Here is a 144,179-nt window from a genome sequence, read left to right as displayed (position 1 = left end):
TGTGTACATTTCTTAATATACACCTAGGATGGATTTCTAAAAGTGGGATTCATGGGCATTGATGTTTTTAAGCAATGAGCATCCAAAAATTACAAAAACTATAACAGTCTGAATGAAGGATAAACACCGTGGAAGGGCTTTTTCCAACTCTGCGGTTGGCAAAAAAATGTCAGGAGAACAATTATTTTATTTTATTTTTTTTTAATTTTTTCTTTCAACGTTTTTTATTTATTTTTGGGACAGAGAGAGACAGAGCATGAACGGGGGAGGGGCAGAGAGAGAGGGAGACACAGAATCGGAAACAGGCTCCAGGCTCCGAGCCATCAGCCCAGAGCCTGACGCGGGGCTCGAACTCACGGACCGCGAGATCGTGACCTGGCTGAAGTCGGACGCTTAACCGACTGCGCCACCCAGGCGCCCCAACAATTATTTTTGAAGATAGCCAACACCTACTGTGATAAAGAAGGGGCAGTCTATCCCCATAGGCCCTAAAGCGTATGCCAGGCAGTTTGGGGAGCTTCCCTCTGCGCCAGTTCCTCTGCTGCCAGGAACTCAATTCCTTAGAAACTGCCTGTTAAAAATTTAACACCTGAATGTTCCTAAAATGTTAAAGCAAAAAGCCGCATAAAGAATCTAAAGTCTGGGCCAGAATGGGCAGCTTTGATTTCTTTCTTTACTTTTTTTGTGTGTCTAGTATTCTATTTTTAGAAGACAAGGCTGGAGGGACTCTAACCAGAGCTGCTTTGAGAGCAACCTGGACATACCTGGGCCAGCAGAGGCACTCTGTGATGACATTCATCACTCATCAGGGCCCTCACATTAGTAAAGCTGGGAAAACACACTTCAGCTTCTCACTGTGAGTCAAGGAAACACCAAGGCTGAATTTCAGACCCTCAGTTCATAAGAGTTTCCCACCACCACCCTCAAGTGGATAGCTTTGATAAATCTTCAAGGTGAAAGAAACAAATCCATAGCAAAAGAAATTTTAAATGACATTTATTATTTCAATAGGCACTTTTCCCATGCTTTTCTATATTCTAGCAAATTCAGAACAAGACAGTAAATGGTTTTGCACTCATGGTAACAAATTCGCAGTGTTGAATGATTCCATTCAATTTTCACTATTGTATAAGGGCCTTGGTTTACTCTCTTCTGATAGAAGAGGGGAAACAATAGTATTTGCTTTTCTAGGACTTTAAAGGACTTTCATGGATTTTCTGGGTCAAAATAGGTATGATGTGGTTTTACCCTACTTCTAAGGGTCTGGGGAATTCAGTCCCCAGCACCACACCTGACATCACCATGTTCTGTAGACTGACCTCCTTGGACTTCACTGAGGTTCTGGGCCTAAGGGTCCACTGGCTTCCTATTGCTTTTTAATAAAGGATCAACACAAATAAACAAATTAAAGGCTAGAATAAACCCTATGATATCAGGGGGCATCAGTCTGAACTCATGCAGGTTTTAGTATACATACCAAAATTTTAAAAAATAACATGCTAAATCATTTTAAATTATTATTAAAAAGAAAGGTGTGTATACACATGGATTAGTATGCATGCATATATTTCCTAGCTCTGACTGCTGATAGAGCATAGACCAATGACACCCTGAAAACAATAAGCACACCTAATGCCCAGATCATGGTTTCTAAATGCCATTCTCTAATCAAATAAGCCAGGACTCATTGGAGAAGAGGTTGATTCTAGGGCTGGGGCAGGGATGATACAAAATGAGGCTGGAGCTCAATGCCAGAAAGTAAGGAATTATTAAAAATGAAGGAAGGAAAGAAGGAAGGAAGGAAGGAAGGAAGGAAGGAAGGAAGAAAGGAAGGGGAGAGAGAGAGAGGGAGAGAAAGAGAAAGAAAGAAGGAAAGAAAGAAAGAAAGAAAGAAACAAAGAAAGAAAGAAACAAAGAAAATGTCAAGAAGACACAGGATTTGATCTCCTAGTAGGTAAAACTGGAACAATTTAACAACAAAATAAAAAATGATATCATTGAATTATCATCCAATGAATACAATAAATATCCATGAGTCCACATTATAGAAATTATTGAGTAAAAGGAGAAGAGACAAACTCTTCATTACAGAACAATTCCAGTTAATACATGTCACAGGAATGAGGGAAATCAATAATTACCATTAGAACATTGCAATAACTGCTGTGGGCAAGAACCACTGATGGATGCTAAAAGCAGTGGTTTTAAAAAGGTTTACACTGGTTAGGATTCTTATGACGCAAAATCCTAAATCAGTTTACAAGAAGGACAGGGTAACACAAAGGCAAGAAGGATAGTTGACCATCTGTACCACGTGGATCCAGGAACTCAAATGCTATTGTGAGTTCCTGTCTCTGCTTTTCTCTAATTTATTCTACAGATTGGCTACCAAGTCTAGAAATATGAACTCATGCATATTTATGTAATATACACGCTTTTATGGTATGTATCTTTTACAATAGAAAATAAATGATTTATTAATATTACATTACAATGTGCACCAAAATAATGGCATCTATGTTTCCAGACACTATGACCACCCTACATAAGAAGACTGGGTAAAATGACTTACCTAGGTCATATGATTGAGGCAGTGGGTGAGTTAAGAGCTAATAGGGAAAAAATCTAATATTTCCTATTACATATTACAGACCAGGCATTACAGAGAGACTGATTCTTTTCTTAGGCTCTTCCATGATTCCTAGGAAAAAGTGGTGATTTGTCAGCTTGGCTCAGATGTTTGCTGCTGCCTGGACTGGTCAACTTTGGCCACACGGTCACTGCAGCTCCTGTAACTGTTACCTATGTATGTGGAAGAGCTGGCTTGACAATCCATGTACCATAGCCTGTATTGACCTTCTCCCATACAGGACTGACTATAGGGCAGGCACTGTTATAAGCACTGTACTTGTCTGTGTCACTTAGACTCATGATGATGACCCCACACATTGTCATTCCAGTTTGCACTGCTAATCACTAGCTATGTTGTCCATCTGTTAAAGAACTGTTTTTTTTTTCTGATTATAAAGTTATAGATGTTTATTCTGAAGAAATTGGAAAATATAGAAAACACAAAGAATACAATAAAACACCTGTAGCATTGTTAACAGAGATAAATACTGTTAATGTATTTGGGTATTTCCTTTTCAGTATTTTCTATTTTTGTGTGTGTTTTCCACAGTTGAGTCCATTTTATATATTCACCTTGTAACTTGTTTGTTTTGAGGGGGGTTGTTTTGTTTATATTTGTATTATGAGAACTTTCCTATGTCACTAAATAAACTTTAGAAATCTTTTTTTTCCAGCACCTATAGAATGTTTGATTTTACAAGGTTATACTTACTTGTTAATAAAGGATCAACACAAATAAGGAAATTAAAAACTAAAATAAACCCTATGATATCAAGGGGCATCAGGCTGAACTCATGTAGTTTTTAACATATATGCCAAGATTAAAAAATAAATAACATGATAAATTATTGAGTAGTTATTTGGTTTTCTATATTTTTCTATAAATTATTCCATCATAAATATATTTGTATAAATATTTTTGTGTCTCCAGTTATTTCACAAATAAATTTGTCATGAATTTCTATAAAATTTTAATTTTATGAAACTTATTCCATGGATTTCTGTGTCAAAGGAAGATCTGTGATTTTAAGGGCCTTGAAATTTGTTGCCACATTGCTTTCCTGAAAAAGTTATCAACTTATGTTCACACTACAGACAGTTTGAGGGGAGACTCCCTGCCCTCTTATGGGAGATCAAACTTTCTAAACAGAAGATAGATACTCAGTCTCAGGGGAATTGGAATCTTGGAGAAAAAAAATGGGCTTTTAGAAGTATTATCTGAGAATATGTGCATGCCTTAACATTTTAAATGAAAGCATGACTGATTGGGGGAACAGAGAAGACAGAATCAGTTAATATTTTTCTGAGACTAAAAAGTGGATCAACTTAGTTAGAGCTCCTTCAGGAGAAATAAATTTGGGAGGCAGAGGTGTTCAGACATAGAAGACAGAGTGTTCCCTTTTCTTTTCTTTTTTTTAAGTTTATTTATTTTGAGAGAGAGAGAGACAGAGAGAGAGAGCATGCATGTACAGGAGTGGGGGAGGGGAAGAGAGCGAAGGAGAGAGAATCCCGAGCAGCCTCCACATTGTCAGTGCTGAGCCTGATATGGGGCTCAAACTCACGAACCATGAGATCATGACCTGAGCCAAAACCAAGAGTCAGACACTTAACCAACTGAGCTACTCAGGCACCCTAAGATGGAGTGTTTCTTATTTGAAGTTAATCAGATAAAAATTTATTCTTAGAATAAAAGATAACAGGTTTATATTATACACACACACACACACACACACACACACACACACCTTAGAACTAAGGAAACATATACCAAAGAGATCGATTTTAAGAAAGCTAAGGAGAGACAAGATCTATTAGTGGCACTAATATGAAAAGTGGGATGTAAGGTAGGGATACACTTTTGTTAGATGCCCTTGGAAAAAAAAGGATTGATTAACTTCAACAGGACAGAACATGTCTCGAGAGGGAGTCCTAGAGAGGACAAGGAGGCAAAGGTGATGTTGAGCCCCTGTATAAGAGCAGGCGGCTGCCTCCAGAGTGTATATTGCAGGCAGAAGAGGGTGTGGGGACAAAGACACAGGGAAGGTCTGTTAAGAGAGGAGGCCAGGCTAGGCCACTTAGGGGATGACGTCATGGCACAGAACTTAGAGATTTTCGTTGAAGTGCAGGCAGAAAACAGAGGGGAGAAAGAATGTTAACAAATACCAGACATTAAAGGGCAAATGACAATAGTATGAAAAGAATTTAGGGGGTATGTGAAGAAATTAAAGACCCTGCATTCATTTCCTATGGCTGCTGTAACATGGTGGCTTAACATAACACAAATCTACAATCTTACATTTCTGGAGTCAGAAGTCCAAAAGGGTCTCATTGGGCTGAAATCAAGGTGTCAGCAGGCTTATATTCCTTTGGAGGCTCTGGAGGAGGATCTTTTCCCTTCCTTTCCATCTTCTAGAAGCAGCCATTCTTGGCTGTGGCTCTGTATCACTTCCACCTCTCCTTCTGTCTTCACATCTCCTCTGACTCTGACTCCCCTGCCTCCCTCTTATAAGAACCTTATGATTACATTGGGCTCACCCAGATAATCCAGAATAGTCTCTCCATCTCATGGCCTGTAACTTAATCCATCTGCAAAATCCCCTTTGCCATGTAAAGTGACATATTCACTGGTTCTAGGGTTTAGGATGTGGACATCATTGAATCTTTGGGGGACCACCAGTCTACCTACCATAGACGCCAAACATACTTGAGGTTCATGGTCTCCAGCATTTGGAAATGGTCTTACAGGCTCTCCTGGACAGTCTCCCCTTCTGAAGTTTGGAGCCCTTCTCTTTGTCTATGGGCAGAAAAAATGCCAAAGGATCCAGAAATGTAGCAAAAAATGGAGGCCCTAGTTAAAAAAAAAATAAATTAATGAAAACAGCAAGAAGAAGCGTTAGAATTTCGAGAGAGTTTATCTGAGATGAACAAGAAGCAAAGAAAGTTAGAGTTTCTTCCCCTCATAGAATGTAGCTGGTGTCATTCAGAATAAGAATCCAGGGCCTAATGGAGGATTTTGTAACAAAGCACTGAGCTGGAAGACCATTCCTGACATGAATATGTGTTATCTGACTTGTTGCAACAATGTCTGAGAGAATTTTCAGTGACATTTTGGAGAAAGAGAGCTGGTCAAAGTTCTTTTGCCCATTTTGACAAGTCTTTATTATTTTACACTAATGGAAAAGATCACATGTGTGGACATTAAATATAAAATGACGAGCTCTTGGGGCACCTGTATGGCTCAGTCGATTAAGCGTCCAACTCTTGATCTCAGCTCAGATCTTGATCTCAGGGTCCTGAGTTCTGGCCCCGCGTTGGGCTTCATGGTGGGTATGGAGCTTACTTAAAAAACAAAACAAAACAAAACACAACAAAACAAAAATCCCATGAGCACTTGAACACAATACCTGCATGGGGAGAGAATAGGCAGAGCCCTGTTGGGTGTGTGGAATTGAGGACGTCAAAGCCCTAACATTGAGGGGGTTGTCACCAAAGAATCCAGAAGAGATTGGATCAGGAAGCACAGACTTCTGGAAGGGAGAAGGTATGAGAGCACCACAGGGTGGCTGCTGGAGGAGGAATCGTTTGTGTATATGTTGCCTCTGTCTACAACAACCATCATAGAACTGTGTGGTTAATAGGACAAATTATGAACGAAGATTTGGAGAAAAATCACATAATGCCAACAACCTAAGAGAACAGGAAAAAATTGAGGACAAGCGAATTTATTCCCTGATTTTTTTTCTCCACATTTGTTATTGAGAAAAGTGAGAATAAATGAATTCGCCCTCAAGGAAAGGAAAATAATGATTGAATTGATATTATGGAGATAAGATCTTATAGAATGCTTAATATAATTCAAAGACCAAGTCTGACATTTGAGGGAAAAATAGTCCTCACTCACAAAAAAAGGGGAGGGGGCAGATGAGATAAATAATAGGAAACTTTTTAAATAACTGAAAGAATTTTAAAAATAGAAATAAAGTGTCCATTTATTTTGGAATGATTACTTTTTTTTTATCTGTGCAAAGTAATACATATTGCTTTTGGAAATGAAAGTCATATTCTTGAAACTATGTCTACTTTTACTGGTGATATTCAAAAGAGTAATATCCCCCTCAAAAGACGCATTTTTATTAAATCTTTAGTGTCAAAATGGCATGTGTATCCTTTAGATGAACCAGGGAAATAAGTAAGTGCTGAACATAACACTCACTGCTCACTGATGAGAAAAAATGCTGGTGGACTGACATCTTAATTGAAGAAAATGAAATCTTATTTTGCATTAAATCCTGAAAGCCCTTAGCTCTGGCACCAGTAATATCAGATCCAAGCTCGTTTTCCAGGTGGTATAAAATCTCAGTGTAGTACAGGAGAGACAGATTTTATTTATGAAAGATTCTGAACGCTCGCTTCTTTGGAAGTAAAACCCTGGGATGTGGGAAAATCACTGGTATAAGAGTTAGCAACTTTGCAACTCAGTTCCAAATTGAGCCCATTGTTGGGTTAGAAGTGAAACAACTTGAAGTTCATGCTCCTCTAGAGTATCCTTGCCCAGGACTCAGTAGGTTTGGTATGTTATGTAAAGCTGGGCTTCCTCATGCTGCTTTGCTTTGTTTGTATATGAAGTTGACATGGCAGCAGTCACGGCAATGAGAAGAAATGGCTGAATGAGTGAGCAGTAGAGAGGGAGGTCAATGCCTATGTGTGTATGTATGCATCGCTACTAAATAATGGGCAAGGACCATGGATGGCCAAACAGCCACCTCACTGGCACATTCTTCTGGAAAAGTCCAAGAGTGTGTGACATGGCCTCCTGTGAACTGTCTTAGATGTAATTCTTGACTTCCATCTAACTTACAAATAGGAAAAATATTGATACTACAGTGGTCACATCAATCTCTGCACGAAGGGAGAAGTTTTCCACTAAACTGGTTTTAATTTGTGAATAATGGAATCCTTTTTTGACTTTGAAAGGGCGGGCCTACGCCGGCCGACTCCATCTTGTTCTGTGTCCTTCACCTTGACCACACCTCCTCCCCTTGAGTAACCACCCCCTCACCTGCCTAACAGGACTCGGACCCTTCCCTAGGACCCTTCCCTAGCCAATCGGCTGAGGCCATAGCCATTACCTCACCAACTGCCCCTAGGCCCCAATAAAACCTTTGTCCTTTTGAAACTTGCTCTCTCTCCCCGGTATCTCACCGCTGCGTCGGTGCAGGTAGGGGATTGAGCTCGAGCTAGCTCGAATAAAGGCTCTTTTGCTTTTACATCGGACTCGGCTCCCCAGCGGTATTTGGGGATCACGAATTCTGGGCATAACAACTTCAGGTGATGTATTTAATTTGCCATGGTTCCTGAACTCTGCAGTTTATCCCCTGGCCCCTACTCCCAACCAAGATGGCATCATGGGAGAAGTGTGGTCTCTGGGATCAAAGAAATGCAGTAGCTCCTCATACTGGCTACTGGTCAGTCACACAACTTTGTCTAGGGTATCGAACAGCTCTGGACTTGTGTCCTTTTCTGGAAACTGAGGATGTAACAGCTGACCCTTGGCACTGATATGAAAGTCAAATGAGCATACGCAGATAAAAGAGAACTAAGAGGGTACCTGAGTGGCTCAGTCAGTTGAGTGGTAGACTCTTGATTTCAGCCAAGTCATGATCTTGTGGTTTGTGAAATCAAGCCCCGCATTGGGCTCTGTGCTGACAGTGCACAGAGCCTGCTTCTGATTCTCTCTCCCTTTCTCTATTCCCCTCCCCTGTCATGCTCACTCTGTCTCTAAATAAATAAATAATTTAAAAAAATGTATAGAAAAGAGGCAACCAAGAAAAGCAAGGGCTAGCATCACTTGTCCCTTTGATTGGGGCAGGTAGAGCTTAGGCTAAGATTCCTGTGGTGCTCTGAAGGCACCCACAGCCTTAGGTAGAGGATTGAAGCTTGAGATGATTTCTTCATTCCATCTTAGCCCTCAGAGCTTCCACCATCATCTTCTCCTCCCCTCCCCTCCCCTCCCCTCCCCTCCCCTCCCCTCCCCTCCTCTCCTCTCCTCTCCTCTCCTCTCCTCTCCTCTTATGGAATGCCAGACCTGAACAACAGCGAGATTAATTCCCAATCTTTTTTTTTTTTTTTTAAAGTTTGTGTAAACTAGTGAAATTTTCCCAGGAACTGGCTCTGGTCTTGCACATTTCCCCAGTGTCTCTCTGGGCTCCTCTTTTTCAGTTATTGAGACTCTCCCATGCCTTTCTCAGAAAATCTTCTTCATAATATCACATTAACATGGTAGACTAACAGATCTCAGTTGATATCAGAGTCCCCTTCCTTGCAAAGGCCTTCCTGTCTAAAATGCCCCTTAGTCATGTCAGTTACCCCTTTTCTTATGCAGAGAGGGAGTCCAGGGTTGCCAGCAGCCCTGTGGCCCCTTGAAGAAGGGAAAAGAATTAAATGGAAATCTACTGTGTGATTTTTCAAGCCAGTTTCCTTGAAAATCAAGGGTTTTCTTGTTTTGACATGCAATTAACATCAAGGTTAAATGTCACCAACTGGTATTTGACGTATTGCTCATTCTCCCAGCAATTCACAGTTTGAAGAGTATTTATCAGCTTCAACATTGACATTATGAAGCTGCTGACATGGTTTGAGGACCCAGTGGGTCTTCTAATCACAAGGCACTAAACACACACATCATCCCAACTGAACCTCAGAATTCTTTGAGGAAGACCTTCTAAAACATCAGCAGCAGAATTCATCTGAGTTGCCAGGGACTTGGGTTAAAAGTTTGTGAAGAACTGTAAAATATTGTGCTCACCAACATTCTCTCTACCCTGACTCAACTTGTTGAACATAATTATAAATGAATTAGACATGACAGCTATAACCTTCTGTTAACTCCACAGTCATAAAAGACCAGATCCAACACATTCACAGTAGAATACACACACGTAGACTTTAATTTTAAAAGAAAATTTGCTACTTTATTTTGCTTGGCTTTGGGCAGACTTGGAGAATTCTGTCTTTTCATGGGTCGTAGATGTCTTTTCTCTAGAAAGAGCCAGAAAATTCTCTCTTCTACTTCCTAGAAGAACTTTCATAAACCAAGAACCAGCATGAAATCACCCCTTGTCAATTTTCATTCTGGTACATACTGATGGGCAAATGATCCCCTTTGTGGATCAATAATCCTCAAATCCAGTGTAAACAAATATGAGGCGTGCCCATTTGTGGTCCATCTTCCTTAACTGTGTTTGGTTTATTTGCCTCCCTCATGGTTCTTGAAGTATACTGATCTGCATGTCGATTTAGAAATAGGACCAGAAGCTTTGGAGTTTGGAGTCTAAGGTCAAGAACACTCAGTAGTTAAATTTTCCCCATTCATTCCCTGAAATAAATGGAACATGTAACCCAGGGTTTTCTTTTCTTTTCTTTTCTTTTCTTTTTCTTCTCTTCTTTCTTTCTTTCTTTCTTTCTTTCTTTCTTTCTTTCTTTCTTTCTTTCTTTTTCTTCTTCCTGTGCAGAACTCACATAGGATATTAAGGGCTGACACTTATTGACTGTTTTCCAAGCACCAGGTACCATTCCAGGTGTTCTACATCTGTTCTCTCAGATACCCTTAACAGTCCAATGAGTTAGGTGCACAAAAATACAAAAGAAATTGAGTACTTTAAAAACCATAGTTCCTGGAAACCATCTCATATATGAAAATTGTCAAAAGCCACTGAATATGTACCTTGCACTGTATGTCACCTCACGCCCAGCATTCAGACAAGGAACCAAGATGTGGCTGCCATTTCAACCACAAAGTGTTATGTGTCATGAAAGTTCACAGGGTATCAGAGCAGAGAGTCTCAGACTTTACTATCCATCCAACTCACCTGGTGATGTTGTTAAAATGGAGGTAATGAGTCAGTGGGTCTGAGGTGGAGCCTGGGAATTTGCAAGTAGGGCTGTACCTGCTCTTCCTTCAAGCACACATTTACCACCATGGAACCAGACAACAGTCTTGATGTGAGCCCTGCTCATGAGAGACATCTATGAGCATTTGCAGGATTGCAGGACTGATGGACTAACCTTGAAGCCGCACTAGGGCAGCATGAGGTAGAGACAGGACTGGTGCCAGGATTCAAAACTGAAAAAGGTCCTTGCTCCAGGTGCTGACCTACATTTTGCACGATGCTATGGGTGAGTGCCTCCTTCAGTCCTCCCCTGTCACCTTGCTTAACCTCTTTCCCTCTTATCCCCGGCTCTGATTTTCTTATCAGATCAGCCACATACCTGAATGAGATATCTTACCCTAGTACCAAGTTTACCAGTAATTTCTTGGCTACAGACAATCCAGCATTTCAGATGAAGCAGAGAGAAATCTGGGACATCCCACGTAGCTCCCAGGGGCTTTCTTCTCTTGTCAGACCCACACTGTCTGGTGGAGAATAATAGATGGGCTCGAAGTGAAGTTCTGTGGAGATCCACACAGCAGGGAGGGTCTCAATGTAGAAACATCCTGTGCTGTGCCCCCAAGAGTTGAGCTTATGTGACATTCTCTCCAGGAAGCCTTGCTTCATAGATTCTGGGTTTATTGACTAAGAGTTATTCATTAGTCAGGACAGCCTGCTAATGGCATTCACTAAATAAAGTCCCTCCCTTCTAGCAGATACCATTAGTCTTTTCACCCATTTGTTTAGCTGACAAGAAGCTTGGCCAGGGCATCTCTCAGTAAAATGAGTGAATGGATCCCAGTCCAGGAGTTTCAACTTCTTCTTCTCTCCTAGTTGCCGAGAACAATTTTTGGAAATGTTCAATTATTTTTGGCTCCCTCTGTAATGTTATGATCGGCAGTTTACAGAACGCTTGAGTAACTCTTATAACTTACAAAACTCATATAAGTGGAGGAGCCAGGATTAGTCGTACACAGTCTGACTGCAGAGCTTGTGCGTTTAACCACACAGTGGACTTCACAGTTGGTGATGACCGTGGAGCCCTCCCTCCTTGCCCGCGAGGCTGGCCTGCACAGATGATGTCCTTGGGTTTCCTGACCTTCTACCTCCTATAGATTTGGGCCACTGTGGATCAGCAGTAGGAGATAGGATAAGAGACAGAGGAGGTTGGGACATTTGTTCTTCCCACTCCCTCCATCTGGTGTCACCTCTGGCTGGACTGTGACCTGGGACCATGCCACAATTTCTCTCTGGTGGCCCCTGCTATGAGCCACCCTCTCTTTTCTTGTTCCTTCAGTCCCAGAGATGCCCCCAAGTGCCGTTCTATCCCTTATGATTCTCAACACTGTGACACATCTTTACAAATAATCATTTTATTAAACTTCCTCAATGACACAATTTGAGTGTGACATCTGTTTCCTGCTAGGACCCGATGGGAAAAAGTTTGCACACCCATCATCCAGAAGTGCTTGTGTGTGTGTGTGTGTGTGTGTGCATTTAATTAATTATTATTATTATTATTTTTTTTTGGAGAGAGAGAAAGAACAAGTGGGGGAGGCCAGAGAGAGAGGGAGAGAGAGAATCCCAAGCAGGCTCTGTGCTATCAGCACAGATCCTGACACGGGGTTCAGTCTCACGAGCTGTAAGGTCATGACCTGAGCCTAAATCAAGAATAGGCTGCTTAACCAACTGAACCACCCGGGTGCCCCTGTGTATGTTTTCAATGAACTTTATCCAAACCAAATCAAATGGCTGAGTGTGGGACTAAAGCAATGCCATATTGTCTCAAAGTCCTCCAGATGGTATGCTAAACTGCCATGTGTTAAAAGCTCTCCCCCTATGTTTGTTTAAAAAGGTTGCCCATGCCCTGTATAGCACATGGACCTCGTTGCCCGGGAGGTCATAAACAGTGACATGCAGGATGTTTGGAGCTCTTCCTCCCTCTCAGCTCTCCTGGAATGTAGATTAAAACTGTCATCTTCAATTAGCAGAGAAGCCAGCTACAGCAGAAAGAGCTATTTTCTCAAGGTCACTACCAGTTGATGACCAGGGTGACAGTCAAGCTCTGATTCTCTGCATTCCCCATCACTTTCTGAGATTTCTGCAGTAACTATGGGGTGTGTCCATTCTGTGCCCAGTGTGATTAGTCTTTGGGATGAGCTATATGGAAAAGGAAAACAACAATTACAATTCCATTTCCATCACTCTTTATTGAGGAGTGGAAACAGATCAAAGGAGACCTAACTCCGTGCTTACTGTACATACAAATGTTGAAAGTCGGTGGGAGCACTGAACAGCCTGCTGAGACATTTCAGGCAGCTCTTCTCTCCCCTGCCCCACCTTCTCTATTCCCACCATAATTGTAGAATTTCTGTAAATGTAAAATTTCCACTTAAAATTCATAAGTGCCAATTTCATTACTTGTAAATTGCTCTGCATACTAATTGGATCCTAACCTGTACCTATGTAATTTTGCTAAAACCTGTTTATCTCTAGTCCTTGGGATGACTTGAGGCTTGCTTCTGTTTCTGCAGAGGCGATGCAGGACAGAAGTCCCACCAGCTGATCCTCAGGAGATGTATGCTCTCCCCACCCTTCATATGCCTCAGTGGGTGCTGCAGATGAATTGTTATCCCTTAGCAGAGCACTCCTCCCTGCAGTTTTTCCCATTTGCAACCTTCTTCCTGTCCTGGACTCTTGGAAGATATTGCTGGAGGTTAGAGAGGGAGCTGAGCCGTACTGAAGAATTTTCACTATGGATTAAGGCACTGAGGTCCTAAACTATGATGGCAATTGCTATTGCCTGTGTCTACCATCTAGAGATATTAAGACACTTAGACAAGTGTTATGAAATCTTTAGCAGCCATTGTAAATGAAATGTTGCAGCCTATCTTCTTAGCTCTGCCCATGGAGCCTGGCAGGAGAGAGAAGGGTTGACATGCAGTGTGTTAATCTATGAATGGCAAACTTCTCTTGACTTAAGGATTATGGTCTCCTCCTTGGCCAGAATGCTCAGAAGAGTTGTAAACAAGAAATATATTTGCCCAATGTAAATGTTTTTCAACATTTTATTATGAAAAAGTGGAAATACATAGTGAAGTTGGAAGAATTTTAGAGTGAACACCCATGTTATGGACTGAATGTGTCTCCATGAAATTCGTATGATGAACATATAACCCTCAGTAACCACAGAATGTGGCTATATTTGGAAAGAGGGTCTTTAAAGAATGAAATGTTAACAACATTAAAATGAAGTCATGAGCGTGGGCCCTAATCCAGTCTGACTGGGGTCCTTATAAGAAGAGGAGATCTGGACATAGGTGGGGACAGAGGGAAGATTCAGGAGAAGACAGCCATTTATAAGCCAAGGAAAGAGGTCTGGAATGGATTCTTCTTTCCCCAGCCCTTAGAGGCAGTAAACCCTCCTGACACCTTCATCTTGGACTTTTAGTCTCCAGAACTGTGAGAGAACAAATTTCTGTTCTTTTAAAGCCACCCAGTTTGTGGTACTTAGTGATGGCAGCCCTAGGAAATTCAGACAAACCATATGGCCATCACCTAGGTACTGCTATTGCCATGTTTCTCTTTTAACTTTATTCTGCCCCTTCTTATATATCCATTCCTCTGCCATCATCATTCTGGCCTGATTTAAATGTTATCTCTGATTTGTTTGTAATCCCATGGCCCAAAAGAATACAAAGGAATGGTCCTCATTTAAGGAGCATTAAACCTTTAGACAATTGAGGGGTGTCTATGGTGGCATGATCAAAAGCATACATGGGTTTTTATAGTTGTATTTATAAAAACATAACATTTCACATAGATTTGGCTTCTTGGGTATAAAGCAAATCTTGTAGACCATGGGGGAAGGGAAGGGGAAAAAATAGTTTCAAACAGAGAGGGAGGTAAACCTATAAGAGACTCTTAAATACAAAGAACAAACTGAGGGTTGATGGGGGGAGGGAGGGGAAAATGGCTGATGGGCATTGAGGAGGGCAGTTGTTGGGATGAGCACTGGGTGTTGTATGTAAGCCATGAATCAAGGGAATCTACCCCCGAAACCAAGAGCACACTGTATACACTGTGTATTAGCTAACTTGACAATAAATTATATTACAAAAAATAGCAGCACATTTGGGTAGTGGCGACCCCTGTCTGCATTCTGAGCTCATGTGATTTCTGTGGGAGGAAGGAAGCACAAGAACTTACTTGGGATGTGGCTGGTGGGGAGGTGAGAGGAAGTATGGGTAGATATGATGCTTCCACACACGCACAGAACAGCACAAAGTAACCTGGGCAGAGCTGCACTGGTCCTGTAACCAAGGGGCTTAGTCTCCCTTCCTGGGAGGATAGGGGCTCCCAAGCTTGGGTGGGAGACAATGAAAATGTCCCCTTGCCTATGGAGAGTGCAGCCTTGTCCCATGTCCAGAGACATGTTAAGCTAAAAGAGAGAACTCTTACCTGAGAATCATCTCTGGTCACCAGCTCCCTTCTGAGGGTTTTGGTATCTAAACTACTGGTCACTGAAATCACTTAAGGTGGAACGTTTGACAGGATATTAGACAAAATGACACCACTTGGTAGTGTGCTACTGATAAACCTTTCTTCCTAAACATGCTACATTGGCTTGACCTGGAACCCGGGCTTAGGATGACCATGCCAATTTTAGAGTTCCCCTCTGGGTCAAACTGCCAAGCCGCACTGCTGGTGACAGGCTTCTCAAGGAAAGAGAACCAAACGGGAGAGATTGCTTTCATTTCTGTCTTTTGAGAGAGACACAGTTTGACAGCCTTGTGATCCTTTTTCTTAATCAATCTGCACTTGACATTTAATATGTGCTCAGTGTTGATAGCAATGATAATCACGCATCTGCTAGCATGGGTAATGGCATGCCTGAGGAAGAAACACTGAATATATGAATAAAGACGATTACATTTCTTTTTTTCTTGGATATAGAAGGTGGGTCTCGATTCTAATGATGTGCCTTGTGGATCTCTCCGGAAACATTCCGGAATACCGGGGCAGTACCTCCATCACGGATGCGGGCCCTTTCATACTTGTTTCAGTGTTGCTTTTCCTGTAGTTTGACCTCAGCACTTGGTTGCGAGCTCACACAGGACAGATGGGGTCTAGCACTTACCAGCTCCTGCTCGTCCAGCCAACGCCTCTCCCTGCTCTCTGCTCACAGTAGGTCCTGAATACACGTGTTTTGAATGGAAAACTGAGTGGAGGCATTTCTATTTCCCTTTTGTGTGAACCAATGCCTGATGCTTCCTTTGCCCCTGACAGCTCATCCTTCAGCAGGTACAGGTTCCAGGGTGTCCACAGGGACAGACACAGAGTCCTCGGGGCAGGTGGCTGCAGTCAGCTGAAGGCCCTCTCTGTAACCCAGGGCCTTCGGTCTTTCCTCTCTTCACCTCCATGCTTCACCTCCTTCCACTCTTCACTCTCTATTCTGTCCATCCTTCATTCTAGATTTTTCTTTCTCCTGTGCTATAGGAGACTTTCAAGGTTCCTGGTGTCCTTGTAAGCCAGATTTCTTACACCAATTCATCTCAATTCATCAGATGCCTGATGATAATCTTGAACCTTAAATATTGGCCCCCCTCAAGGAGGCTTCTGTGTGGATTTGTCTGCCCCTCCCAGGAGGCTGTGAACTGAAGCATGAAGAACGGAATCCTTCCTAAAGCTGAAAGGAAGCCTGATTACTTTTTCCCCCGGACAATAGGTGTCAACTTATTCTATAAGTAATGTCACAGGAAGCAGATGCTTTCTTTCTCTCTCTCTCTCTAAGAGCCAGAGGCAGAATTCCCCTAGATTTGTGTTGCATAATTCGGTAGCCGCTGTCATGTGCTAACAAGCACTTGAAATGTGGCCACTTGGAATTGAGATGAACTGTAACTGTAAAATCCAAGCCAGTTTAAAGACTTATTAAGACAGTAAAAAGAATTTTTAAAACATTGTGGAATACCTTATTAATAACATATATATTATTTATTGTTTACATGTGGAAATTTCTGATACTTCAGGTTAAATAAAATATTATGAAATATTATTTCCCCTATTTCTCTATTTTTAAATTTAAAACGACTTTATTGGGGTACCTGGGTGGCTCTGTCAGTTACGTGTTTGACTCTTTATCTCGGCTCAGGTCATGATCTCACAGTTCATGGGACTGAGCCCCTCATGGGGCTCTCTGCTGACAGCATGAAGCCTGCCCGGGATTCTCTCTCTCTCTCTCTCTCTCTCTCTCTCCCCCTCCTTCCACTCACGCACTTTCTCTCCCTTTCTCTCTCTCTTTTTCAAAATGAATAAATAAACATTAAAAAAATAGGGACACCTGGGTGGCTCAGTTGGTTAAGCATCTGACTTCAGCTTAGGTCATGATCTTGCAGTTCATGAGTTCGAGCCCTGCATTGGGCTCTGTGCTGACAGCTGGGAGTCTGGAGCCTGCTTTGGATTCTGTGTCTCCCTCGCTCTCTGCCCCTCCCCTACTCACAACTCTCTCTCAAAAACAAATAAACATTAAAATTTTTTTTTTAAGTTTAAAAAATAAAACTACTTTATTCAGGTGACATTTGATCAACATGAAAAAAAACTGTACATATATTATATGTACAATTTGATGAATTTGTAGACAAGTATACACCCGTGAAACCATTACCATAATCAATGTCATAAACATAGCCTTCAGCTCCAAAAGTTTCTTCCTATTTTATTTATTTATTTATGTAATGATGATAACACTGACATAAGAACTACCTTCTAGCAAATTTTTAAGTATGCATCAGCCACCTCTTTTCTGGGAGGGATACGTTCCAAGCCCCCCAGTGGGTGACAGAAACCATGGATAATACCAAACCTTATACATACTGTGTTTTTTTTCTGAGACATACATACATGTAATAAGGTTTAATTTTCAAATTAGCCACAGTAAGAGATTCACAACAATAACTAATAATAAAATAGAACAATTTTAACATTATCCTGTAGTCAACGTTATGTGAATATGGTCTCTCTCTCACAAAATACTTTATTGTGCTGTTATCATCTTTCTTATTGTGATGATGAGTGATAAGATACCCACGTGATGAGATGAAGTGAGGTGAATGATGTAGGCATTGTGATGTAGTATTAGGCTACTACTGACCTGTCAACACCCCAGAAAGAGGATCATTTGCTTCTGGACGGCAGCTGACTGCAGGTAATGTGGGAAGCAAGATGACGGCTAAGGGGGGTTACTATAAATCCAGGCACAGCACTCAACAGTCGATTCCAGGACTTGTTCGTCTTCCATAACCGGAACTTGGCACCCTTTGATAACACTGCCCCATTTCCCCCTTCCCCAGCCTCTGATAACTGCCTTCCTACTCTGCTTCTACTCATGTTCCTTTCCTCAAACAGGTGGGATCAGGTAGTACTGGTTCTTCTGTGTCTGCTTATCTCGCTCAGCACGATGTCCTCCAAGTTCATCCATGTTGTCACAAATGGCAGAGTTTCCCTTTACATTTTGGCATGTGGCCAACAGAAAATTTAGAATTACAGATGTGGCTCACATACTCTTTCCACTGAACAGAGCTACTCTGGGGAATGAACAGGTTTTTTGTTAATCAAATTATTTTGATGACCCATGGCAGTGAGATGACAGGTCGGAAGAGGGACAGGGTGAGCAAACAGCAGGGCTGGGCACAGGGGACTGACAGGGCAGAAAGAACAGAGGAAAATTTTAAGAACAGGAATTCTGAATATTCAGTGATGCTGTTTGCAAGTTAGCGATGCAAACTTTTCTCTGACCCTCCTGACTTTCGGTAAAGTTTCCGCTCAGAGTGTTTTCATGGAAAATCAAGGGCAATCCGTGGGTGTGACGTGAAGGTACAAAGCCACAGGTTATAAAATAGAGATGGGAACTGAGAAGCAGCAAATCCAAGTCAGAGAGCACCAAGGACCATGTGAGTGTCCAGAAAAATGCATAATCCCTGGAGAGACGACTGGACTCGGAGAAGTCATGGGATGGGCTTGTGGGTCTCACCAGCAGTGCAGCCTTACAAAGGGGCCCCAGTCAGATGTCATTTTCTGAATAGTGCAGGCTCTACTAGTGGACACAGCATGGTTTCTGACACTTTATTATGGAAGTTTGCAGATATTTGGCAAAGTTGAAATAATTGTACAAATGAACACCTATATATATCCCCCTGCTTAGACTCTACCATTAACATTTTATTATACTTAAAAAAATTACATATCCATTTGACTATCTAATGCTCCATATATTTATCAATCCATCTCATTTTTGATGCATTTCAAAGTAAATTTCACTTATCGGTATACTTCCCTTTATAAACTTTAACATCAGGATATGCCATCCCCAAATATGCCACTTTGGTTTTTTGTTTGTTTGTTTGTTTTTTTGAATTTTTTTAATGGTTATTTATTTCTGGGACAGTGAGAGACAGAGCATGAGTGGGGTGAGGGGCAGAGAGAGAGGGAGACACAGAATCTGAAGCAGGCTCCAGGCTCTGAGCTGTCAGCACAGACCCTGACATGGGGCTCGAACTCACAAACTGTGAGATCATGACCTGAGCCGAAGTCAGTCGCTCAACCCACTGAGCCACCCAGGCACCCCAGCCACTTTGGAATAAGGATTATTTTGAGCGGAAGGCAATTGAGAATCAAGAAATGTGTGAAGAATTTTTCTGCCTAAAAGCAGGGCATAAATTTCCTTTTTGTGGGGTGACCCTCTCTTCTATACCAAGAATAAAAGAATAATGTTTATCATTGGAGATGAAGAGTCAGCACGGAGATGAATCTGTGTAAATGGACCTTACTAAAAAAATTCCTTAATTTTCATTAGTTTCCTCCAAGCACTTCCTAATCACTTTCTTACAATCTATGATCTCTCAAACCTAAACTCTCTTTCTTTTTTAAAAAGGTATAGATGTCCCGGAGTCTAAGTGCTTCTTTGAGTTTCACTTATTTTTTGTGAGCTCTCATGTGTAACATGTTAATAAAATGTGTATTTTTTCCTCCTGTTAATGTGTCTTTTGTCAGTTTAATTTTCTGGCTCCAATCCTGAAACATAAGAGGGTAGAAGAAAAGTTTTTCCTCCTTCACAAATATCATTAATTGGAGTTCAATATATAAGGTAAAACTTATGTACAATGGGTGTGTAGTTTTGATGAAAGTATATACCTGTGTAACACAAAACCCTGTCAATATATGGCAAATTTCATCCCCCCAGAATGTCCCTTATGCCCTTTCCCTCAATCCTCACCTCCATCCGCTAGAAGCAACTACCTTTCAGATTTTTCCTGACCATAGATTAGTTTTGTCCTTTCTGGGACTTCTTGTAAATGGAATCATACAGTGCATACTATTTGGGTAAGACTTCTTTTACCCAGCAATTTTTTTGACATTCTTCCATATTGTTATTTTTTTTAATTTTTTTTTAACGTTTATTTATTTTTCAGACAGAGAGAGACACAGCATGAACGGGGGAGGGGCAGAGAGAGAGGGAAACACAGAATCTGAAGCAGGCTCCAGGCTCTGAGCCATCAGCCCAGAGCCCGACGCGGCCTCGAACCCGCGGACCGCGAGATCGTGACCTGAGCCGAAGTCGGACGCTTAACCGACTGAGCCACCCAGGCTCCCCTTCCATATTGTTATTAAACACAACATTCTAAAGCATCTTCTGTCACTCTAAAATGAGCCCAAACAATTTTATTTCTACCAGACAAAGCATACCTCTGGAATTTAACATAAAGACATGGACATCACCATAGTCCTTCATGTCCAATATTATGCTCCTGATGTTGATAATAGTAGCTACTCCCCAAAATACACTACTTTGGCATAATACTAATTTAAGCTGAAGGAAATTAAGAAAAAGTAGATTACAGGGATGGCCCTCAGAACTTCTCCTTTTGATCTAAAAGCAGAGCATACGTTTTACCTGGAAAAAGGTGCCCTCCCCACACTAGGTAAAGGAGAACATCCTTATCACTGGGTACTAGAAGTCGACATGGAGGGGAATCTATACAAACAAACTTACTAAAAATAACAGTATCTTCCATTGTTTCTCTGTATACTTCCTAGTCCCTTTCCCATAAGTAGCCACCCCTACCTCAGACCCTTTTTCCCTCTGTCCTGGCATGTTTGCATAAGTTCTCACTCTTTGTGAAAAGGTATATGAACTCTCAAGATTACCTGCTCTTTTTGGTTTTTCGTTTTTTATATATGGAGGCCTCCATGTTCCTGTAAAAATATTAACATCAAATATGAACTGTGTGCTTTTCTCCTGCTTACCTGTCTTTTGTCACTGTGATTCTTAGGCCAGCCACAGAACCTGAGAGAAGAGGTTTTGTGCTATACAGTTCTAAGAAAGATCTGTGTCCTCAATAATCTCACTTCAAAAGATACATAAAATATAAGAATACCCAAACATCATATATTCCTGTTGAAGACATACTTAAAAATTCACCAACCATAAACATACTATAATACTTCTTTAATCTATGTATTTCAATTTTTATCATATCTTTATATCATGTCAGAAGCTTGCTACCCTCTACACTGAGTAGAACTTTTTCAAAAGCTGCCCCTTCATCTAATATTCTCAAAATGGAAATATACTTTGCCCAAACCCTCCCAAGCTCTTTGTGTGATGTAGGTCCATTGTCCTCTCTCAGCTTCCATCTTTCAGAATGGACACATTTCAGATTTGCTAAAGTTTTATCGTGCTTTTAATTAATATGGCAATCAGTTAATGGTTACTTATCATGGGCCTCCTATGATTAACATGTTATGGAACTGGTGAATAAGACAGATATGGTCCCTGCCTATGTAAATCTTGATTGATTGATCATAAGTGAGCAAGACGGTATGCAAGAATAGTTCAGATGCTATGAAAATGTAAAGCAAGGGCCCTAACTTAGTCTTCCTGAGAAGAGGCATCAAGCAGGGTTGAGGATGATCAAAGTGAGGTAGTCAATGCAAGCATCCATCAGGCTTCCAGAAGTCGGCTCCCACAGTTGCACAACTGGGGGGCAAGCACTTAGCTCACGATTGACCACATGGCGTGAATCAGTCCACTGAGTTTTTGGCTGCCAAAATTCTTTGCCACTCTGGTTTGGTGGTCATTGATTCCCAATTCTTAATATTGCTCTTGGAACATATTGGGAGTGTATTTATTAAACGACTTTGAATGCTCTTATAGTTGCAAAAATAAAAAAATGCTATTTTCTACATCCACGAGCCGCTAATCTGAATGTGAATAAATATGGATGAGCAGTAACTTATGCATATATTGAAAATATGCCTTCTTAGAGATCTATAATGCTTTTTCTCACTCTAGAAGCCTCATCAAAAAAACAATGGAATGCAGTAGATTTTAAGGATATACATTTTACCAAAGGTACCAAAGCCTTTACTAAACTTCAATCCCTTAGTTGAAGAAAGAATGTTGTAAAAAAAAAAAAAAATCTTGTGGACTGGCTCCTGGGAAGTTTGTAAACAATTTCCTTCTTTCTTTTTCTTTTGTGTCCTTCCATAAAGTAGCCAAGCATTATTCCTATAAGCTATCAATTCTAACAGAAGGCAAATCACATGTATTTATTAACTTTCTTGAATTCTTTTTTTTTTTTTTAGCTTTTTTACTGTTTATTATTTTTGAGAGAGAGAGAGAGACAGAAAGCAAGCAGGGAAGGGGCAGAGAGAGAGGGAGACACAGAATCAGAAGCAGGCTCCAGGCTCTGAGTGCTCAGGACAGAGCCCGATGCGGGGCTTGAACTCACAGACCATGAGATCATGACCTGAGCTGTCGTTGGCCGCCCAACCTACTGAGCCACCCAGGCACCCCTAACTTTCCTGAATTCTTAACATCGCTTGCTAATCCCTTAAAAAAATTCCCTCTTGATCTGAAGGTAATTGTAGCAATAAAAATACACATTATAGCATCATTAGGAATTGTTTGTTTTGTCTTCAGTCTCTTCTGAAGTTCCTCCACTGGATCAGCTGATAATGATAGCAATCAAAAACATACAGCATGCAGGCGGGGGGCAAGAGAATCCCAGGAAAGACATACAAGACGTTCAATTGGGATTTAAAATTAGATGGAACCAATGAGCCAGAAAACAGATAGGGGAGGCTGCTTGACAGTCGGTAGCAGCAGCAGGAATGAGCATCCACGGAGTAGGGGTCTCAGCTGGGCAGATGTCTGTGCCAGAGTGAGTGAGTGACAGATAAGACAGGATGGAGCAGCCTCCATTCTGGGAAGTGGGTGCTGTCACTACTTGGTACAGTCTCCTTTTGAGGGAGTGGTCCCACTCATTTAAGGAAGGAACACTGTAGATAGAGTTAATAGATGTCGTAGTGGACCTCTGCAAAATTTAAGTACAAACCATGGTGTGATGTTCGTTGCTGAACTATCATATATTGAAGTCCAGGGAAGAAACCACCCAGTTGAAGTAGCACTAGCATATGCAAGCCACGTGAAGTGCATCTTCCCTGCTGAATTATGAGAGATTTCCAACATTCTTTATTCCATAAACCAACATTGATTGCATACTTATCTTGTGCCAGATTTAGGATATTTTTTTGTCCAAGTTGTTAAACAAAAGGGAGGCAAGAAAGCAAGCAGCAGGAAGACCAGGTAGAAGTCTCCCAAAATATTCCTCAGAAGAGAGGATGACGTTCAGGGTCTCACAAAGGGAGAACTTCAGCATTTGCTCATGGGATGGATATGGCGTATGGGAGGAGAGTAGTCAAGGAGGAACCTGCTGTTCTTATGGTGGGCAAATAGAAGAAAGGAGATTGTATTTATCAAGATGGAGGGTCTGTGGGAGGTACTGGGGAAAAAATGGAGAGCTCATTTTGAACATGTGAACTTTGACAACTCCATTAGACATCTAAATAGAGATGTCAAGAAAGCATTTGGGGATACAAGTCTAGAACCCAAGTGCTGAAGGACCACTTTGGAGGTTGTTGTTATTTAAATAGTATTTCAAGCTATGAGACTGGATAAGATGCCCTAAAAAGTTACTCAGCTTAGTATTTGAAATAGCTGTTAAGTAGATCCAATTAAAATGAAAGGACATATTAACTTAAAAAATCATTATCCGAGGAATCATAAAGATAGAACTTATAATTGGTCTCCTGAGAGAGGTGGACAGATCCGTAGAAGACTGGATCTGAAAACTACGTAACCCCAAAGACACACAGCGATTATATCATTTATGCCTGTCCCCAAAGTGTCACAGAGCACCTAAAATATAGATGATGCCCATTCAATATCTGATAAGTGAATGGATGGATCAATGAATGAAGCTTGATGGAGAGGCAGTCAGGCTTCCCAGAGACAGGGAACCATGATTGTAGGGCTTGGGTGTCCCTGGGTCTTACACTTTTTAATTTAATTTAATTTAATTTAATTTTATTTTATTTTATTATTGAAGTATAGTTGACATACAATGTTATATTAGTTTCAGGTGCCTCACACTTCCCTACTGCCTTTTTTCTTAGCTATTTACGACCAAGTCTTAGGATGTGAAATCCCTGTCTAATTCATGGTGTGAAAATTAACCCTACTGTCTTCTTTCCTCTCATAATAGGAACTCATGGATGAACACTCAGGAATCACCAGGCTGAGAGAGAGAAGGGTGAATAAGCCAGAGAACCCCCAGAACTGCTCTGGGGAAGCAGCACTGTAGGCTCTTATTTCTATAGTCACCTTTTATTTTGCAGCCGCAATTCACGGCGAGGAATACCAATGAGTTGAGGCACGCTGCTAATTGCCAGATCAACATAACCTCTAGGGAGAAAAGCAAAAAAGCATTCCTATTAACTTCAGCAGTGGAATAATTTGAATCTCCTTCTAAGATGTCTTGTCTCTTTTTTGGTTAATTACTGTGGCAAACCCTATTTTCTCTTTAAATCAAGCCCTGCAATGCCCTTAATTCAACTGGGCTGCTACTAAAGTGCAGCCTTCAGGGGAATGAACTGGGAGTCTTTCATCTGAGAAAAAATAAACCTTCTTGGGGGTTATAGCTTTGTCACTGATCTCAACAAGGATGGCATAGTGTCGGCCAGCCTGCACCTGTCAGGGGGTGGGGGGACAGCCCTCCCACCTTACCACCCTGCTTCCAGGAGAAAGGTGAGGATGCTTCTGTGTACAGTCACCACTCACTTCTGTTTCCTCCCGAAAACCATCATCTCTCTTATGCAATGTGAAGTGAACACTGTTCAGAAAACTTTTTCCTTCATGTTGGCCAGGGCAGATTCGCCACGGGCTCTGGCCAGGACAGCTCTTGCTTGTTGAGCATGTACTGTGTGCTGAGCACCTTCTGAGCACCCTACCCAGAGGCGATCATTGAACACTGCAAGCCGAAAAGCCATTACTATGGTATAGCCTGACTGCAGAAAAAGAGAGGGAGAGGGCTTAAGCAATTTGCCAGCTGATGGGCTGCTAGTGCTAGTGTGGGAGAAGACAGGGCTGCAGGATCCAGACATAAACTCAGAATCACAGCAGGTTGGTGCCCTCATGCTCTCTAATTGGATATTTTATTTGTTTTGTTGTTCAATTGGATGGTAAGCTTCTAGAGGTCAGGGACCCCTTCACAGCACTCATTCCAGGGTTGGGGGAAGCCACCTCTGTGAAAGCTGAGCCAGACAGCAGGATGTTGAGCAGGCATTGGCCAGGCATCCTGCCCTGTGGCCTCTTGGCATTGCAACATGCATGGACTCTACTTTCCTATGGAAACTTTTATGGTGCTGCTATCCCTGCCCTTCTAGAGAGTATGTTCCCCGAGAACAGGATCTATATAGCTTTCTATCTACCAGCATGCCTCTTCTCCTAACTCCCCAGGGTAGCTAACAGAGTAAGTCACTCTGCAGAGTGCTGTATGTACAACGTCCTCTTACTTGTCCTGGATTCACTTATTGACCAACGCAGGGTTCACTGGAGAGGGTGAGAAAATGAGAGATGGCGTCTGCTGAATAACTTTTTGTGTACACACATGTATACCTGTCCTGTAAGATCTCCAAACAAGACTTTATGTTTCTCTTCTTTGAATGCCCCATCAGCTAGAATAATACCTGGTCCTCAGTACCTGCTTAATACTTTTTTTTTTTTTGTACGAATACATCACACAAAAATGCACTTGAAATTTTTTGGTCTGTTCAATGCTGATGATTCTTTTCTTTTTCTTTTCTGGTATGTTCCCTCTCCACGGGGAGTCATGAAAGCCAGTATTCTATTCAAGAAATTTTTTAAAGAATGTAATAAGAGTAAAAAGATCAAAAATGAACTCAAGACCAGTGGTTTTAATTGGGACACATTTCATAAACAACAGTAATGTCTCCCCAATGATTTTAATATTTTATCACTTATTGTTACAAATTGTAGCATTTCTTAATAGGTATGCATATATGTAGTTAGTGCTTTTATGAATGCAAAGCTTGGCCTTATAATTACATATTACTGAGTCATCATAATTAATGAAATTCATGGAAAGAACACCAAGAACAATACCATTTCATAATAGAGAATAAATCTGCTTAACTTTCTCTATGGAATTTCTGATAAATGATGTGTATAGAATTTTACCAATAAATGAAGCCGAGATTCTGGTTTGAGTCTTATTTTAAAACTCAATACACCATAATAAGTACTCATTATAGACCTTTTGTATGCTGGGCACTGAAGATCTGGTCAATAATACACATACATGCCTAAAACCCTCAGGATGCCTAGACCTGACACTTTCCAAAATTATCTATAATCAGGGTTACATAAAAGAAAAGAAGTAACTGTTTGAACGTATTGTTTGAACTGTTTGATCTTTTGAAACACAACCAGTGCAGAAGTATTTCTATGCAAATAAAAGAATCAATTTTAATTTCTTTCTGATATGCAGCTTTGTGGGAGCTGGGAGATAATTTTTCAGATGCAAGGATCTTTTCAACACCTTTTATCAGCATAGAGAAAGAAAACCAACATTTATTGAGGAACTACTAGCTCACAAATGTTAGTGATAAGGACCACATACAGACTTTTAAACAATGCAGATTCTTGGGCTCTGCCACCAGAGATTGTGACTCAGGAGGCCCAGAAAGCTGGCCTGAGATTGAGTGCCCTTAAAATATTATGAAAAACACTTTGTCCCTCTACAGCCATTAACTGAACTGACTCTGGCTTTGTCCCAAGAGACTGGCTCCTGATTCTTGAGGTGCCCTCAGCTTTTGATTTCTACTTCTCAAACTGGTGCTCCTTCCCTACTCCTGTAAGACTCCTTTTATTTCAAAACCTAGTTTCCTTATTCCCTCAGCTGCCAGCAGTTGGCATTATGTGAAACCAAGCTGTCAGGAGTGACCACAGCCTCACAGCTGGCCCCGATTCCTGACACAGATGCCCTCATTTAATGTGTCCCCTGGCCCCCTTGGGGGTCACAGTTTCAGCTCCTGGCCTACTCCCTCACCCAAAGCTCCCGACCCAGCCAGCATCTCAGGTAGTACTAAGCCACTCCATTCAGGCCATGGGGATCACACTCTCATTTCTCCTTTGGAAGGTATTTGAAGAATTCAGATCAAAAAGATTTTCACACGAACATGGGTCTCTTTAAGATAATCATCATCATCATCATCTAATACCACAAATATATAACAACATTAGTGTGAGCATTTCCTGAAGATGCACTATGTGTCAGGCACTGTGACGTCACCTTGTTCCTTCTTCACACGGCCACGTGAAGTAGGTCTGTTGCTGTCCCCACATTACAGTTGAGGGCTCTGGGGTTCAGAGATTTTTGTTGCTTTGTCCAACGTCAAGGAGGGAGCCAACTGAAGAAAGTATCTCCAGCAGAGCAGTTTTAGGCACTGGAACACAAGGACACTATCCAGAGGCAGAGAAACTTTCCAAGTGTCTACAAAACTGTCATTGACAGCTCACTCATAACCATAAGTACAACCTTGATCAAGTGGCCCAGGACATCAGGAAAATGTAAGGAGACAATCAGTGTGTTACTTCAGGTAGCGTTAGCTGGGATAAAAAGTCAACCCCCCAGATACATAACAACTTGTGTTTATTTCTTGCTCATGTTCCAGTTCTAAGTAGTTCTGGTCACCGGAGAGTTTGGCTCTAAGCAGCCTCTCAGAGGCCCAGGCTGAGCGAGGTTCTGCTGCCCTCAACTTTCACAATTGCTCTGGTCACCTCTATCCAGTTGTGGGAAGAGGAGAGAATCTGGAGCATCACACAAGAGAAGTGTTGGGCCTGGCCAGGAAGTGGGTCCACCTCCTGTGGTCACCTTTCATTGGCTGGAACTCAGCAAGTTGCCCTACCTAATTGTAAAGGAAACTGGCCAAGGTTGTCTGACCGCATATCCAAAGGCAGGACAGAACCGGTTGGTGTGAAGCCAGCCGTCCCTGGCCTGGTGCCTCTTCCTACCCTCCAGAGAGCATTCATACATAGCTCATCCTTCTATAGAATGCACCAGCTCCCCTCTCTGATGGAGACAATCTATGTCTTATGCTGCCAGTGTGTCAAGCTTAAAGTTCAAGTTCTCAGGGTGCATGCAGCCCCTCCGGCTGATCTGAATGTAGTTCCATGCATTTTAACAAACTTAAAGACAAGTTAAAGTTGTTTTTCTACCCCTCCTCACTGCCACCACACTCATTCCTAACTCTGAAGGAGGGACAAGATAACCACAATAAAAACGTCCCATGTGGTGGGGCGCCTGGGTGGCTCAGTCGGTTAAGAGTCCGACTTCAGCTTAGGTCATGATCTCATAGCTTGTGAGTTCAAGCCCCGCGTCGGGTTCTGTGCTGACAGCTCAGAGCCTGGAGCCTGTGTCTCTTTCTCTCTCTGCCCCTCCCCCACTTGTGCTCTGTATATTAAAAGTAAATAAATGTAATTTAAAAAAAAATGTCCCATGTGGAAAAGGGAAGAATGTGACACACACAGCAATTGCTGCAATGATGAGATAAATCCTGTCGGACAGAATTTGCAAGGTCTCTCTGCCCTCACATGGGGCAAAGTTCCTTGATTCAACGCCATTTCTCCTCTCCAGTCTAGAAGGAAGTGCTCTGCCCACTGAGTCCTGTGAGTCTGCCTCCGGAAGGTTCTTTCTGGTTCCTTATTTCATGTGTTCACTATGGAAGGGAACCGCAGGACATTTGACAGTGAAGGGGAGGAAAACAACCATTTCTCCTCTCCTCTCTTATCTACCAGTGACTGGAACCCACAAATTAAGCTGACAAGAGCCAGATTAACAGGAGAAAAGGTATATTATGCACGCATATGGAGGCTTTCATAGAAAAAGAGTGTAGACTCAAAGAAGCGGTTAGACCCAGGGGCTTATATGCCATTCTAACAAAGAGTGATAAATTCTGGAAAAGTGACAAGACAGAAGGAAGAGGTTTGGGCTTAAAACTGTGGGAAGGTGGATACATGGGTAAAACTAATGGAAGATGAAGATTATTTTAGGAAAGTTTGCTATGCAGATCCAATTCGGTGCCCATTTTTCTGGAATGGTGGTTATTTGCCTCCTGGTATGGGAGAGGGGAGGGGAAACCCCTTCAGGAATGAAAATTTATGCCCTGCTTTTAAGCAGACAAAAGACAGAGACGTTTTTTCTGTATAAGCTGGGTTTTTTTTTAATATTTATTTATTTATTTATTTATGCATTTAAGAAAGAGAATCTGAAGCAGGCTCCACATTCAGTGCAGAGCACGACACAGGGCTTGCTGCCACCACCCTGGAATCATGACCTGAGCCAAACTCAAAAGTCAGACACTCAACTGGTCTGAAGGTCACCCAGATGCCCCTGCTTTCACTGCTTCTTAATTGCCTTCAGCTCGAACGTTTCTTATGTCACAATGGCATTTCTTGGGGTGATATGTTCTGGTTCCTTTCAGTAGGGCTGTGAGCTTCAATGGCCACCTTCTACAGGATGGAGGGCTAAGGTTTCTTTAAGATTCAAAGGCTTTTGGCTAGGGAGTTTTGTTATTCTATCTATTCTCGTTGGCAGGGTAATTCCTCCAATTCTTATGATCTGTGTGAGCCCACTCTCTATTCCACATGTCAGGAACCCAAGCACAGTTTCTAGATTAACTCTCAAGACTGCATTGTTTCTGTTTTCTTCCTGGACTCCTTCATGTAATGGCATGCTTCCTTCATGTAATGGCAAGGCCATTGAAACAATTGCTTGGGGCAAGGCCACATCCTTGATCTGATATTTGCCACAGGGATGGGCCACTTTATTTAACTAAGTCCTGATGAATTCTTACTTCTCAAACCTTTCCTCAGTCCTTCTTCTAAAAGTTTGGAGTCTAGATGTTATCTGCTGTTTTTAACCCTGTGAGACCCTATATTTATTCACATTTTCTGCTCTCTTTTATTTTTGCTTGCAAACTGGTCAAACTTTTCTAAATTATTCTCTTTCTTACAACACATTGCTAAATGCAGTGAAGGGCAAGCAGCATATACAAGTGTTTCTAGCTCTCTTCCACCACTTTCTATAAGGTCACAGGCTCTAGAAGTCCTCAGCCAGCTTACCAAGTCATGCTAGGCAATAATTTTACCACATGTTTTGTTTTGACCTAACAGGATCTGTATCATTGTGGAGCTGTTTTCAACATGTAGCTTCCCAAGATCACAGGCCTTCTCCATCTAGTTGTAAAGAGGGGAGGAGGCTGGGATGTGGTGAGCACTGCCACCACTCACACTGCATTGGCTATTGGTTACACTCATTCCTGTGGCCACACACAAATGCCAGGGAGGCTGGATGATGAAGGGTAGCCGGGCACTCTGTATCAAGGCCCCTGGAAAATGACTCATGGCCAGTGACTTCCCACTCACTCCACTAAAGTCTGACTCTGGCCACCTTTTAGCCTCAGGAGCACATCTATGTTCTGGTGCAGAAGTCGGGCCAACATTGCCTCTCCCTAATGGGATGTATGATGGAGTGGTGGCCACAGGTGTGGGAAACTTCCTGCTGGCTCTGCCTTCCCCAGCCCTGAGTGCCTGGGTTCTGTGTATTCCCCTCTGCACTGCAGAGACGAGAGTAGCTCCTGTCTCTAGGATGCAGCACCTGACAAATGAAGACTGAAACTCATGTTTTCATCTCAGAGTACATTTCCTAAATGCCTGAAGAAGAGAAGAATGTGGCTTTTGGAGAACATCTAACAAAGTCTGCTACAACTTGGAAAAAGAAGCTTGTTCTTATCACCTTTAGACAGGCTTCAAGTCATCAGATCGACATGATTCATGTCCCTAGAGCTTTGGTGTTGTTATTGGTTTTGGTCTTGTAGGATGAGGGCTAGGAAGAGGAGTTTTTTTTTTTCCTGCCAAAAGCTCCTCAGATGCCTTTGCCCTACCTGCACCCCACCTGGGGGGACTTCATAAACTATCAACCCTCTCCATTGGGAAAGGAATGATACACTTGACATTTGGGTTCAAAAACTCTTTAAATCCCAAGTGCTGCCTTTTAGAAACTTCTTGGTCAGTTGGAATGTCACTGTCCCATTGACCTCACTGGGTGCTGTGGTAGCACATTGAACTCTTAAACTTCTCTAGAGTTCTTCTCCACTGCCCCAAGCAAGCAAGAGATAAATCAAAATGTCAAGGTTTTATCCTGCATGCATATCCCATTAACATCTCCATCATTCTTGATAAGCATTTAATGGAGTACAATAAATGTTTTAGCACTGAATCAGGGCAGACTATGCACTCGGGGACTCCTGGAAGACATCTGGGAAGGGAAGGAACATGGACAAGGCACAGGTTGTGGTCACCAGCCTTGAAAGATTTGCAGACATTCCTCAGTGATGTGCTAGGACCACTGCCAAGAGCCTAATCTAAGGAGAGAACATCACATCCAAATGCATGCTGGTAAAGCATGTAGGCTTCTTTTAGATAGAAGAGTTACTTTTCAGTAATAAGAATTTAAATTCTGGCCTGTCCTTTAAAAGCAGAATTGCTTTCATCACCAAAGAAATGAGGTTGGGAAAATGCATATCTTGGGCAGGTGCATATACATTCATTCATGTTCCATTGATCTGAGTTGCGTGACCAAAGCCCACAGTTAATGAGATGGAAAGGGGAACCAGTATTTTGTAGTAGTTTATGAAAGTTTCCTCGACCCACGTGTGGTAGTTATGGGTCAGATATGCCATGTTGTTGTTACCTTGCTGATGCTGCCTTCTGTAGCCGCAGGGAATCCAGTGAAACCAGTAGATTCTGAGCGTAAGCTGTCACCACACTTTCTGCACATAAAATTAGTTACCTGGTCAGAAGCCTTGCCCTGTGAAGTGGTATTGAGACAGGGAAACTAAAAGGACCCATGAAAAACTTTTTTGCTCCTTTCCTTGCTTCTGTTCTTGCTAGAATCCGCATCCCTGCCTTACACACACCTTATAGAATAGATAATGTATGTCCTCCTTGTAAAGGTGGATTTAAGGATTTCTTTGGAGTCTTCCAGCACAATAGATAACATCTCAGGAGTGATCGGGTGGGGTCATCATGAATATTTTTCAAGACTGCTGACTCATCAAGACCCCTGGTTCCGCAGCAGAAGGGACTTACAGAGAACACTTAAAAACTCATCTTTGTTCACAGATTACTGAGAAGACATGTGCACCAGACCATCATCCTCAGTAAAAACCCAGGCCCTAAAGAGGAGACTCACTCTCCTTTCCTTTCCGAGTCTTCTCGTGATGCTCAGTCCATACCTACACTCTTTTCTGTATCTTTTATAAATTCTGCTTTCACTTCTTCCCCACTAGTGTTTGATTTCTATCCTGCAAGAAGCCAAGGACACTCTTGGCTTGTCCTTTGGGATTCCCTTCTGGGTTCTCACACCCAGTAAGCCTATATCAGTATGACAGCAGATGAGGTCTTTAAAAGTTCACTGACAGAGGCTGTGGCAGAACTATGGCAATAGGGAATGCAAATCCATATTAAGTGTAAGTGAGGATCTTAATGAATAATTCTACATCCCTTTCTTCTACATGATGAAGGTGGGGGTCCAATGCATCCAACCAGGTGGCTAGTTGGCCACCAAGAAGACAGAAACAATGAAAACAGTTCAAAAACATATTTCTCTGTGTTTTCTCATTTTGTGAAAGAGTATTCCTGCAGAGTTTTGTTTAGATCACCTTGAAAACAAATCATCATCACAAAGACCTAGTTTTATTTTACTTTTCAAATGTAAACAGATGAAACCTCTCTGAAAAAGCATCCATCTTCAAAGTCTAGCATCCATCAGTGTTCTCTTTTATTAATTATTTAGATGTATTAGACTGAAGAGATCAAAATATGATAATAATAATACCACCACCAACAATTCATATTCACTAGGTGTTAGGCTCTGTGCTAAATAATTTACATGCACTGTCTAAATTAATAACTGCAATAATTCAATGAGTAGGTACTGTTATTAACTTTGTTTTACATGTGAGGGAACTGAACTTGAAAGAGAGTAAGTAATTTACACAAGGTCATCTAGCTAGTGTAAGAGGCAGGGACTGAATGAACCTTGCCTTTCTAATCAATAATGTGATTCCAGGTGCTTGCCATAAGGCATGGTTGTTGTTGCTGGTTACATTGCTGCAGAGCTGGGTACTATCCTAGCCTGTGTGGCTGAGGATATTTGGGGGCTCTGATTTCCATCACACTTGGATCATATAAATGAATAAGCAAAAAGCAGGATGTAGATTTTCCTCTCTGACTACCCATATCATCAAAACCTACGCTCTTTCTGCTAGAACATAGACACACAAACGCACACACACAGTGTAATATATATATATATATATATATATATATATATATACACCTATACACACGTATATACAGATATACACATAATGCATGTACAGACCCCCGGATTGAAAATTAAAGCAATTGCTTATGTTCTTGTCTCTTGCCTGTAACTTTCTTGTGCAGTTTTTCTCACACTGGGATCACAGATCCATCAGCCTCCTCAGATGTATTTTCAGGGTTTTGTGTTTGATGTATGGGTATTTTAAGTTGTATAGTCAAGAAACAGGTGGGGTAGATAGAAAGTGGTTGCAAATCCTTTACTGTTCCTGCCTTTAAGAGGTGGTGTCTATTTCTCCTCCCCTTGAACCCAGGCTGACTTCGGTGACTTGCTTGACCAATAGAATGTAGTAGAAATGACATTATAAGGCTTCTGAAGATAGAGCATAAGAGGTCTCCACCTTCTAACCCTGCCATCTTGGTGTATTCTCGCTGGGGACTATAGGCGGCCTTTGATGAAGTCTGACAATCCTGAGCCTGCTATACTGGAGACACCTCAGGCCAATGGTCCCCGCTGTGCTAAGCCTTCTAGCCATCCCTGCAAAATGCCAGATGTGTGAATGAAGCCACCTTGGAGCCCTTGGAGCAGCCCATCCACAAGCTGAGTACACAGGGCAGAAGAATCATCAGCCAAGTGCTGCATGAATATGTGAATGATGCAATGACAAAATTTAATAAAATGGCTGCTATTTAACTCTCTGAAAGTTAATTCTTAGGCAGTGATAGACAACTAGTCCAATAATGTACATCTATTCCAAAGCATCTCAATCTGGATCTACAAATGTTTTTGGTAAGCAACAAGATAGTAAATATTTTAGACTTTGAGAGACATAGAGACAGCATCTGACACAATTATTCAATTCTGCTGTCGTATCATTAAAGCAGCCATAGACAAGGTGTAATGAATGAGCCTGGCTATTATCAATAAAACTTTATTTACAAAAATGGACAGCAAGCTGGATTTAGCTGCAGAAGATGGTTTGCTGGCCAAGCACTGTCATATTTTGGTATTTGCTTTTTTTTTTCCTTTTAATATTCAAGTTGGCCTCATGTAGTACTACTTTAAATGTGGGTTATCGAGACAGGAATGCAAATTTAATGCTGAATGATGTAAAAACACACTCTGTAAATACATTTTACATAAGAGAAAGTGTCAGGAGACTTGGTCTATGATAGGATAGATAGATAAAGGAATTTAAAGGGAGTTGCCCTATTGCAGTCCATACCCAATTTGTGTGATTCAGCTTTAACAAAGCAATATTAGGTCACATCCGTGTTGCTAATGGAGATTTAATTTATTTGGTTGCTAATTCCTGTTTAATTCGAAAATGTTTTTGATGTATAGTTGTGTGAAAACTACAAACATACAGAACTTTTACCTAGTTTTATATTGAAACACATCACAACATTATTATACTAAAGATAAATTGAGTTGACTGTGGGGGACCAGGAGAAATTTTTTTTCTTATGAGTGCTTTGTACTTTCTCTGTGTGAAAAATGTAAGAAATACTGCCCTTAGGCCCCCACAGCCATGGTGTTGGTCACCATGACAACCATTCATTGACCTGTGTTTGGCTAGCTCATGTTGCTGCATTTTCAATGCCAGTATACAGTATCTCCACTTAAGGTGTTTCCAGAATCTTCCTTTGATTCAAAAGTTCCTATCTGGTGTCCATTTAGCTGGCTCCCATAGGTCCAATGAGTCTTCATAGTTTCTTTTCTGCCTGGTCTGATTAGCATTTTTGGTATACATAGTTTCTCGAGTAGCATTCCCCCAAATACTGATACCAATTTAAATTAACAGCTGTTGAGCCAGCAATATTACAAGGTTGCTCTCTTCCTGCTGGCCCATGGCTAGACTACATTCCCAATGGCAGTCAGGCAAGGGGTACGTGACTGATTCAGGCATGGGGACTGTGGGCAGAAGTAGTACATACCGCGTCAAGGCCCCTAAAATGTCCCATGGCATCCTACCAACCCTCTCTTCTCTCATCCTGTGGGGACATGGAGAGAATGTGTGGAGGGCTCCAAAGCCATCAGGGGATCGGAAGAGCCTCAAGTCAGAGGAGCCTGTGTCCCTTTCATCACAAGGAAGGGTGTCAGCCAAACACCCTATTGAACTGCCACCTAAGCAAAATTCACATCTGATATGGGATTGATTTCAGCACCAAATACAGCAGTCATCCCTAATTTACAGGAGGAAACTATCATTGTTGGTACTTTCCTGTACAAAATTGCATCATCCACATTCTTCTCTTGAATCTTTGGCATGGAGCATTGCTTATCAGCTAATGACGGCAGCAGATAAGCAAACAAATAAACAAGTAGCAAAGGAAGATACATTGTAAACTTAAGGAATACATTTTAATCTGTAGCTCAGCAATTTGTTTTATTGCTCTTCAGGTATGTCCACGGTTATAATTTTGTATTGATCACATAGGAGAGACAGATGTTTCGCAGAAAGAAAGCTATTTCTAGTATATCAGTATATACTATTTCTAGTATATAAGACGAATGCAGCATATTGATATTTGAAAGTTTCACGAACATCTTCAGGTGTTGTAGAATCATTCAGTTAAAGCACGCCATGAATAGGGACCACATCCCTGAACCATGACTGTTTCTGATTTGTGTTTCATTCAGAATTTTGCCATTTTGCAACTTTGGTATATGGTGATAATATCATGAAACAGTAATTTAAGGTTCTTTCCTGGTAATCCCTAGTACTCCTGGCTCTTTCTCCAGCTCAGGGGGTGAAGGCATGTTGCCATCAATCCTCAAATAAGGAATGTATCTGTAAAATAAAGAGAAATAAAGAGTCAGATATTTAGCTTCTGATTTTCTTTAGCTACAGTGGGTTTTAAGAGAGAAAATTTGGAAGACTGTGCCATTATGAAGAGCTAGTTTCATCTATATCCAGGCTGGCTAAAGATTCTCCAAACTGTAGGTGGGAGAAAAATCTAGAGTGGAACCAAGAGAAGTAGACACTGGTGGCCCAGAACTAGGAGCCATTTCCCCCGCTCTCCCCACACTAGGCTGACTCCAAGGTCAGGGTATTGAAACAATCCCAGGGTGGGATTCTCTCCCCAAAAAGAGAGAACACATGACTTGCTTTTCCTGGGGAACCATGGGAGGCAGAGAGATACGTAGTACCCCACATCCAGGAAGGTGTAAAGTAACAAATGGAACTGTACAAGCCATGAACCAGAGAGACTCCAGGCTGTCCCATCACTCCAGCAAGACACAGCTGTGACTTGTGAGCCTGCCTGAAAGGTGGAAAAAAATAGCTGGCAAGAGGACCAGACTTCAGAGACTTTGAGACTGCAGGGAGGGGTGTGGTGGCAGATCTTGGATGGGCCTGTGGTTGGACATTAGACAGCAATGAGGACATTTCAGCATGCATGGATGAATGATGGCTAGAGACCAGACACTTCCTGTAGGGCCTCAGACCACGAAAGCTGCTCCCTCATGTGGTCATGAATTTTACTTCAATGAAACTTTAGTTTTATTTTAAGTACAAATACATTTGAGTATAAATAAATAAGACTTATTTATTTTTCCTTTGTTAAGATAAAATTAACATACTGCACAGTTCACCTTTTAAAGGGTGCAATTCAGTACTTTTGAGCATATTCACAGGCTCATGCAACTATCACCACTGTCTATTTCCAGAACATTCCGTCACCCCAAAAAGAAACCCCATACCCATCTGTAGTCATTCCCTATTCCCCCCCTTGCCCCAGTCTCCAGGAACCACTAATCTACTTTAGGTTTCTATGGATTTGCCTAATTTCAGACATTTCAATATAAATGGAAACATAAAATACTTGTTCTGTGACTTTGTTCACTAAATATAATGTTTTCGGGTTAATCCACATTGTAGCATATATCACTACTTCATTCTTTTTTATGGCGAAAAAAAATTCCATTGAATGCATATACAACATTTTCCTTATCCATTCATCAGTATGGATGTTTGAGTTATTTCTACTTTTTGGCTGTTATGAATAGGCTTCTATGGATATTCAGGTATGAGTTTTTCTGTGGATATGTTTAGAATTATTTTGAGCATTGTATTCATTTTCCATGGTCACTGCAACAAATTACCATGAATACTGGCTTATGACAAAATTTCTTATCCTATAGTTCTGTATTTTAGAAGTCTGAAATTCATTTCACTGGACTAAAATCAAGGTGCCAGCAGAGCTTCATTCCCTTCCAGAGGCTCTCCCTTCCTTGCCCTTCCCAGCTTGGAGAGGCTGCCCATAGTCTTTGGCTCATAGTTTTCTTCTTTCATCACCAAAGACAGAAACTCTGGGAAATGATCTTTACCCATTGCCACCTCTCTGGATCTCCTTATTTGTATCTTTCCCTAATTCTTTGATTACTTTAAAGATTACATTGGGCCCACCTTCATCATCCAGAATAAATCTACTTATTTTGCGGTCAGCTGATTAATCTTACCTGCAATCTTACTATCCTTTGCGATGTGCGAATTCTTTGCTTTAATTAATGATTAATTAATTCATTAATTAATTAATAAGCTCTATGCCCAATGTGGGGCTTGAACTCACAACCCTGAGATTAAGAGTTACATGTTCTACTGACTGAGCCAGCCAGGCACCACAATACCTTTGTCATGTAACATATTATAATCACAGGTTCCAGAGATTAGGATGGAATTGCTGGGGCATTTGGTCATCATATCTAATTTTTTGATGAACCACCAAACTGTTTTCCTAAGCAGACATACCATTTTACAACCCAGAAGAAGAGTAAGAGTGTTCAAATTTCTCCACATTCTCAGCAATACTTGTCATGTCTGGTTTTTATTATCGACATTCTTGTGTGTGCCAAGTGTATTATGTGATTGTGATTTACATTTCCCTAATGACTCATGATGTTGAGCATTTTTTCATGGGATGCAAGGCCATTTGTACATCTTCTGCATAGAATTATCACTTCATTTAAATTGGGCTTCTATGTTTTTTATCATACATTTGTAAACGTTCTTTGTATATTCTAGATACTAGACCTTTATAAGATGTGTGATTTGCAAATATTTTCTCCCATTTTATGACTTGCCTTTTCACTTTTTTGATGGTGTCCTTTGAAACATAAAGGTTTTTACTTTTGTGAAGTCCAGTTTATATATCTTCAAATACATTAGTTATTTCTTCTGCCTGCTAAAATCTGCTTTGGGCCTCTTTAGCTAAATTTTAATTTCAGGTATCATCTTTTACAACTCTAAAATTTCTATTTCATTACTTTTATAATATCTATATCTATATATTTATTGATATTTAATTTTGTGAATCATTGTTCTTACACTTTTCTTTAATTATTTAGACGTGGTTATCTTTAGTTCTTTGAACATATTTATAATAGCTGATTTAAAGTCTTTGTCCAGTAAGTCCAACATCTGTCTTCCTTATAGATTTTTTTTTTTCCCTGTCTTTGGACTGTACTTTCTTATTTGTCTTATGTCTCATAAATTTTTTGTTAAAAACTAGGCATTTAGAATTATATGATAATTCTGGAAATCAGATCCTCCTCCCTTCTCAATGGTTATTATTTTTTTTTTTTGCTATTTGTCTATTTAGTGATTTCTTCGAAGTACTTATGTAAATACCGTCTGTATTCCTTGTGTTTGCAGCCATTGTGGTCTCTGCCCAGTTACTTTAGTGTTCAACTAGTGATTGGTTTTTTTTCAATGCCTTGAGCCATTAAGCCACCTAGCCTTTGCCTAGGGGTCTAACGTGTGTTGAAGCATGTCTTCAACATTTGAATATTGGGTCTTTTCTGGGCATGCACACATCCCTGCATATGTGCATAGCCTTCCAGATTCACAGGAAGACATCAAAGCTTTTTCAAAGCCTGCTACAGACATCTCTTTCCCAGTGTATTTTGTTCTAAGGTTTTTGGTCAGCCTCTCGTTAGCTTCAACTGGTTAGCATTCAGCTGTCAGACAGCTGTGATGTTAAAGAATTGCTGCTTGTTTTCAAAAAACATCCTAGTGATAAGGCTGTTAGCTCCAGATGGCTCTGAGTTAGGTAAAAGACCTACACTCTCTGAGAAATGCTTTTTGCAGTGAGCTGCAAGAAACGTCAAACAAGGATGGTTCTCTGAGGCTTTCAGGAAGCTCAGAAGCTGTTCTGGCCCTCCAGTGGCTGCTATGGTTGATAGCTATCAAGATTCTCACAGAACTGGAGAGAACGGGAAGAGAATAAGGCAAGTTAAAAATGCTACAAAGCTCACTTGTCTTACTGTGATTTAGCCACTTTTTTTGAATACACTCTCCTTGGATTGTTTTAATCCCTTAGTTAATGTCCTAATGTCTGAAAATTTTGATTGCAACAATTTCTTCCAGTGTTCTTGTTGCTTTTATGGAGAGAGGGGATTTCTGGAAGACCTTACCCTGCCACCTCAGAAGTACTTTTTTGCAGTCCAGAATTTAAATACAACTCTGGGAAAGAATGGGATTAAATCCAAGCTAGATTAGAAATATGTTTTTTCATTAACACCAAGATTTTTTCCCCTCATATTTTAACACCCATGAAGTTGAAATGCAATTTGCCATCACTATTTGCCAGTCAGCAGTCTTAAGAATTTGTTCTTATCTCCTTGTGGACATTAAAATTGCAGACTATATCAGTAGCTCCGAAGAAAATCCTGAAGATGATAGCAGTACACCCTTTAGAAAGTGGTGTATCATCATTGCTTCTGATAGTGTAGAGGACAACTGTGGGTTGAAAAATCATGGAAAATCAATGACTCTTATCCAAAAAGTGACTCAGAAGAGAGAACCTGTGAATACAAATGTTTTAAGAATACCTTAAGTAACGTGTTCCACTTGTATTTTGCTTTTCTATATATACAAGCATGTTAATGTCATAAAAATTTGCCAATAAGCCTAAAAGTCTTTTCAGCAAATATACGAGTTCAAAGTAACTCCTGTTTCCTGGAGATATAACGTGAGTGTAGCTACTGCAGATCTTCTGGTAAACATGTTAAAAATGTAAAAAGGAACAAGTAAAATTAATTTTCATGTATTTTTATTTAACCCAAAATGTCTAAAATGCCACTTCAATGTCATCAGTATAACACAATGATTAGGATATTTTACATTCGTTTTTCATAGTCTTGGAAATTCAGGGTGTATTTTACATTTCACATCTCAAATCTGATGAGCCACACTTCAGCTGTTCAATAGACTTGTGTGGCTTGTAGCTACTGTGTTTGACAGCACACAAATTCTCACTAATTACAGCATTTTCTCCCCTAGTGGTACACAAAAGAAAGATGTATCTCATACTTAGTGATGTCTTAGACGAGATGAAATATGGTAGCTTTTACCTTCTGTTGGGAAAGGGAATTAAGATAGAAATGTTTAGTTATGAAAAAAATTAGCTATGCTTCTCATACACTCCCGCCGTGTAGATGACAGCTGTCCAGAGCACCATTGCTTGCTCAGGATTCCTAGGTCAGCTCTGAGCCTAGGTCAGCCTCTTGGAGCACCTATGGTGAGGCAGCCACAGTATCATGGCCGCTGGTTCTTCGTTTACTGCCACCCAATATGGCTTCCAAGGTGACTGTGTGTCTTCCCCTAGATGCTCTGTGCCAGACCTCACTCAAACAGGTTCATAGAGGAGAAGAGCAGTTCCAAAGTACCTTCTGCAGTGACTTTAGGCCAGCATTGTTTTTAAGACAGCCAAGGGGCATGCTGTTGTTCTAATCCTCTTTTCTTCTCCCTCCTTGTGAGGATCAGGAAGTCAGTAATGACAGGAATACATTTCTCAAAGTCATTGATTTTTCTTTTATTTTTGTGATCAGTTTCTCAGCTGGTATCTCATTGTTTTCAGGTTAAGTACTGCTTGTTTCTCCAGCATGATGCAATTTAGTTAGGACAGTAGCTGGGAATACAGTTGATGGAACGCCAGGCCTCTGTGCGTGTGCTTTCTCTACTCCACATAAGAGGTACTCTACTCACTAGGTGTGACGAACATAGACACTGGCTTCTAATAACAAAATGAAAGTTATACTTGCCTGACACATGTAGTTTAGATGCATTTTAGTGTTCTGGGTATTCAGAGAACTTGAAAAGCCTGAATCCTTTGTTAATCTCCATACATTTCATAGCACGGTTTCTCAAAATATTCAAAATATAATTATCCTGAAAAGCTGAGCCCTTGGACTATTGGGGTATGGGATACTTGAATATTAAGGCAGTACCTCTAGGTACTAGAGACTGCTTTAAAAAGGCTAACATAATGGTTCCAACTGTGGGCTCTGAAGTCAGACAAGGGTTGCAAGCCAACCTCTGTCATTTCCTGGCTGTGTGATTATACACTGATGAATTAACCTCTCTGAGTCCCAACTTTCCTGGGGCTAATATAATATCTGCCTTAGAAGGTGATTTTGTGAGATCTATGTGCAACCATCTACTACAAGTCTTGCTTAAATAGTTCTTGGTAAATTGTACAGTGCCCCCAACCCCCGACCTTATCTCTAGGGGATATATTCAAAGACCCTGATTGATTCCTGAAACCAATGATAGTACTTAGTGCTATATATGTTATGTATTTTTAATACATATGTACCTATGATAAAGCTTAATTTATAAATTAGGCATGGTAAGAGATGAACAATAACTAATAATAAAATAGAACAATTGTAACAATACATTGCAATAAAAGTTATATGAATGTGGTCTTAAGTATATGATTGTGCCATACTCATCCTTCTTGTGATGATGTGAAATGCTAATATGCCTACATGATGAGATGAAGTGAGGTGAACGATGTAGGCATTGTGACATAGCGTTAGACTGCTGCTGACCTCCTGGTGATAGGTCAGGAAGATCATCTGATTCTGGACCACAGCTGACCTTGGGAAACTGAACCATGGTAAGCAAAACCATGAATAAGGGTGGGGACCTCTGTATTTGTAATGGGAGGTGGCAAACCTTTTTGTAAAGGGCCAGATAATTAATGTTTTAGGTTTGGCAGGTGGACTGTGAGGTCTCTGTCGCAACTAAGCTCTTTGTATGCGGCAGCGTAGACAGCATGTAAACAAGTGAACAGGGCTGTGTGCCAATAAAACTTTATTTACAAAAATAGGCTGTGGGCTGCCGTTTGCCAACCCCTGTTCCAGGCAATGAGGGGCCAGTAGACGTTTAGTGCAGGAAGGCGTTTGGCCTGCAGGGCTCTGTGCTCCAGGGTCTCTCGAACACAACATTTAAGTGCACAGAGCTCAGTCAGCCTGCTGAGCTTTTAGCCAGGAGGCAGTTTTGTCTCTGACCAGATGCCTTTGCTATGCAAGTGGTGTCAAAGATCCCTGGCACTTGTAGTTCACTCCCCCTCACTTCAGCCTTCCCTTTCCTTACCCTGTTCTTCATCCCCGTCTCCTTCCCCTTGTTCCTCCCTCATCTCTGTGCAGCCTACCCAAAGTTGGTCCTGTTCTCCCCACTCAGTCCTCCCAAGAGCATCCAGACGGCAGAGACCACCAGCCAGTCCCCCGAGGAGGCACCTCCATGTCCAGGGAGGGGCCAGCTCATCACTGGCTGCTCTCTGAGCATCTTTCTAATCAGGGCCCTCAGGGCAAGGCCTGCGTTTTAATGATCTGGAAGCAGGCAGTCATGTTGTGGGAAAAGAAAAATGACAGTAACACAAAGGTAGTGGGAGCCCTCTCTGATTCAGCACAACAGTCAGAGGTGATTTATGTCTCCCGAATTCCCCAGCTGCTCATGTCAGTCCTCACATCAAATACCCCGAACGCCTCCCTTCAAGGCTCCCTTTACATTCCACCCAGAAAGCACAAAGGACTGGGAATTTCTTTCTAGGAGCCTGATTAACCGATTTTCCCTTCACACAGCAAGCACAAAAATACCAAGGCTGATCTGACATTGCAGTGGGTTAAGGTGACTTCACTGTCCCTAGGCCTTCCCTCTAATAACTTACATGTATTTTACATATATATAATAACTTACATATTTTTTCTAAGACCCGAAACCCTGTCAAGCTAAGGAAGAGTCTCCCAAGGCGATAAATTAACCAAAATGCTGGGCTACTAACTCCACCTAAAGATACGTGAGCCTAATACGCCTTTCCTGCTTGTTTTTGCCACTGTGGTTCTTTGCATTTGACAATTACCCCTTGGATGAAGATGGCCCCTGCTTCCGGTCTGAGGCCCCAGGGGTGGCCCTACTCTCAGTTCCAGGGCATGCTGTTGTTACCTTGTGTACAAATTTCTAATGAGATTTTGGCATTGTGCCGCCCTCTCCTAGGGATGGCTCGGGATTCTGCCGGTCGCTCATTTGTATCCGCGACTTTTACAAATTAAAACACAGAAACTTCTAGACAAATGAAAACATGTTTTATTTACAAGAAAAAAGTCTGTACACTGTGTATACATAAAAATATACAAAACCAAAATAGAAAATATCAAAGGTGTTAAAATGTATACAAACACTTTTAAAATGTGACTCCTGGAAAAACCTCAGGCCTTCATTAGTTTGAAGGGTACACATTCCAGTTTAAAAATTATCATACAAAAAAATTCCCAAAGCTGTTAAAAAAGTTCACTGGTTCCCACCGGAAAAATGTCATACGTGTTTTATCTGGAGTAGAACAAGATGTGCGGCATCAGAAATGTTAGGTGTTAGCACTATCAGTGCAGTTAATTTGTGTGAAACCTACCTGGTAAGAAGACTATTTTCCACGAAGCCAATATTCACTTTTGCCCCCAACCTTGTAAAAGCCATGAGCTATATAATAAATAACCTTCTCATCAATGTTCGGCGTCACATTCTGATGAGGCCACAGTGTTCAGGGTTCTACCTGCATAGTGCCTTTTAAATATTTCTGCCATACTTTTTAACATACCCAGGGTGTGTAAAATATCAGTGTGTGGGAAGACCGAATTTTTTTTTAATAGAAGGACATATAACATTTACGTTTTTCTATTAAAACACTGGTGTTTGCATAATTAAAATAAAATTGGTTGTAAAGGTTTTAGGAAAAGTTTGATGAAAAAAGACAATATAAAACCAACATGTGTGTAGATACGTATATATACAATTATATAACTATATCTACATGCACACTTTTGTAACAAAAGTAAGAACTATAGCAATGTCTTTAATTCTTTAAATTCTATCATTCCAAGCTTGTAGAGGAGTATGCTGGATTATTACGTCTTACTAAAAGGCTTCATTTATTTAAGAAAACAAGAATCAGAACTTACATTTTATCCTTGAATTCACAGAGAGATACCTTTCATTTACCAATTGTGTAAATAATGCCCAAGTGACAAGAACATGCAGAATATTTTCACAATGGAAATGTCCAGAGTATAAAAAGAAACAAGTTTGAACGCAGGCACATTTTACCTAAGCAGTTAACTTCTAAATGTAGCTGCCTTCGTCGGCTGTCACAACTGAGAAAGAGTTCTAACCTATCAGAAAGTGGGAAGTCGAATCGGATAATGTGACAGAGTATCAGAATATATTCAGAGACTATTTGGCCTGTCATGGATTTCTCGATAATTCCCTACCTCCCTCTCTGCCTCTTCCCATAGTTGAGCAGAAATGAGACCAGGTCACTCTACCTATCAGCCTTGAACATGCACTGTGTGTTGATCTCTAAGACAGGCTGGAGAGAGAACTTGAATCATGTCACTTGTGCATAAAAAATGCTTCCATCATATGCCATTACTCACGTGAGACTGATCTCACTTAATGCAGCCGAACAGGACCTAGACCTAATTAATTCAGTGGATGTACGTGTTCCTGCCCGGAAGGGTCAGCTAACAACATAAGGTATTAATCTGTTCCACTGGAAGGAACTGGCTCATAAACACGTAACAGAGCAATCCCATGGTAGTTTCAAACTGTTACTTTTATTTCCCAATTTTGAAAATGCTAACGATTATTTCAGCATTGCTTTGTCCAGACACTATGGCTACAATGACAGATTATTACTGGTGAGTTCAGGATTGATTAAATGTCTGGCTCAGAGACCTAGGGCAGGAGACACTGGAAGTGTTGTGGCTGACGCAGGGCTCCTGGAGTTCTACATACAGGCAGACAAGGAAAGACCCAATAATTGGAAGATGTGCAAAAGTCCCTCACTTTTAATACATTTTATATTCATTTTAATACATGCCCTTGATGTTGCATGGTGCATATATGCAACTTTTAATTGACCACCTCTTGGCCTATGCACAAAGTTCCCGATAAAAGCAGTCTTGTTAAGGACTTGGGCTGGAGGGAAGGTCAGGTACGCAGGGCTGGCACTGGTATTCCCTGGGGACAGTGAGCTTTCAACACCTATTAAACCCCATCCTCATACCTGGTAGAGGAACTGGGGAAACTAGTCAGGGAAAATCTAGATAAAGTTGCCTTGTCATTCTTGGTCAACATTTGTTGCTTTGTGATAACAACCACCACCACCAAAGATCTCCTGAAATTATCTTCAATTGAAGATAATGGTTTCAGGTTGCACCTTAAGGATTTTATCAGTGTCCCTTCCAGAAGTGGATGGAGCATTTTAGAAGGGACAGAGCCTGGGAGAAATGTAATAGGACAGCATTTATTGTTAACTACTCCACAGAAGAGCTGTGTGTTTATTGCAGTTCAGTAAATGTAGCCTAGAAGGACTTAATCAATGTCTGGCAAAATACTACCACTTAGGACCAATTTAGCTAATACCAGATGCAGTCATCATGTTAACTGTAACTGCCTGATATTTTTGAGAGGCTAAACAATTTAAACTTTCAAACAGAAGAATGCCCAGCCATGCTATATTAATATGTGTACCACATTTTCTGAATGTTTAACAGACCCTGATTCCCAAGAGTCTTTAAGGCCATAATAAATTCAAAAATTTTAATTAAATTTCCTTTATGCTCTTCAGTCTTTCTTGTAACCTCAGTGAGACTGAAAGGACTTTTTAAAGTACACACGTTACAACAAAATGCTATTTAAAAATCTTTGAAGTGTTTTCTGGGGCTTCTGAACTTGAATATTTATATTGACCCCGATAAATTTTCCTTTAGCCAAGCTCTTATGTCACTGAAGGGGGTTGTCCTGGATAAAAAGAAGGTCAGAAGGAAATCCACCAGGAAGGCTATCAAAGGAACTTCAATGTCATGGGCATTTGAAGGCAGAGCCTGGAAGGTCCAGGGAGAACCAAGGCCACAGGAGGACTGCTCACTCACCGTGATCAGAGTTACCTCACCAGCATCCAGTCACTGAACTCCTTACTCCACATGGGGACAAAACTAAGGTCTTTCAGGAAACCAGAGAGAAAAGTGGCTTGACCATGTCTGCTCACACATAAGCTAATGTGTAGGATAAAATTATGAATCTATTTTCATAGTTCAAGAAAGAAAGTTCTAAAAATAGGCTTTTAGTGGATACCGTCATGATTAAAACTTTTCAGTTATTCCTACACTTCACTATCATAATAAGCCATAGGAGATGTCTATTACCTAACCTGATTTCTGGGGAGTTAGCCTAACCAAACAGAAGCTGTCAATTTCTATAAACCATTCTTGCTCAAGAAAGTAGTTTTGAAAGCACTCAGGAAAAAACCAATCCTGGAACAAAAAAGAAAAAAGAAAAAAAAAACTTTCCCACAAAACTCTCTTGACATCTACACGCTTGCAAGGGAGAACAGATTTTTAATGAAAAGAAGTCTTATGTGTACTGCTGAAAAATGTTTCGGTTATATAGAGAGATAGTATGTTTAATTAAGGTATTCCAAAATGTTTCTGTTTCACTACATTCATAGCAAAAAAACCTGTTTTTCAATGTATCAGTGACAAAAGCTGAGATTAAAACCAAAAGAAAACAGAACCGAATACAGTTAATGCACTGGGGTGACACCTTCCTTCCCTCTATGAGCTGTTGCCTCTCAAGCATGTAGGTATTTTCCTTCTTGTTAAAGAGCAACCTTTTCACACAATTTTACTTAATTATGTGGCTTGTGTGTTGCTGACATAAAATATATCTGTGAAAACAGGGGCAGGGTTCCTCACTGTCTGTCTGTAGGGAGAATTTAGTGAAAATCCAGAACATCACTGCTAGGTTTCCAGTAGCTGATATTGACCTGAAAGAAATCCCCATGAAAGAGACAGGTGTGCATCCCCAGAAGCACAGAGTGAAGGCTCCGAAATTCTTCTAGATTGGAAGGAGCCCTTCCTCACGGAAAAGGGGGTCACAAGTGTCTTGAGTGTAACAGCGTAAGGGCTGTGAGAACTGGCAGCCGAGGAGGTACAGTGCGCAAAAGCTGGAGCTGGGAACATCCTGGTCCCGGGCCACCCTGCAGCCAGCCCAGTGATTCTGTGTCTACTTGCCAGAGTAAGAAAATACTGCAGGAAAACAAAGTGTCTCCTTTGCAGTGCTATTCCAGGAGTGGCTTTTTCTTGGACTGCTTGAGATGGATGCTTTATGGTTTTAGAAACAAAGCAAAAATTCAGTGGGCAATGGGAAATGGAACTGGGGAATATGCAACGGTTGGGGAACATGTACATCTCTCAACATATACTGGGGATTCTGCTGTTAAACACATCTGAGTGATAATTCAGATGGTTGTCATAAACTCTAGGGTATTTAATAACGAATGAATGTATAAGGGACACATTAGGTGCTATAGATACCGTACCTTGACAAGGGTGTATAAACCATTTCATAGTATCAGGTATATCATGGAAAGAAATTTGTAGCTGAAACCAACCCTGATAAGGGGTGCCCACGGCATAAGAAAAGGCTAACATTTCTGGAGGTATAGTACCCATTCGTCACACATTTGCTTTTTCTTTCTTTTCTTTTTTTTTTTTTTTGCATCTTTCTTGAGCTTTTTCCTTTTAAACTCCATTTCTGTATTCAAAGTAGTAATAAATACTCAATGGCTTAGAAAAAGAGGAATTCTCGTGGCCACCACTAAATTACAGTCTAAAGACTGAAGACTACATTGCCTAAAATATATCTTCAAGTATTCTTCTGGGACTCAGAGTACGACAGTAGTACCTTATTGCACATGGGCTCTCAAGAGCCCCTCTTCAAGAGTGCGGACCGACGCGCCTGGGCGCAGGGCAGCGCACCGCCCGGAGCCCCGGCAGGACCACCTTCCCCTTGCGGTGCAGGTCCCCCTGGGCGCCCGTGTTCAGCCGCTGCACCAGCAGCTTCTCGTAGAGCAGCGGGTGGTACGCGCCGAGCGTGCAGGCCGCGTCGTAGTACAGCTCGTGGTAGTGGCACAGCTCCGTCTGCCGGATGGACGGGATGTATTCATACACGTGCACTTCGCTGCACATGGACATCATGATGAGGATTCCTGCCGCAGAAAGAAAGTTAGAAGCCCATGAACAACTCCCAGCAGGAGCGAGAATGTTCTGGAGTGTGGTGGACGGAATGACTGTAGCAACAGGCACTTGCCCTGGGCTCGTTTTCCTGTTACTTTTACCGTGGCAGTGTCAGAACCTCCAGCAAGTGGCCTGTTTGTGGCTCAGGGGCTGTGGGGGCCTGAGATGTGGTACTGTTATACATTCATAGGATTCATAGGATTATTGTGGGAGGCACAGTTACTGTACTTAACAAGACATAATCTAGTGAGTGAGGTTTACATTCTCCAAGTTCACGTGTTGCAGTCCACAGACAGGTTCTGTTCTCATTTGCAAGAGTGGGGCTCTTACATTCCAAACAAACACATGTTTTAAAAAAAAACAAGGGCTATAAAATAGCTTCTTGATTATAAAATATATGAATGGAAAGAGATGGAATTGGGAAAGAGAGTTTAAGATTCATAATATCAAAATTATCTCCCTATGTTGCAAATAGAGTGCTATCAAACCTCATCCTAGGCTAGGGGGCTTTCTTTTCCCAGCACTACCACCACCTTTGTTCACATCCTTTAAACTTCAAGCAAATATATATGCTTATGCCTTTTAGGAAAGAGGTATCCTTTATGAAAAAAAGATGGTGGTAACAGTTAGCTCCTGTTAGAGGCAATATCTATCTGCAGAGGACAGTTATATTTCTAATTAATCAACCATGAAAACCCTTACAGCCAGAGAAATTCACGCATAAGGGCCACTGGGAGAGAAGAGAGCAGGGGCCAAATGTTGTCTGGGGGTTCAGAGGAGTTGCTCAGGGAGGTGAGGCCTGCACCTATGGGGCAGCCTGGTAGACAAGGGGAGACAGGGAAGCAGGAGAAAGGGATGCTGGTCCAGAGGTGACAATGGCATCCTGTTTAGAAGCCGGTAAAGGTATGACTTGAGAGCCATGACGTAGTAGTGTGGCTGAGAGTAAAAGATATTCCTAACAGAGAGAAGGAGGTGCTTCTGTTCAAAGTCTCAAAAGCAAAACTGTTCTCAAGAGCTATGTCAAAACTTCAAGCTACTGGTCTGTTCCTCCCCTTTTCCTCCCACAACCCACTTCTTCTTCTTCCTCTTCCATGGCTGACTTGCTGCCGGGTTGTGACCCCTTCCTCGGGAAGGCCGAAGGTGACAGCGATTCAGGTGGAGCTAAGGGCAAGAACCTTCCTCCTGAAGTCACCGAGGAGAGCGGGTATCAGTACCTGAAGATACAGCACAGGCGATAATTGAGTCTCCCTCCTTCTGATAATTACTGCTCTAGGAACATTTTGTCCCCTCCTCATAAAATCATCTGTAAGGAACTCACATTGCAAATGAGAAAGCCATGTGCCCAGGGCGAACTAAATCCCCCAACTTTTTTCTGGTTACCTTACACCTGCAACAAACGATGTGTATGTTCTTCATCAGGGAGTGTCACAGGACCTGTGTCTGTGGTGTTGAGAATGGCTTCAGTGTTTTCATTTTTCAAAAATATGTATTTTTTTAATGTTTACTTTTGAGAGAGAGAGAGAGAGAGAGAGAGAGAGAGAGAGAGAGAGAGAGACAGGATCCGAAGTGGGCTCTACACTGAGAGCACAGAGCCAGATGTGGGGCTCAAACTCACGAACCACAAGACCGTGACCTGAGCAGAAGTTAGATGCTTAACTGACTGACCACCCAGGTGCTCCAGCTTCAGTGTTTTAATCAGGAGCTATGGAACAAGTTCTTGAACCCCAACACCTGGAAGCTGGCTGCTCTCCCTCCCCTGGGCATGATACGTGGCTATGCCAGCTTTGCACAAGGAACTGCATTGAAGGGTCCTGGCATCCCTCGCATACCTAGATGCCTTTCATTAATACAATTATGACAACTACTTTCCTGCAGATGGCAGTGAAGAGCCTTTGAGGGTGTCTTGCACAAAGGCATCTCAAAAACTAGCAATGGAACTGGACCAGTCTCCGTTTACCTGGGTTGTGTTGTCAGCCAGTAAAAGAAACTCCTCCCTGAGGGCTGTAGTCAAATGTGTACGAGTTGCCACTTTTGCAACTCTGGTCATTAGAGTATTAGAGTGGATAGCTTTCAGAAGTTAATCTCATAGTTAAATGTCTTAGCCACGTTATTGGCTCCTCTCCTAAAGCAGTTCTCAAACTTCAGCATGAAAAAGAATGACCAGGGCAGCATGCTAAATGTCAGTTCCTGAGACTTGTTCCCATTTCCAGAGATCTGGGTGCCACTAGTGTATGTTGGGATCCAGGAAACTGCATTTTTAAAAAAATTTCCTCATGGCACAAAAACAGACACTCAGATCAATGGAACAGAATAGCGAACCCAGAAATGGACCCACAAACTTATGGCCAACTAATCTTTGACAAAGCAGGAAAGAATATCCAATGGAATAAAGACAGTCTCTTCAGCAAGTGGTGCTGGGAAAACTGGACAGCGACATGCAGAAGAATGAACCTGGACCATTTTCTTACACCATACACAAAAATAAACTCAAAATGGATGAAAGACCTAAACATAAGACAGAAAGTCATCAAATTCCTGAGGAGAAAGCAGACAAAAATCTCCTTGATCTTGGCTGCAGCAGCTTCTTACTCAACATGTCTCTGGAGGCAAAGGAAACAAAAGCAAAAATGAACTACTGGGACCTCATCAAAATAAAAAGCTTCTGCACAGTGAAGGAAACAATCAGCAAAACTAAAAGGCAGCCGACAGAATGGGAGAAGATATTTGCAAATGACATATCAGATAAAGGGTTAGTATCCAAAATCTATAAAGAACTTATCAAACTCAACACCCAAAAAACAAATCATCCAGTGAAGAAATGGGCAAAAGACATGAATAGACACTTCTCCAAAGAAGACATCCAGACGGCCAACTGACACATGAAAGAATGCTCAACAGCACTCAACATCAGGGAAATACAAATCAAAACCACAATGAGATACCACCTTACACCTGTCAGAATGGCTAACATTAACAACTCAGGCAACAACAGGTGTTGGCGAGGATGCGGAGAAAGAGGATCTCTTTTGCATTGTTGGTAGCTATACACACACACACACACACACACACACACACACACACACAATGGAGTATACTCAGCAATCAAAAAGAATGAAATCTTGCCATTTGCAATTATGTGGATGGAACTGGAGGGTATTATGCTAAGCAAAATTAGTCAGAGGAAGACAAATATCATATGACTTTACTCATATGAGGACTTTAAGAGGCAAAACAGATGAACATAAGGGAAGGGAAAGAAAAATAATATAAAAACAGGGAGGGGGACAAAACATAAAAGACTCTTAAGTATGGAGAACAAATAGAGGGGTTGTGGGAGGGGGGAATGGGCTAAATGGGTAAGGGGCATTAAGGAATCTACTCCTGAAACCACTGTTGCACTATATGCTAACTAATTTGGATGTAAATTAAAATAAAATTAAATTAAAAAAATTTCTTTAAAGTTCATTTATTTTTGAGAGCGGGGGGGAACACGTGGAGGGGCAGAGAGAGGGAGACAGAGGATCTGAAGCAGGCTCTTCACTGACAGTAGAGAGTCTGATGTGGGGCTCAAACTCATGAACTGTAAGATCATGACCTGAGATGAAGTCAGACACTTAACCAACTGAGCCACCCAGGAGCTCCAGGAAACTGAATTTTTAATAAACATTCCTAAACTATGTGTGGCAAAAGGCTGTTAAAAAAAAGTCCAATCTATCACAGATCATTACTTCTACAAAATACAGTACAATGATTTACTAGAAAAATTATCAGATATTTGGATGCCATGCTATGTCAAGTTACTACAGAAGTTTCTAAATACTGTCAATTTCTACGATGATCTACTTGTAGACCAATGACTAATGTTTCTGGACCAATGCCGGTCTGCCTACAATGCATTGATGGCCATTCTTTGAGGATTATGTTGGTCTAACACACATATTCTTTGAAAAGGTCTGCTGTCAGGGATGCCCATCCTGTCTCATTAGTAGCTAGACATTCCACATATTAGATTAAATCTAGAGTTGAGTTTGCTACCCACACCCAAGTAAGAAGATCCTTGGGTGGTTTCTCAAGTACTTCCTATTGTCTTCAGCTCAAAGAGCATCTACTAACATGTTTGAATCAGATTATTTTTTTTCTCTAGGAAGTTTCCCAGAGAAAATTTTTACTCTTGCTGCTAGTTATTACATTTTAAATCATGCATTTGTTAGGTATACAATATAGATTTTGTCAGAAGACTGGGCAAGAAGTTTTGGTTTCCCTGCAAGTAAATAGGTACGTTTTAGCACTTTCATATAAAAATACTTTATATTTAAAAATAACTTCTAGGGGTACCTGGATGGCTCAGTCAGTTAAGTGTTCAGTTTCAGCTCAGGTCATGATCTCATGGTTCATGAGTTTGAGCCCCACATAGGGTTCTCTGTTGTAAGCCCAGAGCCCACTTTGGATCCTCTGTCTCCCTCTCTTTCTGCCCGTCCCACCCCTCTCAAAAATAAACTTAAAAAAAAATTAAAAACAATTAAATGACTTCTAGAGCTTCAGAAATGCAGAAACTTGGTTCTTCATTTTACACAAAATGAAGGTGAGTGGAGGTTAAGAAAGTGTGGGTTCTTGCTTTGAGTTACCTGCACAATTCCTCCTGATCTTTCCTTACCTGATACAGACTTACAGGAGCAATTATCCAGCCCAATGTGTACTCATACGAACTTGTGGCTTTCTAGAACCATGAGCTGAGAGCATCGTAAAACTTAAACAATAGCAGAATCTGCCCTAAGTGTTTAAATGTCAGCCAGCTATAGCACTGACATCACAACTGGTATGGCAATACCTTCAAAAGGAAGGGGAAAAGCAATTTACAATTTGTTGGCTACACGTGAAAGGTGGACAAGATTTATGGCACCAAAGCTGGAGAATATTTTTATTATTTAAAAGTTTTTTTCAGACAGCATGGTCAATTCATTTGGCATATGCATACTCCACTTTTCGATTTATTAGGGCCATGATTACACACAGATGGGAGTTTAGATTCTGACTCTCTCATATAATAAATACTAAAAATCATTACTGTTAAATGTGGTCAAATATACACAATAGTTATGCTAACAGTTGAGTACTTAGCCATAAACAAATTCTAAAGATGAAATTTCTTGTTTTGTAAAAAGGAGCTAGGTAGACATCAATATTTGGAGTTATATAATAGCCCTGGCACAGTTCTCAGTACGCGTGTTAGGGAACAGGGGATGTGGGTGTAGACACTGCAGGGAGGCAGGGCTGGGACGGGGCTAGGAAAGATCAAAGGCTTCACATTCTGCCAGAGGCCTCTTCAGTTAAATCCAACATTTATTAAACTGGGCACAGTGCTAATCATTGGGGATTAAGAGAAAGTTTCTTTAAGAAAAGAAAGTTAAAGAACTAACCTTTAAATATAAAAACAGGTAGCAAGCCCATAACTGGCAATTCTCTGGATGACTTGGAGAAAGAGTCTTACGTGATGCACTGAGAAAGAATGTTTGAGTACTACCACCAGTATTGCCTCTCAAGTGTTGTGACGCTGAGCCCTACTGTTCACAAACAATGTACATACCAACAACACGTGGTTCTCCTCTGAATTACCACCAATAAAGTGCCACATTGAGAGCCCCCAACTCACCCCCTCCCCAGGTTTGCTGATTCACTAGGAGGACCCACAGGACCCAGTATATAGTGCTACTCTGCTATGATGTATTAAAGCAAAAGGATACAAGGTAAAAACAGCAAAAGTAGAAGTTACGTGGGCCAAATTCCAGGAAAAACTAAGGCCAAGTTTCCACTCCCAGTGGAGTCACACAGGGTTTGCTTCATACCCCTAGCAACACATGTGAAATGCTGCCAGTCAGGGAAGCTATTGAGAGAGTTGGTGCTCAAGGTTTTAACTGGGAACTGGTCATGCAGGCAGTCTCTGCCTGGCACATAGCAAAATTCCAGACTCCCAGAATGAAAGCAGGTGTTCAGCATAAACCATAGTGCTTGCGTGAACAGTCTAGGCAAGGTGAATTACTCTTATTAGTTTCGAGGTTGGGAACCTTCCCAAATCAAAGATCCCAGATGCCAGCCAAGGGCCAGCTTTGCAGGCATGCCTTCCTAAATATCAGCAGTCAGGCCTGTCAGGTTAAATCTTTTCTGCAAAGATACCATACATGGATAAATTCACAGTATCATGTTACTTCATAATCAATTCCCCATGCCAGAATTCACATGGCAAATTCACATCTGGTTATGCTAAAAATGTTTTTAGTATTTTTTTCATTTCCTTTCTTAGGACTGCTCAGGATCACCTAAAAATCAAAAAGGATACAAATAATTTAATACTAGGCTATTCAGTAAAGAATTTTTTAAAAATCACTTAAACTTTTATGTTAAGTATTTTGTTTATGGACTACCAAAAAGTAACTGCTTTCATCACTAATAAAATTTTACTGCTTTCACCCAGCATTCAAAGAAGAATCAATACCAATCCTTCTCAAACTCTTCAAAAAACACAGAGGAGATGGGAACATTTCCAAATTCATTTTATGAGGCCAGCATTACACAGATACCAAAAACAGAAAAGGACACCACAAAAAAAGAAAATTACCAGCCAATATCCCTGATGAGCACAGATGCAAACATACTCAACAAAATATCAACAAACCAAATTCAGCAACACATTAAAAGGATCATACACCACAATCAAGTGGGATCTGTTCCAGGGATGTAAGGATGGTCCAGCTTCTGTAAATCAATCAATGTGATAGACCCACATTAACAAAATGAAGGAGAAAAATCATATGATCATATCAGTAGATGCAGAAAAGCATTTGACAAAACTCAACACTCATTTATGATAAAAGTTCTCGACAAAGTGGGTTTAGAGGAACTGTACCCCAACATAATAAAGGCCATACCTGAACAGCCCTCAGCTAACATCATACCCAATGATGAAAAGCTGAAAGTTTTCCCTCTCAGATCAAGAACAAGACAAGGATATCCACTTGTGCCACTTTATCCAACATAGTATTGAAATTCCTAGCCAGAACAATTAGGCAAGACAAAGAAAAAAAAAGCATTCAAAGTTAGAAGGATAGAAGGAGAGAAAAGGAAGAAGTAAAACTGTCACTCTACAGATGACATGACACTATATATAGAAAACTCTGAAAACTAGCCCAAAAGCTGTTAGAACTAATAAATGGATTCAGCAAAGCTGAAGGATAGAAAATCAATGTACAAAAATCTGTTTTGCTTTTCTACACTAATAACAGACTATCAGAAAGAAAAATTAAGGTAACAATCCCATTTACAATTGCACTATAAAGAATAAAATATCTAGGAATAAACTTAACTAAGGAGGTGAAAGATCTGCACACTGAAAACTGTAGGATACTGATGAAAGAAACTGAAGAAAACACAAAAAAATGGAAAGATATTCCATGCTCATGGACTGGAAGAATTAATATTGTTAAAATATCCATATTATCCACAGCAATCTACAAATTCATTGCAGTCCCTATCAGAATCCCAATGGCATTTTTCCCCTACAGAAATAGAACAAACAATTTTAAAATCTGTATGGAACCACAAAAAAACCCCAAATAGTCAAAGCAATCTTGAAAAAGAACAAAGCTGAAGGCATTACCATCCCTGATTTCAAACTATGTTACAAAGGTACAGTAATCAGGACAGTATGGTACTGGCATAAAAACAGACACATAGCTCAATGGAACAGAATACAGAGCCCAGAAATAAACCCACACACATATATGGTCAATTAATTTCCAACAAAAGAGCCAAGAGCGTACAATGGGGAAAGGACAGTCTCTTCAATAAATGGCACTGGGAAAACTGGACAGCAACACACAAAAAATGAAATCGGACTGCTATCTTATACCATACACAAAAAATAACTCATAATAGATATAATACTTGAACTGTAACCATGAAACTCCTAGAAGAACACATAGATATTAAGCTCCTAAACATGGATCTTGGCAATGAGTTTTTGGATTTGCCACAAACACAAAGGCAAAAAGAAAAACAAAAAGAAAAAAAAAAAAAGAAACAAGTAGGACTACGTCAAACTAAAAACTTCAAAGCAAAGGAAACCATCAACAAAATGAAAAGATAGCCTACTGAATAGAAAATATTTGCAAATCATATATCTGAAAAAGGGTGAATATCCAAAACATATAAAGAACACAGGCAAAAAAAAAACAACCCCAAAACAAAACAACAACAACAAAAAACCCAACAATCCATTTAAAAAATGGGTGGAAGACTGAATGGATAGATTACCAAAGAAAACATAAAGATGACCAACAGGTAAATGAAAAGATGCACAAAATCACTAATTATCAGGGAAATGGAAATCAAAACCACAAGGAGATATTACATCACACCTCTCAGAATGGCTATCATGAAAACAATAAGAAATAACAAGTTTTGGCAAGGATGTGGAGGAAAAGAAACCCTAGTGCAGTGTTGGCGGTATTGTAAATTGGTACAGCCACTGTGGAAAACAGTAAGGAGGTTCCTCAGAAAATTAAAAATAGAAATTACCGTATCACTCAGTAATACCACTTCTCAGTATTTATCCAAAGAAAACAAAGCCACCTGGAAAGATATCTGCACCCTTATGTTACTGAAGCACAATGTTCACAATAGCTAAGATACAGAAACAACCTGAGTCCATTGCTGGACTCTGTTTCTCCTAACAAAGAATTCTTGAAGGCATTGATAAGTGAAGTAAGTTAGAAGGTGTTATGCTAAGTGAAGTAAGTTAGACAGAGAAAGACAAATGCCTTATGATATCATTTATATGTGGGATAAAAAAAAGCCCAAGGAACAAAAAAATACCCTTACAGATACAGAAAGCAGATTGGTGGCTGCCAGTGGTGAGGGGTGGGCAAAACAGGTGAAGGGGGTCAAAAGGTACAAACTTCCAGCTATAAAATAAGTATGTCATGGGATATAACATATGGCATTGAGACTATAGTTAACAACACTGTATTGCATATTGGAAAGTTGCTAAGAGAGTCCATCTTAAAAGTTCTCATCACAAGAAAGAAAACTCTGTAAACCACATATGGTGACAGATGTTAATTAAACTTATTGTGGTGATCATTTGGCAACAGACACAAATATCAAATCATCATGCTGTACATCTGAAACTAATATAATATTGTACATCAATTAAGCCTCAATGAAAATTTCCTGCTCCTGACACGAAGCCAGACTTTTAGATAGGCAGATCAATATTTAGACACATTTTAATGTATTTTCCTAAGCCAATCAGATGGGCACGTGGCCAGCTTTTTAAAATCTGTAAATATAATTCAATTAACATTCAGTTTCTTTGGCCAGTTTTTACAAACGAGTCCATACTAGGGATTCATTTAAAGGGGAAAAAAAAAGTGCACATTTTTCTGGGCAATCATGACTCAAGAAGCATTCATTTGCCAAATTACATGTCTTTAAGTACTGTATAATGCAATGTAATTATCAAACCAATTAAAAAGCATTTCAACTGGTCTTAATAAAATGTCACATTATCTGACTCAGCATACTAACAGTAGATACACTTATTTATTTGCTCCAAAGCCAGGATACAAAGCAAAGTACAACCCATGTTCAGAGTACCACAAATTCTAAATCAGTGAGGCTTCCTCTGTAAAATTCTACTTTGCGTGTCTAGCTGTAGTTGATGTGTTTTCAGATCAGGTATAGTGTATTCATGTATTTTAATTGTGATTAAAATTATCTTGCTTTCACCTGAAGTATTCAAAGTAACGTCCAAAATTGTTCAGAATGACAGAATTTTCTCCTTGATGAATGGATCCTTTTAACACATGGCAAAATAAACTATGGATATAAACAACACAATGCAAGTGACAGAAAAAAACGCTGGCTTACATCAATTCCAGTTAACACTTGAACGTAATTCATATGTGAGGTAAATTAGGAATTTCTGAGCATGACCAACACCACACTGCAAACCAGATTTCTGAATACATGGTCCGAGTGCAAGAAAATCTAAGTGTATGGAATAGGCCAGTCTCATAGGAATCTAGCACCCCTGTCTGGTTTCCCCATAAATTCATCATAAAATAGAAAATTATGAAAATTATACTTAATATTATTTAAAAAAAATTAATGTTTATTTACTCTTGAGAGGGGGGAGGGGGCACGCAAGCAGGGAAGGTGCAGAGAGAGAGGATGACACAGAATCCGAAGCAGGTTCCAGCCTCTGAGCTATCAACACAGGGCCCAACATGGGGCTTGAACTCACAAACCATGAGATTATGATCTGAGCTGAAGTTGGATGCTTAACCGACTGAGCCATCCAGGTGCCCCTATGCTTAAGATTATTTGGGAGCAAAAGTGAGTCTTCAAGTAAGACTTCCAGAAAATATTTGTAATTAAAAGGTGGTTTGGAGATCTGAACTTGATGTAGCAAAATAATAGTTTAAGAAGCATCCACCTCATTAGATAAAATCATATAATGCAAGAATGATACCGGAAAGGCCAATTATTAGCTGATTTGTATTTATTTCATGGTAACACACATTCAGAATTCATTATTTACAGGGAAATGCAAAGGTATTCCTAATCAATATAATTCTGACATGTTTTACATAATCATAAATATGGATGCTAAGTGGCTTCTTATTTTGTGTTAAACATCTGAGTTTGGATGATGTATTGGAAAATTAGAATCCTCCCCCCTCAAAAGCAATACAACATGGAAAAGAAAGTTATGACTTGTTTTTAAGCCTATTATTCTTGTGCATAGTTAAAGTGCCTGAAATTATAGTGTCTGCATTTATGAATTCCAGAAATATTAGTTATAATACAATCAGTACTGGCTACTGCCTCTTAAAAAGTGGCAGGAGGTGTTGCTGGTTTCTACAATAAAAATACCGTCAGTTGCTCAATTCCGGATTAAAGTAGAGAGTCTTATCTCTGTGCTGCTGGTTGGGATGTGTGCTACCAGGCCTGTCTGCCTGCTGGTACTTAGGCTATGCGCCACGGATGGCGAAGCTATTGCCTCCCGGCCTGGCTGGATGCCCTACTGCACGTAGATGACAAACCAATCCAGACATGCTTTATGACCCCAGGTGAGTTCACTGACCTTGTATAAAAATATCGGTCTTTATGAGAACAAAATGGAAGCCGTGAGACTCCAAGTAAATTATTCCTTATCCTCAGTCAGGCTATGGTACAGTCAAAACGACTTCAAAGTACCAAATAACAAGATAAATCTCTAGTATCCAACTAGTGATGAAAGAGAGAAATGCTACTCATATGCGCACAAATCACTCCCCAGTGGGTTCAGGGTAAGGAACCTAATAAAATAAAAAAGTTGCTCCAAAGAAACAAGTCTTTATGGATCATCAAAATTACCTTGATCCACATTACTTTCTTTTAATTTAAAAAATGCATGTGCCATCCAAGAGGTATAGGAATGCCTTTACTGCTTCTCTGGAGAAGGGGATGGTACATGTAATACATTTCCAGTGTATCTACTAGTGTGCCTCTTTCTGGGAACTGTAAGGACAAATATGGTCCGATCAGAAATTCAAAGAAAAAGCATTATGTCAACACTTACCAACAGTCACCTACATGACATGTCATACACAGCCTTTGCCTGGCACTAATACCCTTGGGAATTTATCTTAAGGAAATGGTTTACAAGAAAGAAAAGTTTATGTATGCACATACAGAATAACCTATAGTACTATTCATACAGAGATAGTAATGACGCATCAATAAATTGATGATATCAAATACTTTGAAACAACTTAAATACTCAACAGCTAAAGAAAGGCCTAATTTATGATATTCCTATTTGATGGACTGACATGGCCTCTGTAATATCAAAGGGAACAAGTCTATTTTTTATTATGTTTTTATATTTGCCAATATGGTCTTATTTGACTAAGCATAAAGTTTTAGATGGAAACATCACAATAATAGTAAAGAGCAAATATTGGCTATTGTGCTAAGCATATGATGATTCAAACATTATGGTAGTACTGGTATCTTCAGTTTCCAGTTTAAAGAACTGAGGTTTGGAGGTTTAGAGTAACTTGCTCTCAAAATCATATATCTAGTTGACAGGTAGAACCAAAGTTTGATTCTGGTCTCTGCAAAACCCAAGGTCTTAACCACAGCACATGCATATAGTGTGTTATGGGAGGAAGTGGGCATCCTTCTAGATGTGAGAGAAGCTCTATCAGAGGGGAGAGTCTATAAGGAGACAAGAATCAGAACTTCCAATTCATTTTTTCATGCCTTCACTCATTCAGCAAACATTTACCATGCACCTGTTGTGTGGTGCCATACATTGAGGGAAGCCCCTTCATTACAACCACATTAAGAAAACCCAACCCTAGATGTGGTTGCCATTTGGAAGAGCACAGACTAAAACAATCAGATGGCAGTATGCGAGGTGGTGGTGGGGTTACTGGGTGCTTCAAAAAAAAATGTTTAAAGGGGCGCCTGGGTGGCTTGGTCGGTTAAGCGTCCGACTTCAGCTCGGGTCATGATCTCACGGTCCGTGAGTTCGAGCCCCGCGTCGGGCTCTGTGCTGGCAGCTCAGAGCTTGGAGCCTGTTTCGGATTCTGTGTCTCCCTCTCTCTCTGCCCCTCCCCTGTTCATGCTCTGTCTCTGTCTCAAAAATAAATAAAAACATTAAAAAAAATTAAAAAAAAAGTTTAAATATTTAGTTATAATGCTATTTTCCCCTTTGCAAAGGAGACTCTTCAAAAATGTTACAAGGAGCCCTCAACAAATACAAAAAGATCGAGATCCTATTGTGCATATTTTCAATGCCATGAAACTTGAAATCAACCACAAGAAAACATTTGGAAAGGTAACAAATACTTGGAGACTAAAGAACATCCTACTAAAGAATGAATGGGCTAACCAAGAAGTTGAAGAGGAAATTAAAAAGTTCATGGAAGCCAATGAAAGTGGTAACACCATAACCCAAAACCTCTGGGACATAGGAAAGGCAGTCATAAGAGGAAAGTAAATAGAAATCTAAGCCTTCCTAAAGAAGGAAGAAAGATCTCAGATACACAACCTAACCTTACACCTTAAAGAGCTGGAAAAAGAACAGCAAATAAAATTCCAAACCAGCAGAAGACAAGAAACAATAAAGATTAGAGCTGAAATTAATGCTATCGGAACCAAAACAAAAAACAAAAAACAAAACAAAACAAAACAAAAAAACAGTAGAACAGATCAATGAAACCAGAAGCTGTTTCTTCGAAAGAATTAACAAAATTGATAAACCACTAGCCAGATTGATCAAAAAGAAAAAAAAGGACCCAAATAAAGAAAATCAAGAATGAAAGAGGAGAGACCACAACCAACACAGCAGAAATAAAAACAATAATAAGAGAATATTATGAGCAATTGTATGTCAATAAAATGGGCAATCTGGAAGAAATGGACTAATTCCTAGACACATATACACTACCAAAACTGAAACAAGAAGAAATAGAAGATTTGAACAGACCCATAACCAATAAAGATATCGAATAAGTAATCAAAAATCTCCCCCAAAACAAGAGTCCAGGGCCAGATGGCTTTCCAGAGGAATTGTACCAAACATTTAAGGAAGAGTTACCACCTATTCTCTTGAAGCTGTTCCAAAAAATAGAAATGGAAGGAAAAATTCCAAACCCTTTCTATGAAGCCAGCATTACCTTGATTCCAAAACCAGACAGAGACCCCACTAAAAAGGAGAACTATAGACCAATTTCCCTGATAAACATGGATGCAAAAATCCTCAACAAGATATTAACCAACTGGCTCCAGCAATACATTAAAAAAAATATTCACCATGACCAAGTGGGATTTATACCTGGGATGCAGGGCTGCTTCAATATCCAGAAAACAATCAATGTGATTCATCACATCAATAAAGAAAGGACAAGAACCATATGATCCTCTCAATAGATGCAGAGAAAGCATTTAACAAAATACAGCATCCTTTCTTGATAAAAACCCTCAAGAAAGTCAGGATAAAAGGATCATACCTCAAGATCATAAAAGCCATATATGAAAGACCCAACACTAATATCATCCTCAGTGGGGAAAAACTGAGAGCTTTCCCCCTAAAGTCAGGAATAAGGCAGGGATGTCCACTCTCGCCACTGTTATTCAACATAGTACTGGAAGTCTTAGCCTCTACAATCAGACAAAGAAATAAAAGGCATCCAAATTGGCCAGGAGGAGGTCAAACTTTCACTCTTCGCAGATGACATGATACTCTATATGGAAAACCCAAAAGATTCCACCAAAAAACAGCTAGAACTGATTCATGAATTCAGCAGAGTCACAGGATGTAAAATCAATGCACAGAAATCAGTTGCATTCCTATACACCAACAATGAAGCAACAGAAAGAGAAATCAAGGAATCGATCCCATTTACAATTGCACCAAAATCCATAAAATACCTAGGAATAAATCTAACTAAAGAGGTGAAAAATCTATACGCTGAAAACTATAGAAAGCTTATGAAAGAAATTGAAGAATACACAAAAAATGGAAAAAGATTCCATGCTCCTGGATAGGAAGAACAAATATTGTTAAAATGTCGATACTACCCAAAGCAATCTACATATTCAATGCAATCCCTATCAAAATAACACCAGCATTCTTCACAGAGCTAGAACAAATAATCCTAAAATTTGTATGGAGCCAGAAAAGACCCCGAATAGCCAAAGCAATTTTGAAAAAGAAAACCAAAGCAGGAGGCATCACAATCCCAGACTTCAAGCTATACTACAAAGCTCTGATCATCAAGACTGATCATCAAGACAGTATGGTACTGGCACAAGAACAGACACTCAGATCAATGGAACAGAATAGCGAACCCAGAAATGGACCCACAAACTTATGGCCAACTAATCTTTCACAAAGCAGGAAAGAATATCCAATGGAATAAAGACAGTCTCTTCAGCAAGTGGTGCTGGGAAAACTGGACAGTGACATTCAGAAGAATGAACCTGGACCATTTTCTTACACCATACACAAAAATAAACTCAAAATGGATGAAAGACCTAAACATAAGACAGAAAGTCATCAAATTCCTGAGGAGAAAGCAGGCAAAAATCTCCTTGATCTTGGCTGCAGCAGCTTCTTACTCAACATGTCTCCGGAGGCAAAGGAAACAAAAGCAAAAATGAACTACTGGGACCTCATCAAAATAAAAAGCTTATGCACAGCAAAGGAAACAATCAGCAAAACTAAAAGGCAGCCGACAGAATGGGAGAAGATATTTGCAAATGACATATCAGATAAAGGGTTAGTATCCAAAATCTATAAAGAACTTATCAAACTCAACACCCAAAAAACAAATCATCCAGTGAAGAAATGGGCAAAAGACATGAATAGACACTTCTCCAAAGAAGACATCCAGACGGCCAACTGACACATGAAAGAATGCTCAACAGCACTCAACATCAGGGAAATACAAATCAAAACCACAATGAGATACCACCTTACACCTGTCAGAATGGCTAACATTAACAACTCAGGCAACAACAGGTGTTGGCGAGGATGTGGAGAAAGAGGATCTCTTTTGCATTGTTGGTGGCAATGCAAGCTGGTGCAGCCACTCTGGAAAACGGTGTGGAGGTTCCTCAAAAAACTAAAAATAGAACTACCCTATGACCCAGCAACTGCACTACTAGGCATTTATCCAAGGGATACAGGTGTGCTGTTTCGAAGGGACACATGCACCCCCATGTTTATAGCAGCACTATCAACAATAGCCAAGGTATGGAAAGAGCCCAAATGTCCATCGATAGATGAATGGATAAAGAAGATGTGGTATATATGTATATATGTATACACACACACACACACACACACATATACACACAATGGAATATTACTTGGCAATCAAAAAGAATGAAATCTTGCCCTTTGCAACTATGTGGATGGAACTGGAGGGTATTACGCTAAGCGAAGTTAATCAGTCAGAAAAAGACAAATATCATATGACTTCACTCATATGAGGACTTTAAGAGACAAAACAGATGAACATAAGGGAAGGGAAGCAAAAATAATATAAAAACAGGGAAGGGGACAAAACATAAGAGATTCTTAAATATGGAGAACAAACAGAGGGTTACCGGAGGGGTTGTGGGAGGGGAGATGGGCTAAATGGGTAAGGGGCATTAAGGAATCTACTCCTGAAACCACCATTGCACTATATGCTAACTAATTTGGATGTAAGTTAAAAAAATAATTAAAAAAAAAAAAGAAACCAAGAAGTTAAAAAAAATAATGAAATAGACATTATTCTTATTCTTGAAAAATCTTATTTTTATTATTTATTATTTGAAGTTAATTTTTAGAAATATTCTCCTGACTTTTTCTGAATGTACTTATTTACTTTATTAATACAACTAGCTATTCTAATAACAATTAAACCATGTTTTAATTATTTAAACTAAAAAAAAAATGTTACAAAGAAAAATCTTATAAAGCAACAGAATCAGTCTCTCCCTTAAGGTTTGGTCAAAGCTTTGGACCAGTATCTATGTTGGGATAAATAATCTCTAAATCTCCTTCGACTTACATATGTTAATAATAATGAGCTCTCTTAAAAAGTCAGGTTTTCATTAATTTTCAGATAATGACCTTGTTAACAACAGTCAGAATATATTCGCACAGTTATATTACAATATTTTGAAAGATAGGGGCACCTGGATGGCTCAGTCGGTTGAGCGTCTGGCTTCGGCTCAGGTCATGACCTCATGGTTTGTGAGTTCTAGCCCCACATCGGGCTCTGTGCTGACAGCTCAGAGCCTGGAGCCTGTTTCGGATTCTGTGTCTCCCTCTCTCTCTGCCCTTCCCCCGCTTGCACTCTGTCTCTCTGTCTCTCTCTCTTAAAAATAAATAAAAAATTAAAAAAAATTTAAAAAATATTTTGAGAGACAATTATCACTAATCAACATACAACTTTGAATTAGGTTTCATGTTTAATTGCAGTGAATATTCATCTCTTTAGGAGTGATTCTTCAAAATATTTTGTTTGGTAGAGTAGTTTGGTAATAACATGGGTTCGATTGTTTTTAAAAAAAGGGGGAAAACATAGTTCAAAAATGTTCATTTAGAAATCTGAGAGGACCACCTTCAGTACACATTATAGATATTAAATCTTTAATAAGTATCTTAGTAATATTAAAGCTTGTAATGAAAGTATAGTTTAATTCACTTGATATTAGTATGCATTTACATTTTGTCAATATTATAAAAATTGTTCACATATGTTCTTTAAGTCAGTTTTATTACAAAGAAAGCAAACTGAAGTTATTAGCTTTGATAAGTCCTTTATGTATGTGAATTAGAAACTTCTGGAATGTTTTGGGGGCGCCTGGGTGGCTCAGTTGGTTAAGCGTCCAACCTTGGCTCAGGTAGTGATGTCATGTTTCATGGGTTCGAGCCCTGATTCAGGCCCTGTGCTGACAGTTCAGACCTGTGTCTCCTTCTCCACCCCTCCCCTGCTCGTGCTCCGTCTCTCAAAAATAAATAAATATAAAAAAAAATTAAAGAGAAACTTCTGGAATGTTTTTCCAGTGAAGAGGCTCTCAGAGTTTGTTTTCTTCAATGGTAGGTCAATGTGTTCCTTAAATCCTACAACTCCCTGCTCTTTCTTTATAATCAGAAAAGGCAGTTCCTATTACTGTAAACAGAACAAGAAGAATTTATTCAGATGCAAGTTAAATATTTGTGCCTGAATCTGATGTTACTAGGACATCTTGCCCAAAAGGAAACTTCTCCATAGGAGCTGATAATACACAGATCCCACAGAACCCAGGAAAAAGTACAGTGCCTATTTGGGTATTGTGATCAGAGTTGACATTGATGCAGCAATATTTCCAACCCTGTTCTAAGGAACATTCAGAATGGTGCAGTGGACAGAAGTTACTTCTAGACCCTTCTTCCCTTCAACATGGTAGTTTTCCCCTTATCTGTAGGTTCAGTTACCCACGGTCACCTGCAGTCAGAAAGCAGATGATTCTCCTTCTGATAGGTCATCAGAAGCTCAGTGGTGGCCAAATGCCACATCCCAATGCCCATGTCATTCACCTTATGTCATCTCATCAAATGGGCATTTTATCACCTCACACCATCAGAAGAAGGGTAAGCACATTGCAATACCAGTTTGAGAGAAAGACTGTATTCATATAACTTTTATCATAATATATTGTTATAACCCAGAAGAACACTCCTATACCTACCACAGCTCCTATCTACCAGGCAAGCCCACATGATTTGTGTGCCATCAAGGAGACTGCTGGTGCAGGACTAGGGGTTGCTAATGAAGGTACAAATGCTTCTGGAATGGGAGATGTTGGCTGAACTATCTGCCTGAATATTACTGAGGGCGGTTTCCTGAAATCAATGAGAGTTGGGACGTTGCTTATTGGTGCCCGAACTTATACCTGACTAATCAGTACATCTGAGAATCTGGGTCCCAAGATGATAAACCAACCAACCAAACGAACAAAAATCTACTTTTAAGAAGGACATTGACAGGTAGCTGTTACGTATATCATTTCACAAGTTTTCAAGGCATGAAAGAAGTCCATCAGTAATGATAAGAGTAAATTTTTTAGCTATGTCTTCAAAGAAACAAAGGAATAATGTATTATTGGTAGCATCCTGTGTTCTCCTGCTGAGCTAAATGCTTATCACCTTGATGGCATGTCTATCAATACAGGACCCACAGACTTGATTTCTGAATTTCCTTCTAACTTCAGGATTCTAAAATGCCAGAAGGATGGTTCTCAAAGTACAGAACAAGGACCACAGCAGAAGCATCACTTAAAAACCTGTTAGAAATGCAAATTCTTGCCCCTTCCACCTTCCCAGAAACTCTAGGGGTGGGCCCACTTGTCTGTGTTTTAGAAAGGTATGGTAGCCAGCCTCCAGCATGGCCCCCAATGATCCCTACCTGGTATCCCCATCTTTGGGTAGTTCCATCCCACAACAATGGGACTGACTTGTGTAACAAATAGAATGTAGCCAAGGGGATAGATAGTTTATGACACCATAAAAAGTACTGAGACCTCCTTCTTGCTCTCTCCCTTGGATTGCCTGCTATAGGGAAGCCGGCTGCCATGTTGTGAGAGCATTCAAGTAGACCTATAGAGAGGTGTGGTAAGGAACTGAGGCCTCCAGTCAACAGCCATCTTGTGAGTGAACCATCCAGAAAACAGATCAGCCAAGCCAAGTCCAGACAGCTCAATGCAATCTCATGAAAGATACCAAGGTGAGCCGGCCAGCCAATCTGCTCCTACAATACTGACCACAGAAACTGTACAAGATAACAAATGCTTATTGTTCTGTCCAGTAGCTAAGTTTTGGGGTAATTTGCCTCACATCATTAGATATCTAATACATAAGCCCTCTCTGGGTGATTCTGACACATGTTAAACTTGAGAACTTCTCAAGTTCTAAGCTAAAACATTCATTCTCCAAATAATTACTTCTTGTACCTCCTATGCGCTAGGCTAAGAGCAGGAACACAATGGGAAAAGCACACACTTCCCAGACCTTGATGCATCCTGCTCTCTTCCTTCATTGCCCAGTTTGTAATTTTATTTTATTTAGGGAAGGCACACCTATGTAATGTCTGTCACTTGGTGCACCATGAGTTCTTTGCCTGGTTTCCTCACCACTGGGCTGAGCCTGGGCTCAGCATCATGCTTGGCACATAGAGGGGCTTAATTAATACCTACTTATTGGATGACTTTCCCCTTCCATTTTCTCCACCTTCCTCCTGTATGATGAATTCAGGCACCAGGAACAAGTCTCCTAATACCACCAATGACATGACATTTAAAGGGTTCAAGGTGTGTTCCCCTGGGAATCTAACTACCATTTATTTCCATAGAAAGACATGTCTTTTGTGTTCAAAACAGTCAACTTTTAGAGTCCCTCTATTTCACACGTGCAGATTCATAAACACGTATAAGGAAAACGTATGCAGCGGGTTTAGAAACATCAGTAATTAAATGTGACACCATTTTCCTTTCCAGAAGAGCACATCCATAAAGCAAAGGGCCTCATCTTGCTTCACCTGCAATATCTTCCCCACAGGTGGAGCCCTGCGCTAATGAGGAAAACCAGGGCATCTGAATATTGCTCTCCTCTGATAGAAAGCATCCTGCTGACCGCTGTACCTGGGCAGAGCCCAGCGCTGTGCACACAGAAACATCCTGATCTCACCGACCAGGTCTGCAATGGGTTCTTTTTGTCCAGTAATGAACATGAGAGGTTAGTGTCTGGACATGATGAGGTGGTGAGACAAGAAGTCAATAGTTGTTTTTTTTTTTTCTACGTGACCTTAGAACGTATTTGGAGAACACTTCTCAATAACAGAAAATAACTCATTGATTTTTAGAAATTCTTATGGCCGACAGATTGAGATGTGAGCGACATCATTCTGCTAATATTTAGGAACATCAGATAAGTTATAAGACAGACTCTGGCTCTCAGCATATTTCTGAGCAGGATCAAAGAGGAGGCAGACAGATTGCAAAATCAGCAGAGTATTCAGAGGGCGACTGGGGCTCTGCTGGGCACAGCCCACCCAGACTGCATCTCCCGTCCATCCTTAGTGAGAGCTCACTCTTAAATCTGGCCAGGGAAGGCAGGCCATGTCTTCTGTGACATCTGTATCCCCAGTCACAGAGCACAGCCCGCCCACTGGGAACTTAAGGCTTCCTTATCTGCTTGCTCTTTTTTCATTCTTCTGTGATTAGCAAAACTTAACAGCACTGTCCTATGCAACTTTGTGTGATGATGGAGATGTTCTCCTGCACTGTCAAGACAGTGGCCGGCAGTGCACGTGGATACTAAGAACCTGAAATAAGGCAAGTGCAAGAGGAACTGAAGCTTTTCTCTCCTTTAATCCTAATTAATTTAAATTTGCATGGCCACATGTGGCTAATAGTTGTCACTCTGGGCAGGACAGTGGTAGAAAACAGGAACCATTGCCCATCGGCACACCAACTCATCTTTAGAAAGATTTTATGAGTCTCATTTCTCATATGAGCATATTTAAGGCTCACGGGGGTAAGTGACATGCCCATGATCAAAAAGCTGGTAAAGGGCAGAGAAGAATTTACACTTAACCTGCCAGACCCAGCCTCCACTCCTGCAATGACGTCAAACTGCATTCCTCCATATTCGTGTAAAAGCAGCCTCTAAGGCAAGTATCAGCCTCTGAAAACTCCAAATTCTCAGTAAATAGCTATGAAAGGAAGCTGGCCATGTGTGGCAGGATTCCTTCCAACAAAAACACATGGGAAAATATTTCTCTCCAGCTATGACTATGTGAGTCTTTCAACTGCACATTGCTGTAAGTATATCTGACAGCCCCCACTGTGCTCTAAAACTTCTGCTCCAAGCAAGTAGAAGCCCCATGAATTCGTGAGAAGGCAACAATATGAAAATGATTTTATTAAACTTCTGCCACATCCCGTTACGCTGTCTAAGCATTATGCTCTCCTACTTACCCTTTGCTGACAAACTGGATTATACTTTCTTTCCTAAAGCAACAGGATCCCACGAAACTGTGCAAAAGATAAAGACACTACGATTTCAAAAAACTGATTTGGACACAGAGTGTCAAAGGTATGACTTTAAAAGGGGGTTAGCTATACTTAAGGCAGCTAATCTACAGAGTCATATCGTAAATTCTGTCTTGAACTCTAGGTAAAATAGTTCACATTATTGCAATACCAGAAACTCACTCCAAAATCCACAGGCCTCCATTCAGATACTTGTGTGTCCCGTATCCATAACGAAAACAGTGCTATCTCTCCTTTATTCAGAGGGACCCAATCTGCAGCCCAAATTAAGACGCAGGGTGGCTAATTCCTTGAAATTAGGCGGGGAGAACATCACAGTTTTTTGTGGACACAACTAACATCCTTTGGTTCCACTACAGCTTTCATATTGCCAAGGGGATCGAGGATATTCCTTACTATTACCCTACTCGGGTAAAATCAAAGAGATAATGGGATGATTAGCTGAATCATGGGTAAAGAGGTAGAGTAAAACCACAAATTTTGGAGGATCAAAGCCTGGCTGCAATATATATATATATATAAAATAAGCTAAGTGTGATGATCCTGTTATATGAAAAAAATTCATTTTTTAGATTAGAGCTAGTGGACTCTGGCAGCAAGAACTGTACAAGGTCTTAGAATTAGTCTCAACAAAGCCTGCACTTGCTATCTTGCAGCACATGACACTATCCTACGGTCACAAATTCAGCTCCTCAATCTGGTATCACGTAAACAATGTGAATGGGTGAGTGGCTAGTGGATCACAGATGACCCAGGTGGGGTCTGTGTGTCTTCCCCCTTGAATCCAGTGGGGCCTTGACTACTCTGACCCGCAGAAGAGTGCAAGTGACATTGTGCAGGTCTCTAGGCCTCAACCTTAAGAAACAGGCAGCTTCTATTTCCTGCCTTTTGGCACACTTGCCAGGGGCCATGAGCTGCCATGTAAGAAGCCCGAGTACCCTGAGACCACCATGCAAGAGACCACGTGCAGGCACAAAGTCAATAGTCCTGGCTGAGCCCGCCCTCCCAGCCATCCGCGCCACAGGGGCCAACCACGGGAGTTGTAGCCATCCCATGAAGCAGGTGAATACCATGAAGTGATTCCCACTGAAGCCTGTGGAACAGAAGAATAACCCAGCCAAGCCTGTCCTGACCCACAAAACCGACAGAAAATAAAACAGTTTTTGCTGTACGCCTTGCAATTCTGGGGGCAGTTATCACGTACCAATAGAAAACTGGAAAAAACAGAGTGTTTCTACTATCTTCAGCTTATCTATGCTTCCTCTAAAACCAACTTTTAATTGTTCTGATTAAATAACATAAGTGTACATTTGCTAAATACTAAGCCTAACCCTAACCCTGAGTGCCTGCCTGATCATCCATTTTTATATATACCTACCAATGAAGCCAGAAGATGGTGGGTTGGGCTGAATCTTCTCCTTGGTGTTCTCCTGAATAATGTCCCAAAGCTGCCATATAAATTTAGGATGAAGAATGTAAAATGGCTGATTTGGGTTTCTCTGCCGGTGCTGCACATATGGAGTGAACAGGTTGTAATCTGGTTTCTTGTACCACTAAGAAAAAAGAAAAAATCAACACAATCAAATACAGAGAACCACACTGTGAAAAGGAAACAGGTCAGCACGGGGGTGGGGTTGGAGACTATTTAGAGGCTAAGGGCCGGGGAGAAGGAGGTGAAGTACAGGCACTGCCTCATGGATGAGGGAACCAGAACAAAAAGAGATAGGGTCCCAGCCCTGAGGGACAAGGATTTGTTCTTTAGTGAAATATGGGAGATGAGCTAGGGCAGGGGCCCCAGACTTCTCTGTAAAGGGCCAGGTAGTAAACCCTTGAGGCTTTGTGGGCCAGACAGTCTCTTTTGCAACTAGTCGATGCTTCTATTGTACTGAGAAAGTCACAGAAGATACATCATGAATGAGCATGGCTGTGCTCCAATACAACTTTATTTACAAAATGGGGCCAGATTTGGTCCACGGCTATAATGTGCTGACCCTGGGGCTTCAATCAGTGTATTTCAAAACATATTTTTCATATGTAATACACAGGGACAGAAAGCATATCAGTTATTGCCTAGGTCTGGGGCAGTGCTGGGAAGACCGATAGGTGGGGCACAAGGAACTCTTGGGAGTGCTGAAAATATTCCATTTCTTACCTGCGGTGGTGGATACATGACTATATATATTTGCTAATACTCATCAACATGTATCCTTCCACTGACTGTACATGTTACTGTATGAAAAAATGTACAATAAGGTTGATTTACTTAAAAAAATTTTTTTAGTGTTTATTTTTGAAGGAGAGAGACAGAACGTGAGCGGGAGAGGGGCAGAGAGAGAGGGAGACACAGAATCCGAAACAGGCTCCAGGCTCAGAGCCAGACATGGGGCTCTGAGGGAGGAGGGCACAGAGCCAGACATGGGGCTCGAACTCACAATCTGTGAGATCATGACCTGAGTGAAGTTAGTCGCCCAACCAACTGAGCCACCCAGGCGCCCCTAGGTTTACTTTTAAATGTCTTCAGAACATCTGAGGTGCCACCATGAAAAAATGGGATTTGGAGGTATGTGGGGGAGAGACTTAGTTCATAAGGCTCTGAGGGCCCTGTTATCTCTTCAAACAGACACCTTTGGGAAACAGTAGATACGCACTGAGATCCCAAGTAATATTCCATGGTTGAATGGGTTCTGTGGCTTTAACAATTTTGAGAAGGACTGGGGCCAATCATCTTTTGTAAACTTTGCCCCCAAGCCAAGAGGCAGCAGAAGGGAAACAAGAGGAGTATGGGCCTCAGTTTCTTCACCCCTCCTCCTGCTCCCCAGAACACAGGCCACCCAGAAAGCAGCCCGGTTGCCTGGGTTTCAGCACTGTTGCTGTCCCCTCCATCGGATTGGACAGCTCTGTGCCCTGGGCTTGGATGCTTCCCAAGGAGGAAGAAACAAGGTCCAATAGCTAGAGCTCTCAGTCTGTCCACAGATAGTGAGAAAGCTGTCAGAACTTAAAACCAGAGAACTTCAGACTGGAAAGGAAGCTGAAGAGTTCCAACATGCATTTCGTGCCGGATTCTCAGTAGACGGTACCTGTGAAAATCAGCCAGAGAGCTTTCTCAGAAACTACACACTGGGGCTGTAAGTGGTATGTCAGGAAATGGGGCTCTGACAGATACATTTGAAAAAATACTCTCCAGGTGATTCTGGTTTGCGCTCCTGGTTAAGAACCAGTTAGGATTAAAAGAGAGAGGGAAGCAAACCATAAAAGACTCAAATGCAGAGAACAAACTGAGGGTTGCCAGAGGGGTGATGGTGGGGGGAGGGGCTAAGTGGGTGAGGGGCATTAAGGAGGGCACTTGTTGGGTCTTTTACTCCTGAAATCATTACTACACTATATGTTAACTAACTTGGATTTAAGTACAATTTAAAAAAATTTTTTTAAAAAGAACCAGTTAGGAATCATGCTAGTTAAATGTCCGGCCTTGGTCTCAAGATGAACAGTGACACAACAGCCCCAGAAAGACTCATCTGACCTTGGGCCGCTGTTCTCTTGGGAAGTCCTCTTGGTAAAGCCAAGGCCTGTTCCCTCATTTCCATCATCTTAAGAAGGATGCATTCTTTTGGGTCATGACAGAACAAGTTGAAAGACGCTCAGTGGCACAGCAGACATTATCTTTCATGAGGCTAAAACTATCACCACACTTCTTTCCCAGCCCTCCTTAAAAGACAAGTGCATCGGCTTTTCATCCAAGTTCTCACCAGAAGTAACTAGCTGCTTGTTTAGATAGGCAATGATTTGCCAGAATGCCATGAATGTAACTTGCTTATATTTTGATGGCTAGCAATAATCTTGTTTACACTATATCACATAAGGTAAGAAAGGTTTAGAAGAAAAAGCCAGAGTTGCACACTCAAGAAAAGTCTGTAACAGGTTCCACTTAAAGGGCAGTGAGCTGTTGATTCACAAAGTTTAGATTCTCTTATCAAGCACTTTGAATTTATTTCAGAAGGTCTCGTAACTACGTGGAAGGTGATGTAACCCTATCACAATGGAAAACTCTGAGTTTACTTGGCTCAACTTCCAGTGTAACTAGGAATTTCTGAACATTTAGGGCACTGTGATTTGTTTTTGTTTTTAAATCTTCCAGAGCAAAAGCCCTTTTTTCATTAGATAGGTCACGTTCACCAAGTACGCTACCGGAACTGGGTATCAAAATGGTATGAATGCCCATGTATTTCAGTAGTGCCCATGACTGGTTTCATTCTGTGAAAGCTTAATCCTTAACTTGCTCCCATTATTAATCAGTCAAAGGCACTGTCTGATCAGTAGGGTAAGGGCACCAAAGGGAACACTTACCAGGTTAAGATTTGCAGAGTAAGGAGCAGGGTCCCAGGCCACCAAAATGACGTTTTTATACAATGAACTGTCAATGAAGTGATGATTGGGGTTGGTCAGAATCTGCAAATACATACAGAAATCATTTCAAAGCGAGTGGCTCTTCAAAATTATATTTTTAAAAAGAGGAAAGTTTAAAAAAATGAATCAGAGCAAGAAAAACAAAGTTACTCAGACTTTACTATTTTCCTCTGGGGGAGTGAGAGAGGCAGGCATTGCACGCTAATGAACCTGAAGAAATGTCTGGGGAAACTAGGGTTAAAAATAAAATTTAGGAGGGGTGCGTGGGTGGCTCTGTCAGTTACCCGTCTTGACTTCAGCTCAGGGCATGATCTCATGGTTCATGAGTTCCAGTTCCCAGTCGGGCTCTGTGTTCACAGCCCAAAGCCTGGAGTCTCCCTGGGATTCTGTGTCTCCCTCTGTCTCTCTGCCCCTCCCCCATTCTTGTTCTGTCTCTCTCTCTCTCTCAAATATAAATAAACATTAAAAAAATTTAAAAAACAAAATAAAATAAAATTTACGAGTTCTTACATTTTCATCAGCATTATACCCATAGCCAGTGGTATTGAATCAGCTCCTGAAAGATGCGATGCCTTAGCTAATTTGCCACCCCCGACCTCCTCTCTAATTGCCTTCACAGACAACTGGAGAAGGAGGCACAGATATGAATGACCCACGTTATTAAGGCGCCTTCAGAGTGCCAGCCTCAGGACAAATGGAACAGGGACAGCCAGCAGACTGGTGACAGCCCACATGTGACTTCCTCCCTCTGTGGTCCTAGAGGAGTCCTTCGATCTCACCTGCCAATCGTCTTTTTTAAACTACAGCTTTGGAGGAGAAAAAAAAAATTTGGTTTTCCTCAGTGTTGAGGTGCAACTTTTCACAGTTTTTAAGATGCACTCTCTTTCTTCATACAGATTTCTCAAGTCAGGACATATTTTACAGGTGGCATGTATTTTAATTTGTGGGGATGATTAGCTAAAAAGCTGGAAGTGTTAATAAATGAATGGCGACTCTTACAATCCATGCTGTCTATGAAGCAAGGAAACATGGCGATTGTTTTTTCCCTTGCTGCAGGCTGCCTGGCTCAGGGTCCCAGGCAGAAAGCTAATCTTTTCTTCTGCAAGCAACTTGTCATAAATCATCCATCACCTCATGTTCTTTCTATATAGTTTGAAACTCTAGAAACTGCCATGGTTTTGAGAATAATTTTGCTTTGAATTTGGAAAACATTTGTATGAAGAACACCAAAAAGAGAAATACTTCCATTTTCAACAATTTCATTTTTAAAATTTTCAGATAATGGACTAAAGTTTCCAAGTCACCCTACTGACCCTTGGATTTTGTAGCCTTTGCTTTTTCTCCCCTTCATCCCTTGCCTTTCACACCACCATGATTTTTTTCTAAATTTAACTGTCCTTTGCTCCATCTGTAATATACAACACACTAAGACTATGATTATATATATATACACATACATATGCATATATGGATATCCATACATGTTTCTTTTTTTTTCTTTTTTTTTTAACGTTTTATTTTATTTTTGAGATGGAGAGAGACATAGCATGAATGGGGGAGGGGCAGAGAGAGAGGGAAACACAGAATCGGAAGCAGGCTCCAGGCTCTGAGCCATCAGCCCAGAGCCCAAAGCGGGGCTCGAACTCGCGGACTGCGAGATAGTGACCTGAGCCGAAGTCGGACGCTCAACCGACTGAGCCACCCAGGCGCCCCAATACATGTTTCTATATCTTCTCTGATTTTTCCTTTTAATCTTATTTACTCATTTCTTCCTAGTCATGTCACACATAAATGCCTATTTATCTGCATTTTTTCTCATCAATTCTTTTATGATTACAAGAACCTACAAATAAGCAAGACCATGGTCATGTACAACTGGGTAATTTCTCTTCATTCACCCAGTTAAACTATTTACCTATAAAATGTACATGCATGAAAACACTCCATCTATCTTACCTGGGAATTAATGATGCGCACGGTGGTTTTATTTCCAACATCTTTCTCATAGCCACGTGTAGGTGCCGAGTTAAATCTCAAAACTGCATCATGAGAATCTAAGAACACATGAGTGACAAAGTTACTTTATTTTTTGCTGTAGAATCAACATAATTTAGAAAAAGTTTTAAAGCAAATTTTTTAATACCTGAAGCTAACTGGAAACAACCAATATAGTTAAGATACCCATACATGTCATTTTCAGTGTCTGTAGTGTTTATTTCGAATGAGGTCTTTGCTAGGGGACAAATCAGCATGGGAATATATGAATCCATTACATGTGGTCCAATGTCATCTCAGATATATGTAGATACTTGTTATGTGTTCATATTCTCTAAAGGGGGCATGCTTTATGCGGGCATTCTCTTAGAGATTCCAGTGTATTTCGAAGATGGAATCTATGGGAGCAGACAAAGGCTGCAGACAGAGGCTGCTTGTTTGTGGCCTCTTATTGCTTTAGAGCACGAAGGCTGCTCATGGTGTCACTAAAGAGGCCACTTGTGCCAGGACAAGGACATCTCCCACACAGTGAGAGCCACAGCCTTCAGTGCAACTTTTATACCTTGGGGTACTGGTTTGTGCTTAAAAAGAACACCAGCCCTATAGAACACTGTACGTTAACCATACTGGAATTGAAATTTAAAAGTTGAAAAAGAAAGAAAGAAAGAAAGAAAGAAAGAAAGAAAGAAAGAAAGAAAGAAAGAAGGAAGGAAGGAAGGAAAGAAAGAAAGAAAGAAAGAAAACCAGCTGATTTCTGTGCTTTACAAATTGCTGCTGATTCCCAGAAGGCCCACATGAGAGCAATCGAGAGCATTCTGCATTTCCAGCAATGGTATGACCAACTGCCACAGGACTGGAGGACGGGAGACACCACCAGTGGTACTGGCTGCCGAGGCTCTTTACACTCTTTAAGGGCACACCTTGGTTCACCGAGCCTCGACTACAACATAAATCTGTGTCTCTCTTCATTCAACTTGACAGACTTCCTCAAGTTCTCAGGGGCCCCGGGTGAAAACACACCTCCCACATCCTGGAGGCTGACGAGGACACGAAGAGCTAGAGGTAGGCTAGATGGGAATGGGGACACGTTCCCTTTCCACAAAGCAGTCTAGATGCATGCATATGTCTTGAAATCTCCCAAGCCAGCTACTGTGTTGCCCAGAAACTAGAGTTAATCAGCAATAAGGGAATCGCTACGGGCTATCTTTAGCTTCAAAAATTCTATGCACATTTCAAGCTTACCTTGGAGCAACAACAATGCCTCTGTCTGCGTGAGAGAGAGGTAAGGTTATGTATTTCTGATTCACCAAAGAGCCTGTAGACGTGCCCTATGTTTACCGTGACCATACCCCACACAAGTCCTTAAAGCAGGCCACCTCCTTGAGTGTGCTGCTCCCTCCTGAGCAGTCTTCCTAGGAGAGACTTTCCTACTCCCTAAGTAACAGAGACTGGGCACACATGCCACCATTGAAACAACGTTACCTTAGGGGGCGCCTGGGTGTCTCAGTCAGTTAAGCATCTGACTTCAGCTCAGGTCATGATCTCACGTGGATTTGAACCCTGTGGATTTGAACCCTGTGTCCGGCTCTGTACTGACAGCTCAGAGCCTGGAGCCTGCTTCAGATTCTGTGTCTCCCTTCCTCTCTCTGCCCCTCCCCTGCTCGCACTCTGTCTCTCTCTCAAAAATAAACAAACATTAAAAAGAAAAACAAGCAAAACACAGTTATCTTAGGTGCCTTTCTTGACGGGCCCTGAACTCAGAAGAATTTGTATTCCAGTTTTGAGCACCAAAATTAAACAGAACACAAAGAATGAATAACGGGTACTTGACTACGTAATTGAAAAAATTCTAAAGGGGAGCCTTGGGTGGCTCAGGGGGTTAAGCATCTGACTTCAACTCAGCTCATGATCTCGAGGTTTGTGAGTTCGAGCCACATGCCAAGCTCTCTGCTGTTATCACAGAGCCCACTTCAGATCCTCTGTTCCCCTCTTTCTCTGCCTCTCCCCAGCTCGTTCTCTCTCTCTCAAAAATAAACAAATAAGCATTAAAAAAATTCTACAGTGTTCTTTTAGGGGAAATGGTGTAGGGGGGAGCAAGCTGTGACCACCTGTTTTAGTAAATAAAGCTGGACCACAACACAGACATAGTCATTTGTTTATCTATTGTCTGTAATGGCAGAGGTGAGTTGTGACAGTGACTCCCATGGCTCACAAAAACTAAAATATTTACTACTTGGTTCTTAAAGAAATAAATAAAGAGGTTTGCCAATGTTTACATTCTAGGTGATCCATGCTTTGAATAAATGATGCCTCACAACCTGAACACTTTCTATTTTCTTTACAATATAAGCACTTGTTCATATATATATATATATTTTTGTAATGAGCTGTTTGGTTATTTATTTTTATTGGATAGTATTTTCTCATACAAATTCAAATGCTATTGGAGTCAGAAAAATTTGATTACCCAAAGCAGTGGTTCTCACGTTTTGGTCTTAGAACCCTCTTACACTCTTGAAAATTATTGACAACACAAAGTTCTTTTGTTTATTTGGATTATATCTGTCAATATATGCCTACTTCGGAAGCAAAAGAGAAAATAAAGATGTTTTGGGGCGCCTGGGTGGCTCAGTCGGTTAAGCGTCCCACTTCGGCTCAGGTCACGATCTCGCAGTCCGTGAGTTCAAGCCCCACGTCGGGCTCTGTGCTGACTGCTCAGAACCTGGAGCCTGTTTCAGATTCTGTGTCTCCCTCTCTCTCTGACCCTCCCCTGTTCATTCTCTGTCTCTCTCTGTCTCAAAAATAAATAAATGTTAAAAAAAATTTAAAAAAAAGAAAACTTAAAGATGTTTATTAATTAACTGATTATTATTTTCTTAAAGTAGGCTTCATGCCCAGCATGGAGCCCAAGGTGGGCCTTGAACTGACCACCCTGAGACCAACACCTGAGCTGAGATCCAGAGTCAGATGCTTAACCGACCAAGCCACCCAGGCACCCTTACTTACTCATTTATTTTAAAATAAAATATTTTTATGAAAAATAACCATATTCAAAAAATAGAGGACTTGCACTGGTTTAAATGTCTGCAAATCTCTTTAACGCCTGGCTTTTCAGAAGACAGTTGGTTTCTCTTAACTGCTTCTGCATTCTGTTGCAACATATTGCTTTAGTTGAAGTATATGAACCCTCCGATATATCTTTGAAAATGTAAGGAGTACTTAAAGTCTTTCCACATTACTGAGAATATTCTTCTTTGATACTTCATCAAAACTTGACAAGTGCTAGTTTCTTAAAAAAGCTTTCCTAATGTGGAATGTGAAACCGTATCAATGAACTTGCCATGCTCTGTTACATTAAAATCCATTCAAATAGTTCATCTTGCTCTTAAAATGGATGATTCACCCACGCATGATTTTGCAGCATTGTGCAACGGTCATTTGGAACTACCAATTTAATAAGTTATGCAGATCTTCCAAATATTGATGCACATCATTATAAGGTATCCCCCCAAGTCACAGCAGTTAATATTACCATGCATCTCATCAGTTTTTAAGGCTGGGACACTTCTAAGTTTGAAAGAGTGCCTCATGGGGTTAATGAGGTTGAAACTAGCAGAAAGTTTAAAGCTTGTTTTTCTGAGAACTGTCCCCCCCTAATCAGCTGCTGTGTCTTTTCAGACCCCACTAACAAACTCACTTAGCTATTTCTGCAGAAGCCTGGACTCAAGGTCAACTGATATGGTTCCAGCCTAGGAACAAGCAAAGCCCGGCATTCCTTACTCGAGATTACAAGCCCAAGACCCCCTCCAGTTTATACTGGCTCTCAGAGCAAGCCCATAACCCCTCTCCTCATCTGAAGATAACCTCCTGACATCAGGGGCTGAATTGCCTCCTTCCAGAGTTAAGTCTGCACCTCAAGGGAACATGGGGTATATGTTACAATAAATGTTTGCTCAATGAACATGCTATCTTTCCTTATGAGTAGTTGTTAAGTTTCCTTGCACTTTGCATCAATATGTATGCATTCTCAACCCCTATGATTGTAAAAAACTCATTCCCTCCCCCTTGGAGGAAGCAGATTTGAAGCTTATCCTCCCTTCTTCAGGTTTGGCTGCATAAATGAACCCTTTCCTTGCTGCATACCTGATGTCTCGGTGATTGGCTTTGCTGCTGCACATAGGGCAGACGAACTTGGGTTCAGTTACAAGTTCCTGGTTGAAAGCTGGAATTTTATTACTGGCAAAAAAAAAAAAAAAATACTGTCCGCTATTTTCCTAAAAGGGACAGGCTCACTCAATTCCTCTTTGAGAAAATATCTACCAAATATCCAGTGACTGAATGAAGTATGTCTATCAGTCATTTGTTTCAAGTAAACATGGTGTCGCATGATACAAGTGGCTAGTTCTGCTCACTACTCAGCCACACAAGGGCTTTTCCACTATGTGCTGGTGTGCAGAAGCGTTTTCACGTCATTGCCTTCTTGGTCTTGAAAACGCGTGTACTCAAAGGCTGATATTTAATAAAGCCAACATTTTAAAATGTTTTCCTGCTTCATCAAGGACACCCATAAGTGAAACTGCCACTCTATTCTCCTCCTGCAGAGCTTGGCTGCAGAAATCACAACTAGTAATTGGGCACCACTGCCTTCATTTACACTAAGCAGCAGTTTTACCTACCGCTGCCTCTGCACCACCAGTGCAAATGTCAATGGTTAAAAAGACCCCTGTGTGTTTTCATAAAAAGTTTTCCCCTCATGAGCCCCTGAAGGGGTCTTGGGACCCCAAATGTAAGCGCATCACAACGATGTGAACAGCTGATCTGGGGCAACCCACTCCCAAGGCAGAGTGAGAGCAGGCTCCAGGCAGTGGGGTGACCTTTAGGAACAGACGTAATCAGGGCACTATGAGGGCAAGAAGTGTGAGGCCAGTGCTGCTGAACCTTAGTTCTCCTGCTAAACCATGCTGCCCTTGGACGCAGCCTCTGTCTAAAGGAGAGGTGAATAAGCCAAGGCTTCCAAGCAGTGGGTGCTTTTCAAATTAATTAGGTAGAAATTCCAAATTAACTGTATCACCCTTGAAAATGTCACAGCTTTTAAATGCCAGTATCCTACACTGAGGTGTGTGTTAAGCCTTCAAGTGACCACACAAGGCACAGGGCACAAAAACATAAACTAGCTTAATTCCTTTGGAAGTGGTAGGAGTCTAAAGAGTTAAAAGGCCAATTTTTGTGCAGGAGGCTGCTATGGATGGACTAGGAACCTCCTTAAAGCTGTCAGTGGGATCAGGATGGGAGGGGGGAGCGTTTTGGGGAGGATGAGCTGAGAGCGTGTCTATCACGCAGACATGTTTTGTAAACATATGCCTGGCTGTGCATCTCCTTGATAACGCTCTTGAAAAACTAAGCTGTCCATTCATATTTAGAAAAGAAGGAATGGATCAGACAGCAAGCACATGGGGAATAAAGTAAAGCCTCATTTCTGGAGAAGGCATTTCCAGGGTAGAGCCATTTCGTGTTGACCTTGAGAACAGGGCCAGGCTACATGCATTCACTAAGGAAGATTAAAAAACCCTTCAAGAAGCAGCCAGCCAGGAGGCGTACCAGCACTAAGTCAGTGCCCTGCCTTGGGCACTGGGACCCACATCCCCCTCCTCCCTTCCCGCACTCCTCCAGAAAACAAAATCTGAAACAGCAAGGGAGCAAAAGCCTCCAGTCTATAGGGAATGGCCTGCCAAAAAGATGATTCATCCCTCTCAAGACTCCGCCACCCCTGTGTGCCTCGCCTCTCCCTGGGACTGCTGCAGTGTGACTTCCTTTGTGCCCTCCACTCCAGGCTCTGGAACTCTCTCTGAAATGCAAAGCTGACCCATCACTTCCCTGCTTCAAAGATCGTAATTCCTCTCTGGGCCCCATGGACCCAGGGGTCAGAGCTAGACTTTCTGGAGACCCAGAGTGGGGTTTAATGGAGTCCAGGCTCCACCCACTGTGCCTGTAGGTGCCCCCATAAAACAGGAAGATTCCTTTTCTTGGCTTTGCAACAGTTTACACAAGAGCATTTAGAACAGGACTTTGCAGTAGACACCCTATAAGTGGCACCTTTTATTACAATTATTAAGTGAAATCTAATTTCTGGAGAATGATGTGCAAGCGGCCTGCCTGCCTATCAGTGTAAGTCTCTCCCCACTCCCAGCCCCTCGTGCTCCCTGTAGATCTCATGCCACCCACCTCCCCCATCTCCCCTACCCCTGTGCCCTTCTGTGTGCCCCCCACCCCCCGCCCCGCCAAGCACTTCTCATGCTGTGTCTCACCTACCTCTTACCCTAGACTTCAGCCTGGATTTCCCTCTTTGGGCAGTCCTTGCTAACCTCTCTCTACCCAGTCATCAGCCCTCACGGTGGGTTAGGATTCTGCTGTCATTTCTTCCCCATCAGTAAGCATATCTCTCTGTCCTTCTAACCACAATACTGAAAATGTCTGTTCCAGTTGGTCTTCTCCAATAGACTGCATAGGACTTGAGGTTTATCTCTCAGCCTTATTTATCTTTGCATCGCTAGTGCCTAGCATAGCATCAGGCCTCGGTGGGTTGGGGACTCAATAAATAATCAATTCCTGTTAAATAACTACAGGATCTTCTTTCTCCCCTTATGAGGCATCAGGATCTGCCAAATCCTAAGCTATTACCACCAAGTACCATATGCCCTGCTTCCTACACACAGCCCTCCACACCCTCCCACTTCCCCAGACCCTTCCCAGAATTTGAGTTTCAAGCACACAGACCCTGATTTCCCACATCAGGGCTAGGACTGTTAAGACATTTCTCCTCTGTAGTGTGTTTGCACAGGACTGCTGGGAGCTGATTTCACTACTAAATTATTATTGTTTATATGTATGGCTGAAAAAAAAAATCATCTCTTAGTTCTAGGAAAGAATGTTCCATGTTTCCAAAACAGTTCAGTTTGCTTTGCAATAACACATTCAAAGTGGAGGTGTTTACAACTGCTATACTGTTCTCAAAAACAATTACATGGCATGACTCAAGCCTAACAGAAGAGGGAGAAGCAAGACTGCATTGTCAGCAGAGCAACCAGCAGAGGGAGCTACAGGGTGGCCGATAAGCAAACCTGAGGCGCATGGGGTCTCTCACTCAGAGAGGGGAGATTGATGGAGCATTCTGGGCCAGTACAGCCTGGAGGGGCCTCCTGGCAGGGGTGACATGGAGGTAGGTACTTTCTTAGCTTCTTCCTCAGTCTTTCATGAGACCATGACCTTCTGTAAGTACTTTGATCTTCATTTGGCCAATTACACAAGTAGAAATGTAGGGGCCAAGATGATTTTAGCTAACCAGCATGGCACGCCCCAGCATTCCAAGTTGCCTGAAGGAATCTGCTGAGTGAATCTGTTTTTATCAAGAGAGACATTAACAAATATGTGTTATAAGCACATATACGTTAGGGGAGCAGGAAGGAGACATAGAAGCACCTGGCATGCACAAGTGCTGAGACTAAGAGACACCCTCGCTTATAAAAATGAAACTTTTTGCTTTTACACACGGAACTGTGCTGATTCCACATTCTTAAAATGGTAGTAAAAAATTGGGTTCAAAGGAACCTGGGCAATACAATAAAGAGAATATCTTAAAATTTCTGAGTTGCGTTCTTCAATATCATAATTGGAAGTCTATAGTTCTAATCATGAAGCTTCACCTAAGGGCAGACAATAGAAGTTAAATTTGGATGCTAGCAACTAACAAAGATGTAACTGACATTTCACGTTCCCCAGAAATGTGTAATTCCCAGTGTCTTTCACACTCTCTTCCAAACTCTGAATCAAGCAGAATTTATAAGACTCTGGTCAAGGATATTTTTGCCAGAATAAAGAGCAAGAGAAATCTCCCTGACACGCAAGAGCAATCCATATATGCAGCTACTATGCAGAGGTGTTTAAAATAAAGCAAAACAAAACTGGAAGCAAGTTACTGCCTGCTTTAAAGCATAATACTTAAATTCCTTCTTACATTATTAATAATGGTCCTCGGGAATGAGAAGGAACTTCACCCCAGGGAGCTTTAAACCACTGTTCTTCCATAATCAATTGCAGACTACTCTGCTCTGGCTTTGGCTGCATATGACACATGGACAGTGTTATTATGAGCCTGCTGTAATGTCAGCACTGGGACACTGGGACCCTACACCTCAAGCCCGTGCTCGTGCTTACTTTTTTTAACTTTTTAAAAATTCACATTCAGCTCCATTCCCAAGAATGTCTGATAGGAGGTCTGGGTGGTGGGACCCGATTACAATGGCATCGCCCCATTTCAAGGCAGCTCTGGCATGTCAGCCCCTCCTCAGGAATACAGAACACTGACAGACCCAAGAAACAATGGTTATTCCTTTCTACCAAGTGAGCAAAAGCCCCTTGACTGAAACTTCCAGATTAGCTATGAGCTACAACACTGTCTACTGTGAGAATGTATTAGACACAGTTGTTTTACAACTTGACTTCAGGCCAAGGCTGTGTCCGATTCACATTTTTTTCTTGGCACCTAGTACAGAAGTCTGAACATAGTAAGGACTAAACACATGTTTACTAAATGAATGAATGATTCTATAGACTCAAACTGCTTGTTTGCCCGTGTGGCAATGGAATGAGCATGGGCACAGAGGGAAGGCTAAGGCCTTACAGCTAAGCCTGAAGTTTGCTGAGAAAGAAGGAATTCTGCCTCCAGATGCAAAAGAGAAACCCTGCCTCAACTTCCCACCTGCTGGCCTGCCCTGCAGACTCCAGCCTCCAGACAGCAGTCTCAACTCTTATCCAAACTTCCAGCCTATTCACCTGCCCTACAAATTTCAGACTTGTCAGTCCCCACAACTGCAGGAGCAAGTGCTTAAAAAAATCTCCTCTCTCTCTACATCAATCTGTTTTTCTGGACAAGCCTAATACAGGAACTATGACCCAGATGTGCTCTTGGGCTCCTGACAGGGCTCTGAAGGCAGAGTTCAGAAGGAAAGACGGATACCCAAGGTGTAGTCATGTTATTTACCACCTTGGAGAAGGTCCCTGATGGGTGTCCTGGCCACGACTCAAAGGTTGGACATGCACTAGCTGGCGTGAGGTCAGAGCTCATTGTGCAGACAGGAAGGGCTCTTCTCAGAGCCACAACATCCATTTAGTCCCTGGGCTAACTAAAATCACCACCATGCATACTTCTCTTTGCCGTTGCACCCTCTCTAACTGTCGCTGCCCTGCAGACAGTTCTGCTTTTTTTTCTGGCCCTTGCTCCTCTCCCATGAGCCTACAACTTAGGGGTTCATCAGGTCTCTGCAGGCTAGGCCAGGAGCCTGGCCACGTAGAACACAGTCTCTTTGGGAGAAGAACTCAGAGCGGCTGCCAGGGGCAGGACACAGACCTTCCACTCCCCTGCCAGCCAGGAGAGGGGGAACACCTCTGCTTTCAAATCGTCCCCCAAAAAGACCTCTGCTGCTACCTCCAACAGGTTCGTTCTGCGCCAGTGAGGGAGAAGCACGGGAGACTCTCCCGCTGGCGTCGGAGACATCCAGCGCAGAACCCCCGTTCTGCCCAGCCAGCCAGATGCAAAGAACAAGGCCGAGTGCGCACCGTGGGCGACCGTGCGGGACCCACCTATCTCCTCGCCCAGGGAGGAGTTGAGGATGGCGCCGGCAGACATGACCACGGCGCAGCTCCGCAGGCCGCGCGGGTGCAGCTGGCTCAACGGCACGGCGGGGACCAGCTTCTGCCAACCAAGCGCGGAGAAGGGCGCCTCCTTGCCGTCCAGCGTGCGCACCCGCACCCGGCTCCGCAGCGCACACAGCAGCTCGGCGCGGCTCAGCCCGGCCGCCCGCCGCCCGCGGAAGCGCACGCCGTGCTTGTTGGCGCTCAGGTAGTCCTGCATGGCCTTCTGCAGCCGCGGGTTGAGCATCTTGGACGAGACGTTTCCCTTCCAGAGCCGGTGGAGGAAGGCCCTGGACATGGACGAGTATAGCCTGTCCCCGTCGTCGCCGTCCTCCAGCGCTGGGCTCCCGCCGGGTTTCCGCTGCCGCTTCCTCGACCGCCTTCTCTGAGCCAGGCGAGCCGGTGCAGCCCCCTCCCGCCGGCCTGGGTCCCCGGGGGAGAGGGCCCCCGGCGTGCCCAGAGTGTGGCTGTGCAACCCTGGCTGCCCGGCGGCAAAGAAGTAGTCGTCGTCCTCCGGGTAGAAAGCACTTTGCGATTTTCTCCCGATCTGGGATGAAAAGAACTCTTCGTCATTTTCAAACCCATCCTGCACCTGGGTCCATTGCGGCAGGTCGCCTGCACCAGCGCGGAAGGGGACAGACGGGCGTCCGCCCAGCAGCCGCTTGTTCGCACCCACGCTCTCGGGCAAGGAGGGCTCCTGCATGGCACCCATGATGGCTCTCTGCTTCCCCTGCATGGGCAGGAGCCTCCTGGTCTCCAGGAAGGAGAAGGAGCTGGGCGCAGGCTCAGCTGGGTTGCTGTCGGTGAAGTAAATGAAAATCACTACGAAGAGGAGCCCCCAGGCGAAGATCCCGCAAAGCATTCGTTGTCTCCATTGCTTCAAATGTGGTTTCATGGCAGGTCTCTGGGGTCAGCACCTTGTGTCGGTAGGAGGCCGAATGAACCTGAAAAACAGCCAGGTCTGCAGTTAGCCACCGGAAGACACCTGCTCCGAGGTCCCTGGGGACAATCTGGCTTGAGCAGTGTTTCTGCAGGGGAGGGTTAGAAGGGGCATCAGAAACCAGGATCATTTGGGAAGTTTGACTAAATTTAAGCGTCATATCCCCCCAGCCCCACCCCACTTTCCTCCACTGGATCCGTGCCAGACAAGAGGTCCTGCCTAGAGTCTTGGGAGAGAGGTGGAGGAGTGGCTGTATATATGGAAAACCTCTGGAGGTATAACCACTTCCCCAACCCTGACAGCTACTGAATTGGGGCCCATCCCAAAAGCCTCTCCCTGAAACTGGGTTTACAGAATTCCATTGGAAAAGCAAAGCAGCTGAGTTAAGAAGCAGAGTCCGTCCGCCCTCTCTTCCCTGCTTTATCAGACAACAAAGGCTCCTATATTGTACAGCTGTAGTACTGTGCGCTTTTAATGGGTGACAACCGTGTCAGATTCTTCCTGGTCTCCCCCAGGCCCTGGGGGCTGCCTGAAATATACCAGAAGTCCACTAGGGTCCTGAATAACCAATGCTTCAGCCAGGTCTGCAGTTAGCCACTGTGGGCGAATGTGATGCCAGGGTATCTGTGGACTTCAAAAATACACTCAAATAAGTAGCCTCCGACTTCACCCCCATCATGAGTCTCTCGTGGAACAGGAAGGTAGTATGTTCACATGTCAAACACGAGAGGAAATGAAGGAAAAACTGCCTGATTCTAGATGAGCCTCCAACAGAGAAAGGGTGACGAAGAAGGCAGAGATGAAATGGACAAGATAAAAGGTAAGGGAGAAAGAACCTCTCCTTCACACAGTACTCAAGCCCCTGTTTACTGCTACATTGCTGTGTAGGTACAGTGCCTGGTACTAATAAAACAGTAACAAGAAATGCCCTTAATGTTCGGGAATGTAAGCAAAGCCCCCAAAAGGGAAAAATACAAGGCACGTGTCATAATACTGGAGCTTTCTGGAGCCTACCAATGAGCACAGTGCCCAACACAGGCAGACACTGAATACATATTGGCTGAAAGAATGGCGTGAGCCTGCGTGTGCGTGTTGGGGGTGGGGGTTGTGTGTTTGCGTGACGGGGTTGGAAGAAGTAGGGAAAACTGAACTGGAAAGTGACTCCCATCCAGCTATGGGGGACCCGGAGGGTGTATTTCCATGTGTGAGCCACAGGCTCTGTGAGAAACGGGGAGAAGTGAAGTTCTCTGAGCGAGGGTATCATGCTGGTTGCTTTCAGATTTCTCTATAGCAGGTAGGGGGGACAGGGAGGAGGGGTGTAAGGAGGCAATACAGGGCTCGAGGGGGTCTACCTACCACCACAGTGATGATGACAGGTTGTGGGTATAAGCCACACAGGTTTTGAGGACTTTGTTACCTCAGAGTAGATCACTGGGGACGGTGCTAATAGAAATGTGAAATGAGAAGTGCCCCAAACGCTTCCAACATCATGGCATCCTTTTTTTTTTTTTTTTTTTTTTTAATTTTTTTTTTTTAACGTTTATTTATTTTTGAGACAAAGAGAGACAGAGCATGAACAGGGGAGGGGCAGAGAGAGAGGGAGACACAGAATCTGAAACAGGCTCCAGGCTCCGAGCTGTCAGCACAGAGCCCGACGCGGGGCTCGAACTCACGGACCGTGAGATCATGACCTGAGCCGAAGTCGGATGCTCAACCGACCAAGCCACCCAGGCGCCCCCAACATCATGGCATCCTTAAAAGGAGAGCCCAGCCTCTCAGAGATTATATGAAAAGCAATATTCATTTCAATGGAGGAGTTGTGGCTTTTGAAAACGTGTTTGCTTTACCTTGTATTCACCTAAAGGCAAGGCTGCAGGTTTCATTTACGGTCATAATTCAAACACACGCGTACAGAACATGCTTTCACCAAGCTGGGAACGCTGATGCCAATAAATTAACACAGAAGAAACAATACTAACGGTTAACCTATGTGCCAGACCCTAGGCTTAGCTCTTTCCCCCGGATTAGCTCATCTGGTCTTCCCAGCACCTCATAAGGTAGGAAATACACTTTATAAATGAGGAAACTAAAGCCCGGAGGGGTTAAGTAGCTTGCCCAAAGCCGGGGAGATAGCAAGCAGCAGCGACTGCATACAAAACCCATCTGCGTGACTCCAGGGCTCACACGTTTAACAGTAAGTTCTGACTCCATTTGATCATACAGACTGAAGCTATATCTTCTAAAGAAGGCTATTTAAGCTCTCTCTGGTGAAGGATCGCTTTTTTTCTCCAAACTGTCACAATCTGATGCTCTTATATTTCCACTCCTGCACGTCTTGGCAATGCCCAATTGCCGTAAAAGACTCTAAATGCTTACTGTCAAGTTTTGTACACATCTCATCAGGAGCTGGTAACGGACAGTTTGCAGATGTGCACACGCAGTCTGGGGACCCGCTTTGAGTAGCGTCTACCACATGATCTCTCTAAACTTGTTTTCTCGGGAGCCTGTGCTTCAAGCTGTGCTGCCCAAGCTGAGGATCTAGATGCTATTTCCAGTATTTCAACATTTCTATTAGGAAATCGGAAAATCACCCTTAATGCTGGTTACTCTGCCCTTACCCCAGATGAGCACACTGCAATACCATTCTGACACTAAGCTCTGGAGTTAGCACGGTCCCCGCCAGCTAGGGACTCAGTCCCACAAGACTGCCTCCACCTCGGACACCAGCCTGAAGTGGGAACCCCAGGCCACATGCACTTAGGACCCTTTCTTTGGCTAGCAATCTGGGAGGTTCCCATGGCACCCCCTCAGGTTCCATAATTTGCCAGAATGAACTACGAGAGCCCTGTACTAACGATTACCGAGGTTTTGTAAGGTATACACGTGGCTCGAGGTCTTGCAGGGTGGATCCCTCTCTCTGTGGTGTCAGAGAACATCACTCTCCAGACACCACTATGTTCATGAACCATGAACTTCCACCAAGCCCTGGCATCCAGAGATTTCCCCCTACCGTCTGAACACACAGTTCGTCTTTCTGGTGACCAGCCTCCATCCTGAAGCTCGGCAGGAACCCACCAAGAGTCACCTCATGAACATAACAAAGATATTCCTGCCACTCAGGAAATTGCAAGGCTTTTGGCAGCCCCATGCCAGGAACCCCTGGACAAAGACCAGAGAGATTATTCTGCCACAGCAAGGCTGTAGTTGCTAATTTAAAAGGCAGTCTTTCTGCTTCAGGTAGAAGTCCTCATTACGTGGTTGCCTCTCGTTGAGCAACAGCTCTGGGCACACAGTCGGTGGCTTGCTGAAGAATGGGGAAGTGGAGATGTCTTTGTCCAACATTTGCTTGAGAGACTGTTTTTAAAACAGCAAGTCAGAAGGGGAGGGCTGTGCACAGGATTGCTGTGTGTAAAATGATGAGGAGGAAGCCTTGATCCTTTGGGGAGGGCCTAGAAACCTCTGGCCGTGGGGTTTGGAGCTGAGGGCCCCACCCCCATGCCAGGTGACCCTGAGCTGCTTCAGACCAGCAGAGCTGGGGTATTAGGCATACAGACTTCCTTATTTAGAAAACGCCTCGTTCCCAACCGAAGCAGGCCAAGACATTTTGTTTTTAACTTTGGGGAGCTGACAGACATGGAAGGGAGGCAGAATCATGACAGGAGCTCTCTGGTCAGAAGGCAAGCCTAAAAGGGAAAAGCAGGAGAGAAGGCACTGCCATGGGGCCAGGACCCTGGGGCAGCTCTTGTCTCTGCCCACTTTGTCAGGAAGCAGAAAGGTGGGATTTGTGAAGCCCTCTGGGCACCATGCAAGCACTGGGAAGCCCAATGCAATAATGATGATTTTTCATTAGGTAAGATTTCGTGGCTTCGGATGCACAGTAATAATAGAAAGGAGGGGATCACGGTCTCAACTCATGATTAGGCTGAACTTTTAATAATCCAAAAGCTTCCCCGCAACCTCTGTCGCTGCAAACCTTCTGCTGCCAATTAAGGGAACCTTCTCCAAAATGATTAAATCTCAAGGCAACAGCAAATCCTCCGCCAGCAAAACGCTACACACATCATTTTACGGATCATGGGGCCCAGTCCCCAGCATCTTTATAAAAATCCAGTCAAAGACAGGCGGAGGACATCACCAATGTTCTGTCCATTGCTCATTCTCCTCAAAATGACCATTCAGCCAGAGGAAGAAATGTTCAGCTAAGCGACGGAAAAAGAAAAAAAAATTTTTTTCCTCTAACGTGGTATATTTAAAATATAATAAAGTAGCTTAAACAAAGTAACGTATACTCATTGCTATTTCCCATCATTAGCTGGTGTGATATAAATCACATCGGGGAGATTTAAGAGCTACATCAGGCAAATCATCCGTTCCCAGGTGCCAATGACAAAGTGCTACCTAATCATACGTTCACGTGTGCTTTGTCGGGGGTGATTTTAGTGACTGCGGCAGTTCAGTCCCTGCCAATTTTCCCCTGGGAAGAGAACTGGCAAGATTATAAGCATCGTTTGTGTGGCGTGGCCCTCTCTCCATAGCGAGAGACAGAGACAGTGCAAGTGGGGGAGGGGCACAGAGAGATGGAGAGAGAGAGAGAATCTCAAACAGGCTCTGCACTGTCAGCACAGAGCCCAATGTGGGGCTCAAACCCACAAAGTGGCGAGATCATGATCTGAGCTGAAATCAAGGGTCAGAAGGTTAACCAACTGGGCCACCCAGGTGCCCCCTCTCCAAAGCGATTGTAATAACATTATGACCTACTACCTTAGCCGCGCTAAGGTCTACATGCCAAGTAGACATTCTCTGCCCACTTGAACTACTTTTCTCTCTTCCCACTTTTCTCCCAATTCCTATTGCCTTTCTAGCCAGGCCTCTAGGAAACTTAACAGGGTAACACTAAAGCAATGATCATAGACAAACAAAACAAAATGACCGGCTGCTAGAAATTACTTTGATTATTCCACTTGTTCAGGAATTTCGGTGCCCCTCAGATACTAATTCTCAAAGAAATGAGCCACGTTTCTGCACGGAGGATGTTGAAAATAATACAAAAGAGTGTTAATAATCCTCCTTCAAATTGTTGAGGGAGAAATCACATTTTCCAAAAGGCACAATTCATTACAAGTGGTCAGATGACGTGAGGAAACGCAAGCTGCAGATGAACATTACAGTGCAGCTAAGTGTTAAGAGGGCTAGCTTCCCATTTTGTTTAAGGGTAGAGAGAAGTTAATTCTGGCCTTTGCCACTTCAACGATGTCCCTCTCATAAGCCCTCAGGTTGACAGGCTTGATCACCCGTTTCCTTGAATGGAGAGTATTCTGTAACACACTTTGATGGATGGGTCTCTGTTACAACTGCCATCTGGCCGGGTTTTCTGTTGGTCGGAGAAACACTCGTGTCTTTTTTGTGTGTCGAAGTTGTCTGAAGAATCTTAAATCTAAGTATTTATTTTAACATTGAAATAATAAAGATTTAGGATGTGAGCTATAGTGAGTTACTCATGTATCTTAGTAGCCGTCAGGAGACATTTGCTTTCAAGATTCGTTTTTCCAAAATTAGCTCTTGTCACATACCCAAGAAAACACTCAAGTCTGCAGAAAAGAGGGAGGTACCACCCCCAGCTGGAATCCTTCTCTCTCTTCACAACCCCATTGGCTCCTTTCACAAATAACCCCTTTTCTTTCTTTTCATTTTCTATAAATGTAAGAAAGCCTCCACTGCTACATGCATGACACGGAGGGCCCGCTCTTTCATTCTTTCTCACTCCGGTCTCAGCCCATTCTGAAGCTAATGCCCAGAAGAGCAGAAAGAAGGAGGTCAGCCTGGTCAGTGGGGCCTGGTGGTGGGAGGGCCGGCCCCCTTTCTAATGGTCCCGGCCGAACTGCTGATTCATTGTCCTACAAGGGCAGCCCTGCAGGTGCACTGGGCGCCCTGAGGGTGAGGCAGCTTGGCTCAGGCCAAGTATCCTTGTGACCAGGAGCCGCTGGACTCCACGATAGATGTCGCCATCTCCTGTGGGAGGAAGGACGCAGTTATGCTAGGGCCAGCCGACCCAAATGAGCTCGCTTGGCAAAGGCCTGAGTTTAAAAAACCAGTGCCATGGCTTCTGGTTGATTTAAAATGTGGTATCTTGAGTAATCTCAGAGGGGGACAGTGGGAGCTGCCTGAGGGTGGGACCGTATCAGATTCAGTCTTATATTCCCAGGAAACCAGTGTAGGTGGCCCCATGGAAGGTTCCCGATTAATGTTTTAAATAAATGAAGTGAATGACTGCAATTCATAAAATAAAATAAGCAGGACCGCCCGGAGGCAGACTCCTGGGTGGGACAGGCGGGAGGGGCCCCGCCACTTGCTGTCCTTCCCAGGCCAGCGGGAGTGTGTGGGTGGCTCTCTACACATTTAACCAGTTGTCGTATGGTTGGCTTAAGAACAGCATGTAAGGAACAGAATGTAAGGAACAGCAGTCACAGGAGTGGTCAGGGAGATAGAATGAACGAGCAGCGACGGTATCAGATGCTGCCATGCAGCAGACGCCTACCACGTGCTGGGCCCTGTGCAAAGCCCCTCATCTGTACTGTCTCATTTAAATGCTTCATTCCTGGTGTAATCCTTGTATCAAACTCTACAGTCAACATTGTTATTCTCATTCGGCATATGGAGAAACTGAAGCTCTAAGTGGTCCCCATCATGTACACTGTTCCAAACCCCTTTTTGTACCAACTGTACAATGAAACCAGGGGATGTCGCACCATGCCTGAAAATGTATTGTATTTTTTTTTTTAATTTTTTAATGTGTATTTATTTTTGAGAGAGAGATAGTGTGTGACCACGCGTCAGGGAGGGGCAGAGAAGGAGACACAGAATCTGAAGCAGGATCCAGGCTCTGAGCTGTCAGCACAGAGCCTGACTCGGGACTCGAGCCCACGAGGTGTGAGATTATGACCTGAGCCGAAGTCGGACACTCAACCAACTGAGCCACCCAGGCGCCCCCACCATGCTTGAAATTTTAATGAGATTTTTTTTTTCTCTCTGCCAGAAAGTATTATGCCAAATTTCAGGTTAGCTCCCTACACTGACCAGACCACCTGACATCCTGTCTTCCCTAACACGCTTTTGTCTGCTGGAGAAACTGATCTTCCCAGGTATAGGCCTTGGAATCAACACCTCCCCAGAATCCACCTGCTTGGCCATTACTAGAGACAGCTTAGCCTGGGCATGCCAACCATGTGGATTTCGCCCAGTCAAAACAGGCTGCCAGTTCACTAACATTTCCAGCTACAGGTGGGAAGGTCTAAGATCTCAAGGAATTTGTTATCTAGGTAGGAAGACCACAATTCTGACTGCTTGGGTCTCTGTCCCAGGATAAGTGAATGTAGAGAGGAACGAAATGGACTAAAGATGCGGGGGAGTAGGTTTGGACACTGAAGCACACATTGGTTTGGAAGGGAGTCAGTCACCTCCAGCCAGTGGAACAACTGGGCTAAGTGCACCTGGGATGAGAATTTGCATGGTGCAAAAACAGGTGACCAGGAATGTTGGGCTCCGGCTGAACAAGGGTGGCCAATCTTATTAAGACGATGGTATTCTCTTTCTGAGCAAATAATTTCAGCAATACAAGATTTTTCCTCAAGTGGCAGGGCAGATGGGAAATAGTTTAAAAGGCAAGGACTCCCATATGTGAGCCACTCTGGGCAGCTTTTAGCTTTCAGAACTTTCTGCAATGAGGTGGCAGGTGCTGTTGGGGCAGAGGGAGGTGGAAATGATTCCAGACATCTATTATTGGTTGTGCAGAGACAACACAAGCTGCCTACCGCTAGGGTCTGCTGGCTTCCTGAAACAGCATTCATCTGCTTTGGACACAGTGGCCTGTTTGTTTTACGATAATTAGCATTCAAATATTTACACTTTATACCAATAATATGCCAAGGCTCATGATTGAAGCTGTAAATTAGCTTCAGCACTGATGTTTAGTAGTCAAGAAGATGAAATGTTGCATACCTGCCACTGAGACTTGAAGGTTACACTCTGCTTCCTCTAATGTAACTGGGCTTCTGGGTCAAAGTGTAGGTGGTCAGCAGGTGGCTCTCCCAAGGAGGCCTCTGGACCAGTGGAAGCCACTCTTTCATAGGAAAAGCATGCCTTCCTGTCCCCACAGGGGTCAGAGCATCAATATGGACTGGCAGTGGATGCATGTGTGATGGCAAGAGGGTGCCGGCACCAATCAGGGGCACATCAGGGCCACCATCTCTGGTCTACACAGTGTTGCACAGTGACATTGATGATTCCACACTGAGAAGGAAAGGCAACGTATGATTGACTGGAAAGCCCTTTGGTCAGACAGCCTGTTCAGATCCTTGCCGGCTCTGTTATTTTGGATAAATCCTTTGAGCCTCAGTTTCTTCATCCAGTGTGAGTCATAACACTGCCTCGATCACCACTGCTCTGTGAGATGAATGAGTCAGGCGCTGCGTGTGACTTGACTGGCACAGTGCCTGGCCCAAAGGGAAAGCTACATAAATATGATTTCAGTCCAGGTTTTGAAATCCTGTAAAAGCAAAAAAGTGGTATAACCAGCATGGATTTCACTGTATGAATATTGGTCCCATGCGTAAACACATAAAGGCTCACCAGTAGGCATCCCTCTCTTTCAGTGGCCCCAAAAGGACATGCCCTTGTTGAGATCAGCACAAGCAGGGGACTCCAGCTAATAAGCATGGCCCAGACCCTGCCTAAATAAAGCCCTGTCTCTGGTGTCTCCGTCACAAAAAGCAGAACCCATCAGGGGCTGAATGCCCAAGAAGTATCTTCTTTGGGGCTCACCGTGTTAGCTTATTGTAATTCATGTTACTCAACAAATAGTTATTAAACTTAATGTCAGGCTGAATATGTATCCCAGGAGACTCTGCCTTTGGGGGAATTGAATGAAGTTCTTGGGGAAATTAAGATTTAAAATCTTGAACACCAAGAGTGAAAATTCCAACATGTCTCTTCAGTCCAGACACTGGGGCTCTCACCAGAGCCCAGGAAGAGAGTGTGCTTAGAAGAATTCCCTTTCAGAAAACTTCAAACCAGGGCACTGGTTTTGCCTATCAGGGGAAAAAGAGTGTTTTCTGTGGCAAAAGCCACATCTTAACAAATACGGATCATAAAAAAAAAAGCTAACTGCTTTAGATCCGTCTCCATAGATCAGCACAGGTGGATCTCAAGAATAATGCTGGGGGGGGGAAACAGAAGCTGCAGAAGCAAACTCACAAGAGTCTTAATCATTTCTGGAGGGTTATAAAATGCCAGTACAAACCTCAGCAGTGACCACCGAGGAAGGAGGACTGAGATTTTGAGTGGGAGGGAGGGTGCTTGCATCATTGCTCAAAAATGTCCTTTCTTGAGGCACCTGGGTGGCTCAGTTGGTTAAGCGTCCGACTTAGGCTCAGGTCATGGTCTCACCGTTCGTGGGTTCAAGCCCCACGTCGGGCTCTGGGCTGACAGCTCGTAGCCTGGAGCCTGCTTCAGATTCTGTGTGTGTGTGTCTCTCTCTCTGCCCTTCCCCCACTCAACTCTCTGTCTGTCTGTCTCTCTCTCAAAAATAAGTAAACAATGGGGGCGCCTGGGTGGCTCAGTCGGTTAAGAGTCTGACTTCAGCTCAGGTCATGATCTTGCGGTTTGTGGGTTCGAGCCTCGCGTTGGGCTCTGTGCTGACAGCTCAGAGCCTGGAACCTGTTTCGGATTCTGTGTCTCTCTCTTTCTGACCCTCCCCCATCCATGCTCTGTTTCTCTCTGTCTAAAAAATAAATAAACGTTAAAAAAAATTTAAAAAAATAAACAAAAAAAACCTTTAAAAAATGTCCTTTCTTATAAAGAAAAGATTCAAAGTAGTAAGGCAGAATATTAATAGGTATTAAATCTGAGTATATAAACTAACTTATGTATTTTGTGTTTTGAACATATTTAAACATAACAATTTTACACATAACAAAAGTTATAAAAATAAAAGTTGTAATAAGAGTTGGAAAAATAAGAGAAATCACTAATTGTGTTCATATTTACATCTCTACTTCCTAATCTCTTTGGCTAATAACCCCTGCTTCCTCTGTTAGCACAAAGTATAAATCTAACGTTTAGATTCCAGCCTGGATTCCAGCTTTGGTTAAGACTCTCATGTGACAACATCATCAATCCAGCAATGAATAACTTACAGCTGTAATGATTTATGAAAGCATACAAAAGCAATGAGATTTTGGCCCTCACTCCTTCTAGCTATGTGATTTGGGGCAAGTTACTTTAGCTCTTGGAGCCTCAGCTTCATCATATGAAGATGAAAATAATCCTGACTTTAACTGACTGATACAGAATAACAGATTTTAATGAGAATATGCAAATAAAGTTTCTATTGTTGCTACCATAGGTTGCAAGTATCTAAAAACAGCTATGCCCTGTGGCCCCAGGCTCTGCCTTAAGCACTTAGGGCTGCCATCTTGTTTACTCCTAACTACCTGAGAAGATGGAGTCTCTGAGTCCTGTGTTCTCTACTCCACCTCTTAATTCTCCTATAGAGGAGTTCCCAGTCCACTGAGGGACAAGGATAATGGCATGAATCTTGGTAGAACCAAACTAAGCTGGCCCAAAGTCTAGATTTGACAGTTGGGGGAAGCAATGTGGGGGACTGGCAATCCAATTTGTTCCCCACACCCAGGCCACAAGTTATGCATGACTATCTGTAACGCATATAATTTAACCTCCATCTGTCTGACATTTGTGGTATCTTGTAAAATGCTGAACAGTTATGTCAGTGTCTCTCAAATCCTACCATCTGGGAACTACGGTGAAGCCCATTTTATGGATGAGAAACATGAGTCCCAGGGAGGTGACTTAAAAGTCCCATTGTTAACCCGTGTGGGAGCCAGGACAGTACCTGGTAAAACTGCAAGCAGTCAAAATGAGGACAATGATGATGTGCATTTTCCTTACCTCCTAGGGTTGTTGAAAATGCCCAAGAAAAATGTGTTAGTAGGAACATTTAAAACTCAATGTCCTACAAATTCATTCAGTGTCCATGATATAAGGAATCATAAATACTTAGATTTCATTATTATGTCAAAGTTATCCTAGTTGATTTTTTTGTCCCATAATATATGTGTAAATAAAAAGATAAAAATCACCTTGGCAGATGAAGAATTGCCAGTGAAAATCGTAGACTGGTGAACACTTTTCTGGGCAAGTAAAAATGACAACAGTTTGCCTTGTAAGGCTACTTAGTGGCTTTAGTAATGTAGCCTTAACACTCCTAAAGTTTGGTTTTAAGAATGAAACTATTAAAACATTAAGAGAAAATACAAGTTGTGAATGCCCTAACACCAAGTTCTTATGATAGGAAATATTTTCCACAGAAGTAGCAGAAGAAGGCAGCATATCTTCGAAATGCATTAACTTTTATATTAAAACACATATACATATTATGTTGTCAAATATAAATGAACTTGAATTTAACATAAAATATGAGACTTGAAAGAAACTTCTCGGTACAGAGCTTTCAACTCTGCCCTCTGACCTTCCAGAGCTCAGTGTTCTTCTCCCTAATGGAAAAGTCTGAGAAGCTGGGATGAGACTCCAGAGTAGGGACCCCAGGGGCACCTGGGTGGCTCAGGAAGTGAAGTGTCTGACTCTTGGTCTCAGCTCCTGTCTTGATCTCAAGGTCCTGAGTTTGGGCCCCATGTTGGGCTCCATGCTGGGTTAAGCCTACTTAAAAACAAACAAACAAATAAAAAAACAGACAGACAAACAAACAAAGAAGGTCCCCAGTGCACTTAAGAATAACTTGGGTGGGGCCCCTGGGTTGCTCACTGGGTTAAGCATCCAACTTCAGCTCAGGTCACCATCTCCAGGTTTGTGAGTTCGAGCCCTGCATCGCGCTATCTGCTGTCAGCACAGAGTCCACTTCGGATCCTCTGTTTCTCTCTCTCTCTGCCCCTTCTCCGCTTGCTTGCTCTCAATCTAAAATTAATAAACTTAAAGAAAAAATAACCTAGGTATGATTCAAATGTTTCCTCTCTAGTATGCTTCTCCAGGTTCCATTTCCAAAGCCAGTGAAAAAATTCCAGATTATGGAATAATTTCTGAAGTTTCTAATTCTAAGGATTAGCTCACCCTTATAACATCTTCTAAATGCCAATACACCCCAGGCATGGCCAGTCAACTGAGTTATGGTTCCCCTGGGAACAGCAGCACAAATGTTTTTTTGTATCTGAGCACACGTGTACCTACGAACACAGTGTTGGTCTTAACATTACTTCACTCATTCATTCGTTCTACAGGTAACTGGGCACCTACTACACACTGGGTCCTGTGTCTACCATGTGGAGCAAATCAAATATAATCTGTCCCCTCCCCTGAGCTTATAGGACAGGAAAGGCAGAAATCAGGTATACAAATCTTGCAAGATACTGTGTAGTCTTAACTGTTTGTTTGTTTGTTTTTTTTTTACCACATTCCTTTTTACCCTGTGACCTTCCTGGTGACCTCAGCAGCAACCGCTAAAGGAGGAGATTTTAAGTGGGAGGGAGGATGCTAAACATAAAACAGGGGTGCTTGGGTGGCTTAGTTGGTTAAGTGTCCAACTTCAACTCAGGTCATGATCTCGAGGTCTGTGGGTTCAAGCCCCGCGTCAAGCTCTGTGCTGACAGCTCAGAGCCTGGAGCCTGCTTTGGATTTTGTGTTTCCCTCTCTCTCTGCCCCATCCCCACTTGTGCTCTGTCTCTGTCTCTCTCTAAAATAAATAACATTTAAAAAAAATTTTTAACATAAGACCTCTAGTGCCCAAAGGAAAATTGTCACAAAGGAACCAGAAGGCAGTGATGTCAATTCTTGCCTTTAAAGTCCAAAAGCTAAATGACTTATTTTGATTAGATGGAGAGAGGTGGGTGGGGGATGGGACAGATGGGTGAGGTGTACTAAGGAGGGCACTTGTTAGGATGAGCCTGCATGTTATATGTAAGTAATGAATCAATGAATTCTACTCCTGAAGCCAAAATTGCACTGTATGTTAACTAAAGTTCTTAAAAATTAATTTATTTTAGTATTTATTATTTTAAAATTAATAAATTAATTAAATAAATTCAATGTATTTATTTTGCGTGATCAGGGGAGGGGCAGAGAGAGGGAAAGAGAGAGAATCCCAAGCAGGCTCCACACTGTCAGCACAAGAGCCCAATGTGGGGGTCAAACCCAGAAACCATGAGATCATGACCTGAGCCAAAACCAAGAAGTGGATGCTTAACCAACTGAGCCACCCCCTAACTAAAATTTAAATTAAAAAATAAATAAATAGCGGCACGTGGGTGGCTCAGTTGGTTAAGCATCCAACTTCAGCTCAGGTCATGATCTCACTCACGGTTCATGAGTCTGAGCCCTGCATCAGGCTCTGTGCTGACAGCTCTGAGCCTGGAGCCTGCTTCGGATTCTCTCTCTGCTTCCCCTCCCCATCCCTGACTCACACTCTGTCTGTCTCTCTTTCAAAAAGAAATAAACACTAAAAAATATTAAAGAAATAAATAAAGTTCAAAAGCTGTATTTCAAGGGGTGGGAAAGGGCAGGACAAAAACTGGGAAGAATACTTGCTGAGCCCGTTATCTTTTGTCCAAAGGGAGACTGGAAAAGGAGAGTGGGAATTGAAACAGAACAACTGGGCACTGGCCAGGGCCCCCGAAGATGGTTTCTAATGTCAACCAACTGTGGCCTCCAAAGTAGACAGAATCCACAGACCCAGAGGGGATGCGCGGCACAGGCACGGGATGGAAGGGGGACAGTAGAGGGCGCTGTACTATAATGTACTGCAAGGCAGAAGGCCAGGCAGGTAGTTCAAGCCCAGCCAGCCCAAATGCATGCACCTGCATGCTAAGGACTAGACAATTTCCCTGAAGTCATGAAGCTATCTAAGTCAGAAGAGGGAAAAAAAAGAACCTAAATCACCCACGTTAATGTCAACTTTGGTTAATTTACTCAACTAGAAAAGGTTGGCTGAATTGGTAGTTTGATTTTCCAACACTGGGTGGAATGGGGTCTCAAAATACAGCTTAAGTTGCATTGAGATAAATTTCCATTTCTTGAACACTTCTGGATGTGGACTCAACATACACACCTGCTACATAAGTGTACGGATACAACTGTGCTACGTTTTCTATCTCCTGGTGCCGCCCACATTTATATCCATCGTGTTGGTTTCTCCTCTGAACCGCAAGCCTATATATAACCAACTACCCCCCTTCTGTGCTTCCTAGCAATCTCGAATTTCATGTGTCCATACCAAACACCTGTTACTCTCTACTCCTCCCTTAGCCTTTCCCCATCCAGTAACCAGCATGGCCATTCGCCGGGCTGCCTGGGTCAAAGACTTTGGTGTTACTCTTGCTTCTTCTTTCCACTTAAACCTATATCCAATCCCAACCACCAGCCCTGACCTGACCTAGACAGACCCAATCCTAAAACATACCTGCACTCGCACAACTGGTTGCCTTCTCTGCCTCCCCAAAGTGGTCCACACCACCTCTCGCCTGCACCAGTGCAACAGCCCTGGAACCGGTGTCCCTGCTGGCACCCTGCCTTCCCTCTGTGCGTGCTCCAGGCCACAGAAAGAAACTCTTATGATGGGAATTTAATGTAGCCAGTTACCTGCTGTCAATCGCCCCTCCCCCCTTACTTCCCGTATGTGGTATGCCTCCACTTCTTTTGCTGACCTCATCTTTTAAAATTTTTTAAAAATATTTATTTATTTTTGAGAGAGAGAGAGAGAGAGAGAGAGAGAGAGAGAGAGACAGAGTGTGAGCAGGGGAGGGGCAGAGAGAGGAGACACAGAATCTGAAGCAGGCTCCAGGCTCTGAGCTGTCAGCACAGAACCCGATGTGGGGCTCGAACCCATGAGCTGTGAGATCATGACCTGAGCTGAAGTCAGACACCCAACCGACAGAGCCACCCAGGCACCCCGACCTCACTTTTTTTTAAGTTTACTTATTTTTGGGAGAGAAAGAGCACAACCACAAGTGGGGGAAGGGCAGAGAGAGAGGGAGAGAGAGAGAACCCCAGGCAGGCTGCACACTGTCAGCATGGGACCTGATGCGGGACTCGAACTCACAAACCATGAGATCATCACCTGAGCCGAAATCAAGAGTCAGAGGCTTAACTGACACAGGTGCCCCTTGCTGTCCTCATTTCACACCACTGCTCCCTTTGCCTTCCTCCGTCCTCCTGGCCCCTACAGCTTCCTGCACACTCAGCTCCCACCTGTTGCAGGGCTGGGGCCCTGCCTGGGCCCTTCCTTCTGCCTGGGGCCATCCTCTAGAAGCTGACCTGCCTTCCTCCCAGTTTTTATGTAAGTCTCTGCTCTACTCAGAAGGGCTTTCCCTGAAATACTCCTCCTCCTGACCTCTCTCAGCTGGCTCTGTCTTCACTTTTGGTACTGCTCTCCACCTACTATGTTGTTTGTTTAATGCTATCCTTCTCCAACAGGCTGTAAGCTCTACGAGGGGGACCTGTCTTTCCTCACTCCCTAGACAGTGCCTGGCACATAGGAAGTTCTCAGCCACTCCAGGAACAAGGTGGGGAAATGAAGGAGGGACTGTAAGACAAAAGACTTTGGGGCCTAACTTAGGTTGGGGAGCCTGGGCGGATCATACGGTGGCAGTAAAATTTAAACTGAGAACAAATGGGTGGCAAGAATTAGGTAGTTGGGGGCCGGGTGCATTTCAAGTGGAAAAATAGGAGCTGTGAGGGGTAGGCAGCTGGGAATCTGCGCGCCTGTATTGTGGTTTGGGTAAGGGCAGAGATACACAATATCTCCTCTTCACAAAGATCAAACCCCTTGTTACTTAATCCCCAAACACACCATGATACGGAAACGCTGGCCTCTATGAAATATACTATCAAGAACTTGGGAGAAACACTATAATTTTAATATCTTTATCACATCTAATGACATAAATAAAATGCAGTGGGTTTCAGCCTCCCCATCAGAGTCAGTAGACAATTTTAGCTAAAACTCAACCACACACAGTTGGCAAATGGGAACTTAGCACTATGACTTCTGGAAGTTTATTTGGTCATAGATGGAATGAGGAAAAAGGGAGAGATGTGAAAATAATATTGTGTCCACATGCACCCAGCCTTGACGGATGGCACAAAACTTCTGCAGGGCTCCAGCAGGACCAGAAGTTTACAAACAAGGCATCGCTGCCAGACGCCAGAAACCCAGATCTGCCCTGGAGAGGGACCGACCAGCCCCACTCCTGACATGGCAGGGACAGAAAAGTACAGAGGGAGGGAAGGGTGAGACCGGAGTCATGGCAAAATTATCAGAATAGGAGTTTAAAGCAACCAGGATGACACCGGAAAATAGCACCTCAAAGGAGATGAAAGATGCTGTCTGAAGACTGTGTCTCTGGGACGACAACAGGCATCATAAATCGTTCTGATGAATTCTGGTCCAGTATCTATGCTAAACAAATGCTCTGGTCATCTAACCCCACTCACCCCAGCCCCTCTTCCTTCCAGCTGTAACTTTTCTCTGGGCTGCAAAAAGCTCTTTTATCTAATTTGTTAATAAGCCATGGCATGTAAGCTGCCCACCTACCCTTGATGGAGACACACACACGCACGTGCACACACACACACACCACATCATATACACACAATGCACGCATTACGCCTTTATTATATGCCAGGCACTGTGCTACGTGGTAGGGATCAAAAGGACAATACAACACTGTCTTATCCTTCACGAGTCTATAATTTAGTGAAAATAACTTTTTTTTTTTTTTTTTTTTTTTTTTTTTTTTTTTTTTTTTACTAAATACAATTTATTATCAAACTGGTTTCCATACAACACCCAGTGCTCATCCCAACAGGTGCCCTCCTCAATGCCCATCACCCACTTTCCCCTCTCCCCCACCCCCCATCAACCCTCAGTTTGTTCTCCGTATTTAAGAGTCTCTTAAGGTTTGCCTCCTTCCCTCTCTGTAACTTTTTTTGTTCCCCCTTCCCCTCCCCCATGGTCTTTTGTTCAGTTTCTCAGGATCCACACATGAGTGAAAACATACGGTATCTGTCTTTCTCTGCCTGACTTACGGTGAAAATAACTTCTAAAGTTGTCTTCATGGTACCTGCGTCAGCCACGAACATTTCACTATTAAAGAGAATTTATGTTCATTTATTTTTATTTCTTAGTCTTATGGAAATTTACAAGTAGTACTACATTTAGGCTATCTGTACCTAATTTCCATGCTGGGTAAGTGAAAGTTCTGTTAATAGAAAAAGACAGCACTGATCCAACATTGATTCACTCAACAAACATCTCTTGTGAGGCCCACACTCAGACATAAAATTATCAGCAACAGCACCATATATTCCATGCAGCTTAAAGGAGATGCTACCACCAGGGCACCACGGTAATAAAACCGTATGGATATTTATGTTTTCTCTCACTCCACTGTGCATTTGCTCACTTTATTTCTGCTCTTGGCAAGATTTAAATAAAGGCTTTTTCTCCTCTGCTCTACAAATGTTTGCAGCAGCTACATTACACTGACTTAACACAGCATTAACTACAGTACAAATATACAGTCCTCATATTGCTTTTGGAACAAGGAAAACGTTTATGATCTCTGTCACAGAAACACTGAATTCACCAATCTAAAATTTATTTAAAATGTCAGATGACTTTGATAAAAATCTATAGCTCAAATTCAGCTCTCAACAGTGTGGAGTTATTACTTTGAATTTAAAAAAGAATGCACCCTCAAGTATGTTCTGGCTGTCTTCAGAATGTAAAGTTCAAGGCAAGCCATGTGGGCTACTGTGTGTTTACACTGCATTAGGTGCTAGAAAAGCATTCTGACTTGGATGCCCCCCTCGTTTTAGTAAAAACTTCAGTCCCCATTTTATAAGAAAACAAAATATCAGCTCTCAGTGGAAACCACTGAGAATTGTGCACCCGGAGGAACGTAATTTCACTGTGCTTTATGATGTGGATGCTAAACGGAGGCAGGTCATATAAGAAAACCACATTTTCTAGATGGAGACAGGGTAATTGAGAAAACTGGCTTCACACTAAAGAAAACAAGTAAGTGAGCTATTTTAAGTCTAATTAATACAACGCATAAAATACATTTTGGTTTTCCCTCAACCCCAAAATAAGTGAATACAGTAATAGAATCATGAGTTCATGGCTTACAATGTCAATGCCATTTGTCTTAGAAAAGCCAAAGAACATGAAATCAGTGGTTGTATTTTCTCCCTCCATCCTGGAGACTAGGGAGTTTTCACAAAAGCCAGGACAGACCTTACAAGGACTCAAGGACTCCAACTTTTTTTTTTTTTCACCAAAGAGGAACCCACGGTGTGCGAAAATGAAGCGCGTTACCTGTGTTGCAAGGGTAACTGGAGGCAGATACTCACAATGCATTCCCTGTCATCTAATGATACCAAATAGATCGGATCACAGATTTTACTTCCAGAGTATTTTAAAGTTCTGTAGCCCAAGAGAATCCTGCAGAAACTGGGAAGGAGAAATCTGAAGAATAAAATTACTACATTGTAGCATCTGTAGAATCATTCCAATGGAGTCCCAAATATTCTGGGGAGCACAGGTGGTCCCCTCTTTAAGGCACAGTATTTCTGAAGCTGACTGCAGAGCATATCACCACAAGGTGGCATCCCAGGCACCGGGGCAGCATCCCTTAAGGGCACCATGCACCTGAGGGAAATATACTGGCAAGTATTTGGAAGTCTGGGTCCTCAGTTTGCCAATGGTGGAGCCTGGTGGTACTGGATTAAACCTCTGCCAAAGCTAGGAAGAGCTATTATCATTATTAGGTGCCGGTGCTTTCTTCTTGCTGGTGGAGACAGCACAGAAGTTATAGAACAAGGGCCTGGTACCATCCCAGAATCTCTAGAGCTGCGTATTAAAAAGGAAACTTCCTGGGTCCCACTGTGACTTCCTGAATCAAAATCAGAGGAGGAGGGCCGCTGAGCCTGCATTGCAGACACTCCCCCTTGGGCCATTCACCCTTGCCCTTGGCCTTGCCAGGGTCAGTGAATGAGCCTGAAGCCAGGGAGGCCGGTAAGAATGGGCCACTGCATTCCAAATGCTCCTCCAAGGCGGTTGGGCAGGAATCTGCCCCAGACTACCCGCTGACGCCTGTCTGACCACAATCTCATAATCCTGTCACCGCTAACAAAACCAACCTGCACCACAACATGTTAATCCCTGGGGTCACCCCTGGGCCACATGTGACTGATGCCAGGCACACATCTGCATGTCTTTGAAATGATCTGTCACCTTTTAAGAGCCAGCTTCAGCATCCCTCTCAGACATTCCTTAGCATTTCCTGCACTGCCCCAGGACTTCGTACACACTACTCCTCCTCGGGGCAGAACCTCTGCATGACCATTGGGCACCTGCCTTCCAATGCTTGTATGCACATGAATGAAAGGGGAAAAAAAAGCATTCATTACACTTGCAAAAACCTTACCACAGCATTAATGACAGTATTTCCACTAGACATTCAAATTTCCATTCTATAGGGAAAAGACAATGAGTTGAGTTACAAACACCTACATTCAAATACTTTTCCATGTAAGTTTCTTCCCTTATTAACCATACCAACGTGGGTAAGTTATTAAACCAAAGACCAGTTTCTTCAACTTCAAGACTGAGGTAACATCACACAGCTTAGCCAGCCTTTAAGAGGATTTTAACTGACCTCTATATGAAAGTCAATTAATGCACTGCCAGGCACGGATGCTTCAAGAATGTTCGTTCCCTTCCCCTTTTCCTTTTGTACACTTTCTAATTGGCTCTGTAATGGTCTACAGGAGCCTATAGAGCTTGTAACAAATCTTCCAAAAGAAACTTCTATGCCAATTTCATTCCTCCTTAGTAATGTGCTGATAAATGTTTGACAACTGGCTCTTGGGAAAGAGAAGTGGGAAGTGGAGGGCTGATTTTGGCATTTTCCCATTTCCTTGGAGTACATCCTTCAGTCATGGCCAGTTTTAAACTACTAAGGTGAGGCCACTGAACACAGAGAAGAGATCCACAGAAGCTTATTGTCATACAGTATTTGCACCATCAGCCACGGCAGATGTGAACACCTTCGAGAGCATAGATGATAGTAAAATGTAACTGAAATAATTAGGAAATGATGCATGTTGAGAAAGGACTGTTTTAAAGTAGTTTAACAACTGGCTCACAAAATTCCCAAGCGAGTATTCACCGGCCGGCTCTAAGCACACCACTGTATCTCACCTCATCAAGAAAATGCTGACTACAGAGTATTAATTCTGGGGTGTTCTGATTTGCAGACTATATAGGGGGCTTTATTTATGCAGGACCCTTTAAGCAGATGCAGAAAGTATATGCTTCGAGTTTCTACAAGGGTGAAATATGGCTACAGAACAGTACACGTCTGTGCAGTATGGGGATAGTGCTCCCTGTGCATTAGCTCTGCCGGGCAAAGCCCTTGCTGTAGAGGAGGAAGCTTCTACAGTGCACAGCTCACGGCCAGCACCCAGTCAACATGATGGCAATAATAAAACTGATTTATTGCCACTCTTCTTTCCATCAGGTCCTCATAACATACGTTTGTTAAGCCTTTGCTTTTTATCTTAGGCCCCTTCCAGTTGCTAGATGCTATGTCATGATGCAACGAGTTTTAGTATCCATGTCAGACATCTGACACTCTCCTGGACACAAGGAAGCAAGCTGCCCACAGGTAAAAAGAGGTGTGGAACTGGAAGCCATGTTTCATATTTTTATAAAACCAGTTGGCTCTTCAAAGCCCTCAAGGCACTACATTTTATTTGCTTATGCATCTGAACAGGCACTGAATTGTTTCAACAGAGATAATAAAATGCATTTGTGTTATATAATTTTTTTTTTCCACCCTGCTCAATTCTAGAAGTTGCATTTCATGACTCTGGCTTGCCTCCACATTTGGTAGTTTTTCCAACAACAAAACCATCTTATTTGAAGACTCACCCTGTAGTCCGAAGTGTTTTCAGAATATATGGGGTGCTTGGGTGGTTCAGTTGGTTAAGTGTCCAACTCTTGATTACGGCTCGGGTCATGATCTTACAGTTAGCGAGTTTGAGCCCCGTGTCAAGCTCCACACTGACAGTGTGGAGCTTGCTTGGGATTCTTTCTCTCCCTCTCTGTATCCCTCCCCCAGTCACACGTGCATGCACGCTCTCTAAATAAATAAATAAACAAACAAACAAACAAACAAACAAACTTTAAAAAAGAAAAGAGTGAACTTTAAGTAAAGGCACGCTATGTACCAAGTGTGGTACTTCATACACCACAAACAGGGCTTCATTTGAACTTAAAACAACCAATGGGTTCGGTCATATTATTGCTCAATTTTATGATGAGGAAAGAGGGTCCTTGAAGTTAAGAATCCATTAGATGTCAGCAGGGCCACCTTCATGGGATGTGACTTGTGTCGTGTCACAGGACCCCACATTTAGAAGGACCATGCTTGCTTTGATTTTCTCCTGCCACTGTCTTAAAGTTATTAATAATTTCACCTTTGAGTTTGTGTTTTCCAAGTAAAATCCAATGGGAAAATGGGGCAATGGGACAATGAAGCATTCCCATGAGACCAGACATGTATAACGTGTGTGCAGTATGTGTGTCCACCTTTCCTTGCCAGCCCCTTCACAGACAGCATGCCTGACGCCCTGTGGATCCGGTGCATTGGAAGTTTAGCAAGACTCAAAGTGAGGACACAGTAAGCATGTTACCTCTGTGACTAAGTGGGGGGATCTGACAGCCCCGAGGGGCCATGCTTTGTTAGAGCCAGAACTGTCTTCAAAAGCAAAAAGAAGCAATGGTGTTCTAAGAAACACAATAGGCCAAGGGCTCTCATCGTGTCCTTTCTCATTGCCCTGGATGAACTGTCCACATATGCTGAAAATAATGATGCGGAAGAAAAGCCTGGAATTCCTTCCTTATGGGAAAGCTGAGGTTGGTAGAATCGCATGTGTCACGAGGTGAAATAAAAAGAGCTGAGTTAGTTTTGAGTTATGTCTCCACTGTTCTGGTAAGAATGAAATATGTAAGCCTGTGCCCGCCAGGAAGTACACATTGTGTAATCTCAGTGATTGTGCACAGGAGTTAAATGATCCTACATGCGGATTTAAAAGTGGCATTGCACAACAAAAATGACCAGTAAAATTGATGTTAATAATTAAATTTTAATTTTTCTTTCCTTAGAACATTAAAAACACCATGACACACACACAAAAAAAAAAAAAAAAAAAAGGAAGGAAAGGGAAGGAAAACGTGTTTTGTTTGGGTGCTGTTAAGGGCATTATCCCCCCCTGCTTTTTGAACAAGGGTTCCCCCTGCCCCCTCGCATTGTGCATGGAGTTCTTCAGCCAGCCCTGGGTGTCACACAGCCTGTAAGCGGCAGTCAGGATCCAAACCCAGGCTGACTGCAGAGCTTCCTCTACTTTCACACCATCTTAGTCGGCCTCCGGTTAAAATCAACAGTGCTCCCAGCTTCAGAACATTTTTGTCATTATTCCACTGTTAGCAATCTGGACAGCACACGACTAATTGTTTATTCCCTTTGGCTTTTCTTGTTTTCTTCTTGTTTTCTCTGGATCATTTAAGGCTGTATTTTCTCTGTTCACTGAGTAAGTATTCACTCTGAGCCAGGAACATATAAGAGTCTCAGCAAAGTGTAGAATGTTAGAGTCGAAGATGGCAAAGTCATTTCTAAGAACCTTAATAAAAACAAATAAATGAGGAGTTTTATGTAACTTCAAAGTCTTTCTGCTTATTTTCCCCAATACTTAATTACTTTCATAACCAGAGGCTGCATTTTACAGCAGGTGTAATCATTCCGGGGACTGGGCTGGTTAAGACGGAGGAGGGAGGGACTGAAATGAGCATTTGGTTGCTAAATGGGTGTGTTTGGTTGAACACCAAATGTGGGTGAGAAGCAGCAGATGAAAATTCTGTGTGCTTGAGTCCCACAGCGAACTCAAAGTCAGGGAATTTCCACCCTAGGAACTGTCTGCATCTTTAAGACCCCGAAATCATTTATTGTGTTGTAAGTCACATCAGCCAAAACTCACTTTAAAGAATAAGGTATTCTATAAAAAGGCAATGCAATAGCAAAACCACCACCACCAAAACAAAACCCCAAAACTTTTATGAGGGCTGATGAGGCAAAGGCCAAAAAAATGTGCTAGACCTGTAGCCAAGTTCATTGCCTTTGACTACTGTGTTGTGGTTCTACTAATATCAGCCACAAATGACCACCCTTGAGCCCGGGATAGGAGTGCTGGTTGATACTTAAGCATAAAAAAGACGCAGAGGATTTACTCTCATTTTACAAAGGAGAAACTTAAGAACAAGTAGAAGAAACCACAGACCTAAACCCCAAACAGAAAACTATAAAATGCCTCAAAGATAATATAGGGGGGAATCTTGACGACCTTCAGTATGGCAGAACTTGTTAAATACAACACCAAAGGCACTATCTATAAAAGGATGAGTTGATAAGCAGAACTTCCTTGAAATAAACAACCTCTGCTCTCTGAAATACAATCGCAAGAGTGTAAGAAGACCAGTTACAGACTGGGAGAAAATACTTGCAAAAGACACACCTGATAAAGAACTGTGAGCAAAATTATACAAAGAACTCTTAAAACTCAACAGTGAGAAAATAAACATGATTATAAAATGGGTTAAAGACCTTAACAGACAACGTGTCAAAGAAGATATACCAATGGCAAGTAAGTGTATGAAAAGATGCTCCACATCATAAGTCCTCAAGGAAATGCAAGTTAAAACAACCACGAGATACCACTACACACCTGCTAGAGTAGCTGAAATCCAGAACACTGACACCAGCAAGGATGTGGGCCAAAAGGAGCACTCACTCATAGCTGGTGGGAATGAGAAAATGGTACAGCCACTTTGTCGGCTTCTCAGAAAGCTAAACATCCTCTTGTCCTATGATCTGGCATCATGTTCCAGTCATGTTAAAAGGAACTGAAAACTTACATCCACGTAAAAACCTGCACATGGATGTTGACAGCAGCTTTATTCACAAGTGTCAAAACCTGGAAGCCACCAAGATATCCCTCAACTGGCTAAATGGATACATAATCCATTGGATAAATATGAACGGATAAATAAGCTGTGGCAACCAGATAATGGAAAGTTATTTGGCACTAAAAAGAAACGAGCTGTCAAGCCATGAAAACACACGGAGGAATCTTAAAATGTACTAAGTGAAAGAAGCCAATCTGAAAAGCCAATCACAAACTTTGTGATTCCAATTATATGACATTCTGGAAAAGGCAAAACTATAGAAACAGTAAGAGTTCAGTGGTTGTGGGAGCTGGTGGCGGGGGGAGGAGGTAGTGGTGAACAGACTGAGCACAGAGGATCTTTAAGGCAGTGAAAATACTCTGTATGACACTCTAGTGGTGGATACATGTGAACATTTGTCCAAACCCACAGCACGTACAACCCCAGGAGTGCACCCCAATGTGAACTGCGGACTCCAGGTGACTGTGATGTGTCAGGATAGGTTCACTGGCTGTAACAAATGTACCCCTCTGGGGGGAGGAGGGGCGGTGCTGATGGTGGGGGAGGCCGTGCACCTGTGAGGGCAGGGGCCTGTGGGTAATCTCTGTGCTCTGCTCAATTTTTGCTGCAATCCTAAAGCTACTCTGAAAGTCTTAATGCTAAAAGATGTAGAAATAAAAGGAGAAGAGAAAAACTCACACACAAATCACCCTGAAGTGGAGGCCCTGGAATCTGAGACTGGGTCTGTTGAGTCCAGGCCTCTCTCCTCAGGCAGCCCCTCCATGGCTTACAAAGCGCTTTCATACACTGTGCGACTCACTGCCATATGGATTTTGGATTAAATGTTCAATTCTGACCTCAGTTACACCGAAAATAAACTTTTCACAGGTCATAAATTTTTAGAACCTGCCATAATAAACGAAATATCTGTGTACAAGTCCCAAAGCAAAGATAACGGTCCTGAAAACCTCCAGCAGTGGTTCAATAGTGCTTGCTGTTAATGCTGAAGTCCTGACATCATGTGTCACACCAGAGACGGGAGACCAGAAACTGAAGAAAGGTGGGGGTTGACAAAACACTGTCAACCATCTACCATCGGTGTTGGGGCCGGGAAGCTTAAGAGACAATACAAGCCTACGTGTTCCTCTTTTTAAGAAGGAAATTTCTAATCTCAGAAGGTACCTTCTACAAATTTCTGTTCCCACTTCTGTTTATTATGGCTGAAGAGCACGAATCAGAAAGTGCAATAGAAAAAAAAAATGATTAAATACGTTATTTGTGGAAGGAGTGCCATCACATTCCATGCTAAGTTAGTAGTAAGATCGCTGTGTCCAGCATGAAAGCAGCTTCTTTTATTCAACAACTGTCTATGGAAGGTGAGAGAAGATCCCATATTTAAGAATTCTGGGGGTGGCAAAGGGTGGAGAAGATCTGTGGGTGGTGACCAGAATTCCCAGGAGTCCAGGACAGCCAGGCCAGGAGATACCAGCCACGCTGAGAAAGTCCTAGGGAGGGAGTCATGACTCACTAGAATCAGGGACTGCAAGGGCTCCCCTCAGGCAGGTGCAGCCAGGGAGTGAGGGGAAGCCATCTGGGTCTCTGGCAGCTTCCCTTGCGTACGAGCTTACCTCTTCCATGCAGATATTCCAGGAAATACCAAAGCCAGGCAACTCTGTTAATTTCCTTCAGCAAACAGAAAACATATTTCGCCTCATCTTTTCACCTTGTCCTCTAGAAGCCCCAAAACAACAGCTGCCCTTTGAACTCAATGGGAACTGCTCCTGTCCTAGGAAGCCTGCCTGAGATGGGGCCCAAGGGACCCCTTTCCTGCCTGTTTTCTAGGTCAGGGAGGGGAAAGGCTTGACAGTTTACACAGTACAGAAGCCCCCTCTGGCCGCTTAAGCTCTCTGGGCAGGAGCAAGGCCTTCAAAGCTGTCAGACCCTTCCAGAAAGCTGAAGAACCCTGGGGAGGGAAGAAAGGATTTGTTTGCTTTTAAGCCTTTCTCATTAATTTGACTGATAGCTGAGGCCTCACTTGCATGCCCAGCCATGTGGGGATTTGGGGCTGAAGCCAAAGGGGGTCCCAGCTCCCCCTTAAACCTGCGCCTCACCCCTTCCTGATTCAAAGCAGGACTGAACAGAGGGCCCATCCCAGAAGGCACCTGACCTTTGAGCCTGGGAGAAAGATTATCCTTTAGTTACTTATTTGTGAAGACTATAATCGAGCTGACCCCCTCTGTGTTGAGCCACGTTCCACTTCACCTGGTGTGGCCGATGTGATGTGTCTGTGGTGACTGCTAGGGAGCCCATCTGCAAAACGGCCAGGGAGGGGAGCACAGGGAGAGCCAGCTCTGTACAGACAGTCACCTGGGAGATCCCTGCATTCAGCCACTGTTTGGACAAGGAATTCTCCCAATCACTGCATGGCCACATCTCCATCTTTGCCTTGGCAGGGAGGGCGGCAGGCATAATTCACATCACCCTGCAGGATGCTAGTCTTCCTAGGAGAAGGCTTTGCCTCCAAAAAAAAAAAAAAAAAAAAAAAAAGAATAAATAAATTATTTGGGGGCGTCTGGGTGGCTCAGTCAGTTAAGCATCTGACTTTGGCTCAGGTCATGATCTCGCGGTTCGTGGGTTCTAGCCCCACGTCAGGCTCTGTGCTGACAGCTCAGAGCCTGGAGCCTATTTCAGACTCTGTGCCTCCCTCTCTGTCTGCCCCTCCCCTGCTCGCACTCTGTCTCTCTTCCTCTCTCAAAAATAAACGTCCAAAAAAATTTTTTTTAAATACATTTTTTTGCTGTTCAAACTGAATGTTTAATAGTAATTCACTAAGAGGGCCTTCAAAGTTACAACTTTGAATTACTTCAGATATTCATGAAAGGTAAATGCAGGACTTCCTGTTAGATCTATATTATTCATCACTAGTTTCTAGGAAGCCACAAAATTGTGTTTACTTTGAGGCTTACTGCCTGAGAGTAAATCTTCTCAAGGAGTCTAAAGCATTTGGGGGCGGAGGGGGTAGAACAAAGAAAAGAAAACCAAACCAATAAATAAGCAAAACACCAAACCCATTACTAAAAGCACAGGCCAAATTTGGTGCCTCCCCACACAGCCTGGAATCCATCTGAGATGAATTCCAATATCCAACGATTTTGAGTTTCCTGAAAGGTTCAACAATTGTTGGTGGGTTGGTTTGTCGCAGGGGTAGGCCTTCCTGGCTGGCACCAGATTTCCAAAACACAGTAACAGAATCTTTTAACCACATCCAGTTATCAAAAGCCATGTCTGGGACAACAACATAATTAAAAAGCGCCAAGAAACCCACTGGCATAGAAAGCCTTATTAAGCTGGCATAGCATGACTCATAAGGAAAATTAAAAGGGCTTGGGGGTGTGTAGGGATCTAAGGTCATTAAGAAAAATGAAATAATTTAAACAGATATTCAAATTTGAATACATCACTTTAAATAACAGCCATGCCCTGATGCTCTGGTGCCTAACCCTGACTTCTACCCGTAGTTTTCTTACTTTAAAAGCTTCCTTTGCTTGGTGTGTGAATCCAGGGACAGATGTGAGTCTGTGCTGATGATGTGGAGATGTACCCATAGCCTCCGGCGGAGGAGGGGTCACCAGAAGGAACTGTCTGAGTGCCACAGTCAGCAGCATGACAACTGCTAATAGCCAGCACACATGAAATCATTAAAATCCACTTGACTATGAAAGTGATTTAAAGCTATTTCTGTGGGTGAGAGGAAATCCACACTTAGGTTCTTCTTTCTTTACTCCCAAGTGGTTCCTTGATCTTAAGCATATGTAAATGGAGCACGGAAATAGTTTATTCAAACGCTCCAAGCATTTTTTAAAATTCCTCCAGCTTTTGTTAAATTCCTGCAATGTTCTATTTACTGCTGGGGACCGCCAAAGGTCCCTAACTTCAACCACGGGTAACATTTTTTATTTTAATTCTAGAATGGGTTCAGAGTAAGGGAAAGTGTCCCCTTAATTAAATGACTCATCCCAGGCATTCCCTAGCTCTAACCCAGTGTTTTGGGAGACTGCAAACTTTAAAACAAAACTCATTTAAATAGTGGGGAGAGAAATGCACAGAATTTGGCACTCTAGAGGATGTGCATCTGGGAAGATACTTTGAAAATACACTAAATTCCACATAAATTTTTGTGGAATGAGTGACCCCAGACACGCATTGACCCCCGTCGGGGAAGGCACCTCAGCCCTGGGGGCTGTCTCCTCCAGGAAGCACTGGCAGAATGAGGTCAAGGCCACACCATCAGACACACAGGAAGAAGGCACAGCACAGTGCCTTCTCCAGGCTTTCAGCTAAAGGTGTGCACCTTTCCGCTTGCACCTGGTTGGACTGATCTCAGGATAAAGGGATTGCACTTATAATTCCTCACAGACAGCTCATATTTCATACTGTCCCCGGGCTAGCAGCACCTTTCCCAGTTTTAATACCTATTCATAGATGATTTGTGGGCAGCCAGAAAAAATGCAACCCCACAACAAAATGCTGCTGAGCCCGTTCGCTCTGGAGCAGCCTTTATTATCACACCAGGTGCTGATAATGTATGTAGCTCTAATTGTTAGAATGTGATACATTTATGAATCCTAGACAAAGTGCTTTTATAAAACCTCCCTGGGCAGATCCTCCCCAATTTATTTACTAATCACTTACCAATTACACGTGTCCCTTACTTGGGAATGCTTTGTTAAAGGAGGAACAAAGACGCCCAGCCACATTTCTACCACTTATGAAAAGAAATGTGAATTTCCAGTGTTCTCGGTGAGATTCACAAGAGGCATAAAGATTACAAGGTTGAACAGTTTAACTCTGATTTCCTAATATCACTAGCAAATGTGTTTCTCCAAAGTGATTAACGGCAACTCTAAAGATAATGTATGTACAGAATGGTCCATTCAGTCCATAGTCCCTTGTCTTTAGAATAGCCTGTTTATAAATGGATGGCTAGAAATGGAGGAGCTATATACATGGGGATTTGCCTTGAAAAAAAAGGCAGAAAGGATGTCACCCTCTTCCCTTCATTTGTAGAAGTCATGTTTATGGAGTGGACAGTAGTCCTTTCAAATCTGAAATACTTTCAGCTCCGTTCATTCAGTTGACATTGATCAAGCCATCTACTGAGCTCAGTATCTTGAGATGTACTAAGGAGCTGGGGACACAGCCTCACAGGGCTGCCTGCAAGCACCTTACAGTCAAGCAGGGGAGAAAAAAAAGTAAAAGGTTAATTACAATACAGACTGGGAGGTGCAACAAAGACAAATGGTGCTATAGCACAGGAGGGGACCACACATCGTGTGTGTATGTGTGTGTGTGTGTGAAAGAGACAGAGACAAAGAGACAGCAGGAGGAAGAAGCAGGTCCATCCTTAAACTCAGCCTAATATAGTCAGAGACACCCTTAAAGTAGTAAAGAGGAGACAAAACTGGGGCCCAATTCAGAAGCACATGATATTCTAAAAATTCCAGGCTGGGTCCTGTATGCCATGGGGTGGGGGGGTGGGGTGGGGGAGGGCATGGCACTAAGGAGAGGAAAAGGTCACATGATCAAGCTTAGGGTTTGGAAAGATGACTCTTTGCCCATATGGACAACATACGGGGGATCAGGAGGTGAGCAAGAGTGGACAGAGGCATCTGTAAAGTGAATTCCTCATTTAAATGCTCCTTCTGCTAATAGAGCAGGGCTTCCCTCCATTTTTTCTGTAAAGAATATGATAAACAATAGAAGCTGAAGCCCAAAAAACATTTTGCCTTCCAGAAACAGTAAATGTCAGGAAAGAAACTCTGGACAATCACATGAAGTATAATCACATATTTCTGAACCACTTAAGTAGAACACGCCCAAGGGCATGCTGTACAAAAGCCAGCATTTTCAGAGGCAGGTGAGAGATACAGCTTCCTCTTTAGGAGACAGAAACCAAATCATTAGACTCTTAATGCCATGTGAGCTTCGGCTGCCAAATGCCCTGCTCTCTACCAACTGGGTTCCAATGGCATCTAGCTTTGGGTTTAAGCCAATCTCTTTGGCTTTAGGCAAATCCTGAATTTATACAATATAGTCCAAGTACATCAGACTATTATTAAGCAGTCTGCCTGTTAACCTTTTTACTTTTTTAAATATTTCCCATTTTTAATTCTTTTCTAGTAAACGTTAAGATATCATTCTATCTTTTCTTTATATCCCTTTGAACTTTACTTTCTTTGGTACGGTGAAAACCTTTTTTCAAGTTGGTCAGTGTACCAAGTACAGGCCAGGCAACTGATGACCTGGAACTGAGTTTTTAGGTTTTTTTTTTTAGTTTTTTCAGTTTATGGATTTTTATTTATTTCCAAATAGCAATGTAGACTATCTCTAGGCAGACAAAAACTCTAAAGAATCTATATGATTTTAATCTTCCATGTCCTGCTGAATTTTTCTGAGCTAGTCCCTTAAAAAATCTAAAAAAGTCGTATTATGTAAAATATCTCATAGAACTATCCATCTATCAGTGTCCACTAACAGTATGAAAGTATGCCAAATTCACAAATCAAAGGCTAAAAGTTGCCAAATGAAACTAAATTCAGTTAGTAAAGAAAGCTTCATTTTGAAGTTTTTTTCCATAGAACTGTCCTATGTTCAATTTTATTTTTTTAAGTTTGTTTGTTTGCTTATTTATTTATTTATTTATTTAGGCAGGGGAGGGGCAAAGAGAGAGGGAGAGAGAGAATCCCAAGCAGGCTCCACACCGTCAGCACACAATGCAAGGCTTGAACCCACTAACTGTGAGATCATGACCTGAGCCGAAACCATGAATCAGATGCTTAACTGGCTGAGCCACCTAGGTGCTCCAGTTTTATTTTTAATAAGGGGAAATATATTAAAATATATCTTCAAGATTTAGAACATAATGTTACTAGCTTTTAATACACTTAAAAAATATTTTGATCCTGTTGTGTAGCGAATGGAAAGGAAGATCTGTAGCATCCAAGAAACAGCAAAATTAAGCGACATTTATGTTACTAACAACCTATAATTGTTAATAACAAAATGCACTTTTGTTCCATGCACAGCATGGAAGTTTCTGAACCAAGAGCAAACTTCTCAACTTTAACAGCACAACCTATATTCCATTGCTGGTTAACGCTGCTTTAACTCTAAAAAATATATATACCATACTGTTAAAACGTCATTTTGTTTAAAACTGAATGCAAGCAGGTGACACAAAACTCCTCTGTTCTGTGAGAAATCAGGATAATGGTTACCTTCTGCTGGACAGTGACCAGAAGGGTCAGGCTTCAGGGATTGTTGGCAATATTTTACTCTTTTTTTTTTTTTAAGTTTATTTATTTGAGAGAAAGAGAGAGAGAGAGAATGCATGTGCATGTAAGGGAGAGGCAGAGAGAGAAAGAGAGACAGAGAGAGAATCCCAAGCAGACTCCATGCCATCAGCATAGAGCTCAATCTCATGAACCATGAGATCATGACCTGAGCCCAAACCAAGAGTTGGATACTAAAAGGACTGAGCCACCCAGGTGCCCTGGTAATATCTCATTCTTGATCTAGCTGGTTATATGGGTGTATTTGGTTTATGAAAATCCATCAAACTTTTCACTTATGATCTGTGCACAGTTGGCACTGGCTAAAGATTTAATAATTACCTTTTCTATGCAACACTTCCCTGGCTAGGAACACAGCTGAAGAAAACAAGACAGGTAAGGCAGTTGCCCAAAATCCAGAAAAAACTGAACTGTGGGGATGTGATACAGCTTCCCTCCCACGTCCCACGGACACAAGAAGCACATGACACACACAGACACATTTCGAGAGGGAGGAAGAAAATAAAAGCTCTGAAGTCTCTGGAGGAAAGAACAAGGGGCAAGTGGGGATATGGGGTACAGGTTTCTATGTACTTCATTTCTCCCCCAGACTGCATCTGATGCCATCCATTTCCAGTTTCATACTGATTAGTGTCTGACAACCCTGAATGTTTTAGCAAATCTCTGATGGCCTATTTGATCTTCAAGGGATAGCTAAGGTGGATTCTCTGTATCTTCCTGAGACCCCAGAAGGTGGTTTAGGGGCACTGCTCCACCTCTGTCTTTTGTATTTGAGGTTAATGTCATCTGCTTCTTGAGCATACAGGTAGCTGACAAGAAGAATGTCACATGAAAATAACTGTAGTAGTGGGGCGCCTGGGTGGCTCAGTTGGTTAAGCGTCCGACTTCGGCTCAGGTCATGATCTCGCGGTCCGTGAGTTTGAGCCCCGCGTCGGGCTCTGTGCTGACAGCTCAGAGCCTGGAGACTGTTTCAGATTCTGTGTCTCCCTCTCTCTGACCCTCCCCCATTCATGCTCTGTCTCTCTCTGTCTCAAAAATAAATTAAAAAAACGTTAAAAAAATTAAAAAAAAAAAGAAAATAACCGTAGTCTTGTGAACTTAAAAAAAAAAAAAGTAAAAAAAGAAGAAAAGACATACTCTAGACCTGTTTTGTTCAATGATGTCACTCTTCCAAGCTCCCATTCTACCAATGTATCTACACGTATCTCCCATTCTACCAATGCAAGCAGTCCATGACTCAGTCACTGCTTTTTCTCTCTCTACAAACTGTCAGCACCAAATGAAGGATGCTTCATTAAAAAAAATAATAATAATAATGTTTATTTATTTTTGAGAGAGAGACAGAGCATGAGTGGAGAGGAGCAGAGAGAGAGGAAGACACAGAACCCGAAGCGGGGCTCGAACCCATGAGATCACAACCTGAGCTGAAGTCAGACGCTTAATGGACTGAGCCACCCAGACGCCCCAAGGAATTTCATTTTGAAATTTCACACAGATGAAAGAACAGTCCAAGGGACTTCACCTTGAAAAAAGATTTGCTTAGCAACTATGCAAAACAAACAAGGGGAAGATTTAATTACCTCATTGCAATCATCAATCCTTGTTTTCTTCTCTCTCTCTCTCTCTCTCTCTCTCTATATATATATATATGGCAAACAAAAGGCACATGACCTTCCTCCTATAATTTTGTTCTATGTCTACCTTTCCCCACATACAGAATTTGAATTTTTTTCTTGAGAAAAGACTATGTGGGTTCATAGAAAATATGTACCCTGGAAAGTGAATTAATTGCTCTGTGGATGCCTTTCAGTTCAACAAGGAATGATTCTAAGGAATGGCCCTCCTTCCAACCTGTAACTGGTGAGGTTGAGCACGGACCTGATGGACGACAAGCCCGGGCACCTGGCTGTGCACTGCACCAATCACACTAAGCATTTAGGGTCACCACTATGCACCACAGTCATTCCCAGACCAAATGTGTGGGCCATAATGCAGGGTCACTCAGTATATTATAAACTCATATTCATTTTCAATATGGTGTAATGAATTCAAGATAGATCTAAGTTGGGCAACTGAGAGGCAGGGACCCACTGGGGGAGATTTGGGGCAGGTGAGTTTAGTTTTGCCAGTAAAACATGCACGTCATGTATGTGATTATACTCCTGGAGTTCCATGCTATAATTGGGTTTTATATATCATCTACAAAAACAAAGCTTCCTTGTTCCAGGAGTCTTTTGACTCTCCTTTGTGAAGCACATTGTTTAATGCAATTTAAAGCTTTTCTTTTACCCACTTCTGGTTTTACATCTAATACTATGCCTACCAGTCATGAAAATACTGGAAAACCCCCAAACCAAAAATTAATTCTGCTCTTTCAGCATATGTATCAAACAGTAATATGAGGGGTATTACTGGGGTATGATTATAATACACTAATGGTATGTTTTAATTATGTGAAAATTACAGAGTGTGGCCAGTAGAGACATGTTTGGGTTTAACTTACGGAAGCAATCACATTATTTTCGAGTCACATTATAGACTTTTTCCTGTTACTATCAAGTCAGTTTCTGAAACCCTCCCACCTCAAATAGTTAATGAAGCAATCTATTTAATGGCTCTCTCTGAATGTTATTATAAAGTATCAAGTATTTAGTCAGACAAATTACTTAATTATTTCAACTCTCCCGGCTACTAATTTTGAACATAAGGCAGAGGAATACTGTTTGTACTGTTATTGTAAGGAGGAAAACTGCCCTTTGAAAAATGTCAATCAAATACCTACATATACATTACATACATACAGATACACAAATACTAATATAAAGTAAACCATGTTGCACTTGTCAGCTTCCTGGTATTCATTAATTGCTCCAAAAAGTACCTTATGAACCAGAGGGTATCAAAAAAATTTTTTTGAACACTTGAGCTTGCTGCTGTTTTAATTATTTTACCTAAAGTTTAAAGTGATGAGACGACATCGGGGCAACTTCAAATGGTTATCAGAGAAAGACTAACTCACACTCACTATTGGGCCAACACCAGGTTGACCCCGAACCCTCTAAAATGGCTCCACTTCTTTCACCCAGCAAGTAGCTAACTAATGTATAGGACCCCAGCATTGGTTTTCCAGGCTGCCCTGCCCGAGAGGCCTCCCTCGTGAACGTCAACAGTCAAAAACATTCTGCAAACCACCAAAGGGACCTTGAAGATGCTACTGTTGTTAAAGAATATTTACAGATACACACACTCTCACACATATACACATAGAAGTAAAAGTGTGTTTTCCCATACATATCCTATTAATAATAAATCCAAGTAAAGCTTAAACGACCTTAAACATTTCTATCTTCACACAAGCCACTGGCAATCTGGAACATGCAATTCTCTCAGAGAGAAGTAATACAGGAAAAAGAATGTTCTTCTCTCCGTCAGAAGGCCAAGGCTCTAGGTCCTGATTTTCTCACTCAACAGTTGTGAATCCCAACAATTCATGCATAAGTATCTGAATTCAGGTTCCCACTCCAAATTACTAATGGTAAACCATATTAATGCAGGGATGCAGTCCCCCTGTATTTGCAAGTTTATGTGTGCACACATGTCTGTGCACATGTGTGTGTGCGTGTTCTTGTTATATTTTTATTTTTTACTTATTTTTTTAAGTTTATTTATTTTTGGAGAGAGAGAGAGCAAAGGCAAAGGGCAGAGAGAGAGGGAGAGAGAAAGAGAATCCCAAGCAGGCTCCATGTTGTCAGCACACAGCCTGACACAGGGCTTGAACTCACAAACCCTGAGATCATGTCCTGAGCCCAAACCAAGAGTTGGATATGTAACCGAATGAGCCTCCCAGACATGTTCTTTTTAATGACAGTGGGAAGGAAGGAAGGAAGGAAGGAAGGAAGGAAGGAAGGAAGGAAGGAAGGAAGGAAGGAAAGAAGGGAGGGAGGAAGGAAGGGAGGGAGGAAGGAAGTCCTCTTTTCTGTATGGGGGATATAGTTTTACTAGTTTTAAAATAGAATTTACAGAGCAAGATCCCTCTTCTCACAGTAAACCCAAATCCATTCATTCAGTCACGCACTTACAGTTCCACAGCATGACTGGGTTAACTGTATCATTCAGAAAATATGCCAATCTTACGAGTACCTTTTCTACCTGTTTGTGGTCAGAGGTACAAAGACAGGTTTTAAGCACCTAGTAATATACTTATCTTTCAGAAAAAAAAAATCATTGCTACACTTTCAAGGAAGCTACTTTTCAAATTTCTTTCTGAATAATGAAAGCTACCGGATTATCTAAGAGATTTACCCTCTTCCAAATTTAATTTAAAGCTAAGTCATTTTAGAAACCACAATTACCAAGATGCAAGAACTTCTACTTGAAAAATTTGTATAATTTGAACATGGAAAACCAATTGTTTTAAATTTAATAATGCGTTTCCCTCTCGGGCTCAAAGACTAGGAGCAGCCAAGAGCAGAACATAACGTGTGAATTATAAACTTCTGAAAGCAGAAGGTTATAATCAAGATATCGCAGGATTTTTCTTTACAGTGTCTTCTCTCATGCTTTAGCCAATATATTTCTCAATGTCCCAAGAGACTACTTTCTGAGCTTCCTCTCCTCACTGACCCAATAACTTAGAGAGTAGGGATCATTTTCTCAAGTCTTTGCTTAAATTTTTCCTTGGAAATTTCACTTGATGAGAAACCCTTCATATGAGCCTGATTTTCATTAGAATACTGACTGCCTGGGATATTCTCAACTGCAGGGGTCATTTTTAGGTTGCATTTCCTGCCTTTTTCTGCTTCCAGGTTCCAGTGAATCTGCTGGCTTTGTCTAATGAGTGCCCCACCAGCCCCTTCCATCCTGTTATAAAAATCTTTCTGATCCAGCAAGCTCAGCCATGGTTTGAGACAAGCAAGCTCAAGGTCACAGCCCTTGTCTGACCCCAACATAGAGACCACGAGAGGAGTCATGCCTTTTCCTCCAAGGAGTCTGAGCATAGTCTCAACAGCATGGACTTTGGAACACACAAACCCAGGGCTGCTTTCTCACTGTGGGACTTTTGAGGAAGGCCCTTCATCTTTCCGAGGCTCAGTCTCCTCACCTATGAAATGGGGATAACAATACACCCCAGGGTTGTGGCTAAGGTACACTGGGATAACCTATGCAGAGCAGGTGGCAGGGTATAATCCATAATAAGTCTGAAGCAACTGCTGTTATTATTCTTTGAGTTACTACTCCCTCCTGGGCTACATGGTGTTTGAAGGGATACGAAGCACAGTAACTAAAGGTGAATTCTCCTCTGAGCATGGGAATTCACTTTTAAGTATGTCAGAATATACAATTCTCAATTTCACGGAATCTCAGCATGAGGAGACACCTTGGAGAGGATTTAAGCTAAGCCTCCATTTCCCAGCCCTGGAAACCAGGCCCTGGGAAGGCTCAGACTTGCTCCAGTGACCTGTGGTGCAGGGACAGCACTCCCGAGGACTCAGGTTTGAGGGCGCCGGCCAAGAATTTCCTTTGAGGCTTCTTCACTGAGAAAGTCCAGTGCAAACTGCAAACCCAACCCTCACACCCTTCTAGCTTGTTAGAGCTGATGTCTGCCTGGAATTCAGAATTTTTTCCTAGAGAAGACCACAGGGGGCAGCAGAACCTGGAAGGGGGCACAGAGCACGTCTGTGCAGACCAAAATCCCTGAGAGAGTGGGTAGTATTTCTCTGATGCCACTTCCATCCAGAGAGCAATTCTTCCCCAAATCAGAAGGGTCTTGGCACAGTGGGATGGCCAAGAAGAACCTGCAAGTGGCCAAGTGAAGACACTGGCCAAGCAGCTGCTGGTACCCCGTTTTTACCAAAGCAGCAGGTCTAGGACCCATGCTAGTGCTGGACCAAACCACTGATAAGGACAAAGCCTCAGGAGTGCCAGTTCATATATCACATCCTTTAAACGCACGGCCGCTATTTCACCCACAGCTTGGGTGGGTTCCAAGCATTACAACTGTTCCCCATCCATCCCGGGGGGTGGGGGGGGCATGGAATTTCGGATCAGGATGGGATTTGATAAGGGGCATAATAAATCCATATTTCTCTGATGCTTCTTTTTTTCCCCCCCTGATTCTTCTGTCTGTGCTCTGTGTACTTAATAATGCTTCCAAACAAATCTCTCCAAAGTAGGAAGGAGCGCTTTCAGAAAAATGACAGATAATGCTAAACAGAAAGTCTGAAGTTTATCCACTAACAGCAAGCAGCTGGGCAACTTCTAGAGCACACTCAGTTCTTGCCCTTGACCTCAACCTGTTGAGAATACTGAAAATTGCTATGTAAATGTACACCTGCACTTTCTGGATTCCAAAATTAGCATCTGATTCTATGTAATTATTTCTCTGTCAGTTGTGAACTTCATCCCATAGTTCTTTTTTGAGGAGGCTCAAAAACTTAAAACTTAACATACACCTAGCATGAGGGCACTATTTTTTGCTTAGACATGTAAACAAGTCAAATTAAGTATTTCATTTAATCTAAGCAATTAAAATTTAAGATCATATAACAGAAGACCCAGGAGGGTAAAACACATTACAATGAAAGAGAAGGTGAATATTTAAAAGACTGTCCCTATTATCAACACACAAGATATTTTTATTCAAAAGTATCAGGAATGAGGCATGAAATCTGAAAATCAACTAAGTTTCTCAAAGGGCAAATATTTCTAAGTTTTTTGGAATGCAAACCATCGTGTATCTATCTAAGCAGCAGATGCAGGAAACTGAGAATTAGTTTGTCATTTTAGGGAAGATTTAAGCGCTTGGCAAATGCTTGGATACATTCTGGACCCACAGTACACAATTGCAGTTAGTATAACCAATAGATAGAGACTCACACAGGTAAATCATCTCAGAAAGAGAAATCTCAGGGGAAAAAAAGCTCTAGAGAAACAAGCACCTAGAGGAATTTCTCAGCAACCCCTTCGCTATTTAACCTATCTCACTGGCTGACCAGAAATCCTTCCCGACACCAACTTAATTGTCCACCCCCTTCTTACGTGTCCTCATCAGAAACTGAGCCTAGTTGATTGACTCCCCTTCCCTGCCTAATAAATCTATTCACATATTTTCAAACATTAACTTATCTCAGGCTTGAATCCTCCTGCCTGCATATCCTCACTTTATCTTTACTTCCTAGATGGCGTGCACAACATAAGCAACCCCCCAAATGCTGGTCTCTGCTCTGAACACTCTCCAACAGTCTCTACCTTCTGTCTGAACTCTGGGGCTCAGAATTCCACAAAGAGCTGAGGCTCCTACTACACGTTCGTCAAGAGACTTACCTCAAAACTAAGCGTCAGCTGCATTTTACAAAAAGGTAAAAAGCTAAAATTCATATCAATCACAATAAAAACTGGATCAAGAATTCCAACATGTTTGAGTGCCCCCATTTTTCACTGTGGCTGTAAAATTCAAGGCGACTGCCCTATTTTAGGTTGTTCTCCATTTTCATCATAATATTCATTCACCATTGTCATCAGCTTTTCTAAACCTTTAGTAGGAAATGCAAACCCTGGAGGGTTGCAAAAGTCTGGCGGTCAAGTTCAGAAAAATAATGGAGGAGGAAAGTGGGTAAAAATAAGTTCAAGGCCATTTACAGGAAGTGTTAGCCCTAAGTTTGCAACAACGGGATCACACACAGCATTTCAGGTTTTGAAATTCGTCGTTAGTCACAATTATTTCAAAATGGCAAAAATATGTTGAGCAAAATTTCAAAAAGAAAAAAAAAAATGTAAATATCAAGTAACCCGCATGAAGCTTTTTAAATACGTACAAAGCACTTCGCTCACAATGTGTTGCAAGCGCTCCAACAATACCCTCACCCAAGCAGCCAGTCCCCGTGGGAGATCAGCAAGCCCCTTCGCTGTTAGAACGCAAACGGTACAGAAAACAAAGATTGCTACCAAATATGGTTTGCGTCTCCTCCAATTTTCAAGATGACCCTGCAAAAATAAGTTCACAAAAAACCAGCCAAGCATTACTTTTCTCCCAAAGTGCTTCTCGGATTATAAAACAGCTTTGAAAGTTCAGCCTGACAAAACAAATATGGTACTAGGAGGAGAGACCTGGAAGGCAACCACAAAAAGTCTCATTTAAATTCCTGGAAAGCAGGGCTTCTCCAAACACAGCTATTCAGCTCGCTTTGGAAGGCATCACTCGCTGCGAGCCACAAGTTGAACTTCACTCCCCGCCCCAGCAGCACCGTCACATCCGAAAGAGACGGGTGTTAACGTTGCTTACTCAAAAGAATTCATCAAATATCTTCTCCCTACACGGTGAAAAGTGTAACAACTTAAAAGCAAGAGTTTTCCCCCAGCAAGCGCGTAAGAATTAACACCCGGGTATTTGGGATTCTAAGGATCCCTTCTGTCCCTAAACATTATACCTACAGCAAACTAGAAACCAATAGAACACACTTTAAGCCTTAAGAAGCGCAGTCTTGCATGGGGGTGGGGTCAAGAAAGGCAATTAAAAATCTCGATTTCCTCCCAGAGCCAAATTAAATAAAATAAAAGATCGCCGTTTTATTGATTGAACCGCAGGAGCACAGCCGTGTCTGCCCGTCCCCAAAGCTCAAGCCCGCCGGTTCACTCACCCTCTCGAAGAATGTCCTGCTTCTCCCCCAAAACCCTCAGCGTCCCCTCACCCCCCTACACAGGTCTGGCTCCCGGCCACCGAGTCTAACTCCGTGCCGAGCAGCGCACAGGCTGCGGCGACCCGAAGGCAGACGTCGCCCCACCGCCCGAGCCCCGCGCCCTCCCCTACCAACCTTCTCCGGACGCCGCGCCTCGCACCGTCCGACCCCGCGGTGCTCCGCGCTCCCCCGTCCGCGCGGCGCTGGAGACGGAGACGTGCGTGTCACATTTTATTCTCCGGCAGCCGCTCGGGCGCGCGCGCAACGCGCTCCCACACTCACACGGCCGCCCGCGGGAGCCGGGACCCGGGGCCGGGGGCGCCCGACGCGCGCCGCGGAACTTGGGGACTGCGAACGCCGAGCGCGCGGCTCAGATCCTGCTGCCGGTGGCCGCCCCCGCCTCCGCCGCGCAGCCTCCCCGCGCCACCTCGGGATCCCCGAGCGACCCGCGCTCGCGTCCCGGGCGGCCTGCGGGATCACCTCCCCCGGGCCAGAGCTGCTCGGAGGCGGGCGGCAGCTGCGGGCGCGGCGGGTGCTCGGCCTCGGGCCGGCGCGGCGCTGCGCTTAGCCCCGCGCCGCGCGCCTCATTGTTCCCGGCAGCGCGGCGGCGGCGGCGGCGCGGACGGCGGGAGGGACCGCGGCCCCGAGCCCCGGGGCTAGGCGGAGGCTCCCGGCCCCCGCGCAGAGCTTGCGCCGCGCCCCGCCCCCGAGCTCCGCGCGTCCCCCCCGCCCGCCCAGGGCCCTCCCCCGCTCCCTCCGCCCGTCCCCCAGTCCTCCCCCTTCCCGGCCTCGGCTCACCTAGCGGCCGGGCGCCGGGAAGTTGCACCGTCCGCTCCCCGCGCCCCTGGCCCGCCAGGCGGGGTGCACGGCGGGACCCTCCCCGGCTGCGCGCCGAGCCCTGCCTCTGGCAAAGGAGCGACTGCAGACTTGGGCTGCGTGGGGCGGTGCGGGCGGCGCGGCTGCCTAAAAAGGCATGCCTCTCCCCGGCCACCGCCTGCAGCCAGCCCTAGTTCCTCCGAGGGTTACTTGCACCCGCACCGCGCTGGGCGCCCGGCGGGGACGCAGGTCCCGCGGGCGTCAGGGATGCAGGAATGTGAACGGGCTGCGAGGGGCCCCGCGGAAGTGAGTCTTTGTGTTCCCGGCTTGAACACACCTTCCCGCCGCGCCGCAGGCCGGGCTACCTGCGCAGGAGGCAGCGCCCGAGAGCCGGCCGGGTGGGGCGCGGGGGAGCGCAGCATCCTCCCCGGCCCGCTGACTCCCTTTGTTCCGCCCGCGCGGCCGCCGGCTCCTCGCTCCGGGGAGCTTCTCCGGGGCGCCCTAGGGTCGGGGTTGGACTTGGGGACGAGCCACTTTCCACTTGCGAAGGGCCGCCCGCCAAGTCCCGGGAAGGAATTTCGTCGAGGCCCCCACCTAGCCGCCTCCTCCCCACCGCCCGCCCCTAGCCCCGAGAGGATTGGAAAGTTCTCGGGACGGTGGCGCCAGAGGCTGCTAGCTGGGCGCGTGGAGAACCCGCCGAGGAAGCGGGCGGCGACTGTGGGCCAGGCAGCTGGAGGCGGTGGGTGGGGCCGCCGGGAGCCTCAGATCAGGTGTCCGTCTGCTCGCGTGCGGAATGTCCATTTGTCACCGCGGCCCTCCTGCCCCTCCCGGGAGGCCGCAGCTGGTCCCGGGACCGGAGACCGCGCCGCCCTTTGTTTGCTGGTTAAACACGCTCCTTTGAACTTCAACGTGGCTCGCAGCGTGCGTGCGTGTGGCTTTGGGCCTCCGTCTTTCCCCGGGGGTCCTCACGCTGACCGTGAGCTGTACCGGTGTGGGGGAGCCTCCAGCTGGAGTTAGGTTGAGTCGGATGATATTACCAGATAGCGCCCATCCACCTCAGAGGGACAGGTTGCCCACTGTCCTCTCCATCCCAGGGCCCTGCAGGGGCTCACATTTTGGAGACACAAATCCCTGACTAAATATATCATTTTAAAATTTGCGTGTACGTTCGTTTAACTGAGGCTTTTTAGAGTAAAACCTGGATACCCAATTCAGTCAGTGTTACCGAGTGGCTACTGTGGGCTGGGGACTGGGTTCAACAGTAGACCTGTTAAGGCGAATAAAATCTCTTTCCTACCCTCAAAAGGCTTGCAGAAATGTAAAACATCACGAGGGTTCGACTAAAACTGACTGGGCAAAATGCGTTGCACTCAATCAAAAGCGTGGGCCGAAAAAGCTTACTCAGTATTTCCCCAGTTACGTTAATGGTTTCTGACACTTGGAATTCTGCAGAACTGCACGAAGGGGTAATGTGTCACACGGATTTAACAGCAACAACAACGACTCTGTTTCACAAATGTGAAATATTATAGTGTGGCTAAAAGTAACTTTTAAAACAAGAGAGACATGATAGAGGCCATTGGCTGGTGGGGGAAGGAAGTAATGCAGAAAAATCTACCCCTAATCAGCTGAGAGGCCTTGAGCCAGTCACTGTCTTGTTTTCTCCTTTGTCTAACACATGTAATAGTGCCTACCTTCAAGTTTGTTGTAAGAAGTAGAGATTACGTGTTGAAAGTGTCTCCCCTAGTGCCTGGAATCTGATACTTGATAGTAGTAATTCATAAACAATAGTGTTAAATACTTTGGTGAAGTAAAGGAATAATTTTTATACACTTCTTGTGGTGTATTTGTATTTTATACACTTCCATTTCTTTGCATTCTTGCTGCAAAAGTTGATGTTGACTACCTTAAAGAAGTCTTAATGAGAAGTTAAATAAGAGTAGCCATGGGGGCTCCTGGGTGGCTCAGGTGGTTAAGCCTCCGACTCTTGATTTCAGCTCCAGTCACGATCTCACTGTTCAGGGGAAGGAGGTTGCTTCCACTGCTTTGGGCTCTGTGCTGACAGCATGAAGCTTGCTTGGGATTCTCTCTCTCCTTTCTTTGCCCCTCCACTGCTCTCTGTCTCTCTCTCTCTCTCTCTCAAAATAAATAAACTTAAAAAAAAAAAAAAAAAAGAGTGGCTCAATAACAATTAACTTGATGCTTGTAGAAAAATTACCACCTGAAGGCAAATATGCAAATCATTGTTGTAAAATTTTAAGTGGATTGTATTTATTATTTATGATTGGGGGTAGTAAATGAAATGATGCTAAACTAACTTAATCTGTTGCTTCCTGAAGAAATCAGAAAGCCAGTTGATGTACATAAAACTATCAATTGATTATTTCTGTTAAAGTGTAATGATAAATAACATATTTTGACATCTTTTAGTTTCATTGCCTAGAAGGTACGCCAAATAGGAACAAATGATTTAACTTTTGTGTTAGTCTACTGACTTGTAAGAAATTCCAGGGCTCATCTGACACTTTAATATCCCTTTCCTCAAACAAAACAAAACCCAACAAAGAGCCAGAATAAACTTACTCCTGCAAATAAGAAAATTCCTGCATCAGAAGCCTGCTTGCTAGTATCCACTTACTTATAAAAACTTCTATTTCTTTTTCTGTTTTTAAACTCCGGGCTCCTCCCCTGAGCTTTTTTTCACATCCACTCTTGACCGATGGTGGGCTGTGTTTCACAGGAAACATTCCTTCTGTTTTCAGAAACTTGTTATTGGTAAGCAGTCAAATCAGGAGGCTAGGTGAATCTCTCAGCTGAGAAGTATTTGAGCTTGGGTAGGAACTGAAGAGTCAATATTTCCTAACTGTACCATTGCTGAATCTGGGGGTTTGTTTCCACTTAAAGTACTGTTCATAGAAAATATTTCTCTCCTATTTATTTTGCCATTCTGCTGTTACAGTAAACCCAGGGATTCTTTTACAGATGAGGAAACTGAGGCTGGCAAGTTTTTTTTTTTTTTTTTTTTTTTTTCCACTTCTCCAAGCATGACATCTTCTGGTTCTGATTTACTTGTGATTGCTATCCTATAAATGCATTTAGTACCCCAGGGAGGGGAATCACCTATAGATGTGTTCATACTTCATCAGCGAAATAATTCGGTATGTGGTCGGTGTAAAAAATGAATTTCAGATACTCATTTGTTTGGATCCCATATACAATGCAAAGATCAGGAAGAAACATTTGTTTTCCAGCCAACCTATAGATATTTAAAAATAAGATTAATTAATTTACTCTTTAGAAATGTTAGTAAGGAAACAGACCAGTATTAAGAAGAAATAGCCTTGAGTGTGTGGATGTGTGTAGAAGCTGGAATCCTGGCCATACAGGAGTTCCCTGCCCCCATTCCTTCAATATTTGCAGGTGGAGAAAAAAAATCTTTGCTAGCATAAGAAAGATAGCTTTTCAGCATGTGATATGGAGGACAGGACAAAGAAATGCAATTGGTTGCCCTTAGGCTTGCCCCGTCCACAGTTTGCACCCCTTCTAGCCTGCCCTTGGACCCCAGGCAAGGTCACTAAGCTGGCCTCGAGGTGGGGTCAGAAGGTCACAACCTGACCTCCCATAGTCCATCCCTACCTTTCATACAGAGCAAGATGAGAACAGGTCAGGTGTGAATGTTTTCTTTTCCTAAACTTTTCCTTCCTATCTGAAGGACTGGATGGAAAGCCAGGAGCTCTGGGCTTTGCTTCTGACCTTGTCACGCTTAGTGAATTTGTTTGAATTTTCTGTACCTCAATGACCTCACCAACACTACAGATTAACCCACTTCACAGTTATCTACAAGAATCTGACCTCACGTCGCAAGCTTAGAAACATTCGCCAGGGTACACAGTTTATGTAAAGGCTTTCCTGTGAATTGTTTTCCTGGATTTTCCACAACTCTGAATGAGGAAGTGAAGGTATGCGGGGGCAGAGTGAGGTGGCCCCATCACTTCTTAATTGTGTGGTAATAAGAATAACTAGTCACTAAAATTTTAGGGCCTGTGTTCTAAGTCCTTTATAAGCATGAACTCACTCAATCCTTACAGTAAGGGTTTTAAAACCCCTTTTCCATCTTTAACCTTTTCTTTTGAAATAACCTCAGACTTAGAGAAAAAATGGGGTAAGTAATACCTCCCCCCACCATTCCCCACATATTGACACTTTGCTGTGTTTGCTTTCCCATTCCTTTACCTTCTCTTCATGTCCCTGCCCTCCCCCCCAGCAGCCGAAGCCTGCATTGCATACATCATGCCTCTTTTACCCCTAAACACTTCGCTTTAGTTTTCTGAAAACAGGAACATTTTCTTACATAACCAAGGTACAACTATCATACTTAGGAAAATAAAATTGGTTATACTGTTGTCTAATCTCTGACTGTATGCACATGTCAATTGTCCACTAATGTCCTTTATATCAGGTGAAGGGGTTCAGGACAGCCCCACCCCCCCAAGAATGTACCCCTTTGGCATGTGGATTATTTGGAGCTCAAGATAATTGAGACCCGGTGGGCTCAAGAGAAACTTTTGCCCCTCCCTTAAGTATCCAGAAGAATCTAAATTGGAGGATCTTACCAGAATAAGGGTTATTAACAAAGATACATTTTATCTGAGTGACCCATCTGTATGGCAGGGCAAACATCTAATTACCAAACATCTGCTGTCTTATCACTTGTGAAGTGCCTTTATTTCCCCTGAACCCCCAGCCCCCTGCCTCCTTCTGCTTGGTTCTGGATGACATAGATCCATCATTTTACCCCCCTGTCTTTGGAATTTCTGTGTGTATGTGATTCCCCATACATACACCTATTACATTTTATTTTCTCCTGTTAATCTGTCTCTCCTTGATTTGATTCTTAGTCCAGCTAGAAGGACCTTGAAGGGGACAGGAAATTCTTACTCCCTGTGAAGGGGGTGAGGCACTCTTGCTCCCTGACACAGGTCATTAAGGAATAATAATAATAATAATAATAATGCCCAGAATCCTATCCAGGATCATCTGTTATATACTTGGTGTCTTTTTGGTTTCTTTAATCTGGAACATTTTCTTACAGTTTCTTTAACCTCAACACTTTTGCAGAGTTCAGACTATTTATATCATTAGATGCCCTCAATTTAGGCTTGTCTGCTGTTTCCTCACGATTAAATTCAGATTAGATTCAGGTTATGCTTTTTTCCTTTTTGGCCGGGAATACCAAAGTGTTATGTATCACTCAGAGCATCATTTCAAAGTCAGGCTTTCTGTGCCTTTGTTCCAATAGCAGTGGGCTTAACTTCTGTTCTTGGCGAAGGTGGTGCCTGCCACCTTGCTCCACAGTGAAGTTACTATTCCTTCCTTTATAATTAAAAAGTAACTTGTGTGGAAATAATTTGAGGACATGTGCATATTCTGTTCCCTTCAAATTTGTATTCGCTAGCTTTAATCTCCACTCATGACTCCTACAAGCAATGGTGGCACCTTTTTCCTTTACACTTAGTTGTTGGCATGTTGCCACAGAAAGAGCTTTCCCTTTCCCCCATTTATTGATTTTATAGCAGGATTTTGATGCGAGCATTTTTTGTTGCCCTCTTTCTAAAGATGATGAAATGAAGGGTCACAGAGAGGGGACGCAGATTGTCCTGGATCACACATCTATTAACTGTCACTTGGGCAAGGTAGTGCCTCTGATTTCTTTCAGTTTATTTATTTAATTGAAACCAATTGTTAATGTTTATTTATTTTTGAGGGGGGGGTGTGTGAGCAGGGGAGGGACAGAGAGAGAGAGAATCTGAAACAGGGTCCAGGCTCTGAGCTGTCAGCACCACACAGCCTGATGCGGAGCTCGAACCCGTGAACTCTGAGATCATGACCTGAGCCGAAGTCAGACACTTAACCGACTGAGCCACCCAGGCATCCCAGTTTATTTATTTTTGTGAGAGACAGAGTGGGGCAGGGGAAGAGAGAGAGGGAGAGAGGGAATCCCAAGCAGGCTCTACGCTGTCAGCACAGAGCCCAATGCCAGGCTTGGACTCACAAAACTGTGAGATCATGACCTGAGCCAATGCTTAATGCCACCCAGGTGTCCCTTGTTTCCTCATCTATAAAATTAAAACAATAATCCATGTTTTGAGGCTGTTTGGAGAATTAAATGAGATAGTGACTCCGAAGTGTCTACCCCTATTGAACATATAGTAATGGTCATTAAGATGATGGGAATATGCCCATTTTGTAGAAGAGGAAATCTGGTTATAGAGGGTAAGAGAAGTGTGTAAGACTTGTTACCAAGGGACATTGTGACCTTGAAATCTTTCCTTCAGCAACTATTTTTTGAGTGCTAACTGTCTACCAGGTTCGGTTCTAGGAGCTGTGGCTGTAGAAGTCAACGACACAACATGCACTTGCTCTCGCTGCCTCTTTTTCCCAGGTGAGACTAAATATACAAACTGACAACAGCCAGATCGTATGTGATGATGAAACTCTGACTCACAATCCGCAGCAACCAAACCAGGAAGCCAGACCTTTGTGTGATCCACCGCAAACAGTCAGGGCTTAATAACTGCCGGCTTCTCCAATTTTTGTCCCCACTTTCAATTTAAGACCATGTGTACCAAGGCAAATATGCTCCTCTAACCAATCACATGGGATGCCCCATGTCTAGTTACTCCATGGTTATAGATTATGTCCCCCCAAGATTCATGTGTTGAAGCCCTAACACCCTGTACCTCAGAATATGACTGTTTGGAGACAGGGCCTTTCAAGAGGTGATTGATTAAAATAAAGTCATTAAGCTGGCTCCTAATCCAGTCTGACTGGGGTCCCTATGAGAAAGAGAGGGTAGGATACCCAGAGAGACATGAGGGTTCCCTCTCACGGAGGAAAGACCATATGACACAGCCAGAAGCTGGCCATCTGAAGGCCAGGAAGAGAGGCCTCAAGGGACGCACCCCTGCCACTCCTCAATCTGGGATTTCCCGCCCTCAGAACTGGGAGAAAATGGATTTCTGTTGTTTAAACCACCCCCTCTGTGGTATCTTGTTCTGGTGGCCCTAGCAGGACCACATACCACCTACAGCTTCCTCTGGCTGGCAGTGTCACTCAGGGCACCCCTGAAGCCACCTCTTTTTTTTTCCATTTGAAAGCTTTCCCCCTCCTCAGCCTGCCTTTGAGTCCTTGCCAAATGCCTATGATGGTGGCTGACTCCCTCCCTTGAGCCAGCTCCCAGCAAATAGCCTTTGTCGGTTCTCATTTGGTTGGGCTTCATTTATTTCTACACAGGAAGGGGGAAGACCCATCAGCGCGTTGCCTGAAAAATACCTAATCCCACACCCAATCCTTGGCAGGCTACGGAGGCCGACCAAGGCTAGTCAAGAAACTTCCTTTCTAAACACAGTGATTCAGGAACAAACAGCCCATATGTGCTGATTCTTTGATTACCTGTTCAAAGGCCTCTCTTCTAACAAACTAGCAATATAATTAATTAAAACCCTACCTCAACTACTGGGTAATTTTCCCATTGATTGGCCTTGCAATTTGTTATACATCCCTCACAAAACACTAATCATTTTAAGGTGAAGCAGCCTATCCCGGCATATAATTACAACAGAGGTGAAAACACCGTTCCATTTCAGTGTCTAAATCCTACAGCAATTTACGCTTTTCTCAGTCAATACTAGAAATGGTACAAAATAGCTTTAGCTATAGAAACTAATGGATAATAATGGCACTAATTTAAGAGCCACCAGAAGCATGAATGCAAAGTAGAAACTTTGCACCAAAGTTTTCTTTAAAAAAAAAAAAAAAGAAAGAAAACCTACCAACCTGTTAGTTTTTCAAAAGAAGTGCTAAGTCGTCTTGATATTTCTCTTGTTCAGTTCAAATTATTCTCCCCAACGTGTTTCTTATCTAACACAGTTTAAAATCAATTCTTGCATGACTGAGGTTGATTGTAAGGTATATATTAAATACTACAATTTTTATTTATTTATTTATTTATTTATTTATTTATTTTTAAAGTTTATTTATTTATTATTTTTCTGGGAGAGAAAGAGACTGCATGAGTGGGGCAGGGGCAGAGAGAGGGGGCGGAGAGAGAATCCCAAGCAGGTTCCACATTGTCAGCAAAGAGCCCAATGCAGGGCTTAAACTCACGAAATCTGTGAGATCGTGACCTGAGCCAAAACCAAGAGTCAGACGCTTAACCTACTGAACCATGCAGGCGCCCCTAAATAGCACGCTTTTAGACAGCTATACTTCTCTCAATTCAAAAATCAACAAAAGTGAAAAAGAATCACCAAAGCAAACCGCATCCTATTACAGGCAGGAAATAATTTGTAGATTTTTGACTGACTTGGCTAAGGGGAACCAATTACCTCATGGCATGTAAAAATATTAGAAGGACACAATCAAAGTCCGTTGCCCTATTTGTTCAGCTGGATCTTATGGTGCAAGTATTGATGAGACACAGTGAATAATTGATTCTTCTGAAAATGTTAGCACTTTTAAAATCTTACCTCTTTTTCTGTTTCTTTCTCCCTTCCTTCCTTCCTCCTTCCCTCCATCCCTCCCTTCCTCCCTTCCTTTCTTCCTAGTTTACATGGATTCTGGAAGATGCTGTTATCTATGGAATCATTGAGATATGGTAAAAGAAAAATACACATATTCATGATTTTACTCTTTTTTTTTTTTTTTGAGAATAACTTAACACTCTTGAAGGACACCTGGGTGGCTTAGTTGGTTAAGGGCCTGACTCTTGGTTTTGTCTCAGTCATGATGTCACAGTCATGGGTTCGAGCGCATCGGGCTCTGCGCTGACAGTGTGGAGCCTGCTTGAGATTCTCTGTCTCCCTTTCTCTCTTCCTCCCCCTTGCTTGCACATGCCCTTTCTCTGTCTTTCAAAATAAATAAATAAAATAAACTTAAAAAAAAAAAAAAAAGAACGCTTTTGAAGGAAGAGTCCAAGATGGGTTGCATTCCACAGGCATCTTCCTGAACGAGAGAGCAGCCCCCTCTATGTGTGGCCAGGGTTTGGGGGCCTCAAGACCGTCTCCAAAAGAGCTCTTGAAGTCAAAAACTATTTTCCTAATAATACTGGATATTATTTTCCTTTTTCATTCTCATTCTGTCATGAGTGTGCACTGGTTTTCTAGATGCAGGGTGACATGTGACATGTGATATTGCAGCAGATTGATGGCAGAAGCAGCTGTGAATTCACCTGTATTTTCAATCAGACATTAAAGCAGTTTGCAAAAGTGTCGAGCAATGTGGTTCTTCTTGGTAGATTTTGTTTTGCTTTGTTTTGAAAACTAGTTACTTTGTCACAAAAACGTGATTTATGTTAACATACAATAGCTTTATATTATTGTTACTTTTTTAACTTTCAAAAAAATTCCATTATAAACACACAGTGTTATATTAGTTTCAGGTGTACAATGTAGCGATTCAACACTTCCAGACAACACCCCATACTCATCATCACAAGTGCACTCCTTCATCCCCATCACCTATTTCTCCCATTCCCCCACCCACCTCCCCTCTGGTAACCATCAGTTTGTTTTCCATAGTTAAGAGTCTGGTGTTGTTGTTGTTGTTGTTGTTGTTGTTGTTGTTATTGTTTGTCTCTTTGTGTGTTTTGGTTCTTAAATTCCACATACAAGTGAAATCACATGGTACTTGTCTTTCTTTGATTGACTTATTTTGCTTAGCATTATACTCTCTACACCCATTCATGTTGTTGCAAATGGCAAGATTTCATCCTTTTTATGGCGGAGTAATATTCCACTATGTACATATACCAGATGGTATCCATTCCTCTATCAATGGATCCTTGAGCTGCTTCGATAATTTGGCTATTGTAAATAATGCTGCAATAAACATAGGCGTGCATATACTTTCTCACATCAGTATTTTCATATTCTTTGGGTGAATACCTGGCAGTACAATTGCTAGATGGTAGGGTAGTTCTACATTTAGCTTTTTGAGAAACGTCCTTACCGTTTTCCACAGTGGTTGTACCAGTTTGCATTCCATTCAACAGTGCACGAGCGTTCCTTTTCATCCACACCCTCGCCAGCACTTGTTATTTCTTGTGTTTTATCAGTTATTGTTATTTTTACATTAATTAAATATTAAAAATATTTTGGCTTAATTTTGGTAAATATGCAATAAAGTTCGAGAACCACTAATCTACAGCATTAGAGCACATTTGATCATGAAAATGTCCTGAAATGTGGTGAGGTCCTGGATTAGTGGACTCGGCTTGTCCCCCAGGGCTTGTGTGAACTGGTTCTCCTGCCGCTTCCCTCTTCCTAGCACAGCACTTCTTTGGCTCCCTCCACTTAGGGGTCTTCTGGTCACTGGGCCTTTGCTTGCTCACTTCCTAACCTTTACATCTCAGTTTCAATCTAAATTTTTCCTGAAAAAAAAAAAAAAATGACGCCAGACCATGTTAAGTACTTTTGAGATATAACTTCATGCGGCATCTGGGTCGCTCAGCCAGCTAAACGTTGGACTTTGGCTCAGGTCATGATCTCACGGTTTGTGAGTTCAAGCCCCAAGCCCTACATTGACTTGCTGCTATCAGCATAGGCCTTGCTTGGGATACTCTGTCTCCTTCTCTCTCTGCCCCTCCCCTGCTCACGTGTGTGCACACACTCTCTCTCCCTCTCAAAAATAAAGAAACATTAAAAAAGTAAAATGCAATCCATGGCACATGGTACTTTTCTTCTGTTGCGTGTAACAAAACTATATTCACGTTCAAAATACTTGTCAAGTAATATTTTTTGAGTGTCTTCTATATGCTGGGGCCTGTTCTAGGGGCTGAGAAACATGAGTGAAAAACATAAAAATAATCCCAGGCCTTGTGGAGCTAATGTTCTGGTGCAGGGTGGGTAGGAGACAGACAATAAGCAAATAAACAGATAAATTATATAGTATGCCAGATGATAATAAGAGCTCTAGAGATTAATAAAACAGGGAAGGAATATAGAGGGTCCTATCAGTGGGAGAGTTGCTATTTTTGAAAGGTTGATCAGGGAAAGCCTCACAGAGAAGGCGAAGGAGCAAACCTACCTGGAGAGGGCCCCAGAACAGTAGAAGAGGGAACAGCAAATAGCAATGATAATGGATGCTATTTATTCGTTAAATATTATAAGGAGGTATATATTTTTAAAGCACAAGTATCTAATTTCTGTGGCATCCCATTTCCCTGTTTGAATCAATAAAAACAAGGATGACATCTCTTGCATTCAGTGCTCTGCGAATGTCTGCTAGGTGCAATCAACAGGGCTAGCTGCGTCCAACTCTCTTCCGTCCACCGTTCAGCCCCGCCCTAAGGCACGGATTCACCCTTGGTCCTGAAACCGGCTCTTCCTGGAATCTCTGTGGGTCCTTCTCTCCACCCGTGTCATTTAACATTGACAGAGAAATAAACCAGTGAGGGATACCAGCAGAAGTACTAAAGATTACTGGCATCTGGAGTAAAACTGAACTTTAATTCATCCTTCTCATCTAACACCGGTGAAGAGAATTCTAAACTCGAGTCTGGAGATAGCTTGGTTAATGGCATTACCGTCCACCCAGGAAGCTGAAAGTGAAACAACACCTCTCCCTCTCTATCCTTAATAACTAGTTAGCTTCTTGAGCTCCTGTATTTGCTTTGCCTTTTAAAATGTTCCTTTCCTTTTCCATTGCTTTGGGTCAGATTCTTAGCATCTTGTGCTGAAATTAGCTTACAGTCTGGTCTTTCCACCTCCAGTTCTCCCTGATTCAATCCATCCTTCATAGCCACCATATTGTGTGTGTATATATATATATATGTATATATATATATAATTTCATATAAATATACATATTATATATGTATTACATATTACATATACATATGTATATTTTATTACATATAAATATATCTACTCATTTATATTTATAATTTTATATATTATATAAAATCATATATGATATATTTATTCATTCATTTATATCATATACATTTTTATAACTATAATTTTAGATTTACTTATATGTATAATATATTTTTTTCAGATATATTAAGTATAATACATATCTGAATTCATCTATCTCTATGATAGCTATGTCTACATATCATTGAAACATATCTACATACAGATTTGCCAGTCTGCCCTTCCTCCTTTAAAATCTTCTTTGGCTCTCTAATGTTTTGAGAATAAAAGCACTTTTAAAGTGATGTTCAGAGTCTTTCTCTGCTAGTTCAAACCTCATCTTCTGGCCTCATTTTCTACCACTTTTCTCATAAATATGCAATTTTTCTCCATATTGGAAAAATAACCAAATTGGTTATTCCTGAAAAGAATATTCAATTTCAGTGTGTCTTTCTTTTTTCTTTAATTAGATCCATGGTTCTCAAAATGTGTGCAGAGGGGTTGTTGGTGCCAGAGCAAACTAAGCGAGATGCTGCAGAAATATTTTAGATTTTCAAGGGAAACACAGTGGTACCTGATACCTGTAGGATAATGCAGTTCAGGCAATCTCAATGCTAGCTTGTGCTACATTGTTACTGGTGATATCTCATCTCTTTGAAGTTGTGTTTCCAGCAGTGGTTGTGATTGAATGAAGTATCATGTACAAGCTAAAGTGGAACCAGAAATGAAAGCAGCAGTGTTCGATCTGATTTCATGTGTGAGAAGTTATGCAGTGCCCAACTGAAACACACATTATTGAATAACTTTGGATATTTAAGAAGGAAGAGAAAACATGTTGTTTCTTCAATTTATATGAATTGTTTTCCAAATAGCTACAGTGGATTTGGGTTGTTTGTAGTAGTTATGTTCCAGAATGTTCCCACAAACAGTGAATTCGCAAATACTGAATCATTGCTCTGAGAGGAAATACAGGGTTGGTTCCTGGGAGGTCCTGACCACAACATTTTCATCAACTGATCAATTTATAAGCGTGTTTATTAGTGGTTTTGTTTAAAGGTATCTTATGTAGTATATATTGTTGCGTCTTTAACATTCATTGAACTCACAGCTCCTGGCAATAACGCATTGCTGGAGGAAGTTTATCTAACACACGTATTTTCTCTGTAGGGCACCTCAGACTCTTCCTGCCCTTAGGAACTTCAGTGCTATACTTGGGGTGTTTTAAACGGCAATGTCACCAGCGAAAAAGCACAGAAATGTCAGAAATATGGCACTTAATAAACACTTAAGGACCTTGTTTACAGTAGGAGAGCTGAAACAAGAAGGCAGAGCATCATCTTGTTTGACCTCAACTGGAAACATGTTCTCAAAATCTGACTCAAGATTTTCAGTGCTCCGTGTATGTCTGCAAATGACCATGGAAGTGCCGTGAGTATTGATTTGGGGATCAGTGATATATGGAGCAAGTAGGTGAATTTGCAAATATATAGACGCCATGAATAGTGAGGATCAGCTGTGTGAAGATGTCAGACTGCATATACTTTTAAAGTTGTTCGTCCTAATTAATTAATACATGAATCAAAACTATTAGACATTCCTTCTGGCCTAGAGGCATCTTGAAAAATTTCTGAGACACTGAGGGCACTGTAAACTACCAAAGTTTGAGAACCTTTGGTTTCTATTTTTCTTTTCTCCTCCCCAAGTCGTTGACATTTGGTCTTCTTTCTTAAACCAACTTGGTGCTCCGCCCGCCCCCCCTTTAAAATTTTTTTTTTTAAGAAACTGAAAGAGAAAGAGAGAGAGAAGGGGGGTGGGGGGAGAGAAAGTGCGTTCAGGGGAGATGAGCAGAAGGAGAGAAAGAGAGACTCTCAAGCAGGTTCTGGTGCAGGGCTTGATCCCATGACCCTGGGATCATGACCTGAGCTGAAAATCAAGAGTCTGATGCTCCACCCACTGAGCCACCCAGGTGCCCCTGGTGCTTCCTTCTTCTTCTTCTTTTTTTTTTTTTTTTTAATTTTTTAAAATGTTTATTTATTTTTGACGGAGAGAGAGAGGGAGACACAGAATCCGAAGCAGGCTCCAGGCTCTGAGCTGTCAGCACAGAGCCTGAGGCAGGGCTCAAACTCATGAACAATGAGATCATGACCTGAGCCGAAGTCGGACGCTCAACCAACTTAGCCACCCAGGCGCCCCCCACTGGTGCTTCCTTCTTATCTGGCCCCTTCTCCCTCTCTTCAGTTAACATCAGCCAATTTCTCTTTGGCGCTGATGTCACAAGTGGTAAGTGGTACCATGGTACCACTTATCACAATACAAAGGATGCATCTCTGTCATGAGATTGGAAACTCTGAAATCTGGAAAAGTATTTCTTTCTTTGCCCGCTTCCCCCTGCCCCCCTCAGGCTACAATGTCCTGGTTCTGCCACCAGTAACAAAAAGAATTTCAGCAGATCTAGTTCCCTGTTGCTGGACACTGTGAATTGTCTCACGGTCTTTCTTATTTTATTTTCAGTTTCCCTAGATTTGAAGGAACGGAGAGAGGAAGGAATAGGATCTGACTGGTGCTCAAAAATCAGTCTTTTCTGTGTTTCAGCCCTCGCTGAGCACTATCTACCTCTCAAGCAGCCAGTGCCAAAGTTGCACCACGGAAGCACCCTTACTTATCTTACAGACTTCATCCTCCTTCCCAGATGGTGCCATTGTCATGGGAACAGCAAGCATATTGGCCTCTCTGTCACCTTGGGATAGGAAATTTCTCTGTACTGTCTGAAAAGAGGTTCATCCAAAGATATTGTTAAGAGAATGAAAGGTAAATTCACAAAATGGGAGAAGACACTTGCAACACTTATAAATTAGCAAGAGATAGATAGGCACCCTGTAGAAAATAAATAAGAGAACTGAACAGGTGCTTCATAAAACAGGATATATAAATGGCCAATGAATCTCAAAACGTGTTCAGCTTTCTCAGTAATCAGAGAAATGCAGATTAAATCTTTAATTATTCTCTACAACAGAAAAACTAAAATTAATAAAAGACTGACAATACCAATAAGAAAAAAAAATTTGTAGCAGGGTCATTTCTATTCTTCCAATCTGGAAGCATCCCAAAGTCCTTCAACCATAAAACATACATAAATTATGGTATATTCATCATGAAGTATTGTACAATAATGGAATTGAACAAACTGTAGCTACGTGCGACGACGTGGCTGAGTTCCACAAACACACCGGCTTGAGTGAAACGGTTCAGAAACAAAAGGACATATGGTTTTTGAGAGTTGCTCTACCATGTTACATTCCCACCAGCAATATATGAGTGATTCAGTTTCTCTATATCCTTTCCAGCATTCGCTATTGTCACCATTTTCTAATGTTTAATTTCAGTTGCTCTAATAAATACTTATAATTCGTTACCCTAATAATATGTGTGTAGGGATATCACACCTTGGTCTTAATTTGCATTTTTCTAGTGGCTAACAATACTGAACATCTTTTTGTGTGCTTATTCGCCACCCATATTTTCCTTCATGTCTTCAGCCATTTTCTACCCAGATTGTTTGTGTTTTCAGTGTTGATTTTTGAGAGTTTTTGCATAGTGTAGATGAGTCCTTCGTCATGCGTGTGATTTGCAAATATTACCTTTTCTTTCCATTACCTTAACAGGGTCCTTTGCAGAGCAAAAATTTGAAGTTTTGATTTATTTAAATTTATTATTTTTCTCTTTTGTGGATCATATTTTTAGGGCCACATATTGGAACTCTTTATTGAGCCCTAGGTCCTGAAGATTCCTGCCTACATTTCTTCTAAAAGTTTAATAATCTTATGTTTTACATTTAAATCTGTTTTGATTTTTGTATAAAGTATGAGGCAGGTCTAGGTTTATGTTTTTGTCTGTATATACCCAATCACTCCAGCACCATTTGTTGAAAAGACTACCCC

The 144,179-nt window shown here is 42.4% G+C and overlaps 1 protein-coding gene and 1 long non-coding RNA gene across 3 annotated transcripts; one reads left to right on the top strand and one right to left on the bottom strand.

Moving 5' to 3' along the window:
• Nucleotides 1-43,795: 43,795 nt before the first annotated feature.
• On the bottom strand, nucleotides 43,796-128,353 carry ST6GAL2 (ST6 beta-galactoside alpha-2,6-sialyltransferase 2). Of its 2 annotated transcripts, none has more exons than XM_042981059.1 (6): nucleotides 128,309-128,353; nucleotides 86,405-87,399; nucleotides 76,730-76,827; nucleotides 74,714-74,815; nucleotides 71,748-71,922; nucleotides 43,796-48,702 (listed from the first exon to the last, which is right to left on the bottom strand). In XM_042981059.1, exons 2-6 carry the CDS (start codon nucleotides 87,348-87,350, stop codon nucleotides 48,431-48,433), a joined length of 1,593 nt encoding a protein of 530 aa, XP_042836993.1. In that variant the 5' UTR covers nucleotides 87,351-87,399; nucleotides 128,309-128,353; the 3' UTR covers nucleotides 43,796-48,430. The 2 variants fall into 2 exon arrangements, with proteins under 2 accessions (XP_042836993.1, XP_042836992.1); XM_042981058.1 differs by lacking the exon at nucleotides 128,309-128,353 and adding an exon at nucleotides 127,646-127,818.
• On the top strand, nucleotides 66,865-75,774 carry LOC122237283. The gene is made up of 4 exons (XR_006215638.1): nucleotides 66,865-66,911; nucleotides 67,878-68,043; nucleotides 68,874-69,050; nucleotides 75,393-75,774. It is a non-coding gene; the product is annotated as an uncharacterized LOC122237283 (long non-coding RNA).
• Nucleotides 128,354-144,179: the final 15,826 nt, after the last annotated feature.

This window comes from Panthera tigris, chromosome A3 (genome assembly GCF_018350195.1).
Source record: "Panthera tigris isolate Pti1 chromosome A3, P.tigris_Pti1_mat1.1, whole genome shotgun sequence".
NCBI classification, from domain to species: Eukaryota; Metazoa; Chordata; class Mammalia; order Carnivora; family Felidae; genus Panthera; species Panthera tigris.
This window is presented reverse-complemented; position numbering and strand designations above follow the sequence as displayed.

What these genes read in the sequence shown, in the direction of transcription:
- ST6GAL2 (XM_042981059.1), bottom strand. Translation starts at nt 87,350, where the DNA reads ATGAAACCACATTTGAAGCAATGGAGACAACGAATGCTTTGCGGGATC. An exon ending in TGCGCATCATTAATTCCCAG is followed by an intron (nt 74,816 to 76,729) that starts GTAAGATAGATG and finishes ATGTATTTGCAG; the next exon opens with ATTCTGACCAACCCCAATCA. An exon ending in ACTCTGCAAATCTTAACCTG is followed by an intron (nt 71,923 to 74,713) that starts GTAAGTGTTCCC and finishes CTTTTTTCTTAG; the next exon opens with TGGTACAAGAAACCAGATTA.